The sequence below is a fragment of the Salvelinus namaycush genome, chromosome 1, assembly GCF_016432855.1.
Source record: "Salvelinus namaycush isolate Seneca chromosome 1, SaNama_1.0, whole genome shotgun sequence".
Taxonomy (NCBI): Eukaryota; Metazoa; Chordata; class Actinopteri; order Salmoniformes; family Salmonidae; genus Salvelinus; species Salvelinus namaycush.
The window spans coordinates 21,189,677-21,333,855 of NC_052307.1; the positions used below are offsets into that span (position 1 = coordinate 21,189,677).

The 144,179-nt window shown below is 42.0% G+C and overlaps 8 protein-coding genes and 2 pseudogenes across 12 annotated transcripts; 4 read left to right on the forward strand and 6 right to left on the reverse strand.

Annotated features, from left to right (window-relative positions):
- Positions 1-5,174: 5,174 nt before the first annotated feature.
- On the reverse strand, positions 5,175-19,026 carry LOC120050964 (leucine-rich repeat-containing protein 75B-like). Its single transcript, XM_038997517.1, has 4 exons — positions 18,742-19,026; positions 15,388-15,516; positions 14,422-14,534; positions 5,175-5,766 (listed from the first exon to the last, which is right to left on the reverse strand). Exons 1-4 carry the CDS (start codon positions 19,024-19,026, stop codon positions 5,175-5,177), a joined length of 1,119 nt encoding a protein of 372 aa, XP_038853445.1.
- Positions 19,027-23,007: 3,981 nt separating this feature from the next.
- LOC120054428 (glutathione hydrolase 1 proenzyme-like) lies at positions 23,008-27,746 on the forward strand. The gene is made up of 12 exons (XM_039001847.1): positions 23,008-23,180; positions 23,386-23,516; positions 23,603-23,692; positions 24,058-24,250; positions 24,613-24,773; positions 24,909-25,058; positions 26,152-26,288; positions 26,443-26,630; positions 26,854-26,981; positions 27,131-27,243; positions 27,376-27,489; positions 27,600-27,746. Exons 1-12 carry the CDS (start codon positions 23,008-23,010, stop codon positions 27,744-27,746), a joined length of 1,725 nt encoding a protein of 574 aa, XP_038857775.1.
- A 1,516-nt stretch (positions 27,747-29,262) lies between these two features.
- On the reverse strand, positions 29,263-37,419 carry LOC120050973 (annotated as a pseudogene).
- A 2,793-nt stretch (positions 37,420-40,212) lies between these two features.
- Positions 40,213-59,675, forward strand: LOC120064119 (E3 ubiquitin-protein ligase RNF34-like). Its single transcript, XM_039014515.1, has 8 exons — positions 40,213-40,364; positions 45,165-45,383; positions 48,906-49,295; positions 52,158-52,220; positions 53,964-54,165; positions 54,312-54,341; positions 54,604-54,648; positions 58,659-59,675. The coding sequence occupies exons 1-8, from the start codon at positions 40,359-40,361 to the stop codon at positions 58,844-58,846; spliced, it is 1,143 nt and encodes a 380-aa protein (XP_038870443.1). The 5' UTR covers positions 40,213-40,358; the 3' UTR covers positions 58,847-59,675.
- On the reverse strand, positions 47,378-83,747 carry LOC120063786 (lysine-specific demethylase 2B-like). Of its 5 annotated transcripts, none has more exons than XM_039014260.1 (10): positions 83,556-83,747; positions 70,637-70,861; positions 69,980-70,120; positions 69,066-69,152; positions 68,061-68,360; positions 67,065-67,873; positions 66,577-66,740; positions 66,280-66,441; positions 65,805-66,023; positions 47,378-48,472 (listed from the first exon to the last, which is right to left on the reverse strand). In XM_039014260.1, the coding sequence occupies exons 1-10, from the start codon at positions 83,607-83,609 to the stop codon at positions 48,372-48,374; spliced, it is 2,262 nt and encodes a 753-aa protein (XP_038870188.1). In that variant the 5' UTR covers positions 83,610-83,747; the 3' UTR covers positions 47,378-48,371. The 5 variants fall into 5 exon arrangements, with proteins under 5 accessions (XP_038870188.1, XP_038870256.1, XP_038870328.1 ...); XM_039014328.1 differs by lacking the exon at positions 47,378-48,472 and adding an exon at positions 56,707-56,968; XM_039014400.1 differs by lacking the exon at positions 47,378-48,472 and adding an exon at positions 58,233-58,497.
- A 2,622-nt stretch (positions 83,748-86,369) lies between these two features.
- LOC120054436 (calcium release-activated calcium channel protein 1-like) lies at positions 86,370-89,887 on the forward strand. The gene is made up of 2 exons (XM_039001858.1): positions 86,370-86,671; positions 88,352-89,887. The coding sequence occupies exons 1-2, from the start codon at positions 86,558-86,560 to the stop codon at positions 88,904-88,906; spliced, it is 669 nt and encodes a 222-aa protein (XP_038857786.1). The 5' UTR covers positions 86,370-86,557; the 3' UTR covers positions 88,907-89,887.
- A 902-nt stretch (positions 89,888-90,789) lies between these two features.
- LOC120054447 lies at positions 90,790-94,682 on the reverse strand (annotated as a pseudogene).
- Positions 94,683-99,114: 4,432 nt separating this feature from the next.
- On the forward strand, positions 99,115-110,809 carry LOC120050980 (histone-lysine N-methyltransferase SETD1B-like). The gene is made up of 18 exons (XM_038997541.1): positions 99,115-99,121; positions 99,180-99,331; positions 99,500-99,598; positions 99,702-99,966; positions 100,112-100,232; positions 103,086-104,158; positions 104,815-105,140; positions 105,277-105,393; positions 105,508-105,601; positions 105,717-105,913; positions 106,023-106,140; positions 106,261-106,719; positions 106,869-107,962; positions 108,158-108,304; positions 108,398-108,523; positions 108,627-108,746; positions 108,927-109,064; positions 110,636-110,809. The coding sequence occupies exons 1-18, from the start codon at positions 99,115-99,117 to the stop codon at positions 110,807-110,809; spliced, it is 4,827 nt and encodes a 1,608-aa protein (XP_038853469.1).
- Positions 110,810-113,285: 2,476 nt separating this feature from the next.
- On the reverse strand, positions 113,286-118,473 carry LOC120054458 (4-hydroxyphenylpyruvate dioxygenase-like). Its single transcript, XM_039001877.1, has 15 exons — positions 118,372-118,473; positions 118,012-118,098; positions 117,844-117,870; positions 117,482-117,544; positions 117,014-117,118; positions 116,845-116,887; positions 116,645-116,727; positions 116,354-116,443; positions 116,160-116,263; positions 115,949-116,026; positions 115,378-115,540; positions 115,121-115,192; positions 114,892-115,014; positions 114,597-114,713; positions 113,286-113,712 (listed from the first exon to the last, which is right to left on the reverse strand). The coding sequence occupies exons 2-15, from the start codon at positions 118,012-118,014 to the stop codon at positions 113,602-113,604; spliced, it is 1,182 nt and encodes a 393-aa protein (XP_038857805.1). The 5' UTR covers positions 118,015-118,098; positions 118,372-118,473; the 3' UTR covers positions 113,286-113,601.
- Positions 118,474-140,883: 22,410 nt separating this feature from the next.
- Positions 140,884-143,067, reverse strand: LOC120054465 (apelin receptor A-like). Its single transcript, XM_039001889.1, has one exon. It carries the CDS (start codon positions 142,929-142,931, stop codon positions 141,834-141,836), a length of 1,098 nt encoding a protein of 365 aa, XP_038857817.1. The 5' UTR covers positions 142,932-143,067; the 3' UTR covers positions 140,884-141,833.
- Positions 143,068-144,179: the final 1,112 nt, after the last annotated feature.

Below are 144,179 nucleotides of genomic sequence, written 5' to 3' on the forward strand. Positions count from 1 at the left end.
TAATTATCTTTGTCTTTGTTACTTAGCTTATATGAGTTAGTTAAAGAAACTCTCAAGCCCAATGCCTAGGCTTAAATAAGGATATTTTAGTACACAAGTATTAGTTGGGCTTAACAGAAAATTTTCCTCACACCTTTTGAAAACATTCACTGACCCTTAAATACAGACCACTGTTGGATAGGCATACTGTATGTAATATCTGATTTGTCATGGGAGGGGTATTATATTAGCTGTGGTCTATCAAGTTGTAAATGATGGACAGATGTTGAGGTTACACAGAATGTTAATATCAAGTGTCACATATTATAAGAGCATCCTACTGTTGAAGCCCTGAACAGAACAGTCCTGAAAGCATCGACCTGGTCCTCTGTATGCCTGAGGGTGCAGAGGGAAGAGCTGGTCTGCTCCAGTTGTTAGAAACAGAGAGCTGTTGTGTTGTTATTGAGCCTTCATTTTTTACAAATGAAACACTCTGTGGGGAATCAGTAACCTCGTTTATACCTGCCGCTAACATGCATCCTGTGTCCTGATCTTGTCCTGATCTTGCCCGTTTACAGTTATAACATCTGATCAAAATCAGTTCACAATGCATCTTTTAATTGTCTACACCTGTCTAAAAATGTGGGCACAATCCGAATGATCAGGACAAAAGACGCATGTTAGAACCAGGTATAAACAGGCTTAGTGAGTCAGCTGGGCATGTTTCATAAGCATAGCTCATCCCTATTGAGATCTGCTGGGTATTTCCGCTGCTCTGTACCAGATTGTATTAGGAGCTGTCTATCTGTTTGGCTTCTTGCGGTTTTCCTTTTTTTCAGGGTGCTGGAGTATACAGGAGATGGAGCAAGATAATGGGATCAGTAAATGACTCATTGCAGATACAATGCTCTTTCCTGTATCAATTTTTCTGAAGATGAGACTCCTCTTTTGTTTCTGTTTTGAGTGTCTGATTAGACCAAGTGCTGTTGATACAAAATATGTTTACTTTAATACTGTAAATTAATCAGAATTCATTCTAATAAATCTTTTGGTATGATTATCATTGCTGGTCCGGAAGTCATTAGAGTAGTAATTGAAGTAAACAATAGATAAATGGCATCGCTGTAAGATTGAAGGGACTTCGATGGCAATTGTAGAAACCATCATTGTGAATATACACTATATAGTATGTGGACACCCCTTCAAATTAGTGGATTTGGCTATTTCAGTCACACTCGTTGCTGACAGGTGTATAAAATTGAGCACACAGCCATGCAATCCCCATAGACAAACATAGACAAACAGGTGTTACGGCTGTCAATGTCGTTCTCCTCCTCGGACGAGGAGGAGCATGGATCGGACCAAGATGCGGAGGGATAAGTGTTCATTATTTAATGGCAAACCAACAAACACTACAAATTAACAAAACAACAAACGTGACTAACCTGCAACAGTCCTGTGTGGCCCAAACGCTGACACAGGGACAAACACCCACAAAACACCAGTGAAACCCTGGCTGCCTTAGTATGACTCTCAATCAGAGACAAACGATACACACCTGTCTCTGATTGAGAATCATACCAGGCCGAACACAAAAACCCAACAAAGAAATAGAAAACATAGACTGCCCACCCAAAACTCACGCCCTGACCAATAAACACATACAAAACAAGAGAAAACAGGTCAGGAACGTGACAATAGGCAGTAGAATGGCCCGTACTGAAGAGCTCAGTGAAAGAATGCCACCTTTCCAACAGGTCAGTTTGTCAAATTTCTGCCCTGCTAGAGGTGCCCCGGTCAACTCTGTGTTGTTATTGTGAAGTGGAAATGTCTAGGAGCAACAATGGCTCAGCCGCGAAGTGGTAGGCCACACAAGCTCACAGAACAGGACCGGCAAGTGCTGAATCGTGTATCGTGCAAAAATCTTCTGTCCTGGTTCAGCTAGGCCCCTTAGTTCCAGTGAAGGGAAATCTTAACACTACAGCATTCAATTACATTTTAGATGATTCTGTGCTTCCAACTTTGTGGTAACAGTTTGGGGAAGACCCTTTCCTGTTTCAGCATGACAATGCCCCCATGCTTAAAGCGAGGTCCATACAGAAAGGATTTGTCGAGATGGTGTGGAAGAACTCGACTGGCCTGCACAGAGCCCTGACCTCAACCCCATCAAACACCTTTGAGATGAATCAACCCCATATTAATGCCCATGATTTTGGAAGGAGATGTTCGATGAGCCGGTGTCCACATACTTTTGGTCAGGTAGTGTAGCTATTATATAGAAAATAAAGCATCACACAAAATTATCCTCCCCTTGATTTAGAAGAAGCAGGCTTAATTCTATAATCTATTCAAGTGTGCTTCCGCCTAACTCATTATGCAAATATTATTGCTCTATCAGACAAGAATGATGGGTAACTATAATCTTTGAATTTCAGATCAGTGCTAACTATTCACTGGACAAAGGAAGGAGATACAGCACACTGTATTTTACGACCTTTAAATACATTTTGTGATTCCCTTTAAAAAAATACCCAGGAAGCCTTTAGTCATGAGCTGTGTGAACATAGTAGATACAGCAAATCTGCTCATGTCTTAAAATATTCACAACAAGCGAACTAAGACTTTCACATGTATGATGTTTGACTAGCTATGTAAGCAAGACCCAATCTACAAGATGTGGTGTGGGCAATCCTTGACTGTTACAGTGTGTATGTCTGACCTAGATAGAACATGGCATTTGCGACCTGGGAGGTGTGACAGTCACACTGTGCTGTGACCTTATGGGAGCCACCTGGTGGAAATGCCACATTACCATCTGTGGCAGCAGGAACAAAAGGCCGGGGAGGAGAGGACCAGGGACAAGACCTTGTGACTGCCACCCTATCTCTGCCCCTGCGTCGCCCTGGTGCATGATGGGAGCTTAAGGTTTTTACTAATGGGATGCAACAACGCAGACAAACCACTCCACTGGCACACAGACACACAGTACCCCTCCAACCCCAAAAACTCTAGCCTAGCCATCCACATCAATCACCTCTCAAGTCTGCACAGCTGCTTTGTTGTTTACTGACACTTCTACACTTCCTCCTGTTGTTTGTGCCAATGAGCAGCGGCAGACGAGTCAAAACAACCCAAAGAGACAAACAATTAACTCATCACATTTGTTGTTAGCGGTGTCATTATTAAATCACCTGCACCCCCACTCAAACACTCAATCATGACTTTAACATAGAAATTAAACTTAACTAGGGCTCTTGTGACCCTTATGCCAATCTTACTCTTCTCTTTCTGTTCAACTTCATCCTGCAAACAGTTGCTTAGAGTCACTGTTTTTATTGGCAGTAAAATGTCATTCTAAGTATGGCACCACATACAGATACAATGACCCAGAGTTGACAAATAGTATAACAATGACACACAATGCTAACATATACAGTGTGAGCAAAATATTTTCCTATCATAGTCCCATAAAACTATTACAACACCTTTGATATTTTTTAAACATACACATATTTTACATGAAAAGCGATTTCCTGTGCTACATTTCAGTGTACATTTAATGTCAGTGAAATGGGGAACATTTGTTGCAAGCGGTATGTCATTAGTTCATTAACACCTTGCCCTTGTGTGTCCCCTAATTGTTCCAGCAGGTTAGAGTGCTCATTTTCACAATGAAATAACTACGATAAATAATACAAACAGTTACAACAGTAATCAGACATTATACAACAGCAAACACACATTAAACACCCTCACACATATTCAATCAGATGATACAAGTATATTACATCCAGTTATTCATTTATTGTTAATGCATTGACTCCATTCATAGCAGTTTGCTGAATGACCTTTATGTATATTATGGTGTCAGTGTGGTTCAGCTTCTGAAATATCATTGTGAAAAATCAATATTGATATTAGGATGAATTGGTAAAAACAGCTTTATGCATCAATGAGAGAATGAAATAGATCTGAAGTCAAATCCATTTCTCACATTACTTAAAGTGCAATACAGCAGGGAGCTCAGCTGCAGTTGGTAAACCCAACTTAACTATTATGTGCTATTTCATAGACCACCACTATCCAGCACTATACTCAGCCCACCCCGCTGATTATCAGTCCTGGTAATAGCCTACAACTGACATGTAACAGTCATGTTTCTCCCACAATAAACAAACAGATAAGCACATATAAATGTTAATAACGACATATTAGTACAAAGGGTGTCCGTATGTGATTCCATTTGGTACATTCCTTACTACAACGAGATGAATGGGTCCACCCTTGGGGCTTGGCTGTACTGTCATTCATCCCACATGTGTTCTAAAATGATAATGACTAAAACAGCAAAATAGAGTGGTGAATCTCAGAGTTTTGGCAACAGCAAACAATCAGTGAAAACAACTGTCTGTTGTTGAGTCCTACCTGTTGTCTTCTAAGATGGCTTTATTCACCAGCAGTGCACTAAAATAGCCTGTGGAAATACAACAGAGCCCTGTTTTGTGTCATCATTTACATCTACGTAGGTATTCACAAGTGGCCATTTCGAAAGGGGGGGGGGGGGGGGAGCAAAAAGTCTTGACTTAGCAGTTTTGCCAGAATCACGTGACGGTTCGTCGGCTGAATAGTCTGTTGAACTTGTTTCATAGCCTTTGTTGAGAGATTAACAGAGAACACACAATGTGGAGCTAGGCCCTGCCTGCCAGGGATAGTCTCAGTGACAGTCCTGGTAGAGAACCTGGTTGGGACCTGCTGCTTCCAAACCAACAGCAGCTCATTAGACCACCAGCGTTATGCCGCTCCTCCGTCAAGCCGTCTGATCCGAAGTCCTTGGGATTTGCTCCACAGCTGCTACTTTAAGAGGGCGAGAGAGAGAGCACCTTTTCCTAAATTCTTCTAGCCCACCTCCAATGAAACCGCACCTCGTTCCCAGGAGCACCATCCACCAACACAGTAAGTCACCAACATAATCAGTTACTGCAGTGGTCTTGTGTGGGTTAACTCATAGATGGTGAGAGATTATTTGGTGGCTGTGTTGGAACGATGGTCTCTGGAATGTGTGGTGCTAAACATCCCTCGTGCCACAATGGGTGACTGGGCTCATGGTGTAAAGGGCAACATGGGAAAGGTAGGAACTTGAAGCTGTGGGAAGGCCTTTCAAACACAGCTGAACCGAGCCAGGGGGACTCAACTCATCACCTCTCACAGTAGTGTAGGGTGAAGTCCTTTGAAATCTTTTTCCCCCCTATAGCCCATGGCTCCAGCTCGTCTTCATCTTCCTCCCCCTCCTCTTCCCCTGCCTCCTCCTCCTCCTCGTAGTGGCTGGGTTCCTCAATGGAGGTTTCCATGTGGTAGCAGTAGGGTTGGCCCTCTGTGTACTCATAGATGGTGGGCAAGCTGCTCTTCAGGCTGCAGCGGCGTCGCAGGGCCACTAACAGGGGCTGGGGCATGGTGAAAATGTCCAAGTTGTTACCCAGATCAATCCAAGCCAGGCTGGAGAACTTCTTTGGGTCTTTCAGGATCTCAGTCAGGTCTTTGACTATGGCCAGGGTCAGCCGGTTGCCGTTGAGGGCCAGGGTGTTGAGTTTGGGCAGAGACCCCAGGACGGGTAGCAGGACACGGAGGTTCTCATCTTGGAGCTCAGTGAAGCTGATATCCACAGCCACCACTGCATCCCCACTGTTCTGAAGGTAGAAGGCCACGTGGCGGACATCTCGACTGGAGAGAGGTATGCCAGACAAGTCAACTGTGTCAGTGGATACTTTTCTCTGCAGGGTTGTCTTGAGACTGTAAAGAAAAAAAGTGTTGGATATTGACCATTATTTGAGACATTCTTGGATATGAAAGTACAAAAGCTCTGTTAAGATATCTCAGAGCTTACACTCTTAGAAAAAAGGGTTCCAAAAGGGTTCTTTGGCTGTCCCCATAGGATAACCATTTTTGGTTCCAGGTGTAAGCCTCTGTGGAAATGGTTCTACATGGAACCCAAAGGGCTCTACCTGGAACCAAAAAGGGTTGTTCAAAGGGTTCTCCTACGGGGACAGCCAAAGAACCCTTTTAGGTTTTAGATAGCCCCTCTATTTCCCTCATTCATTAAAAAAAGGTGCTGAGTACTGACATTTTGGTCTTAATTGTATCATCTAAGTGTGTGACCTGGGAACATGGCCCTTGTGTCATATTGTGCTTCCTGTGATGTATAAAGGAGGGGGATTGGGCACGCTTGGAGCGGAAGGCTGATATAGATTCTGCAGCATGAGGATTTAGCAGTGTACACAGTGATGGGCCAAAACATTCGAAACATCCAAGCTCCTCATTCAGAGAATGAAAAGCATTGACTTCCTTATTACCAAGAGCAAAAAACACTCACCATCTGATTATATGCACTTCATTTGAAAGTCAAACCAACCTGTTTAATTGACTGAAACAAGAAAATATCTAGACAGACAAACGGCAGAAAAATGAGTTATAGATTTGGGATTGTGGCAACAGGAGAGGGTGGCAGAAATATTTGATTGATAAAAATATTTAACACTTTTGTAAGCCATCAAAGAGAAAACATGGAATTAACAGATTTTACCAGCGTAGAAAATGCATTTGATAGCGTAACATGCTGACCAAACCAGACACGCGTGTGCGTCCGCCATCACGCGCGCACGTTGATTTTGTCCACCCACACCAGAAGCGATCAGGACAAGCAGGTTGAAATATAAAAACAAACTCTGAACCAATTATATTAATTTGGGGACAGGTCAAAAAGCATTAAACATTTATGGCAATTTAGCTAGCTAATTTGTCCTGGTATATAAACATTTTTAACGAGCTCGCTGAGAGTCGGGAAGCAAGTTCAGGGAGTGAGTGTTTTAATAAATAAACACAACATAATACAAAACAAGAAAACACAAACAACGCACAGACATGACACAGAAACAATGACGCCTGGGGAAGGGAACAAAGGGAGTGACATATATAGGGCAGGTAATCAAGGAGGTGATGGAGTCCAGGTGAGTGTCATAATGCACTGATGCGCGTAACGATGGTGACAGGTGTGCGCCAGAACGAGCAACCTGGTGACCTAGGGCCGGAGAGGGAGCACACATGACAGTACACCCTCCCCGACACATGGCTCCAGCCGCAGGACACCGACCAAGATGACGATACCGGCGATCAGGAGCGGACCGGTCACCTCTGCTAAGGCGCGGGAACCTGTCAATCCAGCTGAGGCGTGGGATGATGGCAACCTAGAGCACCGGAGAGAGAGCATATGTGACAGTACCCCCTCCCCGGTGCATTCGGCTCCAGCCACAGGACGCCAACTACAGGGGCGATCCCGGGGATCAGGAGCAGACCGGTCGTCTCCACTGAAGTGCTGAAACCTGACAAACCAGCTGAGGAGTGAGAGCCTGATGAGCCGGGTGAGACCTCCCGGTTGCCTCGGTTGAGGCATGGGAACCTGTTCACCCAGCTGAAGCATGGGAGCCTATCGAGCCCGCTGAGGCATAGGAGCCTGTCGAGCCAGCTGAGGCATGGGAGCCTGTCGAGCCAGCTGAGGCATGGGAGCCTGTCAAGCCAGCTGAGGCATGGGAGCCTGTCGATCCTGCTGAGGTATGGAAACCCGTCGAGCCAGCTGAGGCAGGGGAACCCATCGAACCCACTGAGGCAGGGGAATCCGACAAACTGGCTGAGGCCTCCCAGGTAGCTCTGGTTCTGACACCCGGACCTGTCATCACCTCCAAAACAAAAACAACAAAAAAAACACTACCTGATGCTTCCCTTTGGTGAGGCGTCATTCTGTAACGATGTGCGCTGAGAGTCAGGAAGCAAGTTCAGGGAGTGAGTGTTCTAATAAATAAACGTATATACAAACACATAAATACAAAACAAGAAAACACGAACAACGCACAGACATGACACAGAAACAATGACGCCTGGGGAAGGAACCAACAAGAGTGGCATATATAGGGCAGGTAATCAAGGAGGTGATGGAGAGTGGTGAGTGTCATAATGCGCTGATGCGCGTAACGATGGTGACAGGTGTGCGCCAGAACGAGCAGCCTGGTGACCTAGAGAGGGAGCACACATGACAACATTGGGTTGTTATTTTACCTGAAATGCATAAGGTCCTCTACTCTGACAATTAATCCCAAAAATCTGCCGTTTCAGGCTACAATAGTCATTTACAACATTAACAAAGTCTACACTGTATTGATCTATTTTATTTTATTTTAATGGACAAAAAATAAACTTTTGAACGGTAGTGTATTCTACTAAAAACCAATGAGAAGATGGGAGAGGACGAACTTGCAGCGTGTTGAGCATCACAAATAGACCCAGATTCTATTTCAGCGCCTGGCCACGCAGACGCTCGCGAGCAGTGTGTGTGCAATGATTGAATAACATGTATGTGTACATTTATTTTGCAACGCTCGCGCAAGCAATGTGTCCGGTCTGGTCAGCATGTAAGTTGTGTTGCTTCAGTGGATAGAACTACTTCTCTGTGAACGGCAGGTGTGGGTTCCATTTGATGTGATGTGGAAATTGAATACATTGAACATGTGACTGATAAGCAAAACCTTTTCTTATGGCTGGATATCTGTTTCAGTGCATGACCTCACATCATGAGCCTATCAGAGAAAAATCCTCATGCCCTTTGAAAGATGACATTTGTGTGATCTTGGTGTCCACAGACGCTTAGATTTGTATTAAAGGCATTGCACCTTGATGTTGCTTTAGTGCTGACTTTCAGGAATTGGAATAGCATGGCAATGGCTCATTCTGAGCAATAAGGAAGAGAGCCCATTGATCTAATGCACTGTTCTGCTTCATACAAACACAATGCAATTGTACACTTCATTCATAAAGTATTTAGACCCCTTGACTTTTTCTAAATTTTGTTGCGTTACAGCCTTATTCTAAAATGTATTGCATTGTTTTTTCCCCTCATCAATCTACACACAATACCCCATAATTATAAAGCAACAAAAAGTTATTTTGAACATTTTGCAAATGTATAAAAATACAAAAATTACAGAAATATCATATTTACATAAGTATTCAGACCCTTTACTCAGTACTTTGCTGAAGCACCTTTGGCAGTGATTACAGGCTCGAGCCTTCTTGAGTATGACGCTACAAGCTTGGCACACCTGTATTTGGGGAGTTTCTCCCATTTTTCTCTGCAGATCCTCTCAAGATCTGTCAGGTTGGATGGGGAGCATCACTGCACAGCTATTTTCAGGTCTCTCCAGAAATGTTAGATCGGGTTCAAGTCCGGGCTCTGCCTGGGCCACTCAAGGACATTGTCCCGAAGCCACTCCTGCGTTGTCTTGGCTGTGTGCTTAGGGTCGTTGTCCTGTTGGAAGGTGAACCTTCGCCCCTCAGTCTGAGGTTCTGAGCGCTCTGGAGCAGGTTTTTATCAAGGATCTCTCTGTACTTTGCTCTGTTCATCTTTCCCTCGATCCTGACTAGTCTCTCAGTCCCTGCCGCTGCAAAACATCCCCAAAGAATGATGCTGCCACCACCGTGGAGCTCTGTCAGAGTGACCATTGGGTTCTTGGTCACCTCCCTGACCAAGGCCCTTCTCCCCCGATTGCTCAGTTTGGCCAGGCGGCCAGCTCTAGGAAGAGTCTTAGTCGTTCCAAACTTCTTCCATTAAGAATGATGGAGGCCACTGTGTTCTTGGGGACCGTCAATTCTGCAAAAATGTTTTGGTACCCTTCCCCAGATCTGTGTCTCGACACAATCCTGTCTCGAGGCTCTACAGACAATTCCTTCGAACCTCATGGCTTGTGTTTTTGCTCTGACATGCACTGTCAACTGTATGACCTTATATAGATAGGGTGTGCCTTTCCAAATAATGTCCAATCAATTGAATTTACCACAGGTGGACTCCAATCAAGTTGTAGAAACATCTCAAGGATGATCAATGGAAACAGGATGCACCTGAGCTCAATTTCAAGTCTCATAGCAAAGGGTCTGAATACTTATGTAAATAAAGTATTTCTGTTTTTTATTTTTAATACATTTGCAACAATTTCAAAAAACCTGTTTTGCTTTGTCATTATGGGGTATTGTGAGTGGATTGATAAGATTTTATTTTATTTTTATTTTATTATTTTTAATTTAATCCCTCTTAAAACCCTCTTAATCCCGCTTAAAACCTCTACAGCAGTGGTTCTCAATCCTGGTCCTGGGGACCCAAAGGGGTGCACATGAAAGGTTTTTGCCTTGGCAAAAAAATTATTAATAAACCAATTAGGCACATTTGGGCAGTCTTGATACAACATTTTGAACAGAAACGCAATGGTTCATTGAATCAGTCTAACGCTTCGAACACACCGACAGCGTCATTTCGCAAAATAGTACGCATCATCATCTGGATAAGTATGCAACAAAAAATGTTTCATTTTCTGCTACCAATTCTGTCAAGCCATCTACGCATACAGTTTGACGCATACGTTTGATAAATCCAACGTAGGCACCACACCGAACATATGCACCATACCTCTGCAACACAATGCTGCAAGAATGTAATTCTACCAAATTCTACCAAAATGCAACGAAGCTGTCGGTGTGTTCAAAGCGTAACACTTTGCACATACACTGCTGCCATCTAGTGGCCAAAGTCTAAATTGCACCCGGGCTGGAATAATACATTATGGCCTTTCACTTGTATTTCAAAGATGATGGAACAAAAAAATATATACATGTATTTTTCTTTGTATTATCTCTTACCAGATCTAATGTGTTATATTCTCCTACATTAATTTCACATTTCCAAAAACGTCAAAGTATTTCCTTTCAAATGGTATCAAGAATATCAAGAAGAATATCAAGAATATGCATATCCAGAGATACAGACAGTTAGATTTTAGGCGAAAATTGAAAAAAGTGTGAGATCCTTAACAAAATGTGGAAAAAGGGCATTTTTCATATAGAGAGATGCCATAACGTATTGACATTTAGTCACACCAGGCTTTATACTGCACAGTATAGTGTATATATGATGTACTGTGGAAGCAATGTGTGATGATGAGCAACATAAACTTCATCTGCGCATTCCCTGCTCCTCAGACACATCATTTCTGTGCTCTGGGAACAAGAAAAGAAACGTCTCAGTCCTTGAATAAAGAGTGTCTCTCTCTCTCATTTACGGCCTTTTTAAAGGAATCACTATTGTGGCCATTAAATCCAGAGGAATTTCTTATGAGGGTCTGAGGGTCACTGTAAATTAGAAGGCTCATTGTTGAAAAAACACAAAAGTACTGTTTTTAATTACCTGGGCATGTTAATCTGCTAAATATATTGACTGTCAAAATGAAGATCCCCTACAGAGACAGATTGCGATGAAAAAGTAATCCTGCTATACACTATAGTTGAGAATCATTTCTTCAAGGAGACCATTTTCTCCACATATCTCCCTTGGGCTACTGCACAGCTCACATAATTTTGTTTTTGCAAAGTCATTAATGTTTAAAGCACTACTCTCTATTATTCATCTGTTCATCTCCTGTCTGGACTACTGCAAGACACTGTTGGCTGGGCTCCCCGCCTGGTGTTCAACCTTTCCAAGTTCTCCCATGTAGCCCTGCTCATCTGCACACTCCACTGGCTTCCAGTCAAAGTTCACATCCACTACAAGACCATGGTACTTGCCTATGAGAAGCAAAAGGAACTGCCCCTCCCTACCTTTAGGCGCTGCTCAAACCCTACACCCCAACCCGAGTACTCCGTTCTGCCACCTTTGGTCTCTGGGCTCTCCCACCCCTACGGGAGGGCAGCTCCTGCTCAGCCTGGACTCTGCTGTACGAGCTCCCCCCCAATTCTAGGACAGTTTCCAAAAACATCTGAAACCCTACATCTTCAAAGAGTATCTTAAATAATCCCACAGCAACACCCCCCCCCCCCCCCCCCACACACACCCGTCCTCGCCCCCAAACAACTTGCCTTTCGTTAACTAACACTTGCACCTGTCTTTTCCCCCTACTAGCACTGACTTTGCTGATAGCTACTTCATTGAGGAAAAAGGTACTTATTATGACTGAGATATGTGGTTGTCCCACCTAGCTATCTTGAATACACTAACTGTAAGTCACTCTGGATAAGAACATCTGCTAAATGACTAAAATGTAAAAGTTCCCTTCACAGCCACAGAAAAACTCAGAGTAGAGGGACAGGAGCAGAATGTCATGTCGAGTCAGACTGATCAGTCAGGTTACCGCCCCTTATTGCCCCCTCTTCACCCCAGGTGTCTGCTGCACTCCTGCAGGCTGGCTGCAGGTCTGACATTTCAACATGGGACAGACAGACAGAGAGGAAGTGGCCATGCAAGGTTGCCAACTGTCATAATCCTCAGCTGTCTCCTGTGTGTACAGGGCCCCTGTGGATTGACCTGCCATGTTATGATGTGCCTCAGATATACTAAACCTGTATCCTCATTAATCTCATATACAGTAGTATACAAATAAATCAAATCAACGTTTATTTGTCTCGTGCGCCAAATACAACAGGTGTAGGTAGACCTTACAGTGAAATGCTTACTTACAGGCTCTAACCAATAGTGCAAAAAGGTATTAGGTGAACAATAGGTAAGTAAAGAAATAAAAACAACAGTAAAAAGACAGTGAAAAACAGTAGCGAGGCTATATACAGTAGCGAGGCTACATACAGAAACCGGTTAGTCAGGCTGATTGAGGTAGTATTTACATGTGGATATGGTTAAAGTGACTATGCATATATGATGAACAGAGAGTAGCAGTAGCGTAAAAGAGGGGTTGGCGGGTGGTGGGTGGCGGGACACTGGTTGGTTGGGCCAATTGAGGTAGTATGTACAGTACATGAATGTATAGTTAAAGTGACAATGCATATATGATAAATAAAGAGTATGTCTAAATCTATGACGAGGAATTTGCAAATTAGCCAGGAGAGAAAAACCTAGTTTTCAACAGAATATGCCATGAAAGATCTGTGGATATAGCTATAGCAGCTAGATGTATTGTGATGAGACTTTATAGTTGGTAGTTATTATGCATTTGTTTAGCAGGGTGGTATAGCTGCCTATCTGTGTGCATTGCATAGCATTCGATTTGTGACTGCTTGTGCAGTAACTCCTATCACAATTGAATCAGCAAGGAAGAATTGCAGTCCGGTATAGTAGTGAGAAATGTACAAAGTTCTACTCAAGTAAAATGAGCTCGACAGATAACATCTAGGTTCAAGAATATTTTAGCAGAAACAGAAATCCTTTCTTTTGTGATTTGCTACAACTCAACTAACTTTGAATAGGGGAACACCTTAGAAAGTGCCATTTGAGTGTTGAATACGGGTGAGTGTAGTTTCCCTAGAGCTGAACATAACAAGCAATGGGAGGTGATGACTAATGTTTGTCCTGCTGTTTGCCTCAGACTGTGTGAGACAGTCGCTCTCTGCAGGTTTTATGGAGCCAGCTGAATGACTCAGTGAAAATAACCACCTCATCTACAGGTTCAACATGGGAACACGTCCTCACACACTCTAAGATTCTGTCAGTGAGTCAGTCTCAACATAATCTAATGTCTCTCCTAAATCAGGGGGACATCAATGTCTGCAGGCACATCAAAGCCTTGCTTGAGTTTAACTGTACATTAGTTGAGCAGCAAGACAAGGAGATATTGGAATCAATGCCTTGTTTCACTTGATCCTTATGTTACTATCCTTTTGATACTTACTCATTATTCTCTGTCTTTTTGTGCTGTTACCTCAGACTGAAGCACAATGAGAACGACTCATCAGATCGTGTTCTCTTCTGCTTATTTTCTATTCATTTAGAAAATTGATTGTTTCCACTGTCTATCCATCTGTAAAAAATTTAAATGAGCAATTACTGGAACAAGCGTAATCATATCCTGCTTTTTTCGTGTATAGAATTACTAAATACCTAGATACAGAAGAACTTGTCAATTCATTTGCCACCTATTTCCATATTAATTATTTGCACATGAATGCAGTATGATGACAAGAAAACTGGTTGATATAAATAACCTGTTTTCATCTAAGGTGCCAATGGATTTTATTTTTATACAACCTCTCTATTTCTTCTCAACCAAACTGGCCACTTTTGTAGTATGTATGGAGACAGCCTGTTCTGAGTCAAAGAGGACTGAAACCATTGCACAATCCATTGCTGTGGTGACAACAGCACCACACAGAGGAATGACTGACACTTCTGGTTGCATCTGTGGTCCTGCCCTGCCAGTCCAGAGGCCGCTGTGTCCCAGCCCTAGTGAATGTCAGCCAAACCCACTCAAAACCCACTTAGATGATGTCTAGGGTGGTGGTCAGAGGTCTGGGTGTGGCACTGGCACCATTTCAAATGGCGGTGTTAAAATTTGGGCAGTTTGGGGAGTCAGGGTTCATGGAGCAGTGTCTCTATGTGTGAAAGACTTATGGCTAGATGGAGGGGCTTACCAGGCCTGGGACTTCCGTCTGGACATGCTCTGTCTGAGCCACTTGGAGTGAGGGGTCAGGTGGTAGATCAGCTGTCTGCAAATCTTATCTGACGACTTGATGGTGTCAGCATCCTTCTGGGGTAGATAAATCACCCAAAACACAGAATGAAAAGTCAAGTACAACAACAAAAGAATAGCCTGTTTTTAGTTTAGTTCCAAATATGGTTGTCACTCTTTGAGACCACATACAATATAAGCAAAACACAGCAAGTTTAAGCAAAATACAGTACATTATGTAACCGCTACATTTTTGAGAAACATTCTACCAGAGCATTCTTCATTGAAATACTGCTTTAGATCATGAAAGGACATTTTCAGCTCAGTGTTCCTTTATTCTTAAACAGTTGTTAATCTCTGTCATTCAAGACCGTTCAAAACAACTGGAACAGGGTTCTGTTATTGAATGCTACATTAAGACTGTTGCCTTGAGCTGTTCCTGAGCAAAACACAATTTAGGTGCCTTGCTAGAGCAAAGTAAAAGTAATCAGAGGCTGTGTGCAACACTGTGGAAAACAGGAGGGATGGTGAGGAAATAAAGACGCTATTTCTTTTCATTGTCTGTTATGTAAAGTCGGTTACTTTCGGCATCCCCATCCCATTTCAACATCATTTGCCATCATGTGTACATGTTGCATAACTGAGAGATTATTCTATCATTGTTTTATCAATATTTTTATGTAAACAACATCCAGTTCGTCTGTATGGTAATAGTACACAGACATTATTATAGGACCAATCAATATAAAGCCAAACCCTGAGGAGAAGCAGTTGCAAGACAATGTGGAAGACCTTCCCCCATAATGATTGTATTGTAACAGCATTTCATTCTATTCATGACTTGTTCTCTTGACGTCTTGATTTCTGGAAGCTTGATTCCAAGCCAAGCAGACAATACGCCATGAGATGAGTGTTGTGGAGAGCTTACCTTCTTGGGACACTGCATCTCACGAGCCAGGCTGAGCAACAACTCATGGGAGATGGGGTCCACCAGGTTGAGAAAAGCAGCGTTCTTATATAAGATGTCATTGAGGGATGTGCCTTCCAAGCCCAGATCCTGCCAAATCATACAAGAAGAGACAGTATAACTCAAAGTGCCTTAAAGCCACAATTATCGCTTTTTGTATTTCATGAAGACAATTAATTGTGTAAAGACAGCAGCATTATCACAGACACACCAGACTGATCATAGGCTATATTGTGAAATGAAATATGATCAAATCGACGCATCTGTTTTAATGACATTTAAACAATATACGGTATAAAGTGGGTATTGAGACTTTCCAGAGATAATAATGGGATGCTACTGTAGATTGGACACAGATAAGCACGTTTTTTGTTAAAAAATATTCATTTAAGGGGGCGAAGGCTTTCGTCTGAAGAGAGCTCTACCTGAATACTGTAATGTGCTTAATATGCCTTGCTCCAGGCAGAAGCATTTCTTTTGGGATATCCACCCACACCTCAGTGATTTGGAGTTGCAAAGAGCTTTAGCGTACCACAGTATTGCACACCCTGTATCTCTAACTTTAGCACTAACTGGTGTCCTTCTGATAAATCCTGCAGTATATGAGAGTTCAATAAACATTCAATGATGGATGAGCATTTGCTTCTTCTTTTGATGTTTAATGAAGCCTTTTGTTTAGGCCTGCCATTGTGCAATACATTCTAAACATTAGTCTAAAAACAACTTATCCATGAATGGTGCAGGCAATTTTTTTTAGGGCAGACTGACACGAAAGAGTTGCTACATGACAGGTAAAGTTAAAGGCTTTTGAGTGATAATGCTGCCCGTAACAAGCTACAAATCAGAGCCAACTGGATTAAAAGATTTGCATACACCTATTAAGACGTGAATTAAGAATTAAGTAAGGAGAGAAGAAATGGAACAGAAAAGGACAATTTTCACAGGCTGAATAAGATAGCTGTCATGAGCCTCAGTTCTACAAAGGCCTAATTAGCCTGTGTATGTGAGGGGTAGAGATGGACGTGCACATACAGCGAGATATGAGAGACAGGGAGGATGGACAGACACACACACACACACACACAACAAAAGGCCTTGATTGCAAAGGACAGTTTGAGTGGGAAGCCGGCAGCCACACATTACTGACTTCCCTTTTAACAAGAGCAACAGTAAACACAACCGAGACACAAAACGAGCGAGAATCTCCTTCTCTTTATTCGAGAAGACAGGTCTAAAAATAATTCCCTTCTGTTTTGTTTGTCCTTGTGGCCCACATCTGATCATCTCAGAGGCATTAAAACATGATCAATACAGACGTAACCACACCACGTCTGAAGCAATGAGGAGTCTTTTTAAATGGGATGTTGTGAAGAATAGACTTTACCACTTTACTGCAGATGCAACATAATGAACTCAGTTGCCTATACACGTACAGGTTCATTCAGTTGTTACAGTAACTCTAACCTAACCATAGCACGCCCATTAACTCTACAGTGGATGATGGATCACCTCTTTTAATTAAGTTACAAACCAGAATGTAATTTTTGAGACCTGTCTCCATTTGCAACAGCCTGAATGCTGATAATGTGAGGCGTATTCAATCAAAACAGGGTCCCCTGTGATGTGGCTGTCATGCAGTTTTGGCACCCTGGGTTATCTCCTTGCCTTGATTAAGGAGTTTCTACGCTCTCCTCTGTCAAGTCCTCAGCGTAATTAACTACAGATTGGACAATGCCTGATAGAGAGAGGGGCTTACGCTTGAGCTAAAAAACAGGACTATCACAGATACTGTTACAGCACATCAACAGTCTTATTGTCATACCCTCGGTATTGGTATAGAAAGGACTATTTTCAGCTGATAACATGTTTTGAAATCTTGATCATTCCTTAGAAACATGATGCGTAGATTGCGAATAAATAGAGCAAAATCCAAACTTGACACAATGGTTTCTGCTTGGGAATTTTCAAGCCATCATGCATTCCTGTGTCTTAGTGTGCTACTAACCATGACTAAGCATGTTGTGTAGCAATCATTACCAATTCGATGGTCCAATTAAATATATACAAATACTATGTCAATGCTACCTACTATATTTGAGTTATGTGAATTTACATAAAAATATCTCCTGTATAGCTGAGGCAGAACTTGAATTGATCCATATGTAAATGGGGTGATTTTCTGTGTTTCTGGAACCATCGACTGCTCATTCTCCTGCTATAACTGCCGAGGTCCATACGGAGAATGGTCTGGCAGCAGAAGAATAGTCATCCAGTGACCTGTCAGTAGAGGAGACTGTGACGTGAGTTAGGGGGACCGTGGTGGGGGCATTGGTCTGGGCTGGGCTTACACATGCTGATTGCACTTGATTAATAACTGAGAATCCCCATTTGTGCTTAATTTCAATCAAACGCAAGATGCAGTGGCAAATGAACTAACCTTATTATCAGACATTTAAGGACGAAACACAAACAAAATAGGATTTAATTCAATTGGTAAAATTCAGGTTTTCCTACAAATGTCAATACTAAGCATATTACATTATCATTACATGTGTGGAATGGCACAAGATAATGTAGTAAAATAGGAACATTTTGTTAATAAAAAAATTATTCTACAGACAGTGACACAGTCTCATGTGGCACCACTGCTGTTGCACTTAGCATTGCCTATTCATGAGAATATATGCCAGATTCACTCTATATATGGCAGAGTCACTCTAAACTGGTATGGCATCCTGTTTCTGCTATTATTAGAAAATCTGAAAAAGTGCATGCACTCAGACAAATCTGTGCAATATGCTATGTATATCATATTGTGAATAGTAACTGTGATAGTTATTTGAAATAGCAGCAGCACCTGCATACTATGGTCTATAGCTGTGACAAGGAAATGACCAGATGCCAGAGCTGACAGTGAGAGTGGTGGGCGGGCCTAATAGTTTACAAACACCTCCTTCCATAACGGGTCAATAGGAGGAACACCTGTGGCACTGTGTTGGCAGGTACTTAAAATGGAGGTTAAATAATGTAGCGCGCCTACAAAATGTGTAATATTCTGACTCATCCACGACAGTCTAAATTATGCTCGCTACATATGGGACAATGTATCTGTTTGAAATATTAAAATCTAAATTGTTAGAATGGGATTGACCAAACACATGATGATGATCAGCAGCGCACATAAGTGATGACAGGTATTTGTCATGACAGCAGATCGATGCAGGCGACGTCAGCCTACTGTGCGCAATCATGCTTGATTCGTGTGCAATAATTCCAATTAAATGTATGTAGATACTGTAGTGTGTGTGTCCTTACCTTCCTCAATAGTTTGAGCACGTCGGTTGCCTGATCTATCCTGCGATCACGGAGCAGCTTTTGTATGTCTCGGATCCATGCCACTCGCCTCACGTAGGGACTGTGGTTGGACCTTCGCAGCATCCCCGGCAGTTTGTCTGATTTCAGAATCATTGTAAAAAGAAAGTCGCCGCCGCCTCTACTTCCACCTCTGTCGCTTTCTCCTGTGCTGTCAAGATGCTTGCGACGCCTTTTCATAAAATTCTCATTGTCCAGACTACTCTGTCTGCTTAATCTAGAACCCATATTTCAGTATTTATATCAACAGTAGCCTATCTTACAATTGCATAATTGCACTACATTAATATCTAGAAATATAAATATTACTCATTCAATAGCCCATATATTATCTGTAGTCTGACAACGACAACCTCCAATACAGAGAGCAACAGCACAATATTCCTGATTTACCGGATATTTAATGACTGTCTGTTGCGCGCATGACACATTTACGAGGACAGACGAATGCTCTGTTTATGTTTTGGTCTCTGATGGTCTACGTGTGCCAGCTTGGTCAGGCGGTGGATGCTCTTGTCATTCCCTGCCTGTCCCTTTACGCTGTTGTTTAGGTTTGTGCTGTGTTGCACAGTAGACACCAGACTCGTGGCGCGCATAACCAATCAGAGCCCTCTTGTGGCATTGTACGCTGTACGAAGTTACGACACACCCTTCTCAATTTCAATTTAGAAAGGTTTTCATCCGCAGGGCAGCAAAGTACACAGCATTTATTATTGCACACCTATTGTAAATTTGTCAATAACTTTACAACCTTAATTTACTGTGACACTGAGCTGTATTTCCATACAACCTTTTACAGCAATCACATGGATGGTTGTTTGCGTTGGCTATTTTAGCATGTAAATCTTGGTTGGACAAACAAACAAAAATTGTGGGATGCATGCCAGCAAAGCCACTACACAACACACCACTAAACAATACATTCATTGAACTATAAAGGTCAAAACGGTGCCCACAAACTGTTAGGGCCTACACAAAGCTGTCCCAACAGTAGAGTCCCAACACCTTATCACTGCTACACCTGGCTTTCAGCGGAGCCTTGTCTGTCAGCGAAACAGTTCATTCAGTCTCATTTACTGCCTTTAAAAAAACATAGCTGATATGGCTGACTTGCTTAAACAAATGTGGTTTCTACTGAAAATTGGGATACATATTATGGCATAAGGGGACAACAAGCAGATAAGAGGCAATCCGTAATTTTGATTTGGAGGTTATTGAGCGAGCTAGGACGGACTTGGTCAACATAAATATTTGTTCAGCACTTTTGAAATGTACAGTGACAGAATTCAGAAGATGGTCCGTTCTAACATTATTCTCCCTGTACACCAAGTCAGAACCGTAGGATAAATACAGGGGGCATATAAGCAGACAATGAAAGCTCTTACAATATTTGATGATTACATTTCTCTAAAACAGGCTATAGGCTACATGTCCACCACCAAGTCAGAACAGTAGGCTAAGTTATGAGGGGGAAAGGGACCAAATTATTAGGGTGAGGCACATGGGCTACTAACAACTTACTACACAACATACACTTAGTGTTACTTTCTTAGCTACAGTATACATATATCCCTGGCATATTACATCATTTATGCAGCAGCATACAGTACAATGCACTTTTGGACTCACCTTGTTGTGTTGTGTTCACTTAAACAGGAATTTGAGTGGCGGTTCTTCTTGTGGGCAAATTATGTCATCAAACTTTGTCATCAAAGTCTGACATTCTCTGGATTTATAGTGCTTTCAAGACAACTGGGAACTCTGAAAAAAAACAGGCTGAATAATGATCTTCAGGTCGGAGCTTTAGAAAGAGGTCAGAGTTCCCGACTTGGAATTCCAAGTTGGATGACCGTTCAAAACATATTTTCCCAATCGGAGCTCGTTTTTTTTCAGAGTTCCCAGTTGTCTTGAACTGAAGATTTCCCAGTTCCGAATTTCCAGTTGTTTTGAACGCGGCAAAAGTCATGCTGGATTGACAGCATCGCCAATGCAGTCAACCTTTTCTGGCTCATGGTGTTGCATGTGAATGTTTATCCTTCTAAGCTTGGAAAAGAGACCCTTCAACCCAGACTTGGACCACACACCCATTCCACTGAATAGCAGGCTAGTGATTGCCTTGCAACGCTTGCAGATAGCCACTGATTATTTTTCCAAACCACCCATTGTTGAATTTGTGATTTCCAACTTGTGTAATGTTTATGTCCAATGGCCAATGAGCACTGATACGTTTTATCTATAATTTCTCTTCATATGACAAGGATTGAAAATTATTTGCCAGTAGATTGTTGACTTGATTCATGATGATGATTGTTTGTCTAGCTTGCTAGCTAAGATTTTGATAGTATGATGTTGACGTAATCAGTCTAATCAAAGCTACGGTATGTGATTTGACGTAATTTTATCTGTGGCCAATGACCTTGACCCTTCTTGGATGGGCACTTCTAATGTAACTCTATGTGAGCACCCAAGCAGTTTAGAATTTTCGAGCTCTCCCCGTAGATCTTGTAGTGACATAGAGTCCCCATGAGTAACAGAACACTGAGCCAATCATTGGGCACCTAGAGTACATTCCCGACCCTTACACTCCGTATTTTCAACTGGCTGCCCCACCACCACAGAAAGCACTGAGCTAGGCTGAAACACCTGCGTTTTAGAGCTGCCTTACTCAAGAAAACAAAAAAGAGACCACTTTGTATGCGGTTTTATTAACTCAATGTTGTTGTTTTTTTACGTTGTATGCAAACTGATATGTGATGTATTCATGCAAAAATGGCATGCAAAACAGGTGGGGCTCAAGACAGGTGGGGCTCTGCCCTGAATGATGGGTCACCCCCGCTGAGCTCATAGAGTTCTGTCTTGCTATCCAGGTCTGTGCCCAAACAATTTGAGCTTCTACTTTTAAAAATCCACCTTTCCAGAAACAAGTCTCTCACTGTTGCCGCTTGCTATAGACCACCCTCTGCCCCCAGCTGTGCCCTGGACACCATATGTGAATTGATTGCCCCCCATCTATCTTCAGAGCTCGTGCTGCTAGGTGACCTAAACTGGGACATGCTTAACACCCCGGCCACCCTACAATCTAGCTTGATGCCCTCAATCTCACACAAATTATCAATGAACCTACCAGGTACATCCCCAAATCCGTGAACACGGGCACCCTCATAGATATCATCCTGACCAACTTGCTCTCCAAATACACCTCTGCTGTTTTCAACCAAGATCTCAGCGATCACTGCCTCATTGCCTGCATCCGTAATGGGTGCAGGCAAATCCAGATAGCTGATGTTCTGAAAGAGCTGCAAAATCTGGACCCCTACAAATCAGCCGGGCCAGACAATCTGGACCCTCTCTTTCTAAAATTATCTGACGAAATTGTTGCAACCCCTATTACTAGCCTGTTCAACCTCTCTTTCGTATCGTCTGAGATTCCCAAAGATTGGAAAGCTGCCGCGATCATCCCCCTCTTCATCCCCCTCACTCTAGACCCAAACTGCTACAGACCTATATCTATCCTACCCTGCCTTTCTAAGGTCTTCGAAAGCCAAGTTAACAAACAGATTAACGACCATTTCGAATCCCACCGTTTTTATTTATTTATTTTATTTCACCTTTATTTAACCAGGTAGGCTAGTTGAGAACAAGTTCTCATTTACAACTGCAACCTGGCCAAGATAAAGCAAAGCAGTGCAACACAAACAACAACACAAAAGCTGTCATCAAGGTAAAGGGTGGCTACTTTGAAGAATCTATTTATATTTTGATTTGTTTAACACTTGTTTGGTTACTACATGATTCCATATGTGTTATTTCATAGTTTTGATGTCTTCACTATTATTCTACAATGTAGAAAATAGTAAAAAATAAAGAAAAACCCTTGAATGAGTAGGTGTGTCCAAACTTTTGAATGGTACTGTATATATATTGTTTTGTATCTATTTTTCTTTTTAAGTCTTTGTTTGTTTATTTGATAGAGAGATCAAGGTGAAGTATAGAGTGGTGAAATAGCAGTGGGCCGGATTGGAACCCATGCTGCAGCAGTACATGTGCACCGGAGACATGTGCATCTAGCGGCTAAACCACTAGATCACCCACCCACAGCCTACTACTTTTAATGATCTAATAAATTCAATCAATCAAGAATAAATATACCTGTAAGGCTCCTGTCTAACTGTAAGATGTGTTGGTGTGTTGGTTCCCCTGGGCAGGAAAATGGTCAGAAAATCCCTGGTGGCTGGGCTGGTAGTTTTGCTGGTGGCTGCAGTGGGAGTGTTCGTGGGGGTGTTCATGGGGGTGGGAAACAAGAGCCCCATCTCCCCCTCAGACCATTTCTACTCCAAAGCTGCCGTGGCTGCAGATGCTGGAACGTGCTCTGAGGTGGGGAGGTAAGTAATGTTACACTAGCCGACTAATTCCTACTGAGATACAATGATTCATGGTACGCAGTCAAATGACAGGACATGATTAAGCTCTACAAGGAGTGTGTGTGTGTGTGTGTGTGTGTGTGTGTGTGTGTGTGTGTGTGTGTGTGTGTGTGTGTGTGTGTGTGTGTGTGTGTGTGTGTGTGTGTGTGTGTGTGTGTGTACCTAGGGACATTCTGAAGAGGAATGGCTCAGCGGTGGATGCATCTATCGCCGCCCTTCTGTGTGTTGGCCTCCTGAACGCTCACAGCATGGGCATTGGAGGGGGGCTCTTCTTCACGATCTATAACGCTTCCGCAGGTGAGTCAGTGTGTCCTCAAGCCTCCACAAATTAAAAAATGCTAATAAACACATCCATGTCTGCATCTTGTATCACTGCTCGACAGGGAAGGTTGAAACCATTGACGCGAGGGAGACAGCACCCATGAACGCGACAGAAGACATGTTTGGCAATAACACCCAGCTTTCTCGGAAAGGTACCAGTTCTACTGTTCTGGAATGTACGTCAGGTACAGGATAGGTTAGGCAGGTTCTGTGGTTCAATCCATCCTAAGATAACAGCTGAACAGTAATACGGTAGCTGTAGTGTATCACAGTGAGATGGGGATAGAGAGAAGATAACACTGCGGGAATAGTAGAACCTTCTGGCATCCTCTTCCCTGGTTTTCCATCATTCTAAGGAACATTAGGTCTAACTGTCTGCATCATATGCATGGCTACAACAAGAGGGCAACAGTTTCAGCTGTCAAAATGAGGAAATATACTGATATGTATTTCAAATCCTTTGTGAGCAGGGTTTCAACTTTGTGCAAATGGTGGTAAAGTCTTCTCTGCACAACAGGTGGATTGTCTATTGCCATTCCTGGGGAGATCCGTGGTTACGAAATGGCACACAGGAGACATGGCAGGCTGCCATGGAAGGAGCTGTTTGAGCCAAGCATTGCTTTGGCACGCATCGGTTTCCCTATAGGCAAAGCCCTGGCCAAAGCCATCTCCAAGAACAAGGACGCTATTCAAGGAGATGCCAATATGTGGTGAGGACAGGACAAACACTGAAATGTTGTTGTTTTTTATCTGTAAATGCAATATTACTACTACAACCACTTCTACAAATGTACCTTTTAATATCAGCGTGAATGTAATGCACTTTGAAGTGCTGTAATAGGATTAGTTGATTTTTATCACAGAGTACCACATATTTCAACCAATAAAATGTGATTATTTTGATGTCATTCATGGCTTCCTCTGTGATTTATTATGACCACTGATGATATATTTGATTGGCCACTGTAAAACCTATGATGACAAAGCGATGGGAATTCTGGTCCTTTTATTCTATGGGTTTGCTTGAATAACTCCTGATAATAAGTTCTCTGTTCTTGATTTTGTATTCCAGTGAAGTGTTCTGTGACTCCCAGAAAAACATCCTGAAGGAAAATGACATCGTTAAATTTCCCAAACTAGCAGACACCTACGAGAGGATAGCAGAGGAGGGACCGAATGTTTTTTACAATGGGACAATGGCACAGACAATTGTGGATGACATCCAGGCAGCAGGTCTTTATATTTGTGCATTATAAAATCCTATTACATCTCATCATTCTTGTTGTACACTATGAGGATGATCAAGCGAGACAGATCTTATAGGCAGTGTGTCGATGTGCTTCTTGAGCAGTTATTTCCTCTTCTCAGGTGGGATTATAACCCTGGAGGACCTGCTGGAGTACCGGCCTGTGTTGAATGAGAACCCACTGAAGCTGACCGTGGGAGAGTACACCATGCACGTCCCAGACGCCCCCTCCAGCGGCCCAGTCCTGGCACTCATACTCAACATAGTGGACGGTGAGCAGCAGCCTAGCTAACTCTGAGTCTGAACTCAGCCATGCAGACCAGAGGATTTCAGGTTTCCTTCCCCTGTCAGGTTTCCTTCCACTGTACTCCGCTTGGACACTGTTTCCACCCCCTCCGTAACGACCACCAACCCTCTACACTAATTCAGCCACAGTTAATTCACCAGGGGCCTCATTTATAAACGTTGCATATGCACAAAATATGCCCCAAAACATGCATGCGCCAGTTTTCACTCAAAAGTTGACATTTATAAAAACTGAAGTTGACTGTGAGAATGTGCTTATCCTCTCGCAAACTTTAGACCATACGAAGGCACAGTTTGCAGTGGTTGAACTATTGCATTGCAAGAAGGCAACAGTAGCCTAGTAGCCTTGTCCAAATGGGGAATAAATTATGTCTTATTCATGACAAAAAAACAGGTAGCTAAATATAATAAAAAGATGCAATAATTTGCTGTTAGTGAAGAAGAGCGAAAATAAAGTTCTTGACATTTTCCGAATTGACTGACCTTCATGTCTTAAAGTAATGATGGACTATCATTTCCCTTTGCTTATTTGAGCTGTTCTTGACATAAAATGGACTTGGTCGTTTACCAAATACAGCTATCTTCTGTATACCAACACTACCTTGTCACAACACTCACTCACAACACTTGGTTCAAATGCGTTAAGAAGGATGAAATTCCACAAATTAACTTTTAACAAGGGACACCTGTTAATTGAAATGCATTCCAGGTGACTACCTCATGAAGCTGGTTGAGAGAATGCCAAGAGTGTGCAAAGCTGTCATCAAGGCAAAGGGTGGCTACTTTGAAGGATTTCAAATATAAAATATATTTTGATTTGCTTTACACTTTTTTGGCTATTACATGATTCCATATGTGTGATTTCATAGTTTGATGTCTTCACTATTATTCTACAATGTAGAAAATAGTAAAAATAAAGAAAAACCTTGGAATGAATAGGTGTGTCCAAACTTTTGACTGGTACTGTACATTAAATCTACTGTATTGCTGATAAATGAACAAATTGTTATTTTTTAGGCTGAAATATTACATCAATATTTTTGGTGTTTTTTTCTTCAGGGTATAATTTTACTGGCACGAGTGTCTCTACGTCCGAGAAAAGGACTTTGACATATCACCGCATCGTGGAAGCATTCCGATTTGCTTATGCCAAGAGAAGCAGACTAGGGGACCCACGCTATCTCAATATCACTGATGTGAGAACCCTGAATCCCATTTTTCAAATACACAGTTTCACTCACAAATATATATTTGACTTTGAAATAAAGATGGTTTGTAGTTGTTTAAAGAATAGGCTGTTCACCAACGGAATTCCTATTTTTTTTACTGATGATTTCATCTTCTCTCCAGCTCATCCACAACATGACCTCAGACTACTTTGCTGATGGGATCAGGAGTAAGATCACAGATGACACCACTCATCCCGACAGCTACTATGAGCCAGATTATTTTGTCCCCGACAATCACGGGACAGCACACCTGTCCGTCATAGCAGAGGATGGAAGTGCTGTGGCTGCCACCAGCACAATCAATCTATAGTAAGAGTCCTACAAGGCAAGACCTCCTGAGACAATAGGACTGATGAATACATAATGCTACAGGGTAGATTATAGATATCCAGAGACAGATCATTAATATAGCATACGTGCACTCTAAACACCCTTTGCTTGCCGATGGTCTTACTGAGGATTCTCTGTTTTCATTTAACCGTAAAATAACATTCATAGGATATACGTAACTCCTATCATTTCCCATCTTCAGTTTTGGCTCCAAAGTCATGTCCCGATCAACTGGCATCATTTTCAATGATGAGATGGATGACTTCAGCTCTCCATACATCACCAACGGCTTGGGAATCCCTCCATCTCCTAACAACTTCATCCAGCCTGGTGAGATAGTATAGGAACTAAAATCAATATCCTTATTGCCGGTAAGCTACTGAAAGTTCTCAATTTATACATGGCCCCAATTTGAGCCTTGGCTGGTTTGTTTTCTGAGAATAACTTTGTCTGAATATTTAGCTGTCTCTCTGTTTTAGGTAAAAGGCCTCTATCTTCTATGTGCCCAACTATTATCTTGGACAAAGACAATAGAGTGAAAATGGTGGTGGGAGCCTCTGGTGGAACAAAGATCACCACAGCGACTGCCCTAGTAAGTCTTGAGCCATACAAATAAATTGATAATCTAAAACAGATAAAGCCTACACATGACAGCCATCTATCCTTACATTGTGATATTGTGATGAATCAGAGTATAAGTAGCTTCCTTTTCTCATTTACATAGGTGATTCTGAATTCCTTGTTCTTTGACTACGACCTCAAAAAAGCTGTGGCACAACCTCGAATTCACAATCAACTTAACCCAAATATGACAGTAGTGGAGCATGGCTTTGAAAAGGTGGGTAATTTTGTACAATATTGCATAGAATATTGTTCGATAAAAAAATACAAATTCATTTGAAAAAGCTTTTGGGTAACTGAAATGTAATCTGTGTGTGTGTGTAATAGAGTGTATTAGATGGTCTGGTACAGAAGAACCATGTCACAGAGCTGCTGATGACTCCTGGATCAGTAGTTCAGGCGGTGGTGCGACAGGGGGAGCGGCTCTGTGCTGAGTCCGACCCCAGAAAAGGGGGTTATCCAGCGGGCTACTGAGTCTCCATAAAGAAACAGGGACATTAAGAGACAGGGCCATAGAGGCCATGTATCTGCAATGAGACGCAAACAATGGCTCCTCAAGGAGGCACAGCCACTTTTTCTTCAGCCTAAATTCATTTCAAGACCTGGAAAATGACTTTACCCCACATCAATACCTCCTCCCTTCACACCAAATAATCGGCAACATTTCTGCTTTTATTTCAGTATTATTTATTTTTGTGTTTTGAAAAAGAAGTGCGATTGCAACTCTGAGAGTGGCATTTTTAAATCCTTGCTGTATCAAGAGATCATTGTCAATTATCCTAAAGAAAGAAGTGTATTTATGCAATGCAGTGGGGTAGCAGAACGCTGCACTGTAACTGTCGTTTCCTGCTGGATGTAAATACCAATGGGCCAGAACTGAAATGGACGCCATGGATCACCTGATGTACATTCTGAAATAGTTTGCTTATGAAATATTAGCCAACATATTAGTCAAATTACTCTGTGATGATGAGCAATCATTCTGTTTGACAGAAAAATAGCCATTTGTCTGAGATTTAAGAAAGGTCATGTTTTAGGGGATAATGTGAACACCAATATGAAAGGTTGTCAAAGTAGTTTGTCTCTGTCCATTGAATAAATCAAATATAGAGAAATTACTGTTTTGTCTCTCCATCAAGGAAAATGGTCTGTATGTTTTAACCATGTAAAATACCACAGTTGGTCACTGAAAACTCCTCGACTTCCACCTCAGGTCTTAACAGGTCAGGTTGTCAGATCTGTTTGTGCTTTATGGGTTGGCTAAAGCACAAACAGATCTGGCAACCAGGCTACAGGTCTACCATCTGCCTTATGAAGATGTTGGTCACAGGTAGCTACATTTTTATTTTCATGAGAATTCTGATCTGTAACTCTAAAATGGTGATTTCTGTTTTACTGATTTCATCTCAACTCTGCCCATTGCCCATGGGGCCTGCTGTTAATAAGGGCTCAAATATGGCTGCCATTGACCTATTCAAATGGTATTTTTATATATTTTTTGTGATGAGGATTGTTAAGAAAGACACATTTTTAATGTTTAATATCGAGTAAGTGAATGTAGTGTATTTAAAAACAATACATGTGCAGTTATATATTTTTAAACTTGCAATGTTCTCATGCCATGCTTGTTGCCATGCTTGTTATTAAACGTTTTAAACAAATACATATTTCACATTACTCTGCCTGTTCCCCATATTCTTAGGGACATCCTTCTCTGCTTTGATAAATGTAACCTAACTGCTGAACTAATGTTACTGTGGTATGAAATCAAATTATTGAAGCAAGGTTTTAGCAGAACATTTTAAAGTACACAATATGTTAATAACAGCTACATTATGTCTAACCAACTGACTGAAGTACCATTTCATACAAAAACATTTGGCCTTTAACAGTTTGAAGAACAAAATACCCAGCAGTTTCCTTCTGACAAATCTTGGCAAGATGTGGCATTTGGCACCAGCTGTGGCTTCTACAAAAACCTCCAATTGGATTAATCACTGAAGCCATTGAACTGCCTGTGCTTCCATAGACCAGTGAAGTATAGGAAGCTAAATAGACAATAAATCACACGTATAGGACTCACCCTAAATACTTCCTCTCTATCAAATTGCTCTTCTCTTTTATGAGGTTCTCAATAACTGAAAAGACAAGCATGCTAATAGACCTCACCAGTAGGACCATAGGTGGCAGAGTTGGTGACTTGGCAGTTGAATAAAGAGTCAAACATTTAACAACATAGATGTGAAAATCTCCATGAGAATGATATACACTAAATATACAAAACATTAGGAACACCTGCTCTTTCCACGACATATACTGACCAGGTGAATCCAAGTGAAAGCTATGATCCTTTATTGATGTCACTTGTTAAATTCACTTCAAAATCAGTGTAGATGAAGGGGATGAGACAAATTAAAGGAATGTGGCCTGAGACCCTGTCTGTGTAAACTCTACTCTCTGCTTCCTTGTGAGAGCGAAATTATTCATATTCATTCAGACAGCATTCGGCCTGTGGGCAGATGGGAAAAGATGGCTAATGAAGCTGTACATTATATACATAAATAGTAAAGCAAGTGTTTTTCAATCCTTTGACACAGCTCATCTTAACTGTGCTAATAGAACATATCCCATGCCCCCGACTACTGTGATCCTCATGACAGCACAGGCCTGAACAGTCTAGTGTCAATGTTAAGGCTCAGTGCTCACATACAGGGGAGGCCACTGGTGCAGAGAACATCTAGCGTCAATGATCACATAGCCCATCTAGAGTTGTCTGATGAAAAGACCGGCCATCCCACGGCTGCAGCTCTCTTCATCTCCAGAGATATAAACACGCACACACACAAGAGCAGAGTGAATTATGCAGCGTGTGTATATTTACTGTGTGTATTTACACAGGCTCTGTCCCATTTCTGTTCCATGAGGCCCACCATCTCTGTGTTTATAGAGTGAGGTAGCTAAACATGCCTGGGGCCTTAGAGAGTGCTTCTTGTGCAAACATTCAGAAACATACAACTTAAATTGTAGAACTTTCACACCTGGACTAAACCTACATGTTAATGGTAAGAGTGATTGGGCAATTGAACAGAAAAACTTTCTTCCTGTCTAATGTAAACTGTTGAAATCAACCAAAAAAGTTCAAGTAATGATGACAATGCATTTTTCATGCGAGAGGGACATGAAGAATTTATGAAAAACAAACCCACTCAAATGTTAAATAGTCAATTGCCTTTTACCTAAGTTGGTTCTAGTTTGTACCTCTGAAATGATTAAAGAGCCAGAATGAAATATTTGAAGGCTCAGGGCTGTTTCAGCATGTCACTGCTTCCTTTCAGTAATAAGACTTCTGTGTTTGCAAACCAACGTTAGGTAATGTTTTAAATGCTATTAGACTAAGCTTCTTCTGTATACAAACCAAAGGGCAATTAAGGATATTCAAAAGATCCAAATTGTTTCACAAGACCTTTTCTTGGATCAGTGTCATTATGAAGAGATAATGTGAACGTAGTGGCGCTCATGACTGGCACATTAAAAAATGACCACTCTTAGAGGTTGCATAAATCTACACCAGACTAACCAAAACAATATGCAGTGTCATTGCTTAACTCAGTTTCCCACAGAATGTGTTACGTTATGACACACACACGGAGATCTAATTTCAGTTAATCTCAGAACTATCCCATTAAAATTAGGAAATATTTTCACTTCATTAAAATAGTTGAAATTACATTGTTCATTGGCATGCTCTAACTGAAGAAAAATCACCTTGCTCTCTAAAACGTATTCATCTTCTGCCCGGCTCTGATATTACGGTCATTCATCATATCGTGTGGTGGGTAAAACTGACTCTCCCTGACAGCTCGGGTAAGCCTTCCTCATTCTATAAGCATAGATGATTAGATGCTCTATGCTAGACATCTTTGTCTTGACCTCTGATGAGATCCCACCACTGGGAAAAATATGTTGATGATATCTATTCTATTGACATCCTACAACAGAGGCAATGACAACCTCGAAAGGATTCTTTCCTGAATAAGGTTAAACTCCTTGTTGACTACTGGTATGTACCCTATGCTGAAATTCAAATACTATGTGGGTGGTATGTATGCAAATTAAAATACACAAAAATTGTGGGGAGGCCCAGCCAGGCTGCACTTTTTCTCCAATAGCTGTGATCGCCATCTAGTGGTAGTGTAGTCAGAAACATTTTCAGGTGGAACAAATTAGTGATTTTCAGGTTCGCAGTTTCACAAGAAAAAAGGACAACAAACTTGGGAGATAAGATTAGAGACACTTGAAGTTTGATCTTTATATTGTATAAAAATGATACACGTTTGCAATGTAAATTGGGAGTGCCTAAACCAGTTGTTTCTCTACTAATGCAGCAATTTGAAACAAAAGATAGCATGAAATGTGAAGTCCATGACAAAGAGAGTACACCAGTATATGTACTGGTCTGTGTTAGGGTGGTGAAGACAGGGTGGTGATGACTGTTCAGAGTCGCATGGCGACGGCTGCCCCCGCGCCTGCAGCTCCTGGTCCAGCAGGTGGAACAGCATGGCACATTTGTTGCATTGGGGGGTTTGGCCCAGGGTGTGGTGCAGTCGGGCCTGCAGGTAGTGGATGTCCCACAGACACCCCTTACAGTCCAGCATGGAGAAGTAGGCTACAGCCTCAACCAGCGTCTGCATAGCCAGGCCCAGACCTGGAGGGAGACAACAGGGAATCAGACGTTTGGGTTGTGTAAATATCCAAAATTATAGTGTAATTCTCATTGCTGATACTGCTTATGTGACTCAAAAGAAAATACAATGCGGAAAGACTCCTATGTGTACTCAAATGGTAAAGTCCTCCTAACCACCAACATTTACATTTCTTTGAGACAGTGATATGAAGCTTTGCTGTTGGGGATGTGTGGTACCTGCATGCCTGACCACTGGGCTGGGACCCAGCAGTGGCCACCTGACAGCGGGCTGCCAGCAGCAGAGCTCTGCCCTTATCCATGACTGCTCATGGGCCAGGATGGGATAATGAAGGACACCCAGAGTCTGTTCCAGCACTCCCAGTATCAACTGGACAGGTGACAGAAAACAACACAAACTATTGATGGAGTTTTTAAATATAACCCAGTATGAATTTCCTTGTTTTGCCTACATGTGGGAGTTTGCTTTGCATACAGTATGCAGTTCCATCAAGAGATTAAGATCAAGAGATTAAAGATTTGTATATCTGAGAATATGTGTGTATACACCAAGCATACAGTGGTATGTAGGCCATACCAGGCTTACATATTGCCTGCACCTGAGTGAAGGCCAGGTGCAGGATAGTCAGAGACCAGGGCATGTAGATGGTGCTGTCTGGCCAGGGCCTGCAGCAAGAGAGCAAGGGCTGTGGCAACACCTGACAACTCTCAATGCAACTCTGCAATGGCCAGCATCACCCTGCACAAGGCACACACACAAATATAAACACAGCCACACAATCCTTAGCCAAACAAATACTGTAGCTTTGACAAATTGATAAACACATATTCAAACAACATTCTAGGACTCCATCGACAGAGGAGGTCTGGTGTTTTTATTTCGTGTCCTGGCCTACCTGATGATCATCTCTGAGTACTTGGTCTTCTCACAGTTCAGCTGCAGCCTCTGCAGGATACTGTACGCTTTAGTGGTCCGGTTCAGCGCCTTCGGCACTTGAGCTTTCCTGTTAACACAACACATATACAGGTAACTGCCAAAATAAAGGAAACACCAACATAAAGTGTCTTAATAGAGCGTTGGGCCACCACGACCCGCCAGAACAGCTTCAATGCACCGTGGCATAGATTCTACAAGAGTCTGGAACCCTATTGAAGGGATGCGACACCATTCTTTGACAAGAAATTCCATCATTTGGCGTTTGTTGATGGTCGTGGAGAACTCGGGTGCCGCTCCAGAATCTCCTATGTGTTCAATTAGGTTGTGAAGACAGACAGCCATGCATATGGTTTACATAGTTTTCATGCTCATCAAACCATTCATTGACCACTTGTGCCCTGTGGATGGGGGCATTGTCATCCTGGAAGAGACCACTCCAATCAGTATAGAAATTATTCACCATAGGTTAAAGGTGATCACTCAGAATGGCTGTGAATGTATTGCCGTTTAACTTGCCCACTAAGGGGTTGAGTAGACCAAAACCATTCAAGAAAAATGTACCCCACACCACAAGAGCCGCCAGAACCCTCATTTACTCAAGTGTTTCCCTTATTTTGGCAGTACCTGTACATACAGTTAACTAGAACAGTGGTTCCCAAACTGTGGGACCGAGGGGTTGGCGGGGGAGGGGGGGACTCAGCACGGCTTTAAACTTACTCTTGAAAGTTGTAATAGTAGAATGCACAAGGTGCAATTTCGAAATTGGGTAGTGCATCATCAGTTTTCCTCTTGTCATGTCAGTCATTGTATACCTTAGAGAGCTATTTATAACTTGTCAGAAAAGTCCAGATCAACAAGCCCATGTCAGCTAATGTTATTATTTTTATTTATTTTTATTTTAGCCCATAGATATTGCTGTAATTTTTTTGTGACTCAAATATCACATGAATACACAGTAGACATGGCAAAATGCATAGAATTGCAAGAAAATGTGCACAATTTTCTTTGCACCCCATGACAAATTGTGTAGAATTGCAGAAAATAAGCTTTAAACCGGCAAACTTATCTTCACCAACAAGGGGGGGTGAACAGTTTGTGTCATGAACAGTGCCTATAGAAATAGACGAGGCGCGTGCGCAGGGGAGGGGGGGGGGGGTTCCCAATGCTGGAAGGGGGGCCTGAGTGAAAGTTTGGCAACCCCTGAACTAGAACACTGGAAGAAAGTGTAAAGGTGTTCTGAGTCAAGACACTTCCTTAGCTATAGAGACCCTCTGCTTTGTTAAAGGCAGCAATGGCTGTGACATGGGGCTCTGCCAAGTGGTATTTCCCATCATTCATTGCTCTGTCAAACTGGATCTTGAGGTCACATAGCATCAACAGCTGGGTGATAGAGGAGACAAACCTTTACAATTGACTAAAGTCCACATCATACCAGCCATGTCGGTGCCATTGCCAACTATAAGGAGGCAATGGTGATTCTGTATACTATATCGATAGAAAAGTGCCAAACATGGTGATCGAGGTCAAGTCTAAAGTTGATGGATAGAGATGAGTAGGAGTTCAGATTGCCTCACCATGGCATGTTGGGTGTGAGGGGGAAACTGCTCCTTCAGATGCTTCAGGACCTCAGACACCGCCCATACAGGCCCTGGAGGGAGAGAGGGACAGGAACTAAAACAAGTCTCACTCACAGTCAGTACCAGTGCACATCTCCTGAGATGTAATCTGGATCACATCAATGCTTGTGAAACAGCCCTGAGGGACATGTGACAGAAGACAGATACGCGGTGGAGCCAGAGACAGAAGTGGAGCCAGAGACAGAGGTGGGAAGAGGTGTACTAACTACAGTATCTGTTCAGCATGCAGCTCAGCCAGGTGGCAGAGGGAATTGTGGTTCACATTGCTGCCAAATATGTGAGTGACAACCAGGTTTTGTTATTTTTTATTAAATTCATTGCAGTTTGAATCTTTTATTTTTAGTGTGGACTCAGGGAATGTCAGGGAATGTCAGAATGAGTGAAGGAGACCCACCTCTTGCCATTCATCATCCATATGGATGTAGTCTGAGCCAGGCTGATGTCTATGAGCTCTGACAGGCTGTGCTTCCAGCACTTTGCAGGATGTCTGTGTCCTTCAGAGCATCCATGAGCTCATGGTCTGTCTTGCCCTGGATCGCCCCCTGCTGGACCAGGGACTGAATGCCCAGATATGCCAGGTACTGAGGAGAGAAAATCAAATGAAAGGAAAGCCCCTCTGAAAACTATTTTATTTGTCACATGCTTCATAAACAACAGGTGTAGACTTAACAGTGAAATACTTATTTACGGGTCCTTTCCAACAATGCAGAGTTACAAAAAAAGATATATATATATATATTTACAGAAAAATAGTGTTAAGAGGAATTATTACACAGTGAACAACAAATAACAATAATGAGTAAAAATAACATGGCTATATACAGGGAGTAACAGTACTGAGTCAATGTGCAGGGGTACAAAATAATTGAGGTAGCTATGTAGAAATAGGTAGGGATAAAATGACTAGGCAACAGGATAGACAATAGGAAGTAGTAGCAGCGTATGTGGTGTGTGTGTGTGTGTGTGTGTGTGTGTGTGTGTGTGTGTGTGTGTGTGTGTGTGTGTGTGTGTGTGTGTGTGTGTGTGTGTGTGTGTGTGTGTGTGTGGTATCAGTATGCATGTGTGTGCGTGTTGGCATATGTAGCGTGTGTGTGTATTTGTGTGTGGGGATGTCAGTAGAAGCATGTGTGAGTGTGTGGGTAGAGTCCAGTGTGTGTGGGTGCATAGAGTCAGTGCAAAAAAGGGTCAATGCAGGTAATCCGGGTAGACATTTTATTAGCCATTTAGCAGTCTTATGGCATGGGGGTAGAAGCTGTTCAGGGTCTTGTTGGTTCCAGATTTGGTGCACTGGTAAGGAGGATGGTGGTAATGTGAGGGTTAGTAATCACCTGGATCTACTGAACCGCCATAGAGTCAGGAAACTGAGAGGCTATTGCATAAAACGGTAAGTAAACCTGGAGTGCTCCAGTCTCATCTGCAGGCATATGAAATTCTTACCAGTAGACAGAAGTGGACGGCCATTTTCACAGAGTCTTCAGTTAGCGCAGAGCTGTCAGGTCCTTTCATCTGTTCCAGCGTGTAAAGCCAACTCTGAAAGAGACAAATACATTCATGGATGATTACACAGGTACAGTATTGGTGCTGAGAAAGTGAAATAGACACTGACCAACCTTGACTACACATTGTGTAAATACTGTATGTTGGGCATATAACACAAACGTAAAAGCTCCTACCAGGCAGTGCTGCAGGCACACGTGATCATTGGACTCCTGGGCGATGCGGATTGCCTCATGTAGAGCCAGGTCAGCCTGTTGACTGAGTCAAGAGTTGGAGTTGATTTTCATTTTGACATGAATCAATATTGCATACATAAATTGCAACTGATATTGATACAGACTTTCCATATCTATGCCCATCACTACTCACTAGTGACCAAAGCGACAGTGCAGTGCTGCCAGGTTGAGTACAGCGTAGCGGAGACTTCAAGGTCTCAAATAGGGAAAATGAGAAATATGCAAACTGCAAAGGATAAGCTGATGACACAGTACTCCCCTCTACTACCACCTCTACTTTTAATAACTCATGCAGTGGTGCTGTGTCCAGCTCCTCCTCCTCCATCCTCTCCCCTACAGTGTCCTCTGTGCTGGTGAGGTCCATGTCAGAGTCATCTGCAGTCAGGGCAGGCAGCCCCACCTGGCCATCACCAGGCTGGGCGTAGTGACTGTGGTAGTAGTGCTGCAGGGCTTTGTACAGTTTGTACACCTGTTTGAAGGGCAGCTTGATGTAGGCCAGGAGCATGTGTCTCATGAACAGACCTAAAAACATAGAGGACGCAGTCATGATGAGAGACTAGCATTCAGTGAGCAATCCTACAATCTGTCCCATAAATTCAAAGGAAATTCATATAGCAGTGCTCTCTAACTAGACACAGTGTTCGTTTGATCTGACCTTTGGATCAAATGATGTGTACTTGCCAACAACACTGGTCTTAAACGCCTCAGAATCAATAGTACTGAAAGGAGTGGGGAGGGTGACATGCAGCACTGACCTCTTACATTACAGGCCTAGGTAACTGCAGTTGAATCGAGGACTCATCCATACTGGAGTTTCACAGCATATGCTGTTTGAGGGCAAAATTCTTCCAGTCTTCAGGAATTGGCCATGAGTCAAGTCTGGACCCTAATACACAGACAAAACCTATGATAAAGAAAAGCAAGCAATTTACAGTGGAAAGTAGAAGCTGTAAAGGTGAACAATAAGCTATTCCAACCTGTTGTAGAGGCAGGATGAGTTTGTTCAAGCGTCTTATTTCCCGAAGAGCAATTGTTTTTGACGTGGTCATCTCGTACAGTAGGCCAGAACGGAGATGTTGTACGGAGTCACCCAATCTCTGATGCCAAACACGTTGGCATGGACCACCCCATTGGTCATCATTGGGTTGAAATACAAACTTTCATGTACGCTTGACATTGTTTAAATTGAAAAGTTAACTAGCTAAGTTAGCTTCTAAATATTATAAAGTTACTTTTCAACAACGTTGTATGAAGCCAAATAATCAAGAAAAACATGCAACAGTTTGCAAACCATGTTATCAAGCTACTGTAGCTAGCAAACGTTAACTAGCCAGACTGATTTCCTTGCTTATTAGTTAACTACTTGAGAGACTAGCTACATATCTTATACTGTAGTGAGCAATTTTGAAGTCTGCACCATATGGCATTATTGACAGTAGTACTTGTATGAATTTGAAAATATGTTAACTTCTTCGATGACTTTGAACGGCGGTAAATAAATGTTCCATTGCCGCCACTTACTAGATTGGACTATAACTCCCTTATATTATGCTTATTTTTTTTGTGTTTTCTTCCAACAACAACAAATAAGTAATACAAATAATAATAACCCCACTACTCTATCTAACGAACACCTGTCCCTACCTTTTTTTCTGTCCCTACCTAGTGACGTAGCTATATGGCCACGCCCCTACATGTCAGTACATACTGTAGAGTCGATTACAGATTAATCAAATGAAATTGTATTAGTCACATGCTTCGTAAACAACAAGTGTAAAATAATAGTGAAATGCTTACTTACGGGTCCTTCCCAACAATGCAGAGAGAGAGAAAATAGAGAAATCATAGAAAAGTAATACATATTTTAAGTATTTCTCTGGTAGTGGTAGAAGTTTAAAATGTTTTACTTAAGCCAAGCAGTTAAATATTGTCAAAGTTACATTTAGTAAAATAATTGGTCTGATTCGTTTGATAGACTACACTATCAACCTTATTACTTTGGATTATGGGGCACTTATCACATCACAAATAACTACACTCAGACTAGCCTACCACACTTTTATAAACTATCCTACTAGAATACCACAGTATATGCACCTGTAATAATAGAGTACAGAAGATAAGTAGGCATTGTTGAAGTTTAAAATAAATTCAAAAACGTTAAGAAAGTTCGCAGGTTCAGCAATGGCTGAAGAATTGCAACATTTACATGGATCAAAAATCTAATAATACTCTTAGTAGAAATGTTTATCTTTAATTTACAATCTGTAGAAACTATGAGAAAAGAAAGGTTCGGAACTTTTGTGAAACATCACAATATATGGCAAATAGAAATCAAAACTGGATGGTGTTTTATTAATGTCACTTTAATAATGTCACTTTAATAATGTTTACATATCTTGCATTACTCATTGTATTATTCATTTATTTAATTTTTTTACCTTTATTTAACAAGGCAAGTCAGCTAAGAACAAATTCTTAGTTACAATTACAGCCTACTAGGGAACAGTGGGTTAACTGCCTTGTTCAGGAGCAGAACGACAGATTTTCCCCTTGTGGCTCAGGGATTCGATACAGCAACCTTTTGGTTACTGGTCCAACGCTCTAATACTGTATTCTAAACTATCTACTGTATCTTAGTCTATGCCGCTCTGACATTGCTCATCCATATATGTATATATTCTTAATTACATTAATTTATTTAGATTTGTGTGTATTAGATATTTGTTGTGAAATTGTTCGAATTTACTTGTTAGATATTGCTGCACTGTAGGAACTAGAAGCACAAGCATTTTGCAATACACGCAATAACATCTGCTCAACACGTGTATGTGACCAATAACATTTGATTTGATTTGATTTGTTCAGAGATAGATGAATGGGAGGGGTTGAGTGGAGCTGAAGGATAGGACTTAAAACAAACAAAAGATAACTACTGTAAAATATATTGTGCCTGTAAAATGTATATAGTATGTATAAACTGGAAGTAGAAGCCTAAGTGTCGTTGTCCATTAGTTTACTCCAATTGGGGTCGAGTTAGGGGAAAATACATTTTAAAAGTATATATTTTATTAGATGATGCAGACATTACATTGATAGAAGCCATAATTTATATGCAATATTAAAGCTGATCAACCCCCTAAAAATACAATTTAAGCCAAGTTTAAGTTTTAAAAAACTTTATCCTTTAATTCAAACATACATTAATTTCTTAATCAAATGATAAAGCTGTTAAAACAAAGTTATGGATAGATAAAGAAAGTAAGGATATAGGGGTGGAAGACCTAATGGATGGAGGGATTAATGTATGGTTGGATGAAACGAAGTGAGGGCAGGTGTTCGGCAGTTGGGAGCGAAGGACACTGTTCATGCTCGATGCCCACATGCAGAAACGCCCTTAATTGCGGGCTGCAGTTGTACACTATTGGACATGACGGGATATTTTTGTTGTGGTACAATTAGTTATGCAAGAAATGACGGTGGAAATATTTTGATTTGGTACATGAAAATGTAAAAGCAAAAGTAAAATTGATGGAAACAAATCTCTGGTGAGAAAATTGGCATATTGTTTTTATGCGGATTTGAGAATATGCGCATGAAAATCTGTCGACAATTGGATGGAAACCTAGCTAGTGAAGAAGACATACCTACACAAATCAAGCTTAAGACGGCTCTCTACTAAACGAGCACAAATATTAGGTAGCCTAGCGGTTATGGTTCGAATCCCCGAGCCGACTAGGTTAAAAAGCTATCGATGTGCCCTTGAGCAAGGCACTTAACCTTAATTGCTCCTGTACGTTGTCTGCTAAATTATTAAAACGTACAATGGTGGATAGCAGTGAACAGCAGCAGTAAAGTTAACGCCCTTAAAATTGTGATTGGACATTATGGATACTGCTGCACAAGACTTCGATTCAATTGGTGGAATTTATGTCCATCATGTTACTCTCGCTGTCTAGTTTAATGCTCAAAATGCTGGTGGAAAGAAGGAAGATGTACATGAAGTGAGGATTCCTGAGTTTTTGCAATGGTCAGACTATCCATTTATTGCCACACATTCCACAACTCGGAGTTGCTATGAAGGTACAATTATTTCCCAATTATTTGTAGTTGAAATTATACTTTCCTCAATAATCAATAGGTGATTGCTGTCAAGCTAACGTTAGTTGACTGTCAGCAAATGTGTTAGCTAGCTATCTAGCTCCAGCTATCTACCCAGATAGATAGATATAGCTAGCTAGCTATGTTGAATGATCTGAGCTCAATCATCTCTAGCTCTTGGCATAGATGCTTGGCATCGCTAGCTAATGCAGTTAACGTTATTGCCAGCTACTGTACTGTCAGTATGTACTAGAGAAAGTATCACATCACTTGTCCTTTTTACACATTTTATGTTACAGCCTGAATTTAAAATGTATTAAATTGAAATGTGTGTCACTGGCCAACACACAAAACCCAATCATGTCGAAGTGGAATTATGTTTTTAGATTCTTTTTAATCAAAAATTAAAAGCTGAAATGTCTTGAGTCAGTAAGTATTCAACCTATTTGTTATGGCAAGCATAAATAAGTTAAGGAGTGAAAATAGGTTAAACAAGTCACATAATAAGTTGCATGAACTCACTCTGTGTGCAATAATAGTGTTTAGCATGGTTTTTGAATGACTACCTCATCTCTGTACCCCACACATACAATTATCTGTAAAAGGTCCCTCAGTCGAGCAGTGAATTTCAAACACAGATTCAACCACAAAGACCAGGGATGTTTTCCAAAGCCTCGCAAAGTAGGGCACCTATTCCTTTGAGTATGTTTAAGTTATTATTTGCACTTTAGATGGTGTATTAATACACCCAGTCACTACAAATATACAGGCGTCCTTCCTAACTCAGTTGCCGGCTCAGGGATTTCACAATGTGCCCAATGGTGAATTTAAAACAGAGTTTAATTGCTGTGATAGGAAAAAACTGAGGATGTATCAACAACATTGTAGTTACTCCAGAATACTAACCTAAATGACAGAGTGAAAAGAAGGAAGCCTGTACAAAATACAAATATTCCAAAACATGCATCCTGTTTCCATTAAGGCACAAATGTGGCAAATAAATATACTTTATGTCCTGAATACAAAGTGTTATGTTTGTGGCAAATCCAACACATCACTGAGTACCACATGGTGACTGCATCATGTTATGGGTATGCTTGTCATCGGCAAGGACTAGGGAGTTTTTTGGGATAAAAATAAAGTAGAGTAGAGCTAAGCACAGGCAAAATCCCAGATGAAAACTTGGTTCAATCTCCTTTCTAACAGACACTGGGAGACAAATGCACCTTTCAGCAGGACAATAACCTAAACACAAGGCCAGATATTGCTTACCATGACGACATTTGCTTACCATGATGACATTGAATGTTCCTGAGTGGCCTAGTTACAGTTTTTATTTATATGTACTTGAAAATCTATGACAAACATGAAAATAGTTCTCTAGCAATGATCAACAACCAATTTAACAGAGATTAAAGAATTTTGAAAATAATAATGGTCAAGTGTTGCACAATCCAGATGTGGAAAGCTCTTAGAGACTTACCCAGAAAGACTCACAGCTGTAATCACTGCCAAAGGTGTTTCTATAAAGTATTGACTCAGAGGTGTGAATACTTATGTTAATGAGATATTTCTGTATTTCATTTTCAATACATTTGCAAAAACGTGTACATTTGTTTTTCACTTAGTCAATAATGGGTATTGTGTGAGGATGGGTGAGATTTAAAAAAATATTTAATTCATTTTGAATTCAAGCTGCAACACAACAAAATGTGGATATGGGGTATGAATACTTTCAGAAGGCACTGTAGCTAGCTAAGTTACAATGATGCCGAAATAAGGTTAGCTAGCTACTATTAGCTAGATTTTATTTTCTAACTGTAAGAGCTAGCTAGATTACACTATCTACTCATCCAGGAAATTCTCATTAACCAGCTTTAATTTGCAATATCAGTACTATTGAAGATTGCCCCCAAGACCAAGGGTAGCTTGATGTTTTGCATCTGTACCTACTGCTAGTTGTAGCCAGCTTTGTGAAAGCACAGCAGATTGATTGAAATCTTTCTTTGCTTGTGACTGATATTTGCGATTTGAATGGATATTTATAGCATAGTTCAAATCCTCCCTCCTAGGAAGCACGCTTCCTGTCAATGAATGATTCTATTTTTTTAATGTATGTTACCATTGTCTGTAGGCTGTTTGGTTGCACATCTGTAGAACTCATGAAGTTCATTCATTGGGCATAATTTTGATTTGATTCATTAGGATCCCCATTAGCTGACGCCAATGGCGACAGCTAGTCTTACTGGGGTCCGACACATGATGAAAAAGACATTACAGACAAAAGACTTCACAATTTACATACATTTAAAATATTAACGTCTGTCTGTCCGTCCGTCCGTCCGTCCATCCGTCCGTCCGCCCGCCCGCCCGTCCGTCCGCCCGCCCGCCCGCATCTATCAAATTATGTTTAGCCAAGTTTATAGCGGGAGTTATAATGTTCAAAAACAATCATCACATTGTTGCCCAGCTAATGCAATTTTGTAATTGTTGTACTATCTCTCTTCAATCAATATGTATTAGTAAAGATTATTGAACGAGTACTGTGTTTCATTTCATCATAATACAATCTCAAACTGAGAGACAACTGAGGCATTTTGCTAATATGAATGAATGATTATTGGTAGAACTAGATCAGCAGGGGTCTCAATGCAGATACAGGTCAATGTACACAAGCTTGTTTACCAGGAGAAACTGCATCTTCAATAGAAACACCCCGGCAACACATCCATTAAAAAATAAGTGAATACAGACTCCCATTTAGACTAACAACTTGAGAGCAGAAAATGCAAAGTTATTACAACAGTAGTAACAATAGTAATATACCAATTGACCTGTTGCCTGAGTAAATACACTAATATATACAAAAGTATGTGGACACTCCTTCAAATTAGTGGTTTCAGTTATTTCAGCCACACCCGTTGCTGACAGGTGTATAAAATCGAGCACACAGCCATGCAATCTCCATAGACAAATATTGGCAGTAGAATGGCCTTACTGAAGAGCTTTGTGACTTTCAACTTGGCACTGTCATAGGATGCCACCTTTCCAACAAGTCAGTTTGTCAAAATTCTGCCCAGCTAGAGCTGCCCCGGACAACTGTAAGTGCTGTTATTGTGAAGTAGAAAGGTCTATGAGCAACAACGGCTCAACCGTGAGGTGGTAGGCCACACAAGCTCACAGAATGGGACCGCCGAGTGCTGAAGCGTGTAGCGTATAAAAATCTTCGGTCCTCAGTTGCAACACTCACTACTGAGTTCCAAACTGCCTCTGGAAGCAGCGACAGCACAGTAACTGTTCGTCGGGAGCTTCATGAAATGGATTTCCATGGCCGAGCAGCCGCACACAAGCTTAAGATTGCCTTGCACAATGCCAAGAGTCGGCTGGTGTGGTGTAAAGCTCGCCGCCATTGGACTCTGGAGCAGAGGATGCGCATTCTCTGGCGTGATGAAACACGCTTCACCATCTGGCAGTCTGACGGACGAATCTGGGTTTGGCAGTTGCCAGAAGAACGCTACCTGCCCCAATCATAGTGCCAACTGTAAAGTTTGGTGGAGGAGCAATAATGATCTGGGGCTGTTTTTTATGTTTCGGGCTAGGCCCCTTAGTTCCAGTGAAGGGAAATCTTAAAGCTACTGCATACAATGACATTCTAGACGATTCTGTGCTTCCAACTTTGTGGCAACAGTTTGGGAAGGCCCTTTCCTGTTTCAGCATGACAATGCTCCCGTGCACAAAGCGAGGTCCATAGAGAAATGGTTTGTTGAAATCGGTGTGGAAGAACTTGACTGGCTTGCACAAAGCCCTGACCTCAACCCCATGGAACACCTTTGGGATGAATTGGAACGCCGACTGCGAGCCAGGCCTAATCGCCCAACATCAGTGCCTGACCTCACGAATGCTCTTGTGGCTGAATGGAGGCAAGTCCCTGCAGCAATATTCCAACATCTAGTGGAAAGCCTTCCCAGAAGTGTGGAGGCTATTATAGCAGCAAATGGGGACCAACTCCATATTAATGCCCATGATTTTGGAATGAGAGCAGGTGTTCACTTTTGGTCATATTCCTTTTGAATTTTTAAAAACTATTGCACAGTACTATAGTTCATGTAACAGAGACCATTATAATATGCAATGGCCATTTGATAGAGCCTAGTTCGGAAACATTGATAGAGATAGGAGCTGAACAGAAATTGAGTATGTGGAATTATCTTCCCATGGTAATACAGGGGAATGCATTCTCTAGTGTTATATTTCCAGGGAACAGATATAGAGTTATAATTAGCCACTCATCGAGGTTAGTTTATCTGATACATTAATCATTTCTCCACTACATGCCTTTGCTTTCTCCCAAATCTTCCCCTGCAGACAAAGTATCCAATTTAGAGAAAGAATGATAGGATGTGCTAGATGTAGGTCTATTAGGGCTGGTCTGCATGCGATCCCTGGGCATGTCTATTCTATTGTGCCATTCTCAACTTATGCTTTTCATTTCCTCAGCCATAACAAAGTGATGCCCCCAGTTTCTCATGTGGCTGCATAATAGTATAATAGTCGGTGTTACCATGACCACTCTATTTTTAGGAGATGTTATCAGACTTGCAATAATCTGTGCAATACATTGCAGAACCTAACCAATCCGTTTGTATCACTGTGAAAATGACTATAGGCTGTGTGGTGTTGCACACATAAGTCTCAGCTCAAGGAGAGGAGGGGGAGACCCCTTCGCACATCTGTGGAGCTCTGCAGATGTGAAATCTGCTGTCTGTTTTTTGTGTTCTCCAGGCGGGGGCCTCGTCCATGTGGGCTTCATGCTGTGGTCTGCTGAATGAAGTCATGGGCACAGGGGCAGTGAGAGGCCAGCAGCCCGGGTTCGGAGCCAGTGCTGGACCCTTCCGGTTTGCCCCCAGCGCAGGATACTCCACATACCCGCCCACAACCTCAGGGAGCCCCAGCCTTGTATGTAAGGCCTGTGGCCAGGCATTCTCTGTCTTCAGGAGGAAGGTAGGTGTTTGGTTTGGGGACTATTGGGGTAGCTAGTAGACTGACTGTGAATGTCCTATATGATTGTAGGCCAGTCCCAGATGGTTAGGGGGTGTTTGATGGGCTTTGGGGTGATGGTTAGGGGTTGTTTGATAGGCTTGGGGTGATCAAGAAGGAACCTGATAGGGTTTTTGATCCAAGGAATAGTTTATAATTGGTATGGACTGAGAGGCTATTACATTTAATACACCAATATTATTTGATATTTTATTTGAGTAGGCTTTTGAGTAGCCCTCATGTTTATTTTGCCACTCATCCTCAAACAGACACACTCTACTACAGTACATGTTGTAAAGTGAGGGCCAGTATTGATTAGTTACGTCCTAATACATAAACTGTCCTTGCAGAGAGCCAAGATAAGAGACGCCAAAAGCAGCCAGTTACGTCATGAGACTGCACTTACTACAGGCCTGGGGCACATCAGTTGTAATTGCTACACTCCACCACCATAGGTATTTTGTGAAAACCACATGTTTTAATTAAGTGGGCTAAAAATAGACAACGACTTAGGCTATGTATTTAGTGTAGATTTACAGTGCATTCGGAAAGTATTCAGACCCCATTGACCTTTTCCACATTTTGTTACTTTACAGCCTTATTCTAAAATTGATTAAATTGTTTGTTTCCCCCTCATCATTCTACACACACCACCCCATAATGACAAAGCAAAAAACGTTATTTTAGAATTTTTTGCACAGATCTGGGGAAGGGCACCAAAACATTTATTCAGTATTGAAGGTCCCCAAGAACACAGTGGCCTCTATCATTCTTAAATGGAAGAAATTTGGAACCACCAAGATTCTTCCTAGAGCTGGCCGCCCGGCCAAACTCAGCAATCGGGGGAGAAGGACCTTGGTCAGGGAGGTGACCAAGAACCATATGGTCACTCTGACAGAGCTCCAGAGTTCCTTTCTGGAGATGGGAGAACCTTCCAGAAGGACAACCATCTCTGCAGCACTCCACCAATCAGGCCTTTATGGTAGAGTGGCCAGACGGAAGCCACTCCTCAGTAAAAGGCACATGACAGCCCGCTTGAAGTTTGCCAAAAGGCACCTAAAGACTGATGAAACCAAGATTGAACTCTTTGGGCTAAATGCCATGTGTCACTTCTTGAGGAAACCTGGCACAATCTCTACGGTGAAGCATGGTGGTGGCAGCATCATGCTGTGGGAATGTTTTTCAGGGACTGGGAGACTAGTCAGGATCGTGGGAAAGATGAATGGAGCAAAGTACAGAGAGATCCTTGATGACAACCTGTTCCAGAGCGCTCAGGACTTCAGACTGGGGTGAAGGTTCACCTTCCAACAGGACAACGACCCTAAGCACACAGCCAAGACAACGCAAGAGTGGCACCGGGACAAGTCTCTAAATGTCCTTGAGTGGCCCAGCCAGAGCCCGGACTTGAACCCGATCTAACATCTCTGGAGAGACCTGAAATTAGCTGTGAAGCGATGCTCCCCATCCAACCTGTCAGAGCTTGAGAGGATCTGAAGAGAGAATGGGAGAAACTCCCTAAATATAGGTGTGCCAAGCTTTAGCGTCATACCCAAGAAGACTGTAATTTATTTTTAATACATTTGCAAAAATGTCTAAAAAACAGTTTTTGCTTTGTCATCATGGGGTATTGTGTGTAGATTGAGGATGTTAGCAGTTGATGTTACTCTTCAATAACACAGACCCCAAAGCAAATCAGGGGGAGGAAAATAGGTTTATTCAAATAGGACAAATCATGCGGGGAGGTAGATGTTCATTCTCTCCTGTCCTCAGTGATTTTCTCCTGTGATTCTCTCTTCAGAACAAAGGGACAGGATGTAGTTTTATAACCCAGCCCTAGCCTGTGGTTGACCAATTAGAATTCCTTGCAATAAAACTGGGCCAATGGCCAAATCAAGTATCCTATTTCAGGTTCAATGTATAAACAATTTGGACCAATGAGAACTTGCCATGTAGCTATGAGTCCCGGACTGAAATTCCTCCCATGTCTCTGACCCATTAATCATTAATCTCCTATTACAGAAAAAACACTATTTCCATGGATCGTTAGTACTCTGACTTTTATTCCTCTTGAACTTGAGTACTCTATTGACCTCTTGTCCTCTGCGTTGTGTATTTATCTTGGAAATATTCTTACACTCCCCCCTAGACCATTTAAAAAAAGAAATATACTTGAAATGTATTTTTAGAAAACAACAATAGACAGTATAAAAAAACATTAGCATTAAACATAAAATCATTTACATTAAACACATTGCATTTCTGTAAAACACAAAGGGCATATTTTACTTATTTTACTTTTTACAATAAGAAATAGATTTCAAACAAAGTTATAGAAAATAAATATTAACAGGTGTAATGATGATGTCCCTTACGATTCCTACCACATCCTGTATTAGGAGGAAACTCACACAAAACAATTATTGCCAATAGGATGATTGAATATTATTGTCTTGTAGACAAGTCCTGTAAAAGTGACCAGCTCTCCCACACTGGTATCAGTCCCAAATGGAGAACTCTTACAGATGATGTTCTGACAGTCTGCCGGTAGTGAGGAATTCTTCTTACAATGAGGAAAAAAAGATTTAAATCCATTTTAGAATTGGGCCGTAAAGTAAAAAAATGTGGAAAAAGTAAATGGGTCTGAATACTTTTCGAATGCACTGTAGATCAGTCTGGGGTTTTGTTGATGATACACCCTAATGCTATGGTTTTATAAAGTTTGTTAGAACAAAATGTAAAATTAAAAAGGTAAGCAGTGTGCCACTGTTTCTCATCAAATTTCTAGCCAGAATTTAATAAAATGTATGGTGGTCCCCTCCCACTGGTGAGACACACCTGTCTGTGATTTGGGAGGGGGGGTTGTTCTGTTGTGATGACAGAGGGAGAGATCCTCTCCATATTGCAGGGTTGAATTCCAATACTTGTCTGGTTTGGTCCCTCTGATGCTCTGAGTCACCATGCCAATACAGCGTCTAATCCCGAGGCTTGCATGTTATTACTGTGTGATGTTTGTGACATGAAAGAAATGAACTGCCTGCCTCCCGTCCGACTGTCTAGAGAGGGAGTAGAACAGATGCACAAGATTGAAAAATGCAGTAACAGTATCAAGACATTGATATTCTGCTTCCTCATGCCTTGTTTGAGCTCCAATATCCCACATTCCTCTCATCTGTCCACCACAGCCTGTGAAGGTTCTATTCAAGATTAAACATGAGTGTAGCTTTGTTAAGAACAAACGACCGTTCAAGGTACTGTATATAGAGCCAGATGAGGGAGGTGATTGCTTATCTGAGATTTAATCATTTTGAATCTTCCTTCCGCACTAATGTTTTAATGGAGATACATTCTAAATGCTGAATATTGGGCAGGCTTTGCAGATCCTATTAAGGCACAGTGTGCCCTGGAGCCTACATTACTGTCAATGTCACTTCTCCTGTATCTTTTCTTGCTTAATGCCTACACTCTCTCTATCGCTCTCTCCCCCAGTATACCTGTTGCGACTGTAAGAAGAGCTTCTGCACGCTGTGCTCCATGCTTCAGGAGAACTTGCGTATATGTGCCACATGTCACCTGCTGAAGGGGACAGCCTTCCAGAGACCACAGCTGATGCGGCTGAGGGTCAGAGACCTGCGGCAGTACCTGCTGCTACGCAACGTCCCCACAGACACATGCAGGGAGAAGGAGGACCTGGTGGAACTGGTGCTGTGTCACCAGGGGACCGAAAGGGAGGGGGACCCCGACATGGCTAGCTTCAACTCCCGCTCCCTCTACACCCCGCCCCCTTCCGCCACACGCTCCGCCTCCGAGCTGTCTATGCTCTCCGCCTCTCAGGGGGAAGCGCTCAGCAGGAGCGACAGCTCAGGGACTACCAACCAGGTACACATACTTCTTCTACACCCTCCCCAACTACCAACCAGGTACAGTACACGTCATGCAGGTAGAGAGTGTGTAAAAAGTATTAGGTCTGCTCTGGAAGTGACTGAGGCAAAGACAGTACAGTATGAAGATAGGCAGAAACTGCTTCTCCAATAGAAATCCTGATCACACTTGTAGGCGATGTCATGGCGACGTCCGCTTTCAAAGCTTATGCACAGAAACACGTAATCGGGTCTAACGGTCGTCTCACGCCGAACTGTGCATGTGCAGGCCGTCAAATCAAAGGCATTCCTTCAATATAAAGTTGTTTTTTGACAAAAATGAGAACGGGTCAGTTTGACACTTTCAAGAGGTTTGAGTAATAACATGTTAAACTACTTAAGACATTGGCTCGAATTGAATTGTGCCTTTAGATTTCGAGAAAATGAACAACTAAGGAAGATCTTTTCACTTTTCTCATTGACTTCTCAAACTCTGTGACTGAGGTATACATTTCAGGGTTGTGATTCTTATGGATTAATCCGGAATGTCTGGTACTCAGACTAGCAAAGAGCAGGTGAACACTGACTGTTGATGTTCTGTGTGTGAAAGTACATTCAAGACATGTCTGAAATATGGAGCTTCACAGTTCCTTTCTACTTATGTCAGCTTTAGAAAGCATTTATTTTGCTTGTCCTTATCAGACTGTCAACCCCTGGTGACTAAAATCGATGGGAGTGATTTGGTAAATTCTGTTGATTTAATAGACCCATCGTCCTCATTCTTGGACTCTTAGAAAGATGAGGCCTCCTGTTGGACTCCCCCCGCCCCCAAAAGAGAGAGAGAATTTTATTATAATAATTTTTTTCATCTTTATTTAAACCAGGTAGGCCAATTGAGAACAAGTTCTCATTTACAACTGCGACCTGGTCAAGATAAAGCAAAGCTGTGTGACAAAAACAACAACACAGAGTTACACATGGGATAAACAAACTTACAGTCAATAACACAATAGAAAAATCTGTATACAGTGTGTGCAAATGAAGTAAGGAGGTAAGGCAATAAATAGGCCATAGTGGCGAAGTCATTACAATTTAGCAATTAACACTGAAGTGATAGATGTGCAGATGAGGATGTGCAAGTAGAAGTACTGGTGTGCAAAAGAGCAGAAAAACAAAAACAAATATGGGAATGAGGTAGGTAGTTGGTTGGATGGGCTATTTACAGATGGGCTGTGTACTGCTGCAGCGATCGGTAAGCTGCTCTGACAGCTGACGCTTAAAGTTAGTGAGGGAGATATAAGTCTCCAACTTCAGTGATTTTTGCAATTCGTTCCAGTCATTGGCAGCAGAGAACTGGAAGGAAAGGAGGCCAAAGGGGGTGTTGGCTTTGGGAATGACCAGTGAAATATACCTGCTGGAGCGCCTGCTACGCGTGGGTGTTGCTATGGAGACCAGTGAGCTGAGATAAGGCGGGGCTTTGCCTAGCAAAGACTTATAGATGACCTGGAGCCAGTGGGTTTTGTGACGAATATGTAGCGAGGACCAGCGAACAAGAGCATACTGGTCGCAGTGGTGGGTAGTATATGGGGCTTTGGTGACAAAACGGATGGCACTGTGATAGACTGCATCCAATTTGTTGAGTAGAGTGTAAAAGCTATTTTGTAAATGACATCGCCGAAGTCGGGGATCGGTAGGATAGTCAGTGTTACAAGGGTATGTTTGGCAGCATTAGTGAAGGAGGCTTTGTTGCGAAATAGGAAGCCAATTCTAGATTTAATTTTGGATTGAAGATGCTTAATATGAGTCTGGAAGGAGAGTTTACAGTCTAGCCAGACACCTAGGTATTTATAGTTGTCCACATAAGTCAGAACCGTCCAGAGTAGTGATGCTGGACGGGCGGGCGGTGCGGGCAGCGATCGGTTGAAGAGTGTGCATTTCGTTTTACTAGCATTTAAGAGCAGTTGGAGGCCACGGAACCAGTGATGTATGGCATTGAAGCTCGTTTGGAGGTTTGTTAACACAGTGTCCAAAGAAGGGCCAGATGTATACAGAATGGTGTCGTCTGCGTAGAGGTGGATCAAAGAATCACCCGCACCAAGAGCGACATCATTGATATATATACAGAGAAGAGAGTCGGCCCGAGAATTGAACCCTGTGGCACCCTCATAGAGATTGCCAGAGGTCCGTACTCTATCTGAGAAGTAGTTAGTGAACCAGGCGAGGCAGTCATTAGAGAAACCAAGGCTGTTGAATCTGCGGATAAGAATACGGTGATTGACAGAGTCGAAAGCCTTGGCCAGGTCGATGAAGACGGCTGCACAGTACTGTCTTTTGTTCGATGGCGGTTATGATATCGTTTAGGACCTTGGAAACCAGATTGCATAGCGGAGAAGGTACGGTGGGATTCTAAATGGTTGGTGATCTGTTTGTTAACTTGGCTTTCAAAGACTTTAGAAAGGCAGGGCAGGATGGATATAGGTCTGTAACAGTTTGGGCCTAGAGTGTCTCCCCCTTTGAAGAGATGAGGCATCCTGTTGGACTCCCCCCCCCCATAGAGAGATGAGGCCTCCTCTTGGACTCTCCCCCCACACCCATAGAGAGATGAGGCCTCCTGTTGGACTCTCCCCTGGCCTCCTCTCTCAAAGATGTAGGAAGTAGCCCTGTCCTGTTTTTCTATTCCTGTAAACAAAAAGCTCAGCTGGTGCAGACAGCAGTAGAAGCTTTACTATGAATGGAAGGTAACATAGTAGTCCCCAAGGTATATATGGACTAAGCAGCGGGTGACTAATCCTAATCCCTGCCTGGACTGTACAGTAAGTATTTATAGTTCTCTGTGGAGGTTTCCGAGTCATGTGTTTTTGTGTTTGTTTTGGCTGTACAGGATATAGGAGACGCCACGTCTCTCTCCACCCTGAACCTGGAACCCAGTGAGCACACACCAGAGGTAAATAATAAACATCACCCAGTAGGCTCTACCTCTCACAGCATCTGGATCTTATTCAGAGGGGTGCAACTTTCTCTCCAATGCAATATGTGTCATGTACAGTTGAAGTCGGAAGTTTACAAACACTTAGGTTGGTGTCATTAAAACTCGTTTTTCAACCACTCCACACATTTTTTGTTAACAAACTATAGTTTTGGCAAGTTGGTTAGGAAGTCATTTTTCCAACAATTGTTTACAGACAGATTATTTCACTTATAATTCATTGTATCACAATTCCAGTGAATCAGAAGTTTACATACACTAAGTTGACTGTGCCTTTAAACAGCTTGGAAAATTCCAGAAAATTATGTCATGGCTTTAGAAGTTTCTGATAGGCTAATTGACATAATTTAAGTCAATTGGAGGTGTACCTGTGGATGTATTTCAAGGCCTACCTTCAAACTCAGTGCCTCTTTGCTTGACATCATGTAAAAATCAAAAGAAATCAGCCAAGACCTCAGAAAAAAAATTGTAGACCTCCACAAGTCTGGTTCATCCTTGGGAGCAATTTCCAAACGCCTGAAGTTACCAAGTTCATTTGTACAAACAATAGTACGCAAGTATAAACACCATGGGACCACGTAGCCGTCGTACCGCTCAGGAAGGAGACGCGTTCTGTCTCCTAAAGATTAGCGTACTGTAATGAAACAGGCAGGGAGCAGGTCTCAAACCCTCAACCTTCTAGCCCGAAGTCCAGAGCGCTATCGTCTGTGCCCCAAAAGCATGCTTCGAGCGGCAGAGTCGATATCCACGCTTATCAACCCAGGGTCGTTACACTACTCCCTCCTTTCAAAGAGCGCGTCCTCGCGCTAGCTTGCAACTCTACGTCTTACAGGCCAAGAACACGCACTGTCGTGGATGCGAGGTCCGATCCCACTTTTGGAGAAATGTCCTCGGTTCTAAAGAAACAAAAATAGAACTGTTTGGCCATAATGACCATCATTATGTTAGGAGGAAAAAGGGGGGAGGCTTGCAAGCCGAAGAACACCATCCCAACCATCAAGCACGGGGGTGGCAGCATCATGTTGTTTGGGTGCTTTGCTGCAGGAGGGACTGGTGCACTTCACAAAATAGATGGCTACATGAAGAAGGAAAATTATGTCGATATTTTGAAGCAATATCTCAAGACATCAGTCAGGAAGTTAAAGCTTGGTCGCAATGGGTCTTCCAAATGGACAATGACCCCAAGCATACTTCCAAAGTTGTGGCAAAATGGCTTAAGGACAACAAAGTCAAGGTATTGGAGTGGCCATCACAAAGCCCTGACCTCAATCCCATATAACATTTGTGGGCCTACAAACCTGACTCAGTTACACCAGTTCTGTCAGGAGGAATCGGCCAATATTCACCCAACTTATTGTGGGAAGCTTGTGGAAGGCTACCCGAAAAGTTTGACCCAAGTTAAACAATTTAAAGGCAATGCTTCCAAATACTAATTGAGTGTATGTAAACTTCTGACCCACTGGGGAATGTGATGAAATAAATAAAAGCTGAAATAAATAATTTTCTCTGCTATTATTCTGACATTTCACATTCTTAATATAAAGTGGTGATCCTAACTGACCTAAGACAGGGAATTCTTACTAGGATTAAATGTCAGGAATTGTGGAAAAACTGAGTTTAAATGTATTTGGCTAAGGTGTATGTAAACTTCCGACTTCAACTGTATGTAATGGCTAATGGCTCCCCTCTCTCATCCTGCAGGTGATCCCTCAGATGTGGCAGCGAGCACGGGCCTCTCTCTCAGACATCTCTTGCCTGAGGGACATCGAGGGCCTGTCCGTCAGACAACTGAAGGAGATCCTGGCCAGGAATTTTGTCAACTATTCAGGCTGCTGCGAGAAGTGGGAGCTGGTAGAGCGCGTCAGCCGCTTGTACAGAGAGACAGAGGAGAACAGGAAGTCATGTGAGTAGCAGTGAGCCTGGTCCCAGATCTGTTTGAGCTGTCCCATCAACTCCTATGGTCATTACCACACCATGTTTGCCCATTTAAAATGGTGTACGAGTTTTATTAGCTTGAGTACCTAAATGTTTTTTCTTACTTTCCTCTAGTTGAAAACGTGAACACAGCTATAACTTCAGGTAAGAAATCACTGCTCTGTCTGTCTTTTGTGATGGTCCTACTTGACAAGTAACCCTTCAGTCTCTGTCTCGTCAGTGTTATTCTAGAACAGGACGTACAGTATGTTCATTACTGTAGCTGCCTTTAATATTGTACCTTCAGAGTTCCTGTATATCATCAATGCTTTGTACCAGGGGTTGATTCTGAGTTGATTTCTGTAGTGTTTATAAAAAAAATCAGAATCAGTATTTAATGACAGTTGCTTTACTCCTTCCTTTCAAGTGGTGGCCTTGCCCCTTCCTCCCATCTGCATTGGAGGGATTGGAGGTAAGGTATCTGAAAAAGGCAAGTGTTCCCCTGGTCACTCCTACTGTTGACCTGGTCACTCTTACCATCTCATGGCCCGGCCCCTCAGCATGCATGTAACACAGGCATCCATCCTCATATACAGCCCTTAGTGATGCATGCAGGAGTTTCACCTTACTTACTACGTCTGGTTCCACCACCACCACCACTACTACCGTACTACTGCTGCACATCAATCATGGTGTTTTTGTATCTCATCCATACCAAGGGTACCTCCATGCATTCTGAGCATGTCTAGCTATTGCACGCCATCGTTGCCCCTTTCCATTGGTGTATAAGAACCGGTCACCCAAGTGCAATCCTTGTATAAGTGTATTACCTCTTGGAAAGCCCAAGATAGTATTTAGTAACTTCACACACATACAGTGCCTTCAGAAAGTATTAGGGCCTATGATTTCCACGGTGCGGAAAACACGGATGGAATCGCTGAATTTGGTAATAAAAATGGAATCAACTGTAAAATGTGAAATATTGCAGAATTGTCCATAATTTGCCTGAAATGTATTTAAAAAATAAAGTAGGCCTAATTATTGTAGTGACCTAAATTATTTAATAATTGTAAAATTACAGATGAGTAGGCCTAGAGAAATAATTCAGTTTTCGATTGGGGTGTTTTGAGAGGGGGGTCAGTCGTGCGTGAGACCCTTACGTCACCTCACAACTTGGCTGTCACTTTGAGAAACATTTCGAAGAGGTCGTCTAAGACGACCAAGTCGTCAAAAAAACTGAAAGATTTGACCCTAACCCCTAAATTCAGAGCAGAGCAATGCCCAAAGGACTATTATGAGTCAGGTGATAAGCTGTTTTGCAAATTCTGTCAACATGCTATTGATTGGACCCGTAAAAATATGTGTGACGACCAATTAAAGTGTAAAGCTCATGTGAAGAACAAGGAAAAGCACCGTGTTAGCCAGAGCATGCTTCTTCAAACAACCATTACTTGTGCAAGCGCATCAGCAGATTCAAGACGAGAATTTATTCAGGACTTTGTGGCTGTGTGCGCCGAGTCTGACATCCCTTTACACCGTACCCAAACTGGACGCGCGCGTGCTATCGTGCGCAAATTTATTTTGTCCAACCACACCAAACGCGATCATGACACGCAGGTTGAAATATCAAAACAAACTCTGACCCAGTTATATTAATTTGGCGACAGGTCGAAAAGCATTAAACATTTATGGCAATTTAGTTAGCTAGCTTGCTGTTGCTAGCTAATTTGCCCTGGGATAGAAATGTTGAGTTGTTATTTTACCTGAAATGCACAAGGTCCTCTACTCCGACAATTAATCTACACATAAAACGGTCAACCGAATCGTTTCTAGTCATCTCTCCTTCCAGGCTTTTTCTTCGTTGGACTTTATATGGCGGTTGGCATCTAAACTCATAGTATTACCACGACCGACTGACCTCCGTTCATCTTTTAATCACCCACTTGGGTATAACCAATGAGGAGATGGCACATGGGTATCTGCTTCTATAAACCAACGAGGAGACGGGAGAGGCAGGACTTGCACCGTGTTCAGCGTCACAAATAGAACTGACTTCTATTTTAACGCGTGGCAACCCAGAAGCTCGTTGGCTCGCGTGAGCAGTGTGGGTGCAATGATTGCATAACATGTAAACTCAGCAAAAAAGAAATGTCCTCTCACTGTCAACTGCGTTTATTTTCCGCAAACTTAACATGTGTAAATATTTGTATGAACATGAGATTCATCAACTGATACATAAACTGAACAAGTTCCATAGACATGTGACTAACAAAAATGGAATAATGTGTCCCTGAACAAAGAGGGGGTCAAAATCTAAAGTAACAGTCAATATCTGGTGTGGCCACCAGCTGCATTAAGTACTGCAGTGCATCTCCTCATGGACTGCACCAGATTTGCCAGTTCTTGCTGTGAGATGTTACCCCACTCTTCCACCAAGGCACCTGCAAGTTTCCGGACATTTCTGGGGGGAATGGCCCTAGCCCTCACCCTCTGATCCAACAGGTCCCAGACGTTCTCAATGGGATTGAGATCTGGGCTCTTTGCTGGCCATGGCAGAACACTGGCATTCCTGTCTTGCAGGAAATCACGCACAGAATGAGCAGTATAGCTGGTGGCATTGTCATGACTGAAGGCATACAAGGAGGTTCTGAAAGGAGTGATGCCCAGCAGTGTCCATGTAACCTGTCTCTGCCATGTCATCAATCAGGTGGGTGAGACCTGGCAGCACAACAAATACTTCTCTGAAGTTGCATCACTTGTGACATGGATGAGATCTGTCTTCTTCGAGAAGCCTGCCAGAAAGAAAAGATGGGTGAGCTTCCTCATTATGAAGTAGTTTGTGCAGGACAAGGCTCCTCTTGAAGCAGTGAGCTCCAGATGGAATAGCTGGTTTGAGGCAGTGAAGTACCATGCAGAGCATGTTCATCTGTACAGAGATGTATTTGTAATTTTTTTTAGATCATGGAACATGGGACCAACACTTAACATGTTGCGTTTATATTTTTGCTCTGTGTATTTTGAAGCAGATTCAAAACTGTAACTAGTTCACTCAGGAACATTTAATGTCATCTTGGTAAGCAACTCCAGTGTATATTTGGCCTTGTGTTTTAGGGTATTGTCCTGCTGAAAGGTGCATTTGTCTCCGTGTCTGCTGGGAAGCAGACTGAACCAGGTTTTCCTTTAGGATTTTGCCTGTGCTTAGCTCTATTCCGTTTCTGTTTATCCTAATAAAAAAAACTCCTTAGTCCTTGCCGATGATAAGCATACCCATAACATGATGCAGCCACCACCATGCTTGAAAATATGAAAAGTGATACTCAGTGATGTGTTGTTGGATTTGCCCCAAACATAACACTTTGTAATCAGGACATGAAGTTTATTTCTTTGCCACATTTTTGGCAGTATTACTTTAGTGCCTTAATTGCAAACAGGATGCATGTTTTGTTATATTTGTATTTTATACAGGCTTCCTTCTTTTCACTCTGTCATTTAGGTTAGTATTGTGGAGTAACTACAATGTTGTTGATCCATCTTGAGTTTTCTCCTATCACAGCCATTAAACTCTGTTTTAAAGTCACCATTGGCCTCATAGTGAAATCTCTGAGCGGTTTCCTTCCTCTGTGGTAACTGAGTTAGGAAGGACGCCTGTATCTTTGTAGTGACTGGGTGTATTGATACACCATCCAAAGTGCAATTAATAACTTCACCATGCTCAAAGGGATATTCAATGTCTGCTTTTTTTAAAACCTATCTACCAATAGGTGCCCTTCTTTGCGAGGCTTTGGAAAACCCCCCTGGTCTTTGTGGTTGAATCTGTGTTTGAAATTCACTGCTCGACTGAGGGACCTTACAGATAATTGTATGTGTGGGGTACAGAGATGAGGTAGTCATTATTTTAAAAATCATGTTATAACACTTATTGCCCACAGTGAATCCACACAATTTATGTGACTTAGGAAATGCTTTATTGCTTAACTTTTTTAGGCTCTTACTGACTGAAGACATTTCAGCTTTTCATTTTTTATTATTATAATTTTTTTCCTAAAGTCATTCCACTTTGACATTATGGGGCATTGTGTTTAGGCCAGTGACACAAAATCTCAATTTACTTTCTGAAGGCACTGTATTTCTATAAAGCTAAATATGTCCAGCTGTATGATGTCTGGGGTCTGAATTCAAACATCCACTGATACACCGTCAGGATGAGGAAGAGGTCTTGTTGTCATGGAAACTCCTCATATGGAAGCCCTTTTATCCAGCACTGCTATTTCCAGGAGCCTGTATGGAGCTTGCCCTCTGCTTTGTACCAGCCATGACCTTCCTAAAATAAGAGAGAGAGGAGATATTGGGATCTCTCTTCAAGGCAGTGTCACTCTTCTACCTCTTCGGGGCATGACATCATCATTGCTCTCCTCCACTCTGATCTGTATGTCATGTTGTTCTTTTTCTTTTTTCTGATTCCTCCCCTCTGTCTTCCTCCAGATGGGGAGAAGGCCCAGCTGACCAACCTGGATGACAGCCTGTGTAGGATCTGCATGGACGCTGCGATTGACTGCGTCCTTCTGGAGTGTGGTCACATGATCACCTGCACCAAGTGTGGTAAGCGGATGAGCGAGTGTCCCATCTGCAGGCAGTACGTTGTGAGAGCTGTGCACGTCTTCAAGTCCTAATGTCTCAACCCATCACCACCGTCTCAGAACATCTTCAACAAAACATTCATCTCCAGAGAAACGGAGATCTGTTGTTCCGTCACGGTCCATACTGGGAGACTGCCTCCATGCTCTCACCACCAATACTTCTTGTTGTGGATGTTCATGTTTTCATCCCCTGAAACGCTTACATTATTTGCACACTTAAACGTGACTATAAAAAATGCAGTGTTCTCTTTTTACCTTGTATTATTTAGTCTGACTAATCAGTGTTTGAAGGGAAAAAAGGGCAGCAGTCTACCCTCGTATTAATCCATTCCATTACTAAACACATCCTTGCCTTGTTCCTATCAAGAATGTGAGCTATTCAATCACATGTGCATTGTTGTCTAACATGACGTATCACTTTCGAATCTGCCTGCTATGAACTGTAGCATTTGCTGCAAATAACTGCATATCTTAGTAATTCTGAAGAAAATACTGTACTGTGCAACAGGATGGGGGATGAGCAAATTATAGGTCTATTTGGATTTTAATTCAAAACAGCAATATCCAATGTCATTTGCTCTTTTGTCATGTCTTAGCACTGAGTGTTAGGATGGAAAAGAAAAACAGGTGCTAAATACATTCAAATGTTTTTCCAACTTAAAAATTGTGGATTTTCTTTCATTAATATTTTCCATTTTATTTTGAAAGTGGAAGGAATAGTTTGTTTTTAATTGATAAATGATTGTAGTTAACACAACTAACTAATCGAAGAGAGCTGCAACTTAACTGACACTGGAATATAAAGTGTATCATATATATATAATATTAGTACCATTGTAGAATAATAGGGAAGACATCAACACTACGAAATAACACATATGGAATCATGTAACCAAAAAAGTGTTAAACAAGTCAATATATTTTATATGTGATATTCTTCAAAGTAGCCATCCTTTGCCTTGCACACTCTTGGAACCTTTTTTACTATTTTCTACATTTGTAGAATAATAGTGAAGACATCAAAACTATGAAATAACACATGCCAAGAGTGTGCAAAGGTTGGCTGCTTTGAAGAATCTCAAATATATTTTGATTTAACACTTTTTTTGGTTACTACATGATTCCATATGTGTTATTTCATAGTGTTGATGTCTTCACTTATTCCACAATGTAGAAAATAGTAAAAATAAAGAAACCCTTGAATGAGTAGGTGTGTCCAAACAGAGTGCGAGTGAGAAAGAGGTGACTTGCTGTACATTTGCATATGTTTCACATCACTATGAGATGTTCATATCTATATTTTTTTCCATTTGATTTGAACGTGTAATATTGAATTATTTAAGATGTCCCTCAGATTAGGCTAGTTTATAATTAAAGAGTTGTTTCACTGTCAGGTGGATTGAAATGTGTTGTTACTGCATTAGTTTGCTTGAGCTGTGTTCCCAAATGAGAAGCAGAGTATAAAGACATGCACAGTTGCGTCTGAAATGGCACCCTATTCCTTATCAAGTGCACTACTTTCGACAAGAACCTATGGGGCTTTGGTCAAAAGTAGTGCACTATATAGGCCAGGGAATAGGGTGCCATTTCTTACATAGGGTTAGAGATATTATTTGCATAATGATCTGTTTGTTTTCTACCCTTTTAAAATACTAAGCACTGTAGTGTATCACACAAAGTCAACGTTGCTGCTATTTCAGAAAATGTCACATGCAAGCACCTAGAGTAGCTGAGCAGGTTGCACTTCACTTTGGAAGGGTATGCTAAGGTCTGGTCTTTGGGAATGTTGAACTTTTTATTTGGGTAATTAAAGATTTTTATTAAAATACATTATTGTTTACTTGTCTAGTATGCTGTGATGCCCAGACCACTTGTTCTTGGCACCCCTCTGAAAAATGAAATTAACATAATTTGATTAATGGGGAAATGCTTTAAGAAAATGAAAGCAATCCTGTAGGGCAGTGGTTCCCAAACATTTTATAGTCCCGTACCCCTTCACACATTCAACCTCCAGCTGCGGTACGCTGACCCCTAGCACCAGGGTCAGCACAATCTCAAATGTTGTTTTTGTCATCATTGTAAGCCTGCCACACACACGATACGATACATTTATTAAACATAAGAATGAGTGTGAGTTTGTCACTTCCCCCTAGCCGGGTTGTGACAAAGAGCTCTTATAGGACCAGGGCATAAAATATAATAATTTTTACTTAGCCATCTTAAATATAAAACCTTATTTGTTCATCAAAAATGGTGAATAACTCACCACAGGTTAATGAGAAGGGTGTGCTTGAAAGGATGCACATAACTCTGGGCTGTATTGGAGTGTCTTCTTCTACACAGTCTGTGCCTGTATTTTGTTTTCATGCTAGTGAGGGCCGAGAATTCACTCTCACATAGGTACGTGGTTGCAAAGGGCATCAGTGTCTTAAGAGTGTGATTTGCAAAGGCAGGATACTCTGAGCACAGCCCAATCCAGAAATCTGTCAGTAACTTCTGATTAAATTCAATTTTCACAGAACCGCTTGTTGCAATTTCGATGAGGCTATCTTGTTCCAATATCGGTAAGTGGACTGGAGGCAGGGCATGAAACGGATAACAAATCCAGTTGTTTGTGTCATCCGTTTCGGGAAAGTACCTGCGTAATTGCACACCCAACTCACTCAGGTGCTTCGTTATATCACATTTGACATTGTCTGTTAGCTTGAGTTCATTTGCACACAAAAAATCATACACTGATGGAAAGACCTGTGTGTTGTCCTTTAAGCTCGTCTCTCAATTTTAAAAAACGTGTCAGTACTTTGCCCCTTGATAACCAGCGCACTTCTGTATGTTATAAAAGCGTTACATGGTCACTGCCCATATCATTGTATAGTGCAGAAAATACACGAGAGTTCAGGGGCTTTGCTTTAACAAAGTTAACCATTTTCACTGTAGTGTCCAAAACGTCTTTCAAGCTGTCAGGCATTCCCTTGGTGGATGCTGCAGTGTACCCAAGTGGCATCAGCAGAAACTGCTTGCACGCGCATTACCACTCCACTATGTCTCCCTGTAATGGCTTTTGCGCCATCAGTACAGACACCAACACATCTTGACCACCAAAGTCCATTTGATGTCACAAAGCTGTCCAGTACTTTAAAGATATCCTCTCCTGTTGTCCTGGTTTCCAGAAGAGGATGTCTTCCTTAATCGACCCCCCATAAACGTAACGGACATATACCAGGAGCTGTGCCAGGCCCGCCACATCTGTTGACTCATCCAGCTGTAACGCACAGAATTCACTGGCTTGTATGTGAAGCAGTGATTGTTTCAAAACATCTCCTGCCATGTCACTGATGCGTCGTGAAACAGGGTTGTTTGTTGGCATTGTCAGTATAGTTTTTTGGGCCTTTTCCCCCAGCATTGTCCCAGCCATATCCGCGGTAGCAGGAAGAATTAAATCATCCACAATAGTATGGGGCTTGCCTGTCCTAGCCACTCAGTAGCTCACCATATAAGACGCTTCTAGCCCCTTCTTATTAATGGTATCTGTTGGTTTTATGCATGTTATACTACTCGAAAGTCATCTTAATTCTCACTCAAATTGGCATGTTTAGTTTCTAAATGTCTGCGCAAGAGTGAAGGTTTCATCGAGTTGTGAGATATGTGCAAAAGTACTATAACACACAGTGGCTGAGGAAAGGCACTACTCCCAATACAAGTGAACCCCAAATCAATTTAGTTCTCATCATATTTGAGCCTCTTCGATGGTCCAACATCCCTGTCTGTTGTTCGGTGCTTTCCCAGGTAAGGAGGCAGTAGCTCTTCGGCTGCATCAGATTCACAACTGTCAGTGTCCATGCTAGCTGGGCTAACAACAAATGTAGAATTACTGATGCTAACATTGGATGTGCTCATGGAAGCAGAACAACTTGTGTCGTCGACAGGTGCAGTACTGCTACTACCAGCAGTACTACCAGTAGAGCTGGTATGTGTCTATGGATGAGGGCCTTACTTTTTTTAACCATTTATCAATTTTTCGAGCAAACTGAATGAGCAGCAGCTACATTTGGCTACATATGGACCGTTAGTGGAATTCCCGTGAGAGAGTAACAGTTAATGTGATTGGATGTTAATTATTTGACTAGGCTACCTGTATTTGACATTGTTGTTATTTCGCTGAACACTAGATGGTTCTTGGTTTTTGGCAGTCAAACGAGGCTACTCAGTTGAGAAAAAAAACTCACCCAAATGTATAGCCCCGTTGGGATATTTAAATGGACTGTTTGAAAATGTGAAGAATTTTCTTTTTTATAACTTTTTAAATGTTTTATGTGAATCACATTTCTATTTGGCATACCCCCGACGGCATTGCGCCTACCCCAGTTTGGGAATACCTGCTGTAGGTTGAACTAGTGTTTAGAGTGCCAGATTATGCCTTTGTCTAGGAGAGGACAGCTGCAGACAGCAGCTTCCATGTGACAAACGCTTGAATGTAAAACTAAAAAACATGGTTAATACATGACCCGAGTTGGGTAAGAAGGTTCCAGAAATGTCCATATACCAATGTTCTTTCCTGCTCATTGAAAGCTAAGCCATCCGAGATCACCAGTTACCCTGGCATTTAGGAAATTCTCTGCTGTGCCCTATCAAAAGGCACAACTGAGGGTAAATTTTTTTTTATAGTATATGAAAATACATTTTATACATAGAAATATACTTTTAATGACAATCATAGCACTAGATTTACAAATATAAACAACTACATCATGTGCATCTGTATTCAAGGTGGCCAATATCATTCACTTGTGACATTGTAGGTCACGGTCAACAGATAATGGCAAATTATAATTACATCACAATTATGGATGATAACTAATATAAATAAATACAAAATGAATAGATAGTCAATCTTGGAATTAATAATAGGATCAAATGCTCTTTCAAAGAAACTCATTACATGCCAAGTCTGTGGAGGCCACTGTTACTGTATGCACTTTTGGAAACAGTAAAAGGGGCAGTCTGCAGTTGCTACACCCATTTTGGACTTGAATATAGGAGATAACTTACAAATGCCTCATGAGCTTAGTTCAACTGTCGTATCCCATCAGAACTCAAAATATAAGCTTGTATTCCTCCAATGTTTGTAAACAAATGAGAACAAACTGTATTGCCTCAAAACATGGTTAAAACTATAATTATGATATCATGGATGGTCAGTCTTTGCATTCTTATAAGTCTTCGATTTGAGAGGGATTACATTTCTCCAGGCCCAGCCCTCAGCTTTTTACCAAAACAGAGGCGGGGTAACGCTTTATTATTGTTTTAAATGTGGATTGGCCCATTAAAGCAGATGATTCAATTACTTGACAGAATCTTACATGATGGGCTCTTGAGTGCTAAAACATGTGAAACACAATGAGATTGACATATGTACGAAACAGGAAAATGCAGAAGGTACTGAGAGATTGAAAAAATACATTTGACTAACATTCCTTATGTCAATATTTATTGACTGATTATTTTCAAGATATATTCATTAACCTAACCGTCTTTGCAATATTTATTTAAATTTGTATTTATTTAAACATTTAAAGCATGTATTATTTTATAATAATGGTCTTATGTTAATTTTTTAAAGTAAAGTATTAAATTAAATCCAGTCCAAGTCAGTAACTACCATTAACCTGTAATGTCACCTTCAGAATTTGGCACATGATATCAGCTAAAAAAACAGCATCCAAAAATACATATTACCATCGGTGTCAAGGCAAACTGATTTAAAGTACTGTAGGTCAATATTCAGTTCTAAGAGTTGAAATCTGGGGTGTGTATGGTACTGCATACATAAAGCTTCACTATAACCTCAAATGTTAGCCCAATGCGTGAATTATTGTTGTATAAAAAAATGTTTTAAACATTTAACATGTATGAGTAATAGAAAACAAATCCCCCAACAAATTAAATGCAACAAACACAAGCCTTTGAAAAAGGTACAATCTTATTAACACAAAAATAAACTAATGCATGCTTTGTTTTCCCTCCCCATCTCCCTCTGCCCAGTACATCTTTACCTTTCAGTACAAGGATGGGTTTGTAACATCCAGAAAGACATTGATGCAAACATTTTGACCATCCCCCTCGTTAATTTACACACTTCTGCTTCTCTCATCAACTCATGTGACATTGTTCATTCACAAATCTAACACAGTAGATTCTCCAATGAAGAAGAAATGAACATACAAAACCAACCAGTGCAGGCTTGATGGGGGAAACCTTGTCTTGCTCCATTAAGTGCAAAGGGTAGTTATTTTTTGCTGTGCACATTTTGGCCTTAATGTCAGTGTCTAGCTGAGTTTCTGCAGTAATTTGTCCTCTTTGAGTCCAAACTGTACACTCACAGACATCTCTGCTATGAACTGTTCACAAGCTGTCTTGGTCACCTGTTTGCAATAGCGCAGGTCAATGTGACAGATGCTTCCACAGCGCTTGAAGAAGGTAAGGGAATGGTCTGTCACCCTATTACAAACTTGAGGCGGAGACAAAAACAGAGCCAGGCATGAGGAAGCCGTAGAGAACCGGATTGAATATTATGAAGCCTAAATGCAACATAGACTTGCAAACTATAATAAAAATTAAAAATAACTGTGAAATCAGATAAGACAGAAAATAAATACATCTTTGATATTCTTTAATATTAAGAGACAAATAAGTGAAATAGCTTATTCTATAATAGTTATGACTGAAAACACGATGTATAATGTAAAATTGTATAATGTAACTACTGTAAAAAAATAAGTGGTATGTATCTAAAATGTGTTTAGAATGTACATGTAGCAACAAAAGAAAAAGCTGTAAAAAGTTACATTTTGCCCTCCGAAGGTAGCCCCAAAAAATAAACATGTGACATAGCAGAGTAAATAAAAACAGCCTCTGTGCTTTTTGTATGACTCTAGCCCCTAGTGCTAATACTGAGGTTGTGAGAGTGGTGTGACTGACTGAGGGTTCCTACCTGACAGGTTGATCTCTGTGAGGGAATCTCTGGTTGTGGTCCCTGCGGCCGTCAGCAGGTTGACTGAATGGTCGTTGATGTGGTTGCAGTAGCTCAGGTCCAGTTGTGAAAGTACCGGCATATGTCTGATAATCAGACGCAGAGAGGCGTCTGTGATGTCCAGTCCAGTCAGACGCAAGTCCAGGATGTTCCTCAGTTTACAGCGGTTGTCCAACTGACCTGAGGGTGGAGAGCAGGAACAAAATAGGAGTGATTTCTCATCTCGCAGTCAAACATGGCGAGTAATCTCATACGTTTTCATTAACCTCCTTTAATTAAACGTGAACTATCTTAAGATACACTTATTTTTCTTCCTAATGGGTTCTTAGAAAGAAAAGCCTCCCAGTCCTGTCACACCCAGGAGAACCACCAGAGGTTGCTATTATACACTCATGTCAATTTCCCATAACTCTCCCCTCTTGTTGCAGGTGGTTACCTGGTCTATTATCGGTCGGGGGCGAGAGCAGGTCCCTCATCTGGGCATCTTTGAGCCCTTCCACCCACTGCACATCCAGGGTGCGCAGCAGAGGGCAGCTAGAGGTGCAGAGGGCAGACACAGCCACCCACGAGCACCCTGAGAGCAGCAACACCCGCAGACCTGCAGGACACAGAGCGAAGTAGCGTCAGACGGGTTTCAACGCTGAGACACAATCACAATTGGACAGTCTCTGGTGTCTAGCCGAAACATTTTCCTCTCCCATAGATCAGAGGTTCACGCGGTCCTGGCATGTACCTGGTAAACGGTTTATTAGCCAGCTCAGCTGCTTCTTGGAGATGTTGGTCCAGCTGAGGTCCAGTGAGAGGGGCTGTCTGCGGATGATGCCACTCAGCATGAGGGGAGTGATAGATTTACAGCGGTTCAGATCGATGTTGGTCCACAGTCTTTTATCACAGCACCTGTCAGAGATAGACAATAGAAATACACACTCAATATCTGGCTTGGACTAAAATTCACAATGTTCTAGATAATTAGTATATTTGAATGTGAGTGTTAAAGAGATTGAACGGGATCTTAAGCACTTACAAATTAGTAACATATTTTACGAATTGGAATTCCTAACAATTTTTTCTGCAGGATGTAACACATCATACGAAATGGATGACGAGCACAATGGTGCACAATTTTCAGGGACCCAACTTTTATAACGCATCTTTATTTTATGTTTTATAGGCCCTTAAATGTAAAGTAAAAATATGAGTGGGAATAGTAAGAGCTCTCACCATCTATTCCATGTCTTGCAGACACGCATGCAGACACACAGCTCCTTGTGTGTGAAGTGCCCAAAGAGCTTCATCCAGACCTCTCGCTGCACCGCATGGGTCTTCCCGTCCACCAGGGGCAGTCTGTCCGGCGGGGGGCTGATGGGGGGTGGCCGGATTACGTGGCGCTCCATTTGGACACACTTGGGTGGGGAGCGTGGGGGCAGGGGCCGGGTGCCAGGGGAGCTCCTGTTGAAGCCCAGAGGGGTGATCTGGCTGGGGTAGAAGTGGCGCAGCTCCCAGGGGGTGCCGTTCATTTCCTTGGTCCGGAGGTGGGGGCGCTCCCCTCCCAGGTCACTGCCGATGCAGAAGCCCCTCTTGGGCTCCTCATTCTCACTCTCTGGCTCCACCTTGAGGGGCTGGCGGTTCTCATTGGCTAGGCAGTCCTCACTCTTTTGGATCTCCTGGTTCAGTGCTTTGCTCAGCTCCTTGTTGGGTAAACGGCGTTTGCGGCGCGCTTTGGGGCGTGGGCCCTTCTCCTGGGGTTCACTGCCACCCTCGCTGCTGGGGCCAGCCTGTGGAGAGCTGCAGTGAGACTGGTCACTGTCTAGAACAGGAGTTTTGAGAGAAGGCCTTGGAAAGTTTGTCTTTGTGTCTTTGCCATCCCCGTCCTCTGCCCAGTCCTCGGTATCTCCTAAACGATCTCTCCTCTCCAGGCCTCGCCAGAACAGAGAGTCCGTCTCCTCCTCATCCACTTCCTCCTCCTGGTCTTCCTCCTCAGTCTTGATCTGATGAAGGAGTTTGGGGAACAGAGGTTCATCTGCCTTTCCCTGTGGGGGAGAGGGAGGTTTAGTTAGAGAGCATGTTCAACTATGGATACCAGAGCACATATCAACATCCAAACATTTTACAAAAGGAGTTGCTTGGCACAGCATGAAAATTGCCATGCATAGTCAATGAGTAACATTATACTAACAGACACTGAAACAGAAACCACATTATGAAATCGGAGTCTACCTTCTTCCTCACACTGAAGTCCTCTTCCTCGTCATCGTCGAAGAGCTTCCTCTTCTTCCTCAGTTTGTCCTCAGGTCTGGGCCGAGACAGGGTGCTGGGGGTCAGGACAGGGGGGTGTCTGTGGAGGGGCTCCCATTCCTCAGGTCTGTGTCTTGAGATATCACCCCCCTCAGTCTTCCTCTTGGCTGTAGACGTAGATGTGACCTCACCCTCCTCCTTGACTGCCTTCTGCTCCTTCAGCAGGGAGCCAGGGAGGTTAGACGCATACTTGAACCCTGGTCCCCTTTTTTGCTTGCAGACCAAAAGGTGGAAAAACAGGGAAGACAACTTTATATATTTCGCCTATCACAACAGGATCACCAAACTGAGATACTGTAGTTGTTTCAATGGTGAAACAAGTCAGACATTGTAAACTACTTAGACTGTGACTGTGCCACTTCTAGAGAATTAGAGGTTTGTTTCCTTCCCGTGTAACAGACACAGGGCATTGAACCATGTGATATAGTAAGTAGATGAACAGGAAGTAAGAAACCACAAAGTAAAGACATTATGAAATGCCTCTGACTTTAAAGAATAATTATTTGGAGAGTGTTTTCCAAAGATGGTTCACAGCACTGTTTCCTAATCCAACATCAGATGACAAAATTGGTGTGTGCTTTATCTTTGGAGAAAGGGTAAACTAAAATATCAATTTCATGTTAATGCTTATGAACTTGAGAATAGATAATATTCTATGATGAGCTGCCTACAGTAAGTCCTTAAAATTATGCATTCATATACAGATGTATGATCACCCTGTTGCAGGAGAACTGTCCTGCAAAGCAGGACATTTAAAACTTGTAGTGAATTTGAGGTTTAAAAAGTTTTCTGAAGTTTATAATTTCAAATGTATCAACCGCTACAAAATATCAATTAACTATAATCCACATATCATTTTGCTGCAGGATTAAGTTCCTGCTGTAGCAAACTGGCTCAAATTAAGATCCTACATTTGTAGGTACTCACTTTTCCGGTTTTCCCAGCGTAGTTGCATTTGGGACATTCCCAACAGTTAGGAAGTTCATCGTTCACCACGCCAGAAGCATCCTTCACCTGAAAAGCATGAAGTAAAAGAGAGAGTTAAGACAAAAAGGGCAGAAGGGGAGTCAGTCTAATGTACAATGTGTTCAGCACAGAGACAAATGAACAGGGAACTGAAAGTGACTGTTGTCACCTCTTTGTGTGAGGCAGTTTAACACTTTATTTTCTGACACATTTAAAAAGTGAGAAACTCTAGCAAACTACAACCTCTAACAATGAAAAATCAATATTCTTCAGAAATACCTTACCATAAGTGTGTTATGTGCCTGGAATACAACAAACACAAAGGCTGTGTTCTTAATATCTGATGTAGTTCACAACTTCACTTCATTAGAACAGGTTCGAGCAAGGACATGCTATGACATGTTATGCTTTGGCTGAATGGCTCCTAAGAGTGCATGAGCAGCTTTGCATTTTATTTGCATCCGGCTCCACCCAGCAATGTCAACAACACTGAAAAGTCGTATTCTAGCATCATGTGATTTCAACTGGACACAGCCTACTGCAAGTCTGGCTGGAGGAGGGAAAGTGATGAGGTGATTCAGTGTCAAACAACAACAGGAAGTCCCCACCACACCAATGACTCATCAAATTGCCTTGTAAAACTGTTTGACAGTCAAAACACAGTGAATCACCTGCCGTTAGTACAAAGGCAAACATTCCAGGATTTTGCCTTCATTTGTGTGTCAAAGCATATAAATCACTCAACCGTATCATAAACATTCAGGTGAATCTCACTCACACAAATAATGAATCATCAAACTCATCAGGTGGAGGCTTGGCCTCGTGTTCAGTCATGGTTGTGTTCAACACGACTCGACATGCTCATCCTGTCTCACCTTTAAGCAGTTGGGGTGGACAATCTCATTGCAGATGGAGCACTCCATGAGCATGACATTGAACTTGTCCTCCTCCTCCAATGTGTCCTCCTTCCCTGCTTCTCCGCACACCACACACACAGCTGTGTGGGGCAGGACAGGCTGCAAAGGACAAATACAAAAACACATTCACTGACAACTTTCAAACTCATTGACAGTAACACACACAGTGTCTCCATTATGCCGGTGTGCAATAATATTTGCAAATAGTGTTGATAAGCTGCTACTGGTCATTCTGTTTCCTGTTTTAGGAAAATCATTAACAGACATTGGCGACTATGCCAAGCCGTAGACAAATATCCACTGAATGGACTCAACAGAATCAAGAGACCTTTGACACATGAATGAGTCATACTGTTGCAAAAATAAAAATGTTAGCACTCACTTCCTGAGGTCTCGCTCTGTATCATTGTACGTCTGGTTGGTTCTTGCTTACACTGACCCGTCTTTCAGACCCTGAACTGTGAACCTGTCTTATGGTTTTCATGTCAAATGCACAGTCTTTTGCATTTGTGGCACAGCACTGTAGCACTGGATAAGACAATATAGGCTAACTGAAATATCTGCTAAATAGTATGAATGATGAAAAGCCTGTGTGGTTACTATGGCTTTACTCACTGCAATGCACTGCCTCATGATACAGGACTGCTTCATGCGCCCAGGTCCTCCAAACTTCTTCATGTCTTTACAGAAGTGACAGTCTCCACACTCGGTTCGGAGGCATGCCTCACACTTTCGGCAGCGTGTTCTCCTGCGTCTGGCACCAGACGCACTGCGATTGGACGGCAGCTTGACCGCTGCTGAAGTCCCCATCTTGGGCTTTGGCCGGTTGGCTTCCTGTTGCTGCAGAGAGAAAAATAATACAATTTATGTTAAAACATCCATTACCTCTTGTCCCTGGAAGTAGACTTTTTGAGTCCGGTCATTGGCTCCCTGGTCCTCTCCAACCAATATTCATCCTGAGTATTTGGAAACTACTTTAGAAAGGCAATTCAAATGGGTACTATTGCCTAAGACAGTAACCTACATTCTGCAACACAAAACATCTAGTATGTTCTACTCCTGACAGTCATAAAGCTAGTGAAACAGTACTGCACTGAAGCCACCGGCTGCGAGCCACATACAGTACCTTTCTAAACCTCTCTAAATGCCAAATCTGTAAATCAGCCTCTGTCCAAGAAAAGAAAAAGATTCTCTCCCACACCGTGACACCACAGATAGTTAGAGGTTCACAGGTAAAAATTCATTTCAATGCTCTTTACCCGAGCCTAGAGCCACCAGAACAATAAAAATGAGATATTCCCTACGCCATTACTGAGAAATGTATTTTTTGCTGCAGAGGCGAGTGTTTCCTTGGCAACACAGTTCTCCTGCTTTTCCTAACCATTTGAATAGAATAATGAAAGGAGATGAGAACTAGCATAGACATAGTGTACTTTAGCATTAAATGGGAGGGCTGTGGAGAGGTTAGGATTGTTTTGAAATTGAACATTTTCATGGCTCCTCTGGCAGAAGTAAAACTCTTACTTTATTTTCTCATAAAGTGCACATATTGCTTCTGGCCCTAGGAGACACGCTGGAAAAACAGAGTTGAATGTGCTACTGTAGATTGGGTCATTCATTCCCCTGGAAGCTGTTCTTACTGGCACTAAAAACACTTTATGGGGCGAGATCGATTAGTGTAGTGTAGAATCTGCTGCTTGTCACTCAGTCCCAGTCGAGCATTATGTCCTGCCTCTGATCTCCTGCAAAGGACATCTATAAGGCTGATACGCTGTTTACACAACCTACTCCCCAAAATAAAAGGTACAACCAATTGCATGGTGTCAAATATGAATGTTTTAATCTGGAGGTTTGCGTGTGTATTTCTGGCAAAATGATCTACCACTGTGTGAGCCAGTAGGTCCATCCATTAAAGAAACTAAATCACAAGACAGCAACACACACAGGTCCACAAAAAATGTCTTACCACCTGGCAATGCTCCTCAGTTAAGGATTAATACACAACAGTGAAAACCTTCCACTCCCAAACAAATACTGAGAAACATTGTCACGTCACAGCCCTTACATAATCATCCTCCTGGAACAGATATAGCTAATAAGGACCAAACCGCCATCATTTAAAAGCAGATGGAATTCTTGCAGAGGGCTTAAAGAGAGAGAAGAAAAACACTAGACCAGGGTCATTGAGAACAAAGTATTCCTTCATGAATACTAGAATAAGATGTCACTGGAGAGACATACCACAAGACGATTCTTCACCGGGAAGCTTTTCTTCAGGTTTGGAAAGAGAGTTGTTATAATAACCTTTTACCTTCGTCTCATCTTTGGCCATCCTCAAGCATAATTCCAGATCCTAAACAGATTCTCAAGCATACACGGTTGTTGTTGACGCAACATCCAACTGGAAATGGGAAACAGACTACAATCTGATAGTTTTCCTAATAAATCTGTTCAACCAAGGAGTGTATGGAAAGGTGTACAAGGAAGACATCAGAAGGAGGGCTGAGGCTGCAAATGCTATGACTATCAGCATTGCACAACATTCAAGTGTGATTGGCACATTCCTGGCATTGTCTTAAAATGTTGAAATTCCGCTAACTGATTTTTTAGAGACCTTTTAACAGAAATCTCTACAACATTATATCCAACACAACAGATCACCAAAGCAATCAATGTAGGACTAGTACAAACCCACGTGTGCTATATGACCTATTTTCCTCTCAAACAAACTCCTCTTCACCCTGAAGGAGTCCTTGAATAAAGTAGCTGATACCCTCTTGTCCAAATATTCAAGTTAATTGTGCAACAGCGTTAGCATGACAAAATGCTTGACAAAGTGTTCTGTGTATGTGAGTTATTCTTCGAATATCTCTTCTCCCAAGGGGCATGAGTTTGTTTATCTTTTATTTGTTTTAATCAACAAGTGTATGGTCCATCTATGCCATGTTATGTGAAACTTCTGAATTACAGGAGAAAGTACTAAATATGGTGGCTAAAATGAGGAGTGATCCTCCTCCAATGCCTCGCTTCCAAGAAATCATAACTCCAATCTTTAAGACATGTGTATCGTCTTTAAAAAAAACTAAAGTCGTCTGAGTCAAAAGTAGGACTATGAAACACTAATGTGTTGATTGTTTACAAAAGCATCTTGACCTATAATAGATCCAGACTGATTACCAACACTTACTGTAACTTGGCTGACTAATGTGCTAGGAATGTTAGGTTTGTTTGATGAGGCCCTAAAACACTAGGCCGAGATGGGGGCCTTATCTGATCAGTTTCACTGTGGATCCCAGTGCTGTGGGAGGAAGTCACAGGGTTCACCATCTGCCTGGCTTCAATGGACCACAGCACACCACAACAATGCACACAAAAGGGAGGGAAGTCCATGACATCTCCACAACTGCGCCAAAAGAATAAGATCAAAATAACCCACTTCATAAACAATGACTGAGTGGGTGTGTGGGTTAATTTTTTTATTTCACCTTTATTTAACCAGGTAGGCTTGCAACCTGGCCAAGAATAAAGCAAAGCAGTTCAACACATTCAACAACACAGAGTTACACATGGAACAAACAAACATACAGTCAATAACACAGTAGAAAAAAATGTATATACAGTGTGTGCAAATGAGGTAAGATAAGGAAGGTAAGGCAATAAATAGGCCATGGTGGCGAAGTAATTATAATATACCAATTAAACACTGGAGTGATTGATGTGCAGAAGATGAATGTGCAAGTAGAGATACTGGGGTGCAAAGGAGCAAGATAAATAAATACAGTATGGGGATGAGGTAGTTCGATGGGCTATATTACAGATGGGCTATGTACAGGTACAGTGATCTGTGAGCTGCTCTGACAGCTGGTGCTTAAAGCTAGTGAGGGAGATATGAGTCTCCAGTTTCAGTGATTTTTGCAGTTCATTCCAGTCATTGGCAGCAGAGAACTGTAAGGAAAGGAGGCCAAAGGAGGAATTAGCTTTGGGGGTGACTAGTGAGATATATCTGCTGGAGCGCGTGCTACGGGTGGGTGCTGCTATGGTGACCAGTGAGCTGAGATATGGCGGGGCTTTACCTAGCAGAGACTTGTAGATGACCTGGAGCCAGTGGGTTTGGCGACGAGTATGAAGCGAGGGCCAGCCAACGAGAGCGTACAGGTCGCAGTGGTGGGTAGTATATGGGGCTTTGGTGACAAAACGGATGGCACTGTGATAGACTGCATCCAATTTGTTGAGTAGAGTGTAAAAGCTATTTTGTAAATGACATCGCCGAAGTCGAGGATCAGTAGGATGGTCAGTATTACGAGGGTATGTGTGGTAGCATGAGTGAAGGATGCTTTGTTGCGAAATAGGAAGCCAATTCTAGATTTAATTTTGGATTGGAGATGCTTAATGTGAGACTGGAAGGAGAGTTTACAGTCTAACCAGACACCTAGGTATTTGTAGTTGTCCACATATTCTAAGTCAGAACCGTCCAGAGTAGTGATGCTGGACGGACGGGCAGGTGCTGGCAGCGATCGGTTGAAGAGCATGAATTTAGTTTTACTTGCATTTAAGAGCAGTTGGAGGCAAGGAAGGAGAGTTGTATGGCATTGAAGCTCGTCAGGAGGCTAGTTAACACAGTGTCCAAAGATGGGCCAGAAGTACACAGAATGGTGTCGTCTGCGTAGAGGTGGATCAGAGAATCACCAGCAGCAAGAGCGACATCATTGATGTATACAGAGAAGAGAGTCTGCCCGAGAATTGAACCCTGTGGCACCCCCATAGAGACTGCCAGAGGTCCGGACAACAGGCCCTTCGATTTGACACACTGAACTCTATCAGAGAAGTAGTTGGTGAACCTGGCGAGGCAGTCATTTGAGAAACCTAGGCTGTTTAGTCTGCCGATAAGAATGTGGTGATTGACAGAGTCGAAAGCCTTGGACAGGTCGATGAGTACGGCTGCACAGTAATGTCTCTAATCGATGGCGGTTATGATATCGTTTAGGACCTTGAAGTCGGAAGTTTACATACACTTAGGTTGGAGTCATTAAAACTCGTTTTTCAACCACTCCACAAATTTCTTGTTAACAAACTATAGTTTTGGCTCGTCGGTTAGGACATCTACTTTGTGCATGGCACAAGTCATTTTTCCAATAATTGTTTACAGACAGATTATTTCACTGTATCACAACTCCAGTGGGTCAGAAGTTTACATACACTAAGATGACTGTGCCTTTAAACAGCTTGAAAAAATCCAGAAAATGGTGTCACGGCTTTAGAAGGTTCTGACAGGCTAATTGACATCATTTTAGTCAATTGGAGGTGGACCTGTGGATGTATTTCAAGGCCTACCTTCAAACTCAGTGCCTCTTTGTTTGACATCATGTAAAAATCTAAAGAAATCAGCCAAGACCTCAGAAAATAAATTATAGTCCTCCACAAGTTTGGTTCATCCTTGGGAGCAATTTCCAAACACCTGAAGGTACCACATTCATCTGTACAAACAATAGTACGCAAGTATAAATACCATGGGACCACGCAGCCGTCATACCGCTCAGGAAGGAGACGCTTTATGTCTCCTAGAGATGAACATACTTTGGTGCGAAAAGTGCAAATCAATCCCAGAACAACAGCAAAGGACCTTGTGAAGATGATGGAGGAAACAGGTACAAAGGTATCTATATCTACAGTAAAACGAGTCCTATATCGACATAACCTGAAAGGCCACTCAGCAAGGAAGAAGCCACTGCTCCAAAACCGCCATAAAAAAGCAAGACTACGGTTTGCAACTGCACATGGGGACAAAGATCGTACTTTTTGGAGAAATGTCCTCTGGTCTGATGAAACAAAAATAGAACTGTTTGGCCATAATGACCATCGTTATGTTTGGAGGAAAAAGGGGGAGACTTGCAAGCCGAAGAACACCATCCCAACCGTGAAGCACGGGGGTGGCAGCATCATGTTGTGGGGGTGCTTTGCTGCAGGAGGGACTCGTGCACTTCACAAATAGATGGCATCATGAGATAGGAAAATGATGTGGATATTTAGAAGCAACATCTCAAGACATCAGTCAGGAAGTTAAAGCTTGGTCGCAAATGGGTCTTCCAAATGGACAATGACCCCAAGCATACTTCCAAAGTTGTGGCAAAATGGCTTAAGGACAACAAAGTCAAGGTATTGGAGTTGCCATCACAAAGCCCTGACCTCAATCCTATAGAAAAGTTGTGGGCAGAACTGAAAAAGCGTGTGCGAGCAAAGAGGCCTACGAACCTGACTCAGTTACACCAGCTCTGTCAGGAAGAATGGGCCAAAATTCACCCAACTTATTGTGGGAAGCTTGTGGAAGGCTACCCGAAAAGTTTGACCCAATTTAAAGGCAATGCTATCAAATACTAATTGAGTGTATGTAAACTTCTGACCCACTGGGAATGTGATGAAATAAATAAAAGCTGAAATAAATCACTCTATTATTATTCTGACATTTCACATTCTTAAAATAAAGTGGTGATCCTAACTAACCTAAGACAGGGAATGTTTACTAGGATTAAATGTCAGGAATTGTGAAAAACTGAGTTTAAATGTATTTGGCTAAGGTGTATGTAAACTTCCGACTTCCAATATATATATATATATATATAAGCCGAATATATATATATATATATATATATACATACATATATAGAAGACCAGTTCTTTATGTCCATTACATGCAAGACATATTTTATCTAGTCCTCATTATATCCTGTTTTATTCCGACAAAAAAGGAAGAAGGAAAAAGGAACATAGATTCTAAATGGCCGCTAATGACTGACAGTAAAAATGTGTCTAAGGTATTCCTTCATGGGTAGTGTGATGCCTAAGTTTAACTTACAATCGACTGACACAGCCAGGCTTCTTCTTCTTCCGACTTTATATGGCGGTTGGCAAGGTGCATTACCACCACCAACTGGACTGGAGTGTGAACCTCAGTTCATCTTTCAATCACCCACGTGGGTATATGGTCCTAAAAACCAATGAGGAGATGGGAGAGGTGGGACTTGCAGTGCGTCAAGCATCACATATAGAACCAAGTTCTATTTAAGCGCCTGGCTACGCAGACGCTTATTGAAATGCGCGAGCAGTGTGGGTGCAATGATTGATTAACATGTATGTGTACATTTATTTTGCAACGCACACGACGCAGGCGGTGTGGTCAGCATGTTACCTGAATAACTGGGCCTGCCGGAAGCATAACGTGCATTCTGCCTCCTCCAATCAGAGTACCTATTCCTAGCACACCTAGAACATAATGCTTAACAATAAGCTAAATATTTGTAATTTACCTTTTTAAATGTATTACCTTTTGTGTGTGGCATAAACACACAACCAGTCAATGTTTTAATCTGATTAGGCTACTTCAAAAGTCTCCTGTAGGCATGCGGTTTGCAACGCCCGTGCCAATATATTGTCCAAACATGTCTTCTTGGGCATTATCACTTAAATAACCGCACATAATAATTTCGCATATAACACATTTTAATGACACAAAAAGATCCCACCTTGTCTAGCGTATTTTGTTTTGTCAACAAAATACTGACATTTGCCGCTTCCATCAGGACTGTTGTGCCATTTTTTATCCACCATGTACTTGACTCGCATAAAAAGATTGGATGGAAACCTGGTTAATCTGAAGCCCTTTTGAGGATACTAGAATTACGTTTTGTAAAGCCATTTTGCTAACCGTGCTAATATTTATATGGATACATCCATAACAATGAGCTAATGAGGCACAATTTTGCCTTGCATAGAAAATGTGCTCGCTCGTCAGGACACTGTTGTTCAGAGGAGCTAGCCAACAACAGCTAACCAACAACACAGATAACAAAATCACTCCAAACTGAAGCTGGAAAGACTGCAAACTAGCTGCACTTCATTTCGTTTGACTTTTCTACAATTTACATTTCTTTGTATATATCCATAAAAATGATGCCAGCTGATTCATGATTTCGACTAGCTGAGAAACGCTGCCTGCCTTTCTGTCTTGTCCCGACTCCTGAGTTCATTACTATTGGACAGCTGGAGATCGAATTTGAATATTGAAACAATGTTACAAAATGTTGGAGAGACAGACAGCAAGGTATATATAAATCTCTGCTGTTGAAAACAAAATGTTAGTCTAAAGGAAATGTGAGAATGTCTAGATACTTTTTATAGTGAAGATCAAGTTTATAAATTGCCTGGCTGGGCTGATGAGACAGTGGATTGTGCAGTCAGATTGAACAGAGTAAAACAGGCATTTTAGCGTCATAGATTTAGCCGGTGGTAATATGTTTTAACCAATCAGCCATCAGGATTAGACATGATTATTATATCATATTATACAAGTAAACATGGAGTCACGTGATGGTATGTTGTGTGGTTCTCCCACTAAGACTTGGGAAAGCTTGTAATTTATTAGGCTACAGATTAAATAAATGATGAACTTCACAGGCTGGTGAAAGTGCACGGGATGAGCTTGATGCTGAATAAACATTTAGGGTCTTATTCTGGTGACATGATGATCGATGGTTGGCTGCTGGTTTGACAAATACAATGTGCCAATACCAGGGTGGGCACATTTGCTATACCGTCACATTTTGTGACAAATGCGATGGAAACCTATTTAACTTTAACCGTACATGGGAATGTAACCGCAAAAGTAATTGTCATGTGCACTATGTATTTACGCACAGACTTTTATCTGCAACAAGTCAATTTCATGGAAACAACTCTGAAAATGTGCATATTGTTTTTATGCAGATTTTAGAATATTCGCATGAAAATCTGCTGCCAATTGGATGGAACCCTAGCTACAGACACCCTAAAGACTCTGCCAAGTGTGCTAGTCCAGTGTCGCTTTGATTATGCCTGCACATCATGGTTCACCAGCAGCCCGAAACATCTAAAGAATAAGATACAGACCAGCCAAAACAAGCATGTAAGAATTGTACTTAAACTCCCGCTCCCCCCATCTGGAGGTTGAGCATTTCAAGCAGCTAGGCTGGCTATCTGTAGAAAGAAATAGTAGAATTAATTCAAATTGTCTGGTCCACAGAATTATCACAGACTCAGCCCCCTGGTACTAACCAACATGTTTTACTTTGTCAGAGATGTCTGTCAGCATAATACCAGAGCCAGAGACACTAATATTCACTGTTTTAAATTTAAGAGTCTAACTGGTAAGCACACATTTGTATATACTGGCGCTGTTGAGTGGAACAAACTACCACAGGAACTCAAAGTCATAACAACCATAACCACTTTTTAAAAGAATGTCAAAAGCTGGCTTATGTGTGAACAGTAGAATCTCTGTAATATGTCTGTATCTATGTAAAAACAAATAGGGACCACAATGGAAATAAGCCCCGACTTTATGGTGTAATTCCAGTCACTTTAAAAAATAGTTGTACTCTGTATGTATTTATTTTTACTGGTAAATAGAAATGTAATCAATCCAAACTGTGCAGCACGGTCATTTGATGAATGGAAATAGACATCTGTTAAAATACACCAAAACGTTTAATGATATTCAGAGATTGTCAAGCCAAACCTTTGATACTGGGTAGGCCTTCAAGGTAGGGAGGGATGAATTTTCTGTTTGTCGAGATTGATAGTCTTTTTATTTGTATTAATTAGGGATCCCCATTAGCTGCTGCCTATTCTTCCTGGGGTCCAAACACATTTAGGCACTTAAATTACATATAAAACATAAACTGTACATTATAACATTATTACACATCTACAATACAAAATGTATAATACCACCATACAACAACATTACAATGTACGTGTGTGTAGAGGGCGTGTGCTAGCGCTTGTGTGCGTATGCGTGTCTGTGCCTTTGTGTCTATCTTCACAGTCCCCGCTGTTCCATATGGTGTATTTTTACCCGTTTTCATTTTATTTTTTACATCCGATTATACTGCTTGCATCAGTTACCTGATGTGGAATAGAGTTCCATGTAATCATGGTTCTATGTAGTACTGTGCGCCTCCCATAGTCTGTTCTTGACTTGGGGATTGTGAAGAGACCTTTGGTGTCTTGTGGGGTATGCATGGGTGTCCGAACTGTGTGCTAGTAGTTTAAACAGACAGCTCGGTACATTCAGCTTGTCAACACCTCTTACAAAAACAAGTAGTGATGAAGTCAATCTCTCCTCCACTTCGAGCCATGAGAGACTGATATGCATATCATTGATGTTAGCTCCCCGTGTACATTTAAGGGCAAGCCGTGCTGCCCTGTTCTGAGCCAATTGTAATTTTTCTAATTCCCTCTTTGCGGCACCTGACCACACTACTGAACAATAATCAGGTGTGACAAAACTAAGGCCTGTAGGACCTGCCTTGTTGATAGTGTTGTTAAGAAGGCAGAGCTGTGCTTTATTATGGACAGACTTCTCCCCAGTTTAGCTACTGTTGTATCAATAGGTTTTGACCATGCAGGTTTACAATCCAGGGTTACTCCAAGCAGTTTATTCACCTCAACTTGCTCATTTTCCACATTATTCATTACAAGATTTAGTTCAGGTTTAGTGAATGATTTGTCCCAAATACAATTGATTTTATTTTTCGAAATATTTAGGATTAACTTATTCCTTGCCATCCATTCTGAAACTAACTGCAGCTCTTTGTTAAGTGTTGCAGTCATATCACTCGATGTAGTAGCTGACATATATAGTGTTGAGTCATCCGCATACATAGACACACTTGCATGTTGTTAGTAAAGATTGAAAAAAGCAAAGGGGCCTAAACATCTGCCTTGGGGAATACCTGATTCTACCTGGATTATGTTAGAGGCGCTTCCATTAAAGAACACCATCTGTGTTCTGTTAAACAGGTAACTCTTTATTGACAACACAGCAGGGGGTGTAAAGCCATAACATACATTTTTTCCATCAGCAGACTATGATCAATCATTTATTTTGGTGCTGACAACGCAAACCATGATATTGAAGCACACAAAGTCAGTATACTTAGTTTATTGGTTGTTTGGTGCATTGGCCCATAACCCTGTGTGGCATCAACTGTGCCACAAGAGCATGCTGAAGTGGCATAGTCAATATCCACGTTTATAAACACAGGGTCGATATTGTTATTTGTGGTCATAAATATGATTTTGAGTTCATTCTGAGGGGGGGGGGGGGGGGTGCTATGTATTTTACAGTACAAGGGGAGGGACCCTCCAGTAAAATCGAACTATCCCTTTGCTAGGTTGCATGCCTAAGTATGCTGCAGGGCTGTCTGACAAAATCATTTGACTAGTTCATCAAATAGATGAGGCATACTTTCACGAAATGTCTGTCCCTCTCATCATCATATTGTGTACTTTCCTCTCTCAAAGTCTATGCGGTCTGTGTGTATCTAACCTGTAGCAGGCGTTAAAGTTATCTGACACGGAGAAATGTCGGTGGAAACGCCTTTATGCACAAATATTGATATAACAACCATCACATGGAAATAAACATGGAGTCACGCGATGATATGTTGTGTGGTACTCCCATTACGACTCGGGAAAGGATGCAGTTCATTAGGCTACAGCTGGAATAATATACACTTTTCCAGTACACGGATGCGCGCGACTCTTGGCGGCAGTAAGAAACGATCGCCATCTGCACCCATTCAACATAGCCTACATTTACGTTATTACTTCTAAACAAAATTTAAAATGGTTTCTCATACCCTTCCAATTAAGTTTTGGTTCTTGATTGTATTATGAAATGCACTCAAACAACATGTAAATAAAGGCTTTTTTTTGCGGCGTTCTAGAACTCTCCCTTGTTCTGACCACAAACGGCAATGTTTGTAAACACTGAAAGGGGTCTATACATGATGAATTTCACAGCTAGTAAATGTGCAAGGTGATGAGCTTGATGCTCCTTTCCAATAAATATCCAGGGTCTTATTCTGGTGACATGATGATCGATGCTTGGCTGCCGTTTGACAAATACAAATAATAGCGCTCATCCATAATAATCTCAATGTAGGTAGCCTACACGCACTGTATCTGCGAGCTGTTAGCTAGAGCGCATATGCAAAGACAAGAGTGGTCACATTTTCTATATAATAACAGTTGTGAAAAAGCCCTCAGAGTTGAAAATGCGATGGAAACCCATTTAACTTTTCCATTCGGTACATAGGACTGATGGTAAATTATTTGTTTGTGCGCTACGTCATGACGCCCAGCCTCTTATCCGCAAAAAGTCAGTTTGATTTAAACATCTCTGGTGGGGAAATGTGCATACTGAATACTAGAATATTCGCATTAAAATCTGTCGCAAATTGGATGGAAACCTAGCTACTGTGTGTAGTTAAATACCATGTTTCTGCGCTGAACTATGTTGATTATTTGCTTCATGAAAACTACAACTCCCATCAACCCAGCATCCCGCATAGTTCTTTACTTAAATTCTCTCGTAAATTATTTTATTTCCCTTGAGAAGACACCATGGGCTCACAATAAACATAACTAAATGGAATTCAACTAACTGAACCAATGTCGCTCAATTTGTTGTTTAATAACCGAAAAAAACGGAATATCGGTTAATCGTTCAGCACTATTGTAGCGTAATGTACAACTAAAAGTCTCCAAACAGGCAAGAGTGGTCAACCGCTGTAAGAGCAGCTCATTGTTCCCTCTCCCCATCCCCCTCCCCAGTTCGGTTCCTGCGAAATAGCATTGCCTCTAGCCCTCTTAAAGGCACAGAGCATGGTTAGGTGCGAGTATGAGCAGTTAAACATTGAAGGAATAAGTATGTCTGTCCAGAGAGCTAGACCTGAATGTGACAATGGTGCTACATCAGGCATGGTCTGATTTAGCGTAATCTATTTCCTTTAGTTTTAGAAAAAGTCAACACTTGGCCTCAGGTGAAGTGTAGTGAAAGGCCTCACATGTATAATCATGCTGCCTCCTACACTACTCTCCCACACCCTGACTGTTCACACAAAAATACCAGTCACAATGACCGATCCTTTTCCATGATCACAGTAACTTGACCAAGAACACAATCTGACAGGTACCAGTGTGTGACAAATAGCTGGTAGACAACAGAGGGGGACAATGTATATTCATTGTGTCCTCTTCAGGGTTTTTGTTGAGAAAGGTTTGTTCCAAAGGTGAGAGGATTCTGGATCACATTTAAAGCCAAGCAATTATTGGGATCAACTAACTACTTTGGTGAGCAGCTCATTCTTTTCTTGCTAGGGTCTGAGATAGGTCATCTGGATACAACAACATGAGCCAGGGACAGGAGAAGGTGTCTGTATGACCTCTTAAATAGCTATCTCTTGCCCAGTGGATTAGTTCTCTTACCAAAACAACACACCATGTTTCCCTTTTCCATCCATTCCCTAGTCAAATTATTACCCTATTCCTGCTTATGGTGCTGAGTGAGTGGGGATCGAGAAAAGAAAGAGATAGAAGGCAGGGAGAGAAAATACATTCTACTCACAGGATTACTGGTCTAAAGCCCCCCCCCTTGAGAAAGACAAAACAGCATGCAGATTAGAAACCCAACGTGGCTAATGTTCTGTTCTCTGACCTGTTCAGATTCTGAATCATAATCCTCTTCATCTGCACTCAGTGACAAGGCCATGGTTCCTCTCTTCTCATCGTCTGTCTAGCGTTGTAGAGAAAACTGACATGGCTGAAGCCTCCAGCCCTGCTGCTGTTCCCTGCTCACTCGTCCCCCTCTCTCCGTCTCTCTCCCTCCCTCTCTCCACACACAGTTCAGGACCAAGCAGCTGTACAGGCACACACAAGGCGACAGGAAGCCTCATGAATATGCACAGGAAAGGTCAGGAGAGACAGGGGGCAGGCAAAGCCAATGGAGAGGCAGATTACATTTGCTTACAGGGTTGGTTACAAAGGGCACCCAGAGTCAGAATGGGACTGGAGGGTGGTAGGGAGGGAATGGTCAGGAATAGTACAGATGGGCAATGGGAAGACATCTGGCTCCTTGGGAATAAAGGGAGTGGCATGGTATCACACACAAAAAAAAATCATAATGATTGAGGACATGTTTCACTTTACTACAGTGACAGACACGCAGGTTGACGTTTATTGTCATGAGTCTTGTCCTGGAGGCAGAATTTAGTGATTTCCCTTTAGATAGGCCTGCTGCAAAGTCAAAATTGGCTCTATTGTAAAAATTCATGAAAACAAAACATATGCTTTTTGGTCTTTAATTTAAGGTTAAGCGTTAGGGTTAGCAGTGTGGTTAAGAGTAGGTTTAAAATCAGATGTTATGGCAGTGGCTGTGCCAGCTAGTGACCACTCTGCCTCCAGAACAAGATTCATGAAGAAAAACGCTAAACTGCGACAGACACAGGAAGCCATCAGCTGCTCTGGGTTTGATTGCTCTGCCCTTAATGTCTACAGATAGAGGACAAAGTACCCATCTCATAGTTTCTTGGTAGTTCAAAGCAGAAATAATTAATTGCCAGTAACTAAAGTACTCATGTAGGACATTATTGAGTGCTTTCATTGGAAGAATTACATCTAATTTCTGCACAAGTATTACCAATTTAACAAGAGTGTCATCATGACCATCATTATACTGTTTAAGTCTGATCTAATAATGTACAGAACCCTATTTGTTCTTGTTGACATTTTGTGAAATTCTTGCATCTATGCATATGAACAGATTACACAGTAGGATATTCTAATACAATTGTTAGATTAAAATATGATGGACAAAGAGTCAGCTGCACACTCCTTCCCAAAATCCCTCCATCATACTAAGTATCCCACTAAATAGAAAATACACTGACTAGTTTCTATTTATTGCGTTCCTCAAACTGCGTTGCATGCACTCCCCCACCCTTAATTTGTCGGGGGATGGACTCTACAAGGTGTTGAAAGCGTTCCACAGGGATGCTGGCCCATGTTGACTCCAATGCTTCCCACAGTTGTGTCAAGTTGGCTGGATGTTTTTTGGGTGGTGGACCATTCTTGATACATACGGGAAACTGTTGAGCGTGGAAAAACCCAGCGGCGTTGCAGTTTTTGACACAAACCGGTGTGCCTGGCACCTACTACCATACCCAGTTCAAAAGGCACATACATTTTTTTCTTGCCCATTCACCCTCTGAATGGCACACATACACAATCTATGTCTCAAGGCTTAAAAATCCTTCTTTAACCTGTCCCCCCTTCATCTACACTGATTGAAGTGGATTTAACAAGTGACTTCAATAACAGATACTGTACTTAGTATCACCTGGTCAGTCTATGTAATAGAAAGAAAAGGTGTTCTTAATATTTTGTATACTCTGTATAATGTCCATTATACTGGACAACAATTCTACAAACCTCTAAAGAGTGTGTTTAGGTAAGAGGTAAGAAAGATTTATGGGATTTTCTTGGGGGCAGTATAATCTGGTCACAACTGGCATTAACAGCTGTGACTAGATTGTTCTACATGCCTAACTGGGCCTTGTTCAAATCAAAAATCAAATCAAATGTTATTTGTCACATGCGCCAAACACAACAGGTGTAGACAGTGAAATGCAGTGAAATGTTCTCTGACATCAGGGACATAGTACATGATTGTGTCCTCACCTACCTTGTCTTTAATACCTGGTCAGTGCAGAAACCTGCTCCCTAAACCAATGAGAAGTTTCACAGTGCAGATACTCAAAGCCAGCAGCACCTGTGTGTGAGGGAAGAGACAAGTATTGAGATCCATCTCACATAAAATCAGAGCAATAAAAAGGGCAAAACATATTGTACTAGTAGAAAATGTTCACCAAATAGCTAAAAAGGGAGACCAATAAAGAAGTGAAACATATGAAAATAATTGATAAAAATCACTCGCCAACAAAATTATTTCTAGGCCTTTATTCTCAGGGCTTCATTGAGTTGTCATAATAGCCTATGGCATCCACTAGGTGTCAGTCAAAGATGGCTGCTCAATAGCATGTCTTCCATCATATCCATTCATTGGATAATTAATCCATAAAAACGTGCTAGTTTGCCTTAATGAATGCGACCATCCAACAGCACATATAGAGATAGCTTACCAACACGTCCAATGTCACAGATGCATCGAATTATTACAGATGGAATTCTGGTACTAGAATATTGTCAATATTTTATGGCTGAAATGCAAGTGAAAAAGTATGGCAGCATTTATGCAATTCTATAGGCTATGGACACACACATTTCAATATAATCATCCCACGGTATTCAACACGTTGTTTGCATTCTTTAGGCGAAGTTGATGTGACCTATTCAAAAGTGCACCCACAGATCTAGACATACAACCCCATCGAGGAAATATACAGGAATGTTCATAGGCGCACTACAACTACCGCAAGCAGTAAACTGCGCCGCACACAGAAACAGCATTGGATTGTGGGTAAGATAATATCTTGTGTTTCCTGAATTAGTTATGGCAACAGTAGTAGAAGGTTAACGTTTATAGAAATAACGTTTTTTTTTCTTTAGTTTAGAAGTTCAATTGTATGTCAATTCGCATGAGACCGCATCTTGTGTAGAACTACAGGTTGACTGCTTGAAAAGTTATAACGGTAGCCAGCAATGAGTTTGAACGAACACTCTTTGCAAGCTCTGTCATGGAGAAAACTTTACTTGAGTCGAGCAAAGCTGAAAGCTACGAGCAGAACTTCAGCTCTCCTGTCGGGTTTCGCGATGGTGAGTACTGGACTCAGAGATTGGAGAGGATTCCTGCAACTTTGCCAAAATTGAGTTATATGACGCACAATTTCTTGACACATGACACCTACCGGCCTATTTGACTATCTAATAATGTAGCGTTCGTAACCGAGTGGGAAGGTAGTAATTACCAGTTGTAAATACCAATTCAAGTGCTTTGAACTTGTTGAGAACCGCCGATTGGCTAATGTAATGGCCAACAAGCCGTGTCAACCAAAAAACTGAAAGTGGGCTCACAGCTATCATGTCTGTAAACAAATTATACTGTTCAAAAACCATAATTAATAGATTGCTTTTTATAAATAATATTTTGCTTTTTATAAATAATATTTTGTTGTTAAATGTATCTGCTGAAAATGTTATCGAGGTCATTCCCTTAGTAGGTGAAGTCAGAGGTCAGCATGTGGGAGAAGTCGGAGCTCAGGGATGATGTCTCATTCAAATCAACTGGGAATTTGGAAATCTCAGACTACAGTGCATTCAAGAATTAGCAATTTGATGGATCATCCAAGTCGGAAACTCCGGCATCTTTCTAGACCTGAATGATTTGATCTTGTTTTTAGCATTCAGGGCTTGAACCACCTGATTTATAATGGCCATTATAAACTGGGTGCTTCGAGCGCTGAATGCTGATTGGCTAACAGCTGTGGTATATCAGACCGTATACAACGGGTATGACAAAACATTTATTTTTACTGCTCTAATTACATTGGTAACCAGTTTATAATAGCAATAAGGCACCTCGGGGGATTGTGATATATGGCCAATATACCACGGCTAAGGGGTGTATCCAGATACTCCACGTTGCGTCATGCTTAAGAACAGACATGGTATATTTAAGCAATAAGGCACGAGGGGTTGTGGTATATGGCCAATATACCATGGTTAAAGGCTGTTCTTAAGTACGACGCGAAGCGGAGTGCCTGGATACAACCCTTACCAGTGGCATATTGGCCGTAAACCACAAACCCCAGAGGTATCTGTTGCTATTATAAACAGGATACCAACATAAATATAATAGTAAACAACTAGTTTTGCTTCCTGTGGTATATTTTCTGATTTACACATGGCTGGAATGTTGTTTCAGCATCCAGGACCCAAGCTACCTGGTTTATAATGCTGGATAAACCACAACTTTTTGATTGAAAATAACCGGTGGACAGATTTAACGATACAATTAAAAAAAAAAAATAGGTATGAAACCGGATACATTGCAATTTGTGACGCATAGATTTGCATACCCACGGCCACGGATGGGGCATAGTTGAATGCATTGAAATGTCTCTGCAAGTTTAAACCTCTATGCAAGGCCAGATGCAAAGTAAGGATGCCATTAGTGAGTCAGAGTCATATCTAAACCTTAACCTATCACAAATTAACTGCAGAATATCCTACTGTACCATACAAGCCAATAACATTTAATCTGACAGTCACTCACCCAACAGACAGTTAGACCCAGTACAGTTGTCACCTGGCCACAAGGGTTAGGCTACATCTTTCTGTGCAGCCGGCACTCAACAGAGAAAAACATGAAATTGTCACTTGCCGTGGTTGAGCTATAAAATAGATTATTGTCTGTGTTCAAAATGTTCTGAATCAAATCCTGGGCGTTGCTCTCTCGGTCAGTGTTTCGTGTTAAAATGCCTCTCTGTATTTCAGGTGGCTATGGTAGAGGTGCAGCTGGAGCCAGATCATGTGTATCCCCCAGGGCTGCTGATAGCTTTCAGCGCCTGCACCACTGTCCTAGTGGCAGTGCACCTCTTCGCCCTGATGATCAGCACCTGTATCCTGCCAAACCTGGAGGCCGTCAGCAACGTTCACAACTTAAACTCGGTCAACGAGTCACCCCATGAGCGCATGCACCGCCACATTGAGCTGGCCTGGGCCTTCTCCACTGTTATTGGTACCCTGCTCTTCCTGACCGAGGTGGTTCTGCTGTGCTGGGTCAAGTTCCTGCCCCTCAGGCGCCCCACTGATAATGGCACCATCAGTTCTGGTGAGGCGGCAGCCATTGCCTCCACCTCCATCATGGTGCCATTTGGATTGGTGTTCATCGTCTTCGCTGTGCACTTCTATCGCTCTCTGGTCAGTCACAAAACTGACCGTCAGTTTCAGGAGCTGGAGGAGCTGTCCAATATCACCCGGCTGCAGAACCAGCTGGACCACAGGGCAGAGACGACCAGTCTGCAGCCCTCCTCTGTCCACTTCCCCTAACAGGAACATACACAAGAGTAGAGAGAATAGAGCATTAGACAGCTGTAAGAAATCTATAATGAAGCTTTTTTTTATATCTATTTGCATGAGCACCATGAGAAAGGATACTTTATATAGTAATAAATAATTTCTACAGATGTTTTGTATTGGGATTTGGACTGCTCTAGGCTTTTTCTATTTGCTTAAATGGTTGTGGAGAGGTCAGGAGAATTTGCTTTGTATTGTTCATTCGATTGGACTCAAGCAACTTTTTTTTAATTACTTTGCTGCATGTCTATTGTCTTCCTTATGTCTTCAGGAACAGATCTGAATAGCTGAACGTGAGTGTGACATTTGTAGTTGAATATTTTTGGATATCTTCATTAAATAGATGATATTTGTATTTATATCACATACGCATGACTAAACTACGTTTTGTCTATGGCGGCTGGGGAACACCAAAAGTGTGGGATGAACATTTTGTGAAGTAGCTAGAATTATTCATTTACAAACGATAACCGGCCAATTTCCATGAAAGTAAAACTCCCCAGGAGAGTATAACATGTATTAGCTGCTGTAATAGTTATGGTGCAAGCAAAGTGCAGAATTCAGATATTTTGTGTCAGGTGACCTTAATCTGTCCATCAGGGTTGGAATATTTATATTTGAACTTTTTAAACTCAACACTATTGATAATTGAAGATATGCTCTGATGTTTTTTTGATAAGTTAATGAATTTTAAGCACACTCATCATACTGTTGTTACATGATAGATGAACTCTTATACTGTGGTTGTGAAAATATTAGGCTGAAATATTGTCCTCAACATAATGTACTTCCTTTTAACAATACTGTAAAGCACTGATTGTTTTGCATTTATGTGAAATCACAAGTAGCTACTTCTAAATTAATTTCAATGGAGGCAAAACTTCAGATCTTTATCGTCAACCTTTGAATGTGATCCAAGTGCACATATTACTTTAATAAAATAATGGCATATGATTATTTGCGGTTTTTCTTATTTATGCGTCAGTATATTGGATGAGGGTTGACGCCTTTTTTAAAACATCCCCTTTAAATGCCATTTGATGTTTTTAAGATGTTCTGTTTGGGGGTTTATTAAGCCCCACGCTTAATAAACTCTGACTGCACTGCCTTGTGTCTGTTGCCAAATCCAAGAGGTTGAATAGTTTTCTAGTCGTATACTGTAAATCTGTTACAATGTGCTGAGTCTCCCCAAAGGTAAGTGAATTGGATTGAGAACCTCTTTATTAGACAATCATTGACATTTATGAAATACATTATACATATTTTGTATGTCATATCTGATTATATTCATAGTCATTGGAAGGACTGGAGTCAATGTGCAATTGTTATTATGCATAACAACGCTAGGCTTACCGAAGAATGAATTCTACAAGCTAATCCAGATTTATGTTGCTTCATTTAATCATATTAATGTTCTTTTTTTTGTTTTGTTTTTACAACTATGAGATGTACTATATGAATTACTGTTTGAGTCAACCTTCTCTTTTGTATAAATTAAAAGATTTGGATGCGTCAAAATGAAAAATACAATGGAACTTCCAATTTTTATACAATGGTACCTTCAACTTCTTCCTCATGCATCCTTAATTTTCTAAGACCAAATGTCCCCATTTGTGGTTCTATAACTTGAGGGCGTTGTTCATTTCTATTAAAGAAACACATTTTGACAATATGTCAAGAATTAGCAGGAAGGAACAACAAAGGAAGTCGGTTAGCAGAAGGGTAAAATGCAGCAACAATATTATAAGAGGACTCGTAGGGAGAAGGACTCTGTCATCATCTGTGTTTTCCCTGAGTAAGGCTAGAGTATTGTCTGTATCAGGAGCTCACGGTGGTGGATAGCATTATCTCTTGGGTCACAGAAGGGCACAGAATCCGTTCCTCTTTGCCTTTCTGGATTTCCTTGTTGCTGCAAGGGCTCGTTTGGTAGCCTCTCTGAATATGTCCTCCACATTCTCCTTGTATTTGGCTGAACACTCCAAGTAGAGCTCAGCTTTGATCTTCCTTTTGGTCTCTTCACCCTGCTCAGATTATGAAAAAAGTTGTGATATTCCTAATTGAGAGGCCAAAAAAACATAAACCTTGTCCTACTACTCTGAGGTAACTCTTCCTGTTAGGTGTTTTTAGAAAAGACCCTGAAGGCACAGTGATGCTGAAACATTGGTGTTTTTTTAACCAATAAATAACTGGGAGGTTATATATATGGAGTCTGCGACTCTCTTTGGTTTTTATAGCTTACAGTTTATTCTCTGTTAGTCAGCACCTCTACACTAAATCATTTTCTCTGGGTGTGCACCAGCTCATGCTGTTTATTCGAAAAATATTGTATGACAAAAGTTCCCTCTGACATGAACTAGTTCTGTTGTCAAAAAGCAAATGGCAGATAAATAAATTGAGTCCATGTAAAATGGTTATTCAGAACTTGGATTACCACTCACAAATGTGAGGATTCGCCTTGTAATTACTGTCATAAACATAATATCATCAATGCTCTTGATCTTTTGAAAATGTTTTTGTTCAAACACTTCTGATCAAAGTCTCCCATTCCAATCACACAACCCTAATTCAACCACTTGTATTGCATTTTCAATAAACCCAATACGAATTACTTATGTAAGTGGCATGACAAATGTACATTCAATGTATATAAGTTATACATACATACTGTATGGCTATGTATGAAATCTACCTGGATGTATGTGATGGGGTTCTGGCCTGAGGACCATAGTTTCCTTGCCAAGACCTTGTCTTTCCGCAGATCTGTTTTGCATCCTACCAGGATAATGGGAACGCCATGGCAGAAGTGATGCACCTCGGGGTACCACTGAAATATATGTAAACAGAGTTAGATATTATAAACATTCTATGTCATGCATTCTTGTGAGAGTGACTGCATCTGTGCAAAAATAATTCACCATGAACCTGATAAATACTTGCTTGAGCAAGTATTCAAATATATTTCTGATACTGACATATCTTCATATCATATATACAGTGGAGAGAACAAGTATTTGATACACTGCCGATTTTGCAGGTTTTTCTACTTACAAAGCATGTAGAGGTCTGTAATTTTTATCATAGGTACACTTCAACTGTGAGAGACGGAATCTAAAACAAAAATCCAGAAAATCACATTGTATGATTTTTAAGTAATTCATTTGCATTTTATTGCATGACATAAGTATTTGATACATCAGAAAAGCAGAACTTAATATTTGGTACAGAAACCTTTGTTTGCAATTACAGAGATCATACGTTTCCTGTAGTTCTTGACCAGGTTTGCACACACTGCAGCAGAGATTTTGGCCCACTCCTCCATACAGACCTTCTCCAAATCCTTCAGGTTTCGGGGCTGTCGCTGGGCAATACGGACTTTCAGCTCCCTCCAAAGATTTTCTATTGGGTTCAGGTCTGGAGACTGGCTAGGCCACTCCAGGACCTTGAGATGCTTCTTACGGAGCCACTCCTTAGTTGCCCTGGCTGTGTGTTTCGGGTCGTTGTCATGCTGGAAGACCCAGCCACGACCCATCTTCAATGCTCTTACTGAGGGAAGGAGGTTGTTGGCCAAGATCTCGCGATACATGGCCCCATCCATCCTCCCCTCAATACGGTGCAGTCGTCCTGTCCCCTTTGCAGAAAAGCATCCCCAAAGAATGATGTTTCCACCTCCATGCTTCACGGTTGAGATGGTGTTCTTGGGGTTGTACTCATCCTTCTTCCACCAAACACGGCGAGTGGAGTTTAGACAAAAAAGCTCTGTTTTTGTCTCATCAGACCACATGACCATCTCCCATTCTTCCTCTGGATCATCCAGATGGTCATTGGCAAACTTCAGACGGGCCTGGACATGCGCTGGCTTGAGCAGGGGGACCTTGCGTGCGCTGCAGGATTTTAATCCATGATTGCGTAGTGTGTTACTAATGGTTTTCTTTGAGACTGTGGTCCCAGCTCTCTTCAGGTCATTGACCAGGTCCTGCCATGTAGTTCTGGGCTGATCCCTCACCTTCCTCATGATCATTGATGCCCCACAAGGTGAGATCTTGCATGGAGCCCCAGACCAAGGGTGATTGACCGTCATCTTGAACTTCTTCCATTTTCTAATAATTGCGCCAACAGTTGTTGCCTTCTCACCAAGCTGCTTGCCTATTGTCCTGTAGCCCATCCCAGCCTTGTGCAGGTCTACAATTTTATCCCTGATGTCCTTACACAGCTCTCTGGTCTTGGCCATTGTGGAGAGGTTGGAGTCTGTTTGATTGAGTGTGTGGACAGGTGTCTTTTATACAGGTAACGAGTTCAAACAGGTGCAGTTAATACAGGTAATGAGTGGAGAACAGGAGGGCTTCTTAAAGAAAAACTAACATATCTGTGAGAGCCGGAATTCTTACTGGTTGGTAGGTGATCAAATACTTATGTCATGCAATAAAATGCAAATTAATTACTTAAAAATCATACAATGTGATTTTCTGGATTTTTGATAAAAATGATAATGATGATAAAAATTACAGACCTCTACATGCTTTGTAAGTAGGAAAACCTGCAAAATCAGCAGTGTATCAAATACTTGTTCTCCCCACTGTATATATAATATTCATATATGATACTGACAGCTTCAGCGACATTAATTCTGTTGTAAATGTCATAAAACTTTATATGGCATGTATGTTAACAAGGTTTTTTCCTCATTCGGGGGATTTAAACAGACAAACAAGCAGTAAAGTATGAAGAGAAGACAGTGCAGTACCCTTATTAGGACATTGTCATAACTTGAGGGGCAAATTACATCATAGCAGATCAACACCAGGTTGGCATACGGATAGGACAGAGGCCGTAATCGGTCATAGTCCTCTTGACCTGAAATACACAGAAATACACAGAAACAGATGGATGTGCATTATTAGTCTGCCATGAAAATAATCGTATAGCAAAAAAATCACTCTCTTAAGACGTTAGTTACTTAAATCAATGGCAGCCTTATCTGTTATTGCTAAATCTGTTATATCTCTATCTTTCTTTAAAATATAAATGTGTTTAACTCTCTCCTGAATTTCACTTAGGCCTATCGTAAATTATTAAGATTATTTAGCAACCAGAGGGTGTTTGTTATTGCATTTCTAAGATATTTTTGACAACTTAATAATAGTACAACACGCCCACCAAGACTTGGGATACCTGTTTAGCCAGGTGTAAGTGCACTGGTGCTTTCAAAAGCATGGGTATACAAGACCTTACCTGCAGTATCTTAGAGGTTCAGGCGAAACTCAGCCCCTCTGTACTTCACCTTGGCGACACATTTTTCAAACACAGAGGGAATATATTTCTGAAATGTATAGACAAAAATGTAGTTATATTTCAAGTCCTGTATTTATTTATTTTTATTTCAGATATGATAGCTAAAAAGGTTGAAATTAACTTTGCTCTTTTCGTCATTTTCTGTGGATATATAAATATTATTTTTGTCACATATAGTCAAGTACTTTCACTATAATTTGCTTACATGCAGAGTAAAAATAGTGCTGAAAAACGAATAAAAATACATAGACACTTTTCACTTAAAGCAAGTGTAAAAAGAGAAGAGAACAGCCAGATGATGAGCTGGCTTTGTCAACTGTCTTACCTCTGGAAAGTCTTTTTTAGTGTAAACCATGAGGAGGGAGGTTTTCCCACATCCACCATCACCTACTATCACAACCTTCAACTCCTCTCGCCGCCTGGTATGCCCACTGCTCATGCCTGACACGTTCTGTGGCATGCCTCTCTCTGAGAAGCTAGATGAAAATGTGACAAAGAGCCTCCTCTTGTTGAAGAAGATTTGGTTATCTGGATAATGGCCACAGACACTTGAGATAAGAATAAATTACAACAAACCCTGAGTGAGAAAACTAGCTTAACATAGCACTGTCCATTGTCACCTTGTATATACCTGGGCTGAATATCTAGTGGTTTTAAGGACGCTCCTCTTGGTTGAGTACTTACCCCTCCCACGACAGAAAAGTAGGGCCTCCCCTTTTCTCTGCCCCACCCCACCCATTTATTAATGAATGGGCACATCACCAATGCCTTATCCAGGAACAGGGTTGGGTAGGTTACTTTCTAAATGTAATCCGTTACAGTTACTAGTTACCTGTCCATAATTTTTATCAGTAACGTAACTTTTGGATTACCCAAACTCAGTAATGTAATCTGATTAAATTCAGTTATTTTAGATTACTTTCCTCTTAATTAAGAGGCATTAGAAGAAGACCAAAATGTATTACCAATTGAACGACATCTATTGCAGGATAAATCAATGTTAAAGATTACATAGCTGGCCATATATGGATATTACATTTTACTTTATGGGTTGGTTATGTAGGCTTCTTCTAACCCATCGCTTTCTACTACATATAATAATACGATTAAATGATATCTTTACATTAAAAACCTAAAGGAATTCCAGTCACTCTGTTTTGGTAAAAAGCTGAGGGATGTGTCTGGAGAAGTTAACCACGCTCAGTGTCACACCCTAATCTGTTTCACCTGTCTTTGCGATTGTCTCCACCTCCCTCCAGGAGTCGCTCATCTTCCCCATTATCTCCAGTGTTTTTATATCTGTGTTCTCTGTTTGTCTGTTGCCAATTCGTTTTGTTTTGTCAAGCCTACCAGCATTTTCCCCTCTGCTCCTGTCTCTCGATTGTTCCAGTTTCCTTGTTTTCCCGGTGTTGACCATTCTGCCTGCCCTGAACCTGAGCCTGCCTGCCGTCCTGTACCTTGCTCCACCTATCTGGATTACTGCCATCTGCCTGCCCTGAACCTGAGCCTGCCTGCCGTCCTGTACCTTGCTCCACCTATCTGGATTACTGCCATCTGCCTGCCCTGAACCTGAGCCTGCCTGCCGTCCTGTACCTTGCTCCACCTATCTGGATTACTGCCATCTGCCTGCCCTGAACCTGAGCCTGCCTGCCGTCCTGTACCTTGCTCCACCTATCTGGATTACTGCCATCTGCCTGCCCTGAACCTGAGCCTGCCTGCCGTCCTGTACCTTGCTCCACCTATCTGGATTACTGCCATCTGCCTGCCCTGAACCTGAGCCTGCCTGCCGTCCTGTACCTTGCTCCACCTATCTGGATTACTGCCATCTGCCTGCCCTGAACCTGAGCCTGCCTGCCGTCCTGTACCTTGCTCCACCTATCTGGATTACTGACCTCTGCCTGCCCTGAACCTGAGCCTGCCTGCCGTCCTGTACCTTGCTCCACCTATCTGGATTACTGCCATCTGCCTGCCCTGAACCTGAGCCTGCCTGCCGTCCTGTACCTTGCTCCACCTATCTGGATTACTGACCTCTGCCTGCCCTGAACCTGAGCCTGCCTGCCGTCCTGTACCTTGCTCCACCTATCTGGATTACTGCCATCTGCCTGCCCTGAACCTGAGCCTGCCTGCCGTCCTGTACCTTGCTCCACCTATCTGGATTACTGCCATCTGCCTGCCCTGAACCTGAGCCTGCCTGCCGTCCTGTACCTTGCTCCACCTATCTGGATTACTGCCATCTGCCTGCCCTGAACCTGAGCCTGCCTGCCGTCCTGTACCTTGCTCCACCTATCTGGATTACTGCCATCTGCCTGCCCTGAACCTGAGCCTGCCTGCCGTCCTGTACCTTGCTCCACCTATCTGGATTACTGCCATCTGCCTGCCCTGAACCTGAGCCTGCCTGCCGTCCTGTACCTTGCTCCACCTATCTGGATTACTGCCATCTGCCTGCCCTGAACCTGAGCCTGCCTGCCGTCCTGTACCTTGCTCCACCTATCTGGATTACTGCCATCTGCCTGCCCTGAACCTGAGCCTGCCTGCCGTCCTGTACCTTGCTCCACCTATCTGGATTACTGACCTCTGCCTGCCCTGAACCTGAGCCTGCCTGCCGTCCTGTACCTTGCTCCACCTATCTGGATTACTGACCTCTGCCTGCCCTGAACCTGAGCCTGCCTGCCGTCCTGTACCTTGCTCCACCTATCTGGATTACTGCCATCTGCCTGCCCTTGACCTGTCTGTTGCCTGCCTCTGTTCGATTAATAAACTGTTGTTCCTTCGATGTTGTCTGCATCCGGGTCTTACCTGACGTGTGATACTCAGATTAATAGACAGAGCTATGGATGCAAGGACTGACCATCCATGATATGGATTTATTGTTTATTGTAAATTATTGTTTTAACCATGTTATGAGGATATACAGTGTTTGTTTACATTGACAATGTTTACAAACATTGGAGAAAAACAAGCTTGTCCTTTGGGGTCTCATGGAGTGTGACAGTTGAACTAAGCTCATGAGGCATTTATATACTTCAAGAATCAATGGATATATGGATGTCGCAACTACAGATTTAAATCTATCAAAAGTGTGTGAGTTTGTCCATTAGGCCTAGGATTTTTTTTATAAGCATGAATTAGATTGAACAATAAAAGCCCCACTTTTATTCCATAGGCTGGGATCCGCACTACGTGGCTGTTGCAAGAATGCATTTTCACTGGCTGTCCACTGGTTTCAAAAACAATGATTGATAAGCAGTAGTGGGTTCAAATACACATTTAGATTTGTGAACAGCTATCCACAACAACCACAGTCCGTAAAGCGCAAATAGCTCAATGAGAGAGCAGCAGTTCACATCAATGTGCTATGTAGATATCAATAATACGTGATATCCGTATCACAGTAGACTACACTACTGCTGTCATCCTGATACCCCCAAGCTAAACTTTTAGTAAAATTTGATAAATTTGGATGCCGACAGCAGTCGCACCATTGGAAGACATAGCTTGGACTGTAGCCCACAAAAGCCGATTCCTGCTCTTTTTCCGCGATCCATCAAACACATTTGATGTGTCTTCATAGTGGTCTCTGACTTGTGGTCAGATTCGCTCAGGTGGAACAAACTTACATTTGCGCCTTTTTTTCAATGTTGATTTGAATGTCATTGAGAAAACAGAAGTGTCCAAGATTATTTTTCACAAACATCCTTTCTGAATTTAAAAGTAATCATCGAAGTAATCATCTAGTTTTTCAAAAATATCTGTAATCTGATTACAATATTTTTGCTGGTAACGTAACTGATTACAGTTATCGGTTTTTGTAATCCCTTACTTGTAACAGATTACATGTAATCCGTTACTCCCCAACCCTGTCAAGGAACACATGAAAGCCAGAAGAGATACAATCAAAAGAACCTGAAAAGCCCTTGTTCATTATCTCCAGAACAAAATCAACCTTTAGCAGGAGAGTGAACAAATGGAAATGCTTAAATATGGGTCATGGAAACAGACCCTTTAGTATTATGGCTGTCTGTTGCAATTGGCGCTGTTCCACCCTTTCAAAACAGATTAAATGTATATGCCACCTAGTGGATCAAATGCTAAAGTATGTACATCAATCAGATTGTAGATCATTTATGTACGAATACTCTGCTTGTTTGTAGAATCCATAGACCGTAGGTAGAATCCAATAATAATTTAATAATTTATATTTGATAAAAATGATCTAATAAAACACAGTGATCAGTAACTGAGGTGGGTGACCTGTACACAGCTTGTACGGTGTTTGTTTTCCTTTCTTTTTGGGGGGGACACCTGATGAATGATTGTAGATTTAGGTACTTTCTCCAACAATTCGTCGTCTAGATCCTACACTCTCCATATTTCTATAACTTTACATATATAGTATACCTTTTATATTTTAATGTAGGCCTATTTTATTGACAGAAGCTTGACATTATTTTCTTCAGTTCAAAGTATCGAATGTGCGGAGTGATTCATAAATAGGCTCCCGTCCCCAGTCCCAAATACTGTAAACTGGAAAGAAAAAAGTGCTATGACAACAGGTGCACAATGTAGGTCCGTGGGAGGCAGCTTTCCGTGCAGGTAAGAGAAAATTAGAAATAAAAAACATTGAAACATATTCTCGATTAAAAGAAAAGCGCGATAAAAATGTGCTCAAGACTAGCAAAACATGTAAAAGATCACGAATTACAATAACATTGTATTGGTAGCTACAGGTGAATCGCCATCTCTCCATCACCTGTCAGGGCGTGTTTCAATGGCTTGGACCAGATGATAAAATCTCTAACGAGTAGTCAGTCTACCATCACATTTGTGCATTTTATCGTGTCGCATAGAACAATGTTTTTTGTTTTACATGCTGTTATATAAATATTTTCAACATGGCGTGTAATATAGGCTATTGCGTATGCCGTATGTTCAATAGACCTACTGTTTACGTTTTCAGGTGTGGTGAATGTAATGGAAAACAGCCATCAGGGAAGTCACGGAGAAAAACATCCTCAGCACTGGAGGAGCTGCAAGTTGATCGTAGACCCTGCGTTGAAGAATGGGTTTTATAAAGTGTATCGTTACGATGGGCAACATTTCAACATGCCAGTGAGTAAATTTAATTTAGGATTTTTACATCTAGTTGTGTTAGGCTACTTGTTGAATGTTATTACAGATACTGTAGCCCTTGACCTAAACTTTCTTTTGACAACACACTTTTTTTCTGTTCCCACATGAGTGTTCTTACCTCCTTGATGTATGCTATATCAGGTTCAGGACTTAGGGGCATTTCCTGTGGATACTGTCAGGGATCCCAGAATCTGTCGTCTTTGGACCAAATTCAGAGACACTGACCTGCTGGTCCCCAAATTTAAGGTAACACCTCATTTTCTGTGATGACATCATGTGAAATGCAATCTTAGATGCATAATATTATTGTTTACCAAATGACAATCTGTTATCTGATTAATGTTTATAGATTGATGAATGCTATGTCGGCCCACCCAAGGAAGTGACATTTGCCAGGTTAAATGACAACGTAAGGGAGGGTTTCTTGACTGACATGTGCATAAAGTACGGACAGATTGAAGAAGTGGAAATCTTGTATAATCCTAAAAACAAGAAGCATTTAGGAATTGCTAAAGTCATCTTCGACACAGTCAAGGCTGCAAAGGACACCGTGGAACACCTTCATGACACCTCTGTTATGGGGAACATTATCCACGTGGAACTTGATCCAAAGGGTAGGTTAATATAATTGATTGATAATTGAAAATAGGCTTAATTACACATACATAACTAATGTCAATAAATGTGATAATAGATTATGATTTATGATTTTCAATTGGCTTTTGGGTGGTGATCCATCTGACTCTAATCCTTTTTTAGGTAAAAACAGAATGCGGTACTTCCATCTTCTTGTTAGTGGACTCTACACCCCTTCGACATTGCCACTGGGCAGCGATGAGCACACCCTCCAACGCCTAACTGATAGATTGCAGGTAATAGAGTTTTACTGCTCTACTGTTCTAATGTGTTCCATTTATAGACCTTCGACAGACAGAATTCAATCTTATGTTAATTACTGCTCATTAAAATCAAATCAAATTGTATTAGTCACATGCGCCGAATACAACAGGTATTCAGTGAAATGCTTACTTACGAGCCCGTAACCAACAATGCAGTTTTAAAAAATACGGATAAGAATAAGAAATAAAGGTAACAAGTAATTAAAGAGCAGCAGTAAAATAACAATAGCGAGACTATATACAGGGGGGTACCGGTACAGAGTCAATGTGCGGGGGCACCGGTTAGTTGATGTAATATGTACATGTAGCTAGAGTTATTAAAGTGACTATGCATAGATGATAACAATAGAGAGTAGCAGCGGTGTAAAAGAGGGGGGCAATGCAAATAGTCTGGGTAGCCATTTGATTAGATGTTCAGGAGTCTTATGGCTTGGGAGTAGAAGCTGTTTAGAAGCCTCTTGGACCTAGACTTGGCACTCCGGTACCGCTTGCCATGCGGTAGCAGAGAGAACAGTCTATGACTAGGGTGGCTGGAGTCTTTGACCATTTTTAGGGCCTTCCTCTGACACCGCCTGGTATAGAGGTCCTGGATGGCAGGAAGCTTGGCCCCAGTGATGTACTGGGCCGTTCGCACTACCCTCTGCCGAGCAGTTGCCATACCAGGCAGTGCATCAACCAGTCAGGATGCTCTCGATGGTGCAGCTGTAGAACCTTTTGAGGGTTCTACAGGACCCATGATCTGAGGACCCATGCCAAATCTTTTCAGTCTCCTGAGGGGGAATAGGTTTGGTGTTGGTGTGCTTGGACCATGTTAGTTTGTTAGTGTGATGTGGACACCAAGGAACTTGAAGCTCTCAACCTGCTCCACTGCAGCCCCATCGATGAGAATGGGGCTGTGCTCAGTCTTGTTTTTCCTGTAGTCCACAATCATCTCCTTTGTCTTGATCACGTTGAGGGAGAGGTTGTTTCCCTGGCACCACACGGCCAGGTCTCTGACCTCCTCCCTATAGGCTGTCTCGTCGGTGTCGGTGATCAGGCCTACCACTGTTGTGTCATCTGCAAACTTAATGATGGTGTTGGAGTCGTGCCTGGCCGTGCAGTCATGAATGAACAGGGAGTACAGGAGGGGACTGAGCACGCACCCTTGAGGGGCCCTTGTGTTGAGGATCAGCGTGGTAGATATGTTGTTACCTACCCTTACCACCTGGGCGCGGCTAATCAGGAAGTCCAGGATCCAGTTGCAGAGGGAGGTGTTTTGTCCCAGGGTCCTTAGCTTATTGATGAGCTTCGAGGGCACTATGGTGTTGAGCGCTGAGCTGTATTCAATTAATAGCATTCTCACATAGGTGTTCCTTTTTTCCAGGTGGTAAAGGGCAGTGTGGAGTGCAATAGAGATTGCATCATCTGTGGATCTCTTGGGGCGGTATGCAAATTGGGGTGGGTCTAGGGTTTCTGGGATAATGGTGTTGATGTGAGCCATGACCAGCCTTTCAAAGCACTTCATGGCTACAGATGTGAGTGCTACGGGTTGGTAGTCATTTAGGCAGGTTACCTCTTGGGCACAAGCACTATGGTGGTCTGCTTAAAACATGTTGGTATTACAGACTCGGATAGGGAGAGGTTGAAAATGTCAGTGAAGACACTTGCCAGTTGGTCAGCGCATGCTCGCAGTACATGACCTGGTAATCCGTCTGGCCCTGCAGCCTTGTGAATGTTGACCTGTTTAAAGGTCTTACTCACATTGGCTGCGGAGAGCGTGATCACACAGTCTTCCAGAACAGCTGGTGCTCTCATGCATGTTTCAGTGTTATTTTCCTCGAAGCGAGCATAGAAGTAGTTTAGCTCATCTGGTAGGCTCGTGTCACTGGGCAGCTCTCAGCTGTGTTTCCCTTTGTAGTCTGTAAGGGTTTGCAAGCCCTGCCACATCCGACAAGCGTCAGAGCCGGTGTAGTACGATTCGATCTTAGTCCTGTATTGACACTTTGCCTGTTTGATGGTTCGTCGGAGGGCATAGCGGGATTTCTTATAAGCTTCCGGGTTAGAGTCCCGCTCCTTGAAAGCGGCAGCTCTAGCCTTTAGCTCAATGCGGATGTTGTCTGTAATCCATGGCTTCTGGTTGGGGTATGTACGTACGGTCACTGTGGGGAAGATGTCATTGATGCACTTATTGATGAAGCCAATGACTGATCTGGTGTACTCCTCAATGCCATCGGAGGAATCCCGGAACATACTCCAGTCTGTGCTAGCAAAACAGTCCTGTAGCTTAGCATCTGCTTCATCTGACCACTTTTTTATTGATCTAGTCACTGGTGCTTCCTGCTTTAATTTTTGCTTGTAATCAGGAATCAGGAGGATAGAATTATGGTCAGATTTGCCAAATGGGGGGCGAGGAAGAGCTTTGTATGTCTCTTTGTGTGCGGAGTAAAGGTGGTCCAAAGTTTTTTTCCCTCTGGTTGCACATTTAACATGCTGATAAAAAATTTGGTAAAACGGATTTAAGTTTCCCAGCATTAAAGTCCCCGGCTACTAGGAGCGCCGCCTCTGGGTGAGCGTTTTCTTGTTTGCTTATAGCGGAATACAGCTCATTCAATGCTGTCTTAGTGTGTGGTGGTAAGTAAACAGCTACGAACAATACAGATGAAAACTCTCTAGGTAGATAGTGTGGTCTACAGCTTATCATGAGATACTCTACCTCAGGTGAGCAATAGCTTGAGCAATAGCTCAAAAACAACTTTTGGTTATGGTGATGTAAGTAGACTCGGCTGAGGCGATGTGAGATGCTTCATTGCTTCATTTTAGCCAGTCTGTTTTTGTTTCCTTCATCTTCAGGACAGCAAACCTCTGCAGAAACTGACTGATGGGAGTTCATCATTGACAAGGTCTATTTCCAGTCCCACCAGCGTGGCTACACCTCTCTCCCTAGACACAGCCTACTCCAGTATCTGGCAGGACACACCGGGCAGCTTTGGGCTGACACCCCTCTCTCAGGGCACCCCTCATACCCCCTGCCTGTCTGGGACCCCACTCTCTCAGGACTCTTGCTACTCTAGCCAGCACACCACCCCAGTCCACCAAGTCACTCAGGGTGAACACTCCTCATATGGTGCTCACAGACGCTTGAGGCGCGATGTCTGCTATCGTCAACCAGGAAGACCTTATATGAGATCCCACCATCAGAGCTCAGAGTTGAGCTCTCTCCTCAAACACCTCCAACCTCACCGTCCTCTCCAGCCCCAAACCCAGGTTGCTGGCGGCAGCTACAAATCTTCCTTCTTCTGGTATCAGAACCGCCTGCCCTCGACTGATGATAACCCTGCCACAGAGCCTCCCCTCCACCTCTCCCTTCCTGAACAGGAGTCCTGGAGGGTGCCCTCTCTACCTCCTGCCTCTGAGGCTTTCCCTCTGAGCAGCAGCTCTGCCAGTGCCACAAGTATGAACGTGGTACCTCTGAGGGAGAGACCTCAGTCTCCCCCTTCTGGACACGATGCGGGCCTTATAGAACCGCCCCCTTCCCCTCCCAATAACTCTCCTGGAAGCCCCATCCCAGAGGCAGAGAGCCACAGCCTGGACTCACGCATTGAGATGCTTCTCAGCAAGACTCAGAGTTCCTGCCTCCCTCTACATGGTGAAAGGGGTTTGGAAGCTGAAGTGCACTCTCAGGACAGCCCTGTTTCGCCATTCTCCCCTGTCTCAATGTACTCTCCTGAGTCTGACCACACCCCAGCCCGTAGTGGATGTCCTGTGAACTGTACCCACCCCACCACCAGGGATGGTCTGGAGGATGTCAGTCCCACTCCCCTCCCTGAGTGGGAAGGAGACGAGTCCCTTCCAGGGATGCCTTCTCTAATATGGACCTCACAGCCCCCCTGGCCTCCTGGGACGCTATCTCTCACTCAAAGGGAGAGAAGTAAAGGAACAGAGATGGACCATGCAGATCAGTCAACCTCTAGTGAAAAGTATATGGGACGGGCACTCCATTCCTTATCATTTTCTCAGGTATTGGAGAAAATAGAGAGTATGAACACATTGATATTTTTAACGAGATTTAACAAACAACATCATAGATAAAGAATTATGGACAGATTTCTTGCATTGCACATTGGGGAGAGGGGTTACAATCTATTAATTTGACATTTCTTTCACAGGGTCTCCATTTGCCAGGGGAAGACAAGGACATCTCAAATGCGGGGCAATCTGCAATGTCGAATCCCAAAAGCCATTGTTCCAAGAGCATCACAGTCAACTCCTTCATTCCCTCCTTGCGACAGCCTCTTCCAATCTCCTCTCTCAATCACCCTGCTCCAATCCCTCCCTACAATCCTCACTCTTCAGTTTCCTTTTCCAATCCTCCCCCACCAATCACCCACTCCAACCTCCCCATTCGATTCTCTCCCTCCAACCCTCACCCTCAAATCCCCCCTTCCATCCATCCCATTTCTGCTCCTCTTTCTATTCCAATCCCACCTCCAGGATTCCATCTGCTTCCTCCACACATTCCTCCCCCTCTCACTATCCTTGGGCCTCCTCCAACTATGGCAGCCCCTCCCTCTATCCTACATCCAGTTTACCCATATCCCTTGAATACGCTGCACACTGTGCATATGGACAAGGTGAATGGTCTGCCTGGGTGTGGCAGTGTGCCAGTGTCTTTTACTGGGCAACCCTGGCCCCTGCCTCCCTTCATGCCCACCTTCAACCCCTCTGTGCCCCCGCCAGGCTACCTGCCTCTGCAGGAGGACCTACATAAGGCCACAGTGGAAAAGGTGCTGGCAGTCATTATGGAGGAGCTTAAGTCCATCGTGAAGAGAGACATCAACCGTAAAATGGTTGAGGGGGTAGCCTTCAGGGCGTTTGATGAGTGGTGGGATGGCCAGGAGCAGAAAGCTAAGGTGAGCTACTACCTAGTTGAAGTTCAGTATAGTTGAAGATACAGAACTCTTCTACACCACAGCAAATTATCTGTTTTGATACTTGTGGTTTGTTGCTATAATGTTTATAATGCTTCTTCATTTCGTCATTTTTCAGATTGCTGTAACTCTTGTGAGTGCCAGAGAGGGTAGAGTGGAGGTGAGGACCAAACCAAGAGACTCCCTAAGACAGAACATTGGCCCGCGTGGTGCCACCAACCTGCCTTCCTTCAAGGTAGGCTTCTGCTGCTACTACTAAACGTATCATGAAGGAGCTCAAACAAGGTACAGTGTGACTGTGTCTGTGGAGGTGAGTATCATGATGATCGTGACTTGTGTTCATGTGTAGGTAAAGAAGAAAGAGTCCGACGATCCGACTGCCTCAGAGGACCCCAAAAGAAAGTGTCCCTACACACCTGTTAATGATGCGCATGAGAGTGCTGGTTAGTGCTGTGCATTCGGACAAGGCAACATATTTATTCCACAGTACGATTTCAATTGGTTTTACAATGAGAATATTGTGAATGCTTAGCACGCTTTCTTTCTCTTTCCCCTCAGAGCTGGAGAGTAATATAACGAATCACACATTGGACAGGTCCCCAAAAACTGGAAGTATTCCAGCTGTGAGGCGAAGACATGCAAGGCCACTGGAGCTGGACAGCGAGGGGGAAGAGGAGAGCAGAGAGAAAGAGGGGGAGCCAACAAGAGACAAAGAGGAGGATACTGTGGCAGCAGACAAGGTTCCCCAACGCCAGGTACACAGAGGTTTCCAGCTGTCAATCAACAGCAATACCGAAATGCCAAATGTATTTATCAAATTATATGTTTAAGTTGCATTAACCAGTTCATTTAAAAAAAATTCAGCAGAGGGATGAAGATGATGACAGTGAACAAAAAGAGGAAGAAGTGGACGATGATGAAGAGGATGATGAAGATGTGGTCTTCTCTAAAGTTACAAGAGGATTACAGTCTCCAAATGAGGGTAATGTTTAAGAAGCTTTGAGTTTTTGTCTTAAGGGGTTTTAATAGTTGCTTAATAAATCTACTTCAATAAATCTGTTACACATACTGAAATGCACATTATGGTTTTCTCATTTACCAGAAGTTGCCAGGGTAAGCCTCTCAGAGGTAGAGTCTTACTCCTCAGAAGACAGTGAATACCTCTCAGAGTCTGACTCCTCCTTTGAGGAAAGTGAAGACTTCTCAGACTATGACTCCAGTTCTAACCAGGAGACAGAGGAAGAGGAGGAGACAGATGGAGATGCTGATGAGGTCAACAGGGAGGTAGAGTGTGTGGTGTTGTCATCAGATGAGGAGGAGATGGATCTGGAGCCCCCGGCCACACCCTCAGCCCCTCTTACCCCAGGCACTGAGCTGGACCTACTGGATGGGTCAGAGCCGGTCCCGAGGGATCAGCCTGGGGAGGAGAAGCACTCAGTCTGTCTGACTCGAGATGTCTTTGGGCGCACCAGCAGCACAAGCCGATCTGACCCAGGGATGGAGCTCCTGTCCAGTGAGCACCACCATGATCTCCAGGCCCCCTCACCCATAGGACTGACAGGTAGATTTTAAAGACATGCATGTATTGGTAAATAATAATAAAAGTGCTCTTCAATAACATTCAAACAACTCTTATGTATGCATTTTAAGCCTGACAGCAATTACAGGGATTAGATTCAACAAAACAGAGTGTTTGTTTTCCTCTACCAGCAGTGGTGGAGCCTGATTTTGCAGTGGAGATAGATAGCCCTGAATGGAGCGTTGAGTCACCAGATAACGTGGAGAACCTCCGGCCTCTCACCCCTACTGGCTCTCTGGGAAACAGCGACTCAGACCTGCTGTTCAAGAGCAAACCAACCCCCCCTGCTGTGGAGGAGGTGGAACTGCCACACACTCCTGGTCGGGGAGCAGAGGCCCTCCTTGAGAGTGAGGAGGACTCTATGGACCACCTCCTCTCCCTCTCCCCCACAAACAGTGAGCCTTTGTCCCAGAGCCGCCCCACTCATCCCCCTGCCTTAGCCTCGTACCCAACATACGAGGACATGCCCAAAACACCAGGCAGAGATGAGAGGGGTCTATGGAATCCCCTTACCCCCTGGAGGGTGCCAGTGACACCGGGCAGAGAGGAGTTTAGTCCCACTCCCTGTAGCCCTTTCCCCCTCCCCTCCCTGTCCACCAGCCTCTACATCAGGACCCCACGAACCCCTGGGAGGGACTTCATCCCAACCAAGATAACACACAGGAATACCACCGTTATGTTGGCCTCTTCACAGAGGACTAATGGTGCTCCTTTATCCTGTGATGAAATGCTTACAGACTCACCTGTTCTAGCTTCTTCTCCTAGCAGCCTGTCTGAGTCATCAGCAGAGACTCCTGGCCATGGGTGTGTGTGGCTTAATCCTAATCCTGGGTCCCAGAGGAAGATACCCCTGCAGGGCCTGGAGAACTGGTCAGGGCTGGCGGATGTGGAGAACCAGAGAGAGATGGAGAAGTGCTCCTGGAGGAGGGTACAACCAAGAATGATGCGGAAGATGAGGCGGAGGATGAGGTGGAGGATGAGGCGATGGCAAAGGATGAGGTCAGTGCAGAGAGCCATGCCCTCTGTCTTCTCGGCCAGTCCCTGTCGTCGGTCACGAAGTGAGGAGATGACTGTCCTCCACAGTGTCTGGAAGGAGGGCCTGGATGAGGAGGATTCCAAGCTGCTGCAGGTCACCTATGACAGGCTGCTACAGCAGGACAATGGCTTCAGCTGGCTCAGTGACACTCTCTGGGTCCCCCACCCTCATATCCTTTACTACAGAGCTGTTATTACCATACTGTCACTGGACACTGATACATTAATGGGATCTCAACTGTTATTGTGTATGTTTTAGAATTAATTTCTTTGAAATTACATTACATTGAAATTAATTAAGAATTGCATACATATTCCTCTATACATCAGTGAATTATTGTCTAGTTCCCTTGACCCCTTTGCACTCACCAGAGTCTTGACGGAGAAGAGGAAGGAGCTCAATGATTGGATGTGGGACCATGTGACAGGATCTGCCCGCAGCGAGGGCTTTTACAAAATCAGCAAGAATGACAAAATAAAATACCTCAACAGCACGTGTTTGACTACAGACCAGCCCTCTGCAGACACCCAGGTATTCAGAGAGGAACAGCTCTTCCCCCATGTTAATGTATGCCATACCTGATAATTGACAGCTTTGATAATGGACAATATTTAATTTCTGCAGGGGGTGAGTCTTTCAGCCCAGCCGCACCCTTCCCTGCGGTCTGGGTCTGAGTTCAGGTCTGAACAACGCCGTCTGCTCTCCTCCTTCAGCTGTGACAGTGACCTGCTCAGGTTTAACCAGCTGAAGGTCAGTCAACCACTCATCTGTGCCCAGACAGACAGTACAGTTCAGTGTATCTCTCTGCAGACAACATGAGGCTTTAGTCACAGATGATATTCCTGTGTTTCAGTTCCGCAAGAAGAGGATTCGTTTCTGCCGCAGTCACATCCATGACTGGGGCCTGTTTGCCCTGGAGCCCATAGCAGCAGATGAGATGGTGATTGAGTATGTGGGCCAGTGCATCAGACAGGTGAGACACAGACTGGGCCACAGTACACAGTAAATAGGTAGGACAATAAGGGACATGAAGTAAGGGGCACAGCAGACTGGTGTAACATTTTGATACATATTCATTTACATGTACATTTCATCTAGAGCTAATTCTTAACTGAGTGACTTGTGTGAATGGGCACGCCACCCCTCTCCTTAGGTGGTTGCAGATATGCGGGAGAAGCGCTATGAAGATGAGGGGATTGGGAGCAGCTACCTGTTCCGGGTCGATCAGGATACCATCATCGACGCCACTAAATATGGGAACTTGGCCAGATTTATCAACCACAGCTGCAATGTGAGTGGTTTATGGTCTATGGAAATGTTTTGCATTTCAGAACTATTATGTGTTGTAAATGGTTTGATTTATAGTACAGATAATTTATTAAACATTTTGGAAACAGATACAATGGTCAGACTATCACACATAGGGGTTGCAAATGGTGGGTATATTACTGGAAACGTTCAAAGTTTACCAGTAAAATACCAGATCTTTTTTGGCATCTTTCAATCTAGCACAAGACACCTAGTGGCCCTTTTTGGGTACTTCAGATTGTTACAGGTGTCTAATCCAAATCAAATTTTATTAGTCATATGCGTCGAATACAACAGGTAGACCTTACAGTGAAATGCTTACTTACGAGCCCCCAACCAACAATGCAGTTTCCAAAAATACAGATAAGAATAAGAAATAAAAGTAACAAGTAATTAAAGAGCAGCAGTAAAACAACAATAGCGAGACTATATACAGGGGGGTACCGGTACAGAGTCAATGTGCGGGGGCACCGGTTAGTTGAGGTAATATGTACATGTAGGTAGAGTTATTGAAGTGACTATGCATAGATGACAACAACAGAGAGTCGCAGCGGTGTAACGAGGGGGTTGGGGGGCAATGCAAATAGTCTGGGTAGCCATTTGATTAGATGTCCAGGAGTCTTATGACTTGGGGGTAGAAGCTGTTTAGAAGCCTCTTGGACCTAGACTTGGCGCTCCGGGTACCGCTTGTCGTGCGGTAGCAGAGAGAACAGTCTATGACTAGGGTGGCTGGAGTCTTTGACCATTTTTGAGCCTTCCTCTGACACCGCCTGGTATTGAGGACCTAGATGGCAGGAAGCTTGGCCCCAGTGATGTACTGGGCCATTCACACTACCCTCTGTAGTGCCTTGCGGTCAGAGGCCGAGCAGTTGCCATACCAGGCAGTGAATCAACCAGTCAGGATGCCCTCGATGGTGCAGCTGTAGAACCTTTTGAGGATCTGAGGACCCATGCCAAATCTTTTCAGTGCATTTGAATTATCTCTGGTCCTCTGTGTGTTCAATTAATTAAATAATTGATTAAATAATTAAATAAGATGAATGCTGTAAAACATTATCTTAAATATTTACCATCAACTTAGTTAATACCATTGGTGTTTAATATAAAGTTTTCAGCATGAAATATCCTTTATATTTTTTTCAGACTTATTTATTTTACTATGTCAATATGTGTTTGTTGTAAATGTTTTGGCGTCAAACTGCTGGCAGTTGTGAAAAAAAGTCAATAGTTGGAAGAGTTTCAGAGTTCATTGAAAATAATGCCATTGTTGATTAGATGCCTTTTTCATTAATTAGGATATTTTCTCTTTAGCCATATTTTATATCCACTACAAACTCATGGACAATATGGACATAGATATAAAAAAATGAATACTACACATTAATACATTTTCCAAAAGTTATTCAAGTATAAATTACCAAAGTTATAATAGATTGCCATATATTTTCTGTTAATCACCAAAATGATTGAATATTACTTTAACTTTGGTAAATTACCGGTAGCTTTGCAACTCTAATCACACTGATGACTTAGTAATACATTTTCTCTCTTCAGCCTAATTGCTATGCAAAAATAATCACAGTGAAATCCCAGAAGAAGATAGTGATCTACTCCCGGCAGTCCATCAGTGTCAATGAGGAGATCACGTATGATTACAAGTTCCCCATCGAGGATGAGAAGATTCCCTGTCTGTGTGGAGCAGAGAACTGCCAGGGCTCCCTCAACTGAACTCTGAACCCTTGTCTCCAGCCCTCCTCTCAAGCACTAACTCCTGACTGTCCTGCTGCCGTACAGTTCCTGACATAGGAAAAATAATACCTCCCTTTCCAACCAAGGTTCATGAAGAGTGGAGCAAGCTGAAGAATCAAAAATGTACAGCAACTCTTCTGCAGACAATTGAAGTTCCTTTAAAAAAAGTTATTTATTGTTAAAACAGTTTGTGGAAAAAACACACACCCCCTGCACCAGGGATGGGCGCTGTTCTCCTCTCCCTTAAAAATACTATACAGGATGGGGTATGATATTGCCTTCTTGTGCAAATGTGTACATGATGAGTTAAATGTTTTCATTCATGAGAGCTAATGAAGATGTATTCAGCTTGTGTCAAGCATTTTATTAAGTTATTTTGGTAATTGTTCTCTCGGGTTGGTTGTTTTAGGCAGAGTGATCACTATATTTATAAATTATTTGGTTCATTATGTCTTTTTCACAAGTTCTCTCTCGCACACACAAACACTGTGAATGAGGAAGGAGTCACAATGCAGTTGTATTTTTTATTACACGCACTTAAAAATGTATGCTGAAAGTATCCAAAGTAAAAAAGGTTAACGAAAGCAATTGGGGGAATCAAAATGAACAAATGTAAAAATGACTTTTAGTTCATGGAAAGGATACAATAAACTGACATGTTGTCATTGTGCATCTTATTGAGTCATATGTTGTGGTTTATTACTTCCTTCCACTTAAATATGAGTTTTTTTCCAGAAGGCAAATAAGACAATGTGAAGCTAAGACAACAGAGTTAATGTCATACTTAAAAATTGCTTGTTAATACCAGATTTGATAACATAGCTGGCTCAAATCTAATGACGATGTCTGCTCTTTTGCTGTTGCTTTGGATTGTACATCAACATCATCATACTTTGATAGTCACAAAAATGTGTTTTTGTGACTATCAAAGCCAAAAACAAATACACAGCCTTCGGAAAGTTGTCACACTCCTTGACTTTTTCCACATTTTGTTGCGTTACAGCCTGAATTTATTACATTGAGATTTTGTGTCACTGGCCACACACAATACCCCATAATGTCAAAGTGGAATTATGTTTTTAGAAATGTTTACAAATGTCTTGAGTCAATAAGTATTCAACCCATTTGTTATGGCAAGCCTAAATATGTTCAGGAGTAGAAATTTGCTTAAGAAGTCACATAGTAAGTTGCATGGCCTCAGTCTTTGTGCAATAATAGTGTTTAACATGACTTTTAAATGACTACGTCATCTCACATACAATTATCTGTAAGGTTCCTCAGTTGAGCAGTGAATTTCAAACACAGATTCAACCACAAAGACGAGGGTTTTTTTCCAATGTGTCGCAAAGAAGGGCAACTTTTGGTAGATGGGTAAAAACAAAACAAAAAAAGCAGACATTGAATATCCCTTTGAGCATGGTGAAGTTATTAATTACACTTTGGATGGTGTATCAATACACCCAGTCACTACAAAGATACAGGCGTCTTACCTAACTCAGTTGCCAGAGAGGAAGAAAACCTCTCAGGGATTTCACCATGAGGCCAATGGTGACTTTAAAACAGTTACAGAGTTTAATGGCTGTGATAGGACTGAGGATGGATCAACAACATTGTAGTTACTCCACAATACTAACCTAAATGACAGAGTGAAAAGAAGGAAGCCTGCACAAAATATAAATATTCCAAAACATGCATCATGTTTGCAATGAAGCACTAAAGTAAAACTGTAAAAAATGTAGCAAAGAAATGTACTTTATGTCCTGAATACAAAGCATTATGTTTGGGGCAAATCCAACACATGACTGAGTACCACTCTTCACATTTTCAAGCATGGTGGTGGATGCATCATGTTATGAGTATGCTTGTCATCAGCAAGGACTAGGGAGTTTTTTAGGATAAAAAGGAACGTAATAGAGCTAAGCATAGGCAAAATCCTAGAGGAAAATCTGGTTCAGTCTGCTTTCCAACAGACACTGGGAGACAAATTCACCTTTCAGCAGGACAATAACCTAAAAAACAATGCCAAATATACACTGGAGTTGCTTACCTAGACGACATTGAACATTGAGTGACTTAGTTACAGTTTTGACTTAAAATTTACTTGAAAATCTATGGCAAGACTTGAAAATGGCTGTCTAGCAGTGATCAACAACCAACTTGATAGAGGTTGAAGAATTAAAAAAATAATAATATGCAAATATTGTACAATCCAGTTGTGCAAAGCTCTTAGAGACCCAGAAATACTCACAGCTGTAATCGCTGCCAAATGTGATTCTAACATTCTTATGTAAATTAGATATTTCTGTTTCATTTTTAATACATTTTCAAAAATGTCTAAAAACATGTTTTCACTTTGTCATTATATGGTATTGTGTGTAGACGGGTGACAAATGTAAAAATAAATCCATTTTGAATTCAGGTTGTAACACAACAAAATGTGGAATAAGTCAAGGGGTATGAATACTTTCTGAAATCACTGTATTTAAAATTGGCATCAAGTAAAATATATTTTTTATGTTATTTTAGCATCACTATATTATTTGAATAATTAACAATCATTCCTACGTTTGATTCCAGAAGGCATGTCAATCATAATTTAAATTTGAATAGTGTGTGCATAGAGCAGCAATTTATCCATCAAAGTCATTCAACTAGATTCTGGTTCACCTCAGATATAAATTGTTGAACAAATTATTTTCAATATTTCTAAATTAAATGTAAGCTTCAGAGATGATGGACATTATATCAATCGTGTAAATCAGAGAGGTACTTCAAATTTGGTTAGACACGCCATTAGGGGTCAGGATAGTCAAGTTCCCTCTAGCGTTCTGGTCTGCCTCGATGGCCTCGAAAAGAGCCTTGAAGTTGCCTGCACCAAAGCCCTAGGAAGAGTACAAAGACATGTTTTCACATAGTTTAAATGTAGATCTGGACATCAATCTTTATCAACATTACATACTGTAAATGGTTTTCAATACACTAACAAAGTCCTAAAATCAAACTGGTTATATATTGTTTCATTGGTAAGTGTTACGGATACAAGTGTTCTGTGTGTATCCTGTGTATATTTCTTTTCTCTCCTTCTCCCCTACTCACAGGTGACAATAATCATTCCCCAATCAGTCATCAATCAGTCGCTAATCAGAAGACACCTGCTCCTTTTCCCTTACCCAATCACGGTCCCTTTCCCTTGGTTTAAAACCCCTGTCAGTTGTTGTCTCCCCATCTCAATCTCTTTATAACATGCCTTCTGTCTGTAGATCGCTTGTGTGTTTTGCATCTACATGTCACTTTGTCCCCACCTGTGAGTATTGTCTTGGTTATGGTGTTTGAGTGTTTGTTTGATGGTGGGAAAAGGGGGTAACCAGACAAGTCGCCCTTGGGCATACACTACCCGTAGGTAAACTTTGTTATATAAACACTAGTTAGAACTGGGCGGACCACCCCCTGTATGTTTGGTTAGTTAGTTAGCTGTTTGTGAAGTAGGCTAGTCTAGCTTAGGGGTGTTTTTGGATTATTCTTTCATTCCTTGGGTCCCGCTCAGCCCCTTTTCCTGCTCCCCCCATTACCGTGTGTTTTTAAATAAACCTTGAGTGTTTGACGGTAGTAATTTAGTTGTCTGTGGTTATTTTTGTTCTCACTGTTACGTTGTCACTATAATAATTTGCATGAGTTGTGTTACGGGTCCCATTACCATCCCCCCTAGATTGTCGGGCCAAAGGGATTCGTAACAGTAAGGCTCTCTGAAATCTCATGCTCCTCTCACCTGATGGTTGTGTCTCTGAATGACCTCCAGGAACACTGTGGGACGGTCCTGAACAGGCTTGGTGAAGATCTGGAGCAGGTAGCCATTGTCATCAAAATCCACTAAGATCTTCAGCTCCTGTCAGAGCAACAGGACATAAGAGTGCTTGTCAGGCTGCGTAGCTAAGAACCTACCATAGAAGTTCAAATTAACTGATTTATCATTATAATGCAAATAACTATCAGGTATTTTGGTAATTGAAATATAATAAATCATTGAAACATTTATTAAAACATCAGAGAATTGTGTCTCTGACCTCCAGAATGTCCAGGTCCTCAGTGACCCTGACTTGCGATTGTTGGAGATTCTTTCTCAGCAGCTGGTAGTAGGTGTCAGGCACACACATGAACTCCATGCCACGTTCCTTCAGGTTACGGATCTACAACAAAGAGAATATACTAACCACACCAATCTTTCAATCTTCTATTAATGTGTATGTAAAAGTAACCAGGTTGAGCTTAGCCTTTATGTGTGAAAAGACTTACTGCGGTGATGATGTCTGATGTGTTCATGGCGATGTGCTGGACACCTGGGCCACCATAGTACTCCACATACTCCTGCTAAGTCCAGTGAGTTTAGCGAGGTACAAGTTCTACTCATTACTTTTTTTGTAATGCTGAGTTTTTGAAAGGTACGGTACTGAATACGTGTATGGATGACAATGGCATGTCTTTGTTACGTTGGTAAACACCTCTTTACATAGTTAATATATTATATATTGAATAACATGTCGATGACTTGCCTGGATCTGGGACTTGCGTTTACCCATGGCTGGCTCATTAATGGGCATCTTCACTGTCTCTTCATAATTGGCCACAACAATGGAGCGCAGTGCACTGAAGTCTGTCTGCAGCTGCTTGTCGTCTACTGACCAGAACCGGTGGAAGAGCAGGTTTTTCTGGTACCTATGGAAATAAAACCTACTCCTCAGGAACCCTGTGTGTTGGATGGACAGATGAGACACCACAATATATCTATCCTACAGCCCTCTTCCCTGGCCCTTCCCTTCAGAGATCAAACCCATCCCTGTTTTTTATCTCAGAGCTGCATGGTGGAGCTCTAACTGACTCCAGATGTGGGGAACCCCAGGGACCCAGCTCAAAAACTGTTAAGTCATAGTAGCATCTGGCCTATGCCAAACAGCCTGGGTTACATAATACTGACACCTCCCCCATCCACCCATTGCTGTTTTTTTTATACTGCATTCAGTGTGTGGTAGAACTCTGATGTTCATGGATGTTTTTGTCTGGAATAAAATGTACAGGCCAGTGTGTGTGTTAATACATCCCTGTGCCCTTACCACAATGCCTTACCAATCCACTACAGGCACCATCTCATCATCCGGCTGGTTCCCCACAACATGGTCAATGAAGTTCAGTAATCCACTGGGTCTGTAACGTTAGATAAGGCCTCACAGTGATGTCAACTGTTTAACTGAAACAGTCACTCAAATTATGTCTTGTTTACACTGGTCTGTAAAGAGCACTCTCATCTCTAACACCAGATAAAATAGTTCATACTCACAGCTTGGCCAACAAGGGGTCCCGGTGGAGAGGAGTATGGAACCCTGGGAGGAACAGCCCATTGTAGGCAGTCCTCTCCACAAATGTGTGTGTGGTGTCCCCATACTATAGAGATATAAGAGAAAATCCCAAATCTTGAGCAAACTGTAAATTTACTTTTCGGCACTCAGTTTCACCAGATATTGATAGACTTACCGTCTGGAGAACAGCTAGTTTTACCCTGCCATATTTGTCCTCCAGTACATACGGCTCTTTCACTATGATGGCACCACGCTCTCTGGCTTTCTGAAGAGTATAATAGACAGATAAACATATGCATGTGATAAAGATCCAGGAAGATTAAAAAATAATCATCTTTTCAATAAATCAAAGAAAACGATTGCAATCCAACAGAATATTTTTAACCCATCTCATTAGGAAAGAGGCATTCTCCTCATTCCAGAAAGAGCAGCGATATTGGTTTAAATGGTAAGCCTGCTATGGTACCTGCACAAGGTAATCACAGTTCTCCACAGTGAATGCAATGTCCTTGGCTCCATCCCCATGTTTGACCAAATGCTCCCCCATTTCTGAATAAAGGAGATGGACAAAAGTATACTCAAATCGGAGTGAGTGAAGTAGTCAGTGACAACCAATCTCATCATATCTGACCACATGAAGGATGACATTTTTGTGTCATACTGTACCTTTGTTTCCAGGATTGAGGGCGGATGCGAATACATAAATAATCTGTGAAAGAAAAAGAGCCAAAAAGTTTCATGGTGGACAACCAAGGACCTCCATCACTTGTATCAAGTTACCTCACTATTATAAACATGTGCCATAATGAATTCAGAATGCCACAACTCTGCTCACCTTGTCTTGTTTGACCACATGGGACACCACATCACGGCAGCCTGTCTCTAAACCCCGATAGGCCAACGGTTCAAATCCAAGCTTGTTACAATAGTAAGATGCTGCCTGTTGAAACAGAATAAAAAACACTATTGCCACTCACAATCAATCCCCAAGCAATACAATATTTGTACATTTACTATCAGGCAAAAAAACGTAATAATAGTGTGTTGTGAACCGTAAAGGACTGTGGTGGGAGCGCCACCTCCTGGTGATGGTGTGGAAAACCTACAGCTTCTGGATCAAATTAAGAGCAGGGAGAATGGTGGGGTCTACTCTGAGGTTTCATGCCTATTTCCCCCACCCCTTAAGAGAGCCAATAGCCACCCCTCAGTGAATACTCCTTTAACTTGGAGAAAGTTCAGGAAAATATTTACCACATGCAAAAAAAATGTGAAAAGCAACCACAATGGCACATGATTCTCATACCTGTTTGGCATTTCCAACCCAGAATGTGATGTGGTCGAAACAGACGAACTTGCCGTGGTCGTGCTATGAACAAATCCAGAACAATTTAATACCGGTATGTAAGGGGGGGGGGGGGGGGGGGGAGACACTTCGCATCAGCCCATTCATTAATTTATGACATAGCAATTAGAAATTCTTAGATGTAAGAGAAATATTATTGCACATTTAAACATATTGGTAGGCTATTTACACATTTTAAATACATTTTTAAGTTTCTCAACTACTGAATCATACTTTGAACTTGTTGAAAGTCCTAATAATAATTATGTGTTCATTTAAATGTCTATGGGCAATTCAAAAATATTAGTAATTAAAGGACTAACCTTTTCACCTCTGTCCATGTAGGAAGTCTAAATAGATAGATACAAAACATTACATATAAGCATTAACGTTAAAGACCATTCTTTCAATAGCTCAAAAATCTTGTAATGTGAAATTGAAATAAGACATTGAATAAGACAATTTTCGAGTAAATATATATTTTATCTTACCATCTTGTACCCTTAGCCTTTCAACTGCTTGAAAATATAATCTGTACAATAAAGTCGAGTGTTTAAACGTTCAGAATCAAGTTCGAACTTCCACGCCCCCGGTGTTCGAGGAGGAGGAGAGTGGGAGCGAAAGAGAAAGACAGAGAGAAAGATAGAGAGAAGAACAGTGATGCTCACTTTAGGTTACACAATCATGTCGCATAATAATATACATAAACAAATCATAGTTATCGAACGCTTGACTCTGCATAGAGCTTTGAAGACATTTTATACCAAACGTTTATATTGGGTGAATCACATAACTTATAGGTGTGTACATCACATATAATATCAAGTAATATCAGAAAAGCACGCACTTACCTTCTCTACTCAAACACCTAAATTCTTATGTTATATTTCAAAATGAAATGCAAAGACACAGACATAATGCACTCCCAATCATTTCAACAGTCAGGCCATGTGTTTGTATTTAGTCTCGAGAGGAGGTTCACTCATTGAGGTTTCCTATTGGCTGTTCGTTGGGAAGTATGTTGGAGTCAGTCATCCACAATTTTGACATGAAACAGGTTTATGCTTATTGTGGACCATTGCAGTAATTACTATTGGTAGGCTACAATAGCCCCCCTCCCCTTTTCACAATCAGTAGCCTAATCTGTTAATTCATTAATAGGCCTAATGAATGTATGAGAAAGTGTTTTATACCTCTTACATCATTCTTTATAAATCCTTTATCATCAACATTTGTATGAAAATGGTTCTTCCACAGATGTTTCATTGATCTATTGGTGTGTGTGAATACAATGTACTTTTTCCCAATGTGCCAATATTGACAGCCCGCACAACTGATTTACTTAGTAGTGAATATGATACACTACAACACTACAGTTCTTCTCCTCAAGTGACCTAATAGTCTCAAAATGTGATGGGAATAAACTGTTTAAATTCCTACATAAATGGGGACACCATGTAACCATAGTGTGGAAATGTAATGGGATGGCTGCTGAAAAATGTATTATTCCTACAGAAGATGACATTTGACAGATTGTCAAATTTCACTACAGCAGAAATAGACACGGATCGAGCTATTCATTGCTTCCTAGATAGTGAGCAGCTTAAGTTTCATAGAGTCAACCAGATCGACACAACAAGAGGTTGCACCTTGTCATAGTGATTATTATATTGTAGTTTTTTTTTACAGCCATGTGGCTTTATGTCCCAATGGGGGTGAATAGGATTAAGTACATCAATGAAACAATACATTTCATAACCCTGTAATTTCCTTCAAGCATAGGGTCATTACACTGACTGACCCCTTGTATTCATAGGACTCAGTTTTCGGGAAATAAGTGACACTATCCGACAGGTGGTCAGAGTGTTGGGCCAGTTACCAAAAGGTTGCTAGTTCGAATCCCGAGCCGACTAGGTGAAATCTGTCAATCTGCCCGTGAGCAAGGCACGTAACCCTTATTGCTCCAGGGTCGCCATCAATAATGGCTGATCTCTGGCCATGACCCCAGTCCCAGGGCGAGTGGTATATGCAAAAAACGAATTTCCATTTCCCCCCAACACACTTGTACAGGTTATACACATGTACATGTGTGAAACAAGACAAATATAGGGAAAGGGAAAGGGGGGATACCTAGCCAGTTGTACAACTGAATGTCTTCAACTGAAATGTGTCTTCCGCATTTAACCCAACCCCTCTGAACCAGAGAGGTGTGGAATATAAGCAACCCCTATTTGACGTTTGACCATGCAAGCTCTCTGGTGTAACAATATGTACCCAATATGTACCCAATATGAGTAAGACCTTTAAACAGGTTAACATTCATAAGGCCGCAGGGCCAGATGGATTACAAGGATGCATACTCAAGAGCATGCACTGAACAACTGGCAAGTGTCTTCACTGACATTTTCAACCTATCCCTGATCCAGTCTGTAATGTTTCAAGCATGTTCCTGTGCCCAAGAATGCCAAGGTAACCTGTCTAAATGACTATCGCCCCATGCACTCATATTTGTAGCCATGAAATGCATTGAAAGGCTGGTCACGACTATTTGCATTGATCCCCTTTTTATTTGCACTAACTCTCTTGCACTGGCTCTATGCGTACTCACTGGAATCTACCCACACACTCACACATACTACACTGACACCCAACACACACACACTTTCACTCTTTCACACTCTTCATATAAGCTGCTGCTCCTCTGTTTATTATCTATCCTGATTGCCTAGTTACTTTTAGCCCAACCTACATGTACATATTACCTCAATTACATCGGTACCGATCCTCCTTGTATATAGTCTCTTTACTCTTCTTTTATTCTGTAACTATTGTGTAACCTTTTTTATTTGTGGCAAATGTTTCTTACTTTTTAACTCTGCATTGCTGGGAAAGGGCTACTAAGTAAGCATTTCACAGTAAAGTCTACACCTATTGTGTTCAGCGCATGTGACAAATACAATTTGATTTGATTTGATTAATGAAAGTGCAATGTTACACTAATTAGCATTTGACACCCTCCCTCTGCAACTGTCCCTGATGTGGTTTGTTTTTCTCACTAATACCAGGAGGCCTTTTGCTATCAAGAGATGCAATTAGAGACAGTAAATGATGATGGTGCTGCTTACACAACAGTGTGATGTTGGAGTGGTAGATGGTTACTCTTTACATTTTGTACATTAAAGAGATTCTCTGGTACTTTTGTATACTTTTTAGCCAGAAATTCTAAAAGTAGTGCTCACGAGCAAAAAGTGGTCCCCGAAAATTGCGTACTACGTAACATATTTGCAGATATGTGCACCACGTCATTGCTCTCTCTCTCTCGCTCTGCTGTGTGTGCATCTTGCTAGCTGTCACTCAAATGGCGAGGGGCTGAAGCTCATTGGCTGGAACTTGAATTGCTGGGGGGATGGCCCGCTTAAGGGAAAATGTAGGGAAAATAGCACTGCACAGCGAGGGATTTCATGGCTAATTGAGGTAAGACAGTAATTCTGCTCATAGATAATGCATGTATGAACTACAAATTGACACAGCCCAAAGGAGGTTTAAAAAACACTTTCTAGTCACTAAAGTTCTAGAGCATGCCTTTAAAATAAAGAAGGATTGTTCATGGTTTAGACACAATGCCTACTGATTTCTGCTTATTCTATGTTTTAAGTCAACTGATCGAGAAAAGGCACAAATATTACATTATTGTCTAATTCACATACGATATATAATGACATAATCCAAATACATAATCCAAATATGTTCAATACAGGCAGTTTAGGAAAAACGAATACAGTTGAAGTCGGAAGTTTACATACACCTTAGCCAAATACATTTAATCAGAATAAAAATTCCCTGTCTTAGGTCAATTACGATCACCACTTTATTTTAAGAATGTGAAATGTCAGAATAATGTGATTTATTTCAGCTTTTATTTCTTTCATCACATTCCCAGTGGGTCAGAAGTTTACATACACTCAATTAGTATTTGGTAGCATTGCCTTTAAGTGGTTTAACTTGGGTCAAACGTGTTGGTTGGCCTTCCACAAGCTTCCCACAATAAGTTGGGTAAATTTTGGCCCATTCCTCCTGACAGAGCTGGTGTAACTGAGTCAGGTTCGTAGGCCTCTTTGCTCGCACACACTTTTTCAGTTCTGCCCACAACTTTTCTATAGGATTGAGGTCAGGGCTTTGTGATGGCCACTCCAATACCTTGACTTTGTTGTCCTTAAGCCATTTTGCCACAACTTTGGAAGTATGCTTGGGGTTATTGTCCATTTGGAAGACCCATTTGCGACCAAGCTTTAACTTCCTGACTGATGTCTTGAGATGTTGCCTCAATATTTCCACATAATTTTCCTGCCTCGTGATGCCATCTATTTTGTGAAGTGCACCAGTATCCTCCTGCAGCAAAGCACCCCCACAACATGATGCTGCCACCACCGTGCTTCACGGTTGGGATGGTATTCTTCGGCTTGCAAGCCTCCCCCTTTTTCTTCCAAACATAACGATGGTCATTTTGGCCAAACAGTTCTATTTTTGTTTCATCAGACATTTCTCCAAAAAGTACATTCTTTGTCCCCATGGGCAGTTACAAACCGTAGGCTGGCTTTTTTTATGGCGGTTTTGGAGCAATGGCTTCTTCCTTGCTGAGCGGCCTTTCAGGTTATGTCGATATAGGACTCGTTTTACTGTGGATATAGATACTTTTGTACCTGTTTCCTCCAGCATCTTCACAAGGTCCTTTGCTGTTGTTCTGGGATTGATTTGCACTTTTCGCACCAAAGTACGTTCATCTCTAGGAGACAGAACGCGTCTCCTTCCTGAGCGGTATGACGGCTCCGTGGTCCCATGGTATTTATACTTGCGTGGTACCTTCAGGCGTTTGGAAATTGCTCCCAAGGATGAACCAGACTTGTGGAGGTCTACAATTTATTTTCTGAGGTCTTGGCTGATTTCTTTTGATTTTCCCATGATGTCAAGCAAAGAGGCACTGAGTTTGAAGGTAGGCCTTGAAATACATCCACAGGTACACCTCCAATTGACTCAAATGATGTCAATTAGCTTATCAGAAGCTTCTAAAGCCTTTACATAATTTTCTGGAATTTTCCAAGCTGTTTAAAGGCACAGTCAACTTAGTGTATGTAAACTTCTGACCCACTGGAATTGTGATACAGTGAATTATTAGTGAAATAATCTGTCTGTAAATTTTTGGGGAAAAATGACTTGTGTTATGCACAAAGTAGATGTCCTAACCGACTTGCCAAAACTATAGTTTGTTAACAAGAAATTTGTGGAGTGGTTGAAAAACGGGTTTTAATGACTCCAACCTAAGTGTATGTAAACTTCCGACTTCAACTGTATTAACATCAGTTTGATAGCCTTGCAATAAATGGCTTGGGTCATTTGCAAAAACCCAAGTCAGAATGAGACAATTGGGCGTGAAATGCTTACATTTTATTTAATTAGACAAGTCAGTTAAGAACAAATTCTTATTCACAATGACGGCCTACCAAAAGGCAAAATGCCAACTGCGGGGATGGGTCTGGGATAAAAAAAATAAAGAAATAAAAAATATAGGACAAAACACACATCACGACAAGAGAGACACCACAACACTACATGAAGAGAGACCTAAGACAACAACATACATGCTTGCGAAAGTATTCACCCCTTTGGCATTTTTCCTATTTTATTGCCTTACAACATGGAATTAAAATGAATTTTTGTGGGGTTTGTATCATTTGATTTACAGAACATGCCTAGCACTTTGAAGATGCAATTTTTTTATTTATTGTGAAACAAACAAGAAATAAGACAAAAAAACGGAAAACTTGAGCGTACGTAACTATTGACCCCCCCAAAGTCAATACTTTGTAGAGCCACCTTTTGCAGCAATTACAGCTGCACGTCTCTTGGGGTATGTCTCTATAAGCTTGGCACATCTTGCCACGCTAAGTTTTGCCCATTCTTTAATGCAAAACTTCTCCAGCTCCTTCAAGTTGGATGCGTTCCTCTGGTGTGCAGCAATCTTTAAGTCATACCACAGATTCTCCATTGGATTGAGGTCTGGGCTTTGACTAGGCCATTCCAAGACATTTAAATGTTTCCCCTTAAACCACTTGAGTGTTGCTTTAGCAGTATGCTTAGGGTCATTTTCCTGCTGGAAGATGAACCCCCGTCCCAGTCTCAAATCTCTGGAAGACAGAAACAGGTTTCCCTCAAGAATTTCCCTGTATTTAGCGCCATCCATCATTCCTTCAATTCTGACCAGTTTCCCATTCCCTGCCGATGAAAAACATCCACTGTGGGGATGGTGTTCTCGGGGTGATGAGAGGTGTTGGGTTTGCGCCAGACATAGCATTTTCCTTGATGTCCAAAAAGCTCAGTTTCAGTCTCATCTGACCAGAGTACTTTCTTCCATATATTTGGGGAGTCTCCCACATGTTTTTTGGCCACTCTTCCGTAAAGCCCAGCTGTGTGGAGTGTACGGCTTAGAGTGGTCCTATGGACAGATACTCCAATCTCCACTGTGGAGCTTTGCAGTTCCTTCAGGGTTATCTTTGGTCTCTTTGTTGCCTCTCTAATTAATGCCCTCCTTGCCTGGTCCGTGAGTTTTGGTGGGCGGCCCTCTCTTGGCAGGTTTGTTGTGGTGCCATATTCTTACAGTTTTTTAATAATGGATTTATGGTGCTCCGTGGGATGTTCAAAGTTTCTGATATTTTTTTATAACCCAACCCTTATCTGTACTTCTCCACAACTTTGTCCCTGACCTGTTTGGAGAGCTCCTTGGTCTTCATGGTGCCGCTTGCTTGTTGGTGCCCCTTGCTTAGTGGTGTTGCAGACTCTGGGGCCTTTCAGAACAGGTGTATATATACTGAGATCATGTGAGAGATCATGTGACACTTAGATTGCACACAGGTGGACTTTATTTAACTAATTATGTGACTTCTGAAGGTAATTGGTTGCACAAGATCTTATTTAGGGGCTTCATAGCAAAGGGGTTGAATACATATGCAAGCACCACTTCTCTGTTTTTTTATTTTTTATAATTTTTTGAAACAAGTAATTTTTTTAATTTCACCAATTTGGACTATTTTGTGTATGTCCATTACATGATATCCAAATAAAATCTATTTCAATTACAGGTTGTAATGCAACAAATTAAGAAAAATGCCAAGGGGGTGAATACTTTTGCAAGGCACTGTAGCATGGCAGCAACACATGACAACACAGCTTGGTAGTCTTTGAATGAAGAGATGGAGATAAAACTGTCCAGGTTGAGTGCTTTTTTTGCAGCTCGTTCCAGTCGCTAGCTGCAGCAAACTGAAAAGAGGAGCGACCCAGGGATGTGTGTGCTTTGGGGACCTTTAACAGAATGTGACTGGCAGAACGGGTGTTGTATGTGGAGGATGAGGGCTGCGGTAGGTATCTCAGATAGGGGGGAGTGAGGCCTAAGAGGGTTTTATAAATAAGCATCCACCAGTGGGTATACAGAGATGACCAGTTTACAGAGGAGTATAGAGTTCATGTTGGTGGCAAATCTGATGGCTGAATGGTAACGAACATCTAGCCGCTCGGGAGCACACTTACCTGCCGATCTATAAAGTATGTCTCCGTAATCTAGCACGGGATGGTCATCTAAATCAGGGTTAGTTTGGCAGCTGGGGTGAAAGAGGAGCGATTACGATAGAGGAAACCAAGTCTAGATTTAACCTTAGCCTGCAGCTTTGATATGTGCTGAAAGAAGGACAGTGTACAGTCTAGCCATACTCCTAAGTACTTGTATGAGGTGACTACCTCAAGCTCTAAACCCGGTAGTAATCACACCTGTGGGGAGAGGGGCATTCTTCTTACTAAACCACATTACCTTTGTTTTAAAGGTGTTCAGAACAAGGTTAAGGGCAGAGAAAGCTTGTTGGACACTAAGAAAGCTTTGTTGTAGAGAGTTTAACACAAAATCCGGGGAGAGGCCAGCTGAGTACAAGACTGTGTTACAAATGCTGTTATTATTTCTAAGCCTAAATTATCCAAACTATTAAAAAATACAAAAGTGATTGTTCACTTTAAACACAAAGGCCTGTGACAAATTCCAGGTTTGTGAGAACTATTCATATAACTGAATATGAGGCAGATTGCAGTGTATTCCTATGACATTTTGACCCCTCAGGGGAAATAAGCAACACCTCAGGCAATTAAGACCCTTGTAGTCACAGGGCTTAGAGAACAGTGTATAGTCACAGAGTTTACAGATCAGTGTATCTATTTAGTGCAGGAGAACAAGACAGCAGCACAGACCAAGCACAGAGTTGAGGTATAACAATGAGTGAGTTATCTTCAGATGCGGGGACACCAGGAGAACAGGATGGAGAGGAGTCTCTTGACAAAGCAGTGGACGTTTCTCGACCCATCTCTCTCCTAATTAATTCTGTCAAACTCAGTGACGAAGGCTTGGAGGACTGCATCCCTGCAGAGAGGACTACTCAAGCAAAGATGCAGTCTGTTTTCCAGCAGGTGCGCAAGCAGGTCAAATCCCAGCTGAGCATGAACGTCCCAAGGAATGGCATTCGGGAACTAGTTCAGAAGGTCAAAAGCAGAGAGCTGGAGATGGCATAGGTGAACGGCCCCAATGACACTGAGAAGGCAGGTGCAGAGATTTTGGAAGACGAGTGTACAGGTGAGATGGATGTCAAAAGGGAGGAGCTTATAGCGTTTTTTCAACAGTAGCTGGAGGCCAGTAAAGAGGTACTGAGGGGTGAGTTTAAAGAGCAGATAACCCAACTGCGGATAGAAATGCAAGTCTACACAGGCCAGATTCTGAAGGGTCTGGAGTCCAAGGTGCAGAACAGGCAAACATACTCCCACAGTGTACTCCAGCGGCTGTATCAAACAGAACAGTCAGAGACCAGAAGTCTTGAGAAGAAGAAGTTTCCAGCAGCACCCTTACTGGGCCCTGGTAAGACCAGAGTTCTGAGCAGAACCACGACAAATCTCACCCCCAAGACATGTCCCCCGATTGTCCTCTTGCCTTGCTCTAAATCAGAGACCTTGATCTCCTCCATGGATAACAGTACTCTGCATCTCCTCAAGGATCCAGACTTCTTTGTTCTCCTATCTCTGAACACCAAGTACCATCAGTCCTGTGGACCTCTGCCCCTGCCTGCCTCCCACGTCACAATCGCAAAAAGCCTCTCCACACCAATGTAACCTTCTCATAAGCTGCCGTATCTGATGTCAGTGCAGCCAGCCACACAGACCTGTTGAGTTGGTGTGCTCAACATCAGGTGGGATGCAGTTGTTTACATTATATTTTCACTATAAGTGAAATAGTACTTTCACTTGTGTTGCATATAAATGTTGCATATTATGTTGCATATAAATGTCTACAGAAAATACAGAAATGCCAATGGTGGAGGTGTTGCTGTTTATATTCTAGAGGATCTCATGTTAAATACTGTTGAAGTAATATGGCTACAGGTTCATCTGCCTTACCTAAAGCTAATTTTTGTGGGACGTTGCTATAGACCAACATGTGTTAACAGTCAGTGTCTGGATAACATGTGTGAAATGCTTGATAATGTATGTGATATCAACATAGAGTTATATTTTCTGGGTGATTTAACTATTGACTGGCTTTCATTAGTCTGCCCACTCAAGAAAAATCTTCAAACTGTAACCAGTGCCTGCAACCTGGTTCAGGTTATCAGTCAACCTACCAGGGTAGTTACAAACAGCACAGGAATGCAATTATCAACATGTATTGATCACTGCTTTACTAATGCTGCAGAAATTTGCTTTAAAGCAGTATCCAAATCCATTAGTTGTAGTGATCACAATATAATAGCTGTATCTAGGAAAACCAAAGTTCCAAAGGCTGGGCCTAATTTAGTGTATAAGAGGTCATTCAATAAGTTTTGTAGTGATTCCTATGTTGTTGATGTAAATAATATTTTTTGGTCTGTTGTGTGTAATGAGGAGCAACCACACACTGCACTTGACACATTTATGAAATTGATAATTCCAGTTACTAATAAGCATGCACCAATTAAGAAAATGACTGTAAAAACGGTTAAATCCCTGTGGATTGATGAGGAATTAACTAATTGTATGTTTGAGAGGGATGAGGCAAAAGGAATGGCAAAAATGTCTGGCTGATGGCAAATGTCTGGCAAATGTACTGCAAATTGAGAAATCATGTGACTAAACTGAATAAAATGAAGAAGAAACTACACTATGAAACAAAGATGAATGATATAAAGAATGATAGTAAATAGCTTTGAATCATTCATTGATTCAAAGCACCGGGGTCTGACAACTTGGATGGAAAACTACTGGGGATAACAGAGGATGATATTGCCACTCCTATTTGCCATATCTTCAATTTAAGCCTACTAGAAAGTGTGTGCTCTCAGGCCTGGAGGGAAGCAAAAGTAATTTCGCTACCCAAGAATATTTAAACCCCCTTTACTGGCTCAAATAGCCGACCAACTAACCCTTAGTAAACTTTTGGAAGAAATTGTGTTTGACCAGAAACAATGCTATTTTACTGTAAACAAATTGACAACAGATGTCAGCAAGCTTATAGGGAAGGACATTCAACAAGCACGGCACTTAACACAAATTAAATTTATGATAAAAAGATTGTGGGAGCTGTTTTGTTAGACTTCATTGCGGCTTTTGACACTGTTGATCATAGTCTGCTGATGGAAAAAAGTATGTGTAATGGCTTTACACCTCCTGCTATATTGTGGATAAAGAGTGGCCTGTCTAACAGAACACAGAGGGTGTTCTTTAATGGAAGCCTCTCCAACATAACCCAGGTAGAATTGGGAATTTCCCAGGGCAGCTGTCTAGGCCCCTTACTTTTTTCAATCTTTACTAATGATATGCCACTGGCTTTGAGTAAAGCCAGTGTGTCTATGTATGCGGATGACTCAACACTATACATGTCAGCTATTACAGAGAGTGAAATCACCCCCCAAAAAAAAAAAAAAAAAAAAAAAAAAAAAAGAGAGTGAAATCCCTGAAACACTTAACAAAGACCTGCAGTTAGTTTCAGAATGGATGGCAAGGAATAAGTTAGTCCTAAATATTTCAAAAACTAAAAGCATTGTATTTGGGACAAATCATTAACTAAACCCTAAACCTTAACTAAATAAATAATAAATGTAATAAATCATGTGGAAATTGACCAGGTTAAGGTTTAGTCTCCCGACCCCTCCTGTCTCAGCCTCCAGTATTTATGTTGCAATAGCTTATGTGTCGGGGAGCTAGGGTCAGTCTGTTATGTCTGGAGTATTTCTCCTGTCTTATCCTGTGTCCTGTGTGAATTTAAGTATGCTCCCTCTTATTCTCTCTCTCTCCCTCTCCCTCCCCTCCCGGAGGACCTGAGCCCTGGGACCATGCCTCAGGACTACCTGGCCTGATGACTCCTTGCTGTCCCCAGTCCACCTGCTCGTGCTGTTGCTCCAGTTTCAACTGTTCTGCCTGCGGCTATGGAACCCTGACCTGTTCACCAGACATGCTACCTTGTCCTGGACCTGCTGTTTTCGACTCTCTCTCTCTCTACCGCACTTGCCTTCTCTAACTCTGAATGCTCGGCTATGAAATGCCAACTGACATTTACTCCTGAGGTGCTGACCTGTTGCACCCTCTACAGCCACTGTGATTATTATTATTTGACCCTGCTGGTCATCTATGAACGTTTGAACATCTTGGCCATGTACTGTTATAATCTCTACTAGGCACAGCTAGAAGAGGACTGGCCACCCCTCAGAGCCTGTTTCCTCTATAGGTTTCTTCCTAGGTTCCTGCCTTTCTAGGGAGTTTTTCCTAGCCACTGTGCTTCTACATCTGCATTGCTTGCTGTTTGGGGTTTTAGGCTGCGTTTCTGTATAGCACTTTGTGACATCAGCTGATGTAAAAAGGACTTTATAAATACATTTGATTGATTTAATTTGATTGACTGCTTGAAGTTACCCTGGATTGTAAACTGTCATGGTCAAAACATATTGATACAACAGTAGCTAAAATGGGGAGAAGTCTGTCCATAATAAAGCGCTACTCTGCCTTTTTACAACACTATCAACAAGGCAAGTCCTACAGGCCTTTGTCACACCTACCACAAAGAGGGACCTCAGAATAAATGTACACGGAGAGGCTCTTAAATGTACACGGAGAGCTAACAATAATAATATACATGTCCATCTCTCATGGCTCAAAGTGGAGGAGAGATTGACTTCATCACTACTTGTTTTTGTAAGAAGTGTTGACAAGCTGAATGTACCGAGCTGTCTGTTTAAACTACTAGCACACAGCTCGGACACCCATGCATACCCCACAAGACACCAAAGATCTCTTCACAATCCCCAAGTCAAGAACAGACTATGGGAGGTGCAGAGTACTACATAGAGCCATGGCTACCTGGAACTTTATTCCCCTGGTAAAAATACACCTCATGGAACAGCGGGTGTAACAGTATAACTTTAGTACGTCCCCTCGCCCCGACGCGAACCAGGGACCCTCTGCACACATCAACAACGGTCGCCCACGAAGCATCGTTACCCATCGCTCCACAAAGGCTGCGGCCCTTGCAGAGCAAGGGGAAACACTACTTCTAGGTTTCAGAGCAAGTGACGTAACTGATTGAAACGCTATTAGCGCGTACCCGCTAACTAGCTAGCCATTTCACATCCGTTACACTCACCCCCCTTTCAACCTCCTCCTTTTCCGCAGCAACCAGTGATCCGGGTCAACAGCATCAATGTAACAGTATAACTTTAGTACGTCCCCTCGCCCCGACCTCGGGACCCTCTGCACACATCAACAACGGTCGCCCACGAAGCATCGTTACCCATCGCTCCACAAAGGCCGCGGCCCTTGCAGAGCAAGGGGAAACACTACTTCTAGGTTTCAGAGCAAGTGACGTAACTGATTGAAACGCTATTAGCGCGTACCCGCTAACTAGCTAGCCATTTCACATCCGTTACACGGGGACTGTGAAGAGACACACACACAGGCACAGACAGAAATACACATGATAAGACACACACTCTACACACACGTATACATGGATTTTGTATTATAGATATGTGATAGTAGAGTAGTGGCTTGAGGGAACCCAATGAATGTGTTGTGAAAAGTGTTATGAAATGTAATGTCATGTAATATTTTAAATTGTATATAACTGTCTTAATGTTGCTGGACCCCAGGAAGAGTAGCTGCTGCTAACAGTTTAATATCATTAGCACAAAACACTTTACAAGGTGAACAATAAACACGGATATATTGTTGAAAACAACCATTAAAAACAACCCATTGCTCACTCTGCTTTACATCCTTGTTTTCAAGTGCAATTTCAAGTGTCATAACTCAACCATATTAGCTAAACTGACTGGTCTACATCATAGAAGGCCCTTTACCATAGACAACTGTTGTCAGTTGTCTTGTCTAATGGTTTTTAGGAATTTCCTTTATTTACTATATTTTTCTTGTCAAATATTTTACTTGAAACAGTCAATAAAACTTAGAAGGCAAATATGTGCTGTCTTTTATTTTCATACAAATTCTGAATTGATGCCAATTGTTAAAATAGCTTAAAATTGGGTATCGGTGACAATGCAAGTTAGCATACACATTCAGTGGTTAGGTTACTAAAATGACAAATAAATGTATTTTACCCATCAATAACCGATTGCCAAAAGTACATAGGCTGCACCTTTAAAATCCTGCTGATGTGGCATGTGAAAACTGTTGCTGCGCCTGAGTCATACTCTCATTTCAGGATTATGGATGGGCTATATATTTAAATCATTTCAGTCAGTTGCATTTTAGCTCACCCTTTCCCTAACCAATACCTAATTCTCATAACGAAATGTAAATTAACATATTTCGTACGGTACTACCAAAGATTTCTATAACTGAACCAAGATAAAACAAAGCCTGTCGTTTCCAATGGGAACAAACGAGCCATAGTGGGCAGAACAAGCAAGGAGGGGGGTAGAGCCAAGCACAGCTAGCGAGATCCTATTGGCGCGTTCTAGCATCATCTAGATATTTCCATTTGGGAACGCCTACTCTGTGAAGTTTACGTGTGCAACGACTCAATTCGCATTTGCACTCCTTCTAAACAACGATATAGGGTAGGGTAAAGTCTACACACCTTAGTCCACTCTGTTCATAACAGATTTTAGTTTGGGAACAGAAAACTGTATTGAGATCAAATGTTTCATCGATGAGAAAATGTGCATAATATCGGCCAAAATTAATCTCGTTCCATCTTCTCCCTCTGCCCGCCAGTGGGGTTCCTTTCACTACCATATTTGGTAGTGAGTGGAAACGCCAAGCGGATGCTTCACATTTATACATCCAAAGAAATATCTGTCTCATCGTTCTGTCTCATCGTCTCATCTGTGGTACTACGGTGTGTAACCGCAGTCTAAATCTGGAAATTGACGTTGATTGGTTCAAATGGTTCGCGGCTCGCACTGAGGGTGCGGGAGGATTTCTTTCTTCAACTTCTGCTGCCATCTGCTGACTAAAGTGGGGAATTGCAAACTGCTCTGTTACCTCTTTTTGGTCAGCAGATGGCAGCTTCATAAAATACGTTAATTTTCATCAACAGGAAAGTTTATGTTAGAAATGTAATTGGAGTAGGTGTTTGCAATTTGTAGTTTGTATTTGCAACTTGAAGTAATGACTTTATACTACTTTATACTTTATATCAAATCCCCGAGCTGACAAGGTACAAATCTGTCGTTCTGCCCCTGAGCAAGGCAGTTAACCCACTGTTCCCCAGGCGCCGAAGACGTGGATATCGATTAACACCATGCCCAAACCAGACGCGATTTAGGCAGCCCCCCGCACCTCTCTGATTCAGAGGGGTTGGGTTAAATGAGGAAGACACATTTCAGTTGAAGGCATTCAGTTGTACAACTGACTAGGTATCCCCCCTTTCCCCATATGTCCCAAGCTCCCTGCTTGCCTTAGCTCGCACATGAAGCTAACTTACACTGGGGCACCTGTCAGGAAGAAAGGATGGGGGAAGGGGGTATATGGCGGTGGTTGGTTGTCTCTACAGGCCCTAGGATTCACGATGCAGGAGAATGGGAGGGGGTATGTGAGAGGAAGGAGGTGTAGACAGAGCACAGCATCACACCAAGTAATAACTGAGGCAGCTTTGTTCTGTTATATTTGTGTAGCAATGGGCCCTATTGATATCTGTGCTCAAATTGAGGAAACTGTCAAGGGCACCTGGCAAGTGTTAGAGACAATAATGTTAATGGTGTCGCTTGAGGTCCACTGGGTGAGACATGGTGAGAAATATGGAAGAACACTGATATATATTATAATGATCTATCTAAGTCATAGCCTCGGAAGCCCAGGCTTTTCACTTCAAGGAGACGAGATTTGGAAGGCTGGCCATGTGAGACTCTAAATCTCCTGAATGAGTCCAATTCTTATATGTCAGAACTTATAATTTGAGTTTGGGGACAATTGGTTTAAAGTTTTTAAAATTCAAGAGTTCTTCTTTTTGAATATTTTTGCAGGATCCGAGCACCTGAATGCATCCAGCTGAACTGGCACTGGGTATGGGCAATGACAGGAGATGCATTTAAGTCCGTAACGGGCATGGAGGGCCGTGTGCCCAGAGGCACCCCTCTCTCACAATGGATGGGATAGAAGATGTTGTGAAGAGGAGCTTTGTACCCCAGGGAGGATGAGCTCTGAGCGCCCAAATCCGGAGGGCCACGAGCAGAGCACATTCAGTTCTGGCCAAGGCACGCTGTCATCGGAAGCATCGCATCTCTGCTAATGATGTCCACCCAAAGCAATGCTAATTAACATCTGTATGCCTTGGTTTCTGTTGTGATAGATGTTATTTGACATTTCTTAATATTATAAGGAATCTAGTCATCACTCAGTTTAGTTCAGTAATAATAGAAGTCAGCAGGCCTTCAAACATCTTTTGAATATCTTTATGACCAGGTTGATTTTTCATCCATCGTTGCCCAATGATTTTGAAAACCAAGGTGGAAAAACAGGAAAGCTCACTGAAGACCACATGGTCATTAACTGACAGGATGAGGGATCCAGGCGGCATCGTATCTGTCCATCCGTATTATCCCCCCCTCCCCATTGTTCATTTCCCTCAAACCACATATGTACTTCCTCCTTTTTGAACATTTTTAACTGCTTATTGATGTTTATTGCAAAGTTAAAACTGATGACAAAGTTATTTTTGTTGTGTTGGTGTTGACGTGTTGTATTGACATGGGAGCAGAGTGATTTTATTGCTCCCTTCCTTCATAAAAGAGTTGCTTTCTTTTAAAAAAGATCCCCCTGAAGCTTTTTTTAATGGGGCATGATTTTTACCTTCTCAATCATATTTGAAAAGTGACAAATATATCAAATTATCAGCAAAGAACACAGCTCATCAATGAGTCAAGCTTTATTCTATGCATATCTAATTTGGGCTTTACTAATTATCATACACCCACACCACCAATGGATGATCAGGTCCTATTAACAGCTCACCCATTAGAAGGACAATGAGGAAGGAAGTCCCCCGTTTTGAGGTCAATCAGTGTCACGCGCTCTGTGTTTATATCAGTCTCTTCTACAACACAGCTGTCTCTCAGGAATACACATGTTGTACTCTGTTGTGTAGAAAAAGCTTGTCATATTTGACCAAGATAGGTAGTATTATTGCTGAGTTTATGACGCTGCTTAAAATGTAGAGTATGCTTCTTACAATGTAGAGTATTTTAATTTCCTGTAAAATGTCCATCATCAGAATTCTTCTAGAGGTGCAGCCATACCTTCTGATTTACATTTAGTGTTTTATGCTTCACGTATTGTATTACAACATGAAAGGGTCTTAGTCTTCATGGTTTATATCCTCTTATGCACTTGTCGAACTGACTGAAATCCTTCTCACCCAAACAGACCTGTATGACACTGGGTGGAATAAGGTGTGGTCCTGGGCCTGAACAAAACAACAAGTCAAAACAATGTCGGTCCATTCAGAGAATCTGCTTTAATTAGATGCCTGTTTCAGATCTCCCACCCAGTGAAGGCCCAAACGGCCAAACTACCATTATCATTCCAATGCTACTGCCTTACTGTAAACAGTACACATGTCTTGGCCATCTCACCTGTATTGTAAAATGTGTTGGTGTAACAGGTTAGTGAGGGCAGGGCACTTTCTGGTCGAGCAGGACAGGTGATTCTGTAATGGATCACTACTCAACACACAGCCTTGGGGCACAGAGACTATCTGGAAAAACAACTTCTTACATTACATTTCTAGAAAGAAATAGTAGTACAGTGTACTATAGAGAAAAACAAACAAATAGAAAGAGGGAGGGGTAGAGAGAGAGAGAGAGAGTGCGTGAGAGAGCGACAGAGAGAGACAGAGAGGGAGGGAGGAGAAGGGAAGAGAATGGTTCTAGACTGTAACATCATGAGTGTGTATTGGCCATCCAGTGGCCCTCCTTTCCATTGTAATGCATAAAGACCTGCATTTTTCAATTAGCTCAGAGTACAGGATCTTTAATTGCCATCTTTGTTTGGGTTTAAATCCCAATCATTGAGTGATAGTTGACAATTTGCTGGACATGTTGTGATTTTTTAAATTCTCCCCCATCCTCTAATAAATTACACTATCTTCATTTTTCAACATCCATTGTCCATTATGGTTGTTATTTAGGTCACCATTCATCAAAGCACGAGTGTCTCACAGAGAAGACAGACAGTAGCCATGATAGTATTATTTAAGAATAGTTATTCCTATCGATCATTATCAATGGAGCTTTGTGTTAATGTTTTGCTCTGCAAACCGATTTCAAAACAATAGTGACATCTATAAATGAAACATCGGGTCATATGAAAAACCTAATCTTCAAATAAGCGACAGGAGTGTTGAGATAAACTTGCGGTATTGATCAACAGTGATAATCTATGCCTGGGGTTCCTTTTGTCCTCTCTGACCTTTCAGAGCGTAGAGAATCGAGTCCAAACAGAGGATAGAGGAGATCTGCCCTGAGAGCTCTGTGGATGGATCTGCTCTCGTGAAATTAGTTAAGGTTTGTGCTGCAGTCATAAAATGATTATGAGGGGTCGAGACAGAGTGGACGTGGACTGTCAGACTGTATAGGGGTTCTGCCCTTTGATCCCAACAGATTGGAACCAGCCAGGTGGATTAACGCGCTCCCCACCTGCCTGCCCTTTTGCTGAGGGTTGAAAAATACCAATGGAAATCTGAATTTTCTCTATCTGCGTTTTGCTCATCTATGTTTCTCCTCTTTTCATACACTCACAACCAGCAATTTCTTGGGATATGCCACACACAGGTGATAATGCTGGTTGTGTATCAGAGTCAGGGCTCTGGTGGGAGCATGTGTGCAGAGTGAGTGCTTCACATACGTTAAGAATGGGGGAGAGTGATCAGAACTGATGTTTCCACACAACTCAAGGCAGCTGGTAAGGCTGAAGTGCATCGGACATAGCTGAACAATTGTTCAAGCACTGCAATGGAGGCTTGCCTTGGAAAATGCCAAAATGAAGTTTCCAGAATGTGTAAAGGTGTATGTCATGAAATTAGAGGAAAATTATGAAATGTAATCACGAAGACTCAAGCAGACGTTTAAATCTGAGAGGAGATATTAGGATATTGAACTTTGAGGTTCCAAAAGATGAACTGTTCTCAGTGTCAGTTATTTACTTTATCTTTGTAAGCTCTTTGAATATTTATTACACTGTGACACTGTCTGCTCTCGTTTACAGAAGGATAGACGGCTCCTTTGAACTGGGGTAAAGTTGGAGATTGTTGACATTGGTTGAGTAGGTTCCTGTGTTGTTAAAGTTTTTAACCTCAAGCTAATGTACTTTTCTCTATTCTATTAAATTCAATTTAAGGGGCTTTCTGCTCTTTACAGTGGAGAAGCAGGGTTGGGTGGGGTGGGGGGATATCTAAAATATCAAAGGATCTCACTTTGGGGGCACTGTGAGAGAAGAGAGAGACTACCCACAGAGTGGAGGGGTGTGTTTAAAGGTTTAGTCAACTGCAAATAACTTGAAATATAGGCTGTACAAGCACTTTTAATGAATTACCACTATGTCCTTATAGAGGATAAAGCTAACTCCATCTTCTAGAGAGGAAATCAGACAATTTAACCCACCCAGACAGGAAAGGTGTACCTGCTACTTTCTGGGGTCCTCTTCCAGAGCTCAGACTTGGTCATGGCGAGCCCACTTGTTTTGATGGATCAGAGGCTCTATTGTCTAGACTGGCGTGGAGCCCATACACAGACACATTAAGTTATTAACAGTGATGTGTGAGTCCTAATCCTCCAGCCAGATAGGGTTTCCCCTCACGGACAAGCAGACATCAGTCCCCCCACAAGCCCACAGTCTCAACTCAGCCTGTTTTTATCATTAGCCAGCATACATTTATATAATCACCAATAATACACTGCTTGTGCTAGAGATCACAGTCAATATACTGTACATCCAATTACATCATGGTTCACATCAAACCTGTGGCTTATGGTCATATCTGATGTTGGTTGTATTTTTTAAATGGTCACTCAAATCTAGTTGAATCTGTTGAAACTGACACACTCTGTCATTCTACATTTAGCTTATGTTAACTTTTCATTGGATACATATCCTGTCCTTTCATTCTTTCTATCTATCCCTCTTTTTCTTTCCCTCCCAAGTGCGACCAAATTGTGTTCCATTATAGTCCCCCTAACCTGATCCCCTGATCGTGGGCTACAGTAGATCCAGGGTGTTCCAGCTCACAGGTACTCCTCACCCTGTGCTATGCATGATGACACCCCAGGCCTCTTTGATCTGTGGATGGAGTGGGGGAGGTGAGGGGTCGCTAAACCTCTGTCCTCACAGCTCACTTCTTCCATTCTCTATGGTAACTTCACCAATGGGTTTTGTCTTAGTGTGTACAGACATGCCTTTGGGAAGTGCTTTTTTTCTGTTTGATGAAAATTGGAGTATTTGAGGAACTGTTTGTATTTTGATATGCCTATGTATGTGTGTAAATGTGTTATGGGCTACATTCTCTGATCTCAGTGTGTTTTTTAGAACTTTATTTTGACATATGATACTGTGTGTGCGTGTATGTATGTATGTTCATGAGACAGGTGGACGGATGCTGGGGGGGAAGTAGGCACAGTGTTGACAGGCTGTGGAACGTGTCACATCTCTGTTTACATGCACACATTAATTACTTTGTGTTTCTGTGCACTTGGGTGTGCTCGAAATGTGTGTGTGCATTTGTCACACTGTGGGTGGGATAGGAAAGCAGGGAGATCTGAGGGGAGGTCCAGAGTAGCGGCCTGTCTGTGTTGTGTTTAGTTGTGGGGTGCTCAGATGCTCTATTTGGGTGTGGCAGCTCACACTGATGACACCACTCGAGGACAGACACCTGTTGGACTGGTGGTGAACATCGATTAAGCAGGGTATATGCTGCAGGGTTTTCTCTATTTTGGCAAGGTGACAGGTGTGTGACCGTTGAAGATAAACACAACAGTCCTCCCAAGCAAGCCCCCACCCTGATGAGGCATTTCTGTTATTCATTGGGTTGGGGTCTTGAACACTGAAAAAAAGGTTTGAACAACAACAAAACATGAAGGATTTAATTTAGAACACAGAGCATAAATGTAAACATGTATGATGCACCTAAACACACACACACTCACTCAGGCACACACGCACGTGCTCACGCACACGCAATCACAGAAAACATGTCTGTGCTTTTAAAGAGCTAACATTTGTGTTTTTCCACTGGCTTTAGCGTTCATATCCCCACGCTGCCTTGGTCAGCTTGTATTCTGGGTGAGTTATTCCAAAGGGGCCTTACTGGCTAACACCATCAGACAAGCTGTCAGTCCAATTCGTCTAAATAACAACAACAGGTCTGTCCAGTCTACCATGTGCAAGATTCGCTTCACCCTATCTTTTATTACATTATCCCTTATCAGTAATTTGTTTATAATCAGCTAATCAGGTGTAATGATCAACATGCTTAGTCTGTCAAACTTAAATGCTTGAATTTACTTGTGTCCTTTAAGGGATGAGGATATGGCATAAGGACAGAATTACAATCATATGTGATTTATTTCATGCTTTATCATTGTCAAATATTTTCCATTTCCCCAGATGGTAAACGGGTAATATGATCTCTCACACACAAAAAGATGAATTACTTCTCTCTCACTATTTCACATATGTAGTTTGTTTTGGCTGTGTTAAAGGATAAAATATGACAAAACTGTAAATATATGATTCTTTCCAATAACTCTCTATCTCTCTGTCTGTCTCCCCCCCTCTGATCACCACAGGAAGAGTCCTCCGCTCTTATCACCGGCGTCTGTTGGTTTGAGCATCTGCAGACACCCCACTCCTCCCCCCACCTCCTCCCTACTCAGTGCTTCTAACTGCAATCTCTTGTCAACAGGGACAAACATTGACTTGTCCTGCAGCCCAACTTCTGCCAGGATTAGGAACCTAGACCCCCTCTTCCATCCAATCTAAACTCAGTGATTATGTCCAACAGAGCTCATTACTGTCAAATCAAAGGGCCCCTTAGAGGAGTCACTCATTGGTAATTACCCCATTATTCAGCCAACATGTGGGGGCTTGGCCTACAAACTGCTCAGTGAATACAGCCCAGTCCAGTAGAACTGGAACTCGAGGTTCCCCTACTGGTGCTATGGGGTAGACAGTGATTCACGATGTGACAATATTTGTTTTTATTTATAAGGCATGATACATGTGGTCCCTGTATTTTTTTGTTATTCGTTATTCACTGTGTATTTATTCCTCATGTCACTATATATGCAGTACCAGTCAAATGTTTGGACACACCTACTCATTCCATGGTTGTTCTTTATTTTTTATAATTTTCTACATTGTAGAATAATAGTGAAGATGTCAAAACTATGAAATAACACGTTAAACAAATCAAAATATATTTTATATTTGAGATTCCTCCAAGTAGCCACCCTTTGCCTTGATGACAGCTTTGCACGATCTTGGCATTCTCTCAACCAGCTTCATGAGATAGTCACCTGGAATGCAATGTCTTTCCTTCTTAATGCGTTTGAGCCATCAGTTGTGTTGTGACAAGGTAGGGGTGGTATACAGAAGATATCCCTTTTGGTAAAAGACCAAGTCCATATTGTAGCAAGAACAGCTCAAATAAGCAAAGAGAAACGACAGTCTATCATTACTTTAAGACATGAAGGTCAGTCAATCCAGAACATTTCAATAACTTTTAAAGTTTCTTCAAGTGCAGTCGCAAGAAGCGCTATGAGGAAACTGGCTCTCATGAGGAACGCCACAGGAATTAGATTTTTTTTATTTAACCTTTATTTAACTAGGCAAGCCAGTTAAGAATAAATTGTTATTTACAATGACGGCCTACCCCAGCCAAACCTTAAACCAGACGACACTGGCCAATTGTGCACCGCCCTATGGGACTCCCAATCACAGCCTGTTGTGATACAGTCTGGAATTGAACCAGGTTCTGTAGTGGCACCCCTAGCACTGAGTGCTTTAGACCGCTGTGCCACTCGGGAGCCCAGAGTTACCTCTGCTGCTGCAAAGGATAAATTATTTAGAGTTAACTTTACCTCAGATTGCAGCCCAAATAAATGCTTTACAGAGTTCAAGTAACAGACGCATCTCGAAATCAACTGTTCAGAGGAGACTGCGCAAATCAGGCCTTATTCTACAATGTAGAAAATAGTCAAAATAAAGAAAAACCCTTGAATGAGTAGGTGTGTCCAAACTGTTGACTGGTACTGTATATATATGTTTTTAGTTTTTTTTACTCTGCATTGTTGGAAAAGGACAAGTAATCAAGCATTTCACTGTTAGTCTACACCTGTTGTTTACGAAGCAAGTGACAAACAAAATATTTGATGTAATAATCTCTAGACACCGTTAAGTACTACACTTTTTTTCAAACCTCTGCATGGAATATACGTTCGCAGGAGAAATGTTTTTTCCTTATCATTCAGATCTGTATATTGGTTTTGATTGAATAGGGTCTAGTGTTTGGTCCAGTGCTGTAAACCAAGAGGAAGACATTCATAGCAGTGCTGCAGCCCTCTGGACATCCTTATCACTGAAATAACAGGATGATGTTGAAATCCTATACTCTCTGAATAAACTAATGTGAAAGTTCACATGTGCAGAATGAATGAAGCATTAACACACCATAACGATTAATCATGAATTTCCTCAAAGACAGAACTTTGTGTGTTACTTCAAACAGGACCAAAGTTAAAGAGAATACACATACCCCTATTCCGTGAGATAAAATTCTACATAAAGATCAACAAGGAGATCCATTTCATAGATCATATTTCTTTAATACAGTAGTTAGTTACACAGATGTCAAAAACATATATGCAATACAATAAAAAATTCATAAAGTTCCCTTTCCTCCCCGGCACCAGAGGGCACTGTAAAGCCCCCACCCACTTCCCTGACAACATTTGTCAGCTGCCATCTGCCTGTCTGCCCCTGTCTCCTCCTCAAACTCTGTAATTAAGCTGCAACACCTTTCCTCCTCTTACAACCCCCCTCCTCTGCCCAGTCTCCTACCTTCACAAACAACAACCTGAAGAAGATATGGTCTCTTTGCAAACACATTTCCCCCTATTTTACATGTCATTCATTTAACAAGTGCTTGTAATAAAACAAAATATCAACACATCTGAAACAGCAAAAGTATGAAAATACTGTACATTTGTGATTTACCCAGTGTAAACAGGTTTGCATGTGATATACATAACAACAACAGAAATAAACCCTCTATGACCGTCTGTCTTTTTGTTCAGGGTTCTGGTCCCTCATACAGTAAAGAATAACAGTTGAAAGGGAGAAGAGGAAAAATAGAGTCCGTCTGAAAAGTATATTTACCTTTCTGATACGTTGTGGGGAAAAAAGCAGCTATATGGAGCTCAGCCAACTCTCGCCAGCTTCAGAGTCCAGTCCAGGGGTTAGAGGGAACCACTGGGCTGAGGACTCCCTGGGCTTCTCCCCTACCCACTGATGCACCCGTTGGGTTGAAAATGGGTGAGAAATGTACATATACGCAAGAATTAAAACATACTGTATATGCAAACCCATGTTCCGGAAAACAAAGTCCATTCATCTGATATGGTTCATTGTCTGTTACGCCTTAAAAGCATTTGAATAACGGACACCAAAAAACTGTGTGTTTACCAGTCATTGTTCCTGTGGTGGCAGCAGGGAACCAGCCAGCAGTCCCACTCCACCTATCCCTGCCCTCTCTTTACACTTTGGTGGCCAGAGACTGTATCTCTGACTTCTGTGTCTGGGCGCTGAGCGTGGAGGACATGGAGCTCATCTGTCCATGCATGGCCTTCTTCAGGTTGAGCAGGCACAGGCACTGGGAGCGGAAGCGCAGGTCGAAGAAGGCGTACAGGAAGGGGTTGAGGCAGCTGTTAACGTAAGCCAGGCAGGTAGCATAAGGATGGGCCACCAGGAGGAAGCGCTCAAACCCACAGGAGCTGGGAGACAGGTTCAGGTACGAGAGTGCGTCCATGCTCTTCAGCAAGTGGAATGGGGTCCAGCAGATGGCAAATACAACCACCAGGGTGGTGATGATCTTCAGCAGACGACGCTTCTTCTGGTCCTCCTTGCGCAGGTTGTTAAAGTGACGCGTGACGGTGCAGCCGATAAAGCAGTAGAAGATGGTCATGGCCAGGAAAGGCAGGAGGAAGCCCAGGGCAGAGGACGACAGGCTGAGTCCTGCGATCCACAGGGACTCATGCCTCTCGTTTAGGGTGACCAGGCTGAAGTCCATGGCACAGGTGGTGCGATTGCTGTTGATGTCGTCCACGGTGGTGCGGAACAGCAAAGTGGGCACAGCCAGCAGGCCTGAGAGGAGCCAGATGGCCCCTAGGGAGGCCAGCATTGTGCCCCGCGACCGCAGCCGGCTGCTGGACAGAGAGTGGACGATAGCCAGGTAACGGTCAAAGCTCAGGCAGGTGAGGCAGAAGACACTGGCGTACATGTTGACCAGCACCACGTAGCTGCTGATCTTACACAGGGCCACACCAAAGGGCCAGTGGTAGCCCAGTGCTGTGTACACCGCCCAGAGGGGCAGAGTGATCACAAAAGTGAGGTCAGCCAGGGCCAGGTTGCCTATGTAGACATCTGCTGCTCGGCGCTTGGACTTGGACCTCCAGACGGTGAAGATTACCACTCCATTCCCAGACAGGCCCAGGATGAAGATGAGCATGTAGAGGACAGGGATGAGGGAGTAGGACGGCTCCCACTCAGAGTAGTCACACATAGTTTCGTTGTCACCATAATCATAATCATAGGTATCTCTATACTCCACAGTGGGATCCATGTTCCAAGTCATGAGTATGAAATGGAAAATAATTTCAAACTTTTAAAATCCTTTCTGTACAGTCCAGAGCTGGTTCAGTAAAATTCAAACAAACCAAATGTCAACACTGAAAACTAGAGAAAAAGTCACGTTTAAGGAATGGTGAGTCCCTATCAGTCACTGGAGGAGAGCACAGGCAGTATGAGTGAGTGGTGCAATGCTGCTTGGCTTTTTAAACTCGGTGCTCCACACCCCTAGTTCCCTCCCTTCCAGGACGAATCCCCCTCCCCCATTAAACACTTAGCCCTGCACCCCCTCCTCTCACCTCTCTCTAGAGCAGCACACACCAGCCTTTATCCAGTTGCGATGAATCATGAAGCATGTCTTGCTTTATTCATAGCATTTGAAAATGGAATGGTAAAATATAATCTTCAATTGTCTCCCTAAAAAGTGATCTATTTTGAAATATTCTTGAAAATGTTATTGTAAAGAATTTTCATCACTTTCAGTTACGTTCATTGATGCTGAATAACCTTTCATTTTCAAAATAGTGCAGAAAAACCCCACATGTAAAATAATGCAACTAGACAAGCTTGTGAGACACTAGACAATAAGCTCATAGAGAAAAGTGTTACATCCAATGTAAATGTTTTTTTTTATAAATAAATAAATATGTTTGGTGAACCATTTTCATAAATATATATATATGTTTCGTGCACCATGCTGCCTCTGCTTTAAATTCAACAGGCATGTCTGGACAGGCAAGTTTTGTAATTCACAGATTAACTACTAAATTACAATGTCAATGCCTCAATGCTAAAAGTAAATGCCTGGAGATTTCCTAACCTGATGGTCTTGTCACTTACATTTGGTTCTCAAAATGCTCTATTTAAAATGTAATAAAGTGTAACAATTTAGAAATAGGGTAATTAAAATATGACAATAATAAGGAATACTATTCAGCTGCCAATGCAACATGCAGAGCATCGGTGTGTCTGGATAAAAACATCAAATGGTAATTAGATTGATAGGCGGGCACTTTAGAATTGGTTAAAGGGGTTTAATGATTAAATTAAATGTAAACAGACAGCTCAAGGGATGTGTGAATTAAATTCTCACTAGGGATTAATTTCCATGATAAAAAGACGAAAGGAAATGTCACATTCGGTTTAACTTGCTTTACTTTGATCGTGGTAGGCCTATAGGTTTAACTTGCCTTACTTTGATCGTGGTAGGCCTATAGGTTTAACTTGCTAATGCAAAAATTAAAACATATAGGCC

Excerpts from the sequence above, each read along its gene's own strand:
- LOC120050980 (XM_038997541.1), top strand. Across the intron at positions 105,394-105,507 it reads CCAACCTGCCTTCCTTCAAG|GTAAAGAAGAAAGAGTCCGA; the intron begins GTAGGCTTCTGC and ends GTTCATGTGTAG. Across the intron at positions 107,963-108,157 it reads ATATCCTTTACTACAGAGCT|AAGAGGAAGGAGCTCAATGA; the intron begins GTTATTACCATA and ends GTCTTGACGGAG.
- LOC120064119 (XM_039014515.1), top strand. Across the intron at positions 49,296-52,157 it reads GCTCAGGGACTACCAACCAG|GATATAGGAGACGCCACGTC; the intron begins GTACACATACTT and ends TTGGCTGTACAG. Across the intron at positions 54,166-54,311 it reads AGAGGAGAACAGGAAGTCAT|TTGAAAACGTGAACACAGCT; the intron begins GTGAGTAGCAGT and ends ACTTTCCTCTAG.
- LOC120054458 (XM_039001877.1), bottom strand. Across the intron at positions 117,545-117,843 it reads ACATGGACAGAGGTGAAAAG|CACGACCACGGCAAGTTCGT; the intron begins GTTAGTCCTTTA and ends ATTTGTTCATAG. Across the intron at positions 116,264-116,353 it reads AACTAGCTGTTCTCCAGACG|TATGGGGACACCACACACAC; the intron begins GTAAGTCTATCA and ends ATATCTCTATAG.
- LOC120050964 (XM_038997517.1), bottom strand. The coding sequence starts at position 19,026 with ATGGGTTCTAGATTAAGCAGACAGAGTAGTCTGGACAATGAGAATTTT. Across the intron at positions 15,517-18,741 it reads TGCTCAAACTATTGAGGAAG|GATCTGGGCTTGGAAGGCAC; the intron begins GTAAGGACACAC and ends ATGATTTGGCAG. Across the intron at positions 14,535-15,387 it reads AGATGCAGTGTCCCAAGAAG|GATGCTGACACCATCAAGTC; the intron begins GTAAGCTCTCCA and ends CTACCCCAGAAG.
- LOC120054436 (XM_039001858.1), top strand. The coding sequence starts at position 86,558 with ATGAGTTTGAACGAACACTCTTTGCAAGCTCTGTCATGGAGAAAACTT. Across the intron at positions 86,672-88,351 it reads TCCTGTCGGGTTTCGCGATG|GTGGCTATGGTAGAGGTGCA; the intron begins GTGAGTACTGGA and ends TCTGTATTTCAG.
- LOC120063786 (XM_039014121.1), bottom strand. The coding sequence starts at position 83,609 with ATGGCCTTGTCACTGAGTGCAGATGAAGAGGATTATGATTCAGAATCT. Across the intron at positions 67,874-68,060 it reads ACTTCAGTGTGAGGAAGAAG|GGAAAGGCAGATGAACCTCT; the intron begins GTAGACTCCGAT and ends TCTCCCCCACAG. Across the intron at positions 66,024-66,279 it reads CCCGACCGATAATAGACCAG|GTCAGTTGGACAACCGCTGT; the intron begins GTAACCACCTGC and ends CTCCACCCTCAG.
- LOC120054465 (XM_039001889.1), bottom strand. The coding sequence starts at position 142,931 with ATGACTTGGAACATGGATCCCACTGTGGAGTATAGAGATACCTATGAT.
- LOC120054428 (XM_039001847.1), top strand. The coding sequence starts at position 23,008 with ATGGTCAGAAAATCCCTGGTGGCTGGGCTGGTAGTTTTGCTGGTGGCT. Across the intron at positions 24,251-24,612 it reads CAAGGAGATGCCAATATGTG|TGAAGTGTTCTGTGACTCCC; the intron begins GTGAGGACAGGA and ends TTTGTATTCCAG. Across the intron at positions 24,774-24,908 it reads GGATGACATCCAGGCAGCAG|GTGGGATTATAACCCTGGAG; the intron begins GTCTTTATATTT and ends TCCTCTTCTCAG.